This window comes from Tamandua tetradactyla, chromosome 16, assembly GCF_023851605.1.
Source record: "Tamandua tetradactyla isolate mTamTet1 chromosome 16, mTamTet1.pri, whole genome shotgun sequence".
Classification (NCBI taxonomy): domain Eukaryota; kingdom Metazoa; phylum Chordata; class Mammalia; order Pilosa; family Myrmecophagidae; genus Tamandua; species Tamandua tetradactyla.
Genome location: NC_135342.1, coordinates 22,172,858 through 22,317,036, shown reverse-complemented (window position 1 = coordinate 22,317,036; position 144,179 = coordinate 22,172,858). Strand labels below are relative to the sequence as shown.

Below are 144,179 nucleotides of genomic sequence, written 5' to 3'. Positions count from 1 at the left end.
TGTCTCAAGTCTGGAATTGATTAAGGGGCCGTGATTCTGTGTTTTTGAAATTCAGGTTAGACCTCTGTTCACTTGACCTAGAACTCTTTTGTTTATACAGCTCAAACAAGAATTTAGTAGACCGCCCTTCTATTGTATTTCTAGGTACCCCATGATTTACTAGCCAAGGCCATAAATCTCTGCAAGTCAGATTATTCTGACTCCTGCTTTGAGCTTACTATCTATTATAATAGCCATGTCTACCCTGTCTTTGGTGATTAAGTGCTGTCACCTGGCTTCTGCCAACTCGGGATCATCCCCATTGTGTTTAAGGATTCCAGCTCTGTGACAGCAGTTCCCACAGCCATATCTGACCTACAGAGAAGTGCAGCTACAGAGCTTTCAGGGATGATGGCGCTAGTCTCCCAAACTTATTTCTCACTGTTCTGGTAAAAGGTGCATCTTCCAGACATTCCTGGGGTACAGGAGCAGGCTTTCCATGACAAATCCACTCTAACAATCCAATCTCTCTAAGCCTCTGGATCCCCTCATCTACATTATACCAGGGCAGTTCTGGCATTTCAACCTCAAGTAATATCCGCCACCTTTTTTTTTATTTTTTATTTTTATTTTTTTACATGGGCAGCACCGGGAATAGAACCCGGGTCCTCTGACATGGCAGACAAGCATTCTTGCCTGCTGAGCCACCGTGGCCTGCCCATGTCCACCACCTTTTAATCCATGTTTCAACCAACCACCCAAACAAGCTGTTAACACCTTTTCTAACTGCTCGAGCTATAACATTGACTGCAGAATCTCTGCTTAGTGGGCCCATATCAATAAATTCAGCCTGATCCAGCCTTATATTCCTCCCACCATTATCCCACACCCTTAAAATCCATGTCCACACATATTCCCCTAATTTCTGTTTATATAAATTGGAAAACTCACACAGTTCTTTTGGAGTATAACGTACCTCCTCATGTGTGATACTTTGTACCTCACCTTTAGGGGTTTGTTGGGACTTTAGTCTAGTTATAGGTCTGGAAGAAATGAGGGTTGGTGGGGGTGGGTCATGAAAAGAATTAGAAATATCTTCCAAGCCATTTGCTTCAGGGCATTTATTTGCAGTTTCATCTGGTGAAACAGGATGAATCACTCTAGGGCTAATCCCTCCAGGTGGAGTTTGGGTGACCAACTCCTCAAGGCAGGCTGGAAGTGGGGCGGCTATGTCCTCAGGGCAGACTATTACAGGGTTATCTAGAGAAGACTCAGCATGACCCAGGGTTTCAACCTCGCCCCCAACATCATTATCAAGCCATATGTCCCCATCCCATTTTTCAGGGTCCCACTAACAGCAGACACCATGCAAGATTGAAATTTCAGTTTACGTTGTAAAGTTGCTACTCTAACAATAAGATTCTGAGTCTGATTTTCAGAGATCTCAATTTTACGTTTATAGCAAATGCAATTTTCCTTCAGGACACTCATAGAAACTTCTACATCTGTTAGATAGTGGTTAAACTTCTTGTTTGAAGCCTCAAGCCCATCCTTTTCACTCATTAATGTAGACAGTGTATCTAACAACAACCAGCCAACATCTCTATACCCCCTATTTCCACAAAACTCCATAAAAGTGTCAAAAACATTATCCCCCAGAGTCTGGCTTCATACAAGTGAAGCATTAGGAGAATCGAATGGTGATATTTTGACTATCTCTTTTGCCAACTCACTCCATGGATTGGCAGTGTCATTCTGATTATGGGAATCAGAGTCCTTAGCGCCTTTGAGTCCATTCAGAGTAAAAACCATTCATAAAAACTCATTTTTAAGATTCTGTTTCTTAAGAACCACTCCTGGTATCAAGTTGTATTAGTTAGGGTTCTCTAGAGAAACAGAATCAACAGGAAATATTCGTAAATAAAAAATTTATAAAAGCATTTCATTTATCCATGGGAACATAGAGTCCAAAATCCATAGGGCAGGCTGTGAAGCTGATGATTCTGATGGAGCGTCTGGATGAACTCCATAGGAGAGGCCGAGGCAGGAGGAGAGCCTGTCTCTTCTGAATCCTCCTTAAAAGGCTTCCAGTGATTAGATTAAGCATCACTCATTAAAGAAAACACTCCCCTTGACTGATTACAAATGGAGTCAGCTGTGGATGCAGCTGATGTGATTATGATTTAATTCTATGAAATGTCCTCATCGCAACAGACAGGCCAGCACTTGCCCAATCAAACAAACAGGTGCCACCACTTGGCCAAGCTGACACATGAACCTGACCATGACACCCACACAACACCACTTCTCCAGTAAGCATGTCCCCTTCCATTCTCCGAAGCTGGGGGTCCTAGCTGCACAGACTCAGGGTGGAGAGACTGACACATAGCCCAGACTCCCACCCTCCAGGTTAAGATAGCCTTGTCTGTCCAGGAGCTTGGCAGGAGCCAACTCAGCCTGTCCTGAGCCCACCTTGAGGGAGAAGCCAGGACTCCAGCAATGCATAGAGTGGGCGTTGGGAGCATCAGCCAGGGGCCCAAGCATGAGGGGTGAGACACGGCAGGAAGGGATGGGCTGCTGTATTACAGGCTTGGAGACTGGCACTGAGGGACAAAGTTGGTCACTCCTAAAGAGAAGTATTGAAAGCAAACTCAGGGGGGTGACCTATGGCCTGTCACAGACAAGAACCTTCCAGGCTCAGGCCCTGGCATCTGCTCACTTAGGACCGGCGTGTCGCCTGATGTCTGCTCTCTCCCCCTTGCCAGGCCCCCTGCATGATTGCAGGACTGCCGTTTCCATCTATATAGTGAGTGTGGGCAATGGACGTTTTGGGCGCAAGGTCCCCAGAACACCTAGGGTTCCCCCCTGCCCCTCCCCCCCCCCATATACCTGGCTGTGCTTAGAGATTCAGGAAATAGCAGGCAAGGGTGCAGCAGTGGGTGGGGAACAGAGCGGGGAGGGGCCTGAGAGCAGAAACCTCTCTGAGCAGCCCCAGCTCAGGACCAGAGCCAGGGACGAGCAGGATCTAGTTCTGAGAAGGTTACAAGGTGGTCAGAGGACTCTTCTTTCCTTTTGCAGAAACTTCTAAACCATGACACAAATATTTACTATCAGATCAACCCCAAAGCAGAAGTGGCTCAGTAGTTTTCTCCGGAAATTGCTCCTTAGCGGCTGAGAGGAGCGGCCATCTGAGACCACAGACCCTGCAAAGAATCAGCCTTAAGGCCCAAGGAGCCACTGGGAGCTTGGGTGAAGAAGTCAAATTCCTTCTGGATTTCTGGAGACCCAGACAGGAGGCTCTGAGCACAGGTTGGGTCAGGAGAATAAATTCCAATCCTACCATTCTCTGAGAGTGGGAACAAGGGCCTTCTAGGAAAGTGAAGGGGCCTGTGACCCGCTCTGGATTACCTGGAAAGGATCTGAATAAAGAGAACCCTTCCCTTATCTCGTTAATTTCTACTCATAGGAATAAAAGTAATTCACCTGAACCTTTGGCTCAATTTTTTTCTGGGTCACACTGTGAAATATTACCTCTAATTTGCTCTACCCCATCCCTACTTCCTAACAGAGAGAAGTTGGGGGGCACAAAATGGTGGGACCATGTTAACAGGTTCCCAGAGACTGGTCTACCGGGGGAAAGCACAGCTGCCCTGGGGATCAGGGTATACTGGACAGCTCCCTGCACTTGCCCCTCTTAGCACCCAGCTTGGGGTCTCAGGAACAAGGAAAATGGGGCTATCTTATGTCCACACAAAGATGGGCATTGAAGGAGCAGCTACGGGCATTGGATGCATTGGGGGTGGGCGGTGCTGCCCTTTCTCAGCCCATCTCCTGAACCCTCCAGCATTCTTCTGTCCAGACCCTGGTGGCCCATTTGACACGCTGACCTTCACAAACAAACTTGCTTGTCCCCTAGTCCAGGATCCAAGTTGTCCAAAGGCCAGCCCTCAAAACATTTTCATCCTTAGGTGGATGGGGGAAATCAAAGAGGAGCTATCAGAGTAACCAACGTGAGGAGGGACCCAGAATTCAGGATCCAAACCCGGTCCTTCCATGCACACCTGTGAACTCCAGCCCTGTATTGCCAGTAACTTCCGGAAGGTGGATTTCACTGAGATAAACCTCCTTTCAGCACATTAATGTCCACCTCCGAGGCTCCAGGGTTCTTTCTACCCGGAACTCACCATGGCTCCAAATGGTCATAGGATAAAGCATCCCCTCCTATGGTGGTTTGAAAATGCTGTGTACCCCAGAGAGGGCCCTTTGACCCATTCCTGAGGGTGCAGACCTATTGTAGGTGGGACCTTAGGTTATTTCAATTGAGATGTGGCCCGCCCCATTCAAGGTGAGCCTTAATCCCCTTACTGGAGCCCTTGTCGAGGGGATAAACGACAGAAACAGCCCAGAGAGCTCAAAGCAGCCCAAGAGAAGCCGAGAGACAAGGACACACCCACAGTAGCGAAGAGAGGAAGCTGCAGGAGTTAAAGTTAGCCACGACCTAGAAATGCTGTGGCGGCTTCTAGAAGGAGGAAGTGCTGTGGTTGCAGCCCTAGATTAAGACTGCTTGCTTTGATAGCTTGAGAGGAAGAGAATGTCCCAGAACATAGCTGAGTGTTTTTCTACCTATTTCAAAGTAGCAAACAAACTGTGCCACCAGGAAGCCTGCTTTCTACATTGTATACTTGTTCCTGGTCACATATCTATAGCCCTATATAACCTGTTTCTATCTGACTTGCCTGTTGACGGATGTCTACAAGACCCCTGATTCCTGTCTTTCTTTTCATTTCATTTCCTGGTACTTTGAGCTTTGTTGCAATAAACAACTGCAACAGAAAGCCACTAAAAGCAATGCAACCTGGGAGGGAAGAATCAGCAGACGCTAGCCACGTGCCTTCCCCTGTAACAGAGGTATCCCAGATGCCGGCAACCTGTCTTCATCGAAGGTACATCTTGTTGATGCCTTAATTTGGACATTTCCATGGCCTTAGGATTGTAAATTTGTAAACTAATAAATTCCCAGTGTAAAAGCCAACCCATTTCTGGTATATTGCATTCTAGAAGTTTTAGCAAGTACCTCCTGACCTGACAGGTAAGCCCTCCTCTTACCCTTTCATCTCCAGCCCCATCCATAAGCCAAAGCCGCATGTCTCAGTCTCTCCCTAAGGGCCCTGAGAGAGGCCATGCTCTGATGTGGGGTCCACTCTGATCACATGTCCACATTTGCACAGACAAGCCTGCTCATTCCTAGAGCGCACAGCTTCCAGATCGTGAGGCTGTTCCACCTTTGCCAAGGGTGGCCTGTCATGAGATGAGCTGCAATAAAAGGCAGTGGCAAAGATTCACACGGTCTGGCTCTGAGTCCTCGTGTGACAGGTACACATAGTTGGATTGGACAAGGAGATGCATCTTGTATAACTTTCCTGTTGCTGCCGTAACAAATTACCAGAAATTTAGTGGAATGAAGCAGGGCTGTGTTCTTTCTGGACACTGGAGGAGAATCCGTTTCCTTGCATTTTCCAGTGTCTCTAGCATTCCTTGACTCTTGGCTCTGTTTATGTTCAGGCAGCAGTAGAGCATCTTCAAAGTTCTCTCTGTCATCTGCATCTGTTGTCACGTCCCCTTTTCTGAGTCTCCCTCTTTCCCTTGTGGTTACATTGGGCCCACGATCAGGATAATCTCCTTATCTTAAATCCAACCAATTAGCAACCTTAATTCCATTTGCAACCTTAATTCTCCTTTGCCAAGTAAGGAAACATATTCACAGGTCTGAGTATGAGGATGTGGACATCTCAGGGACCATTACATTATCTGTGTCAGCGCTTGAGGCTATTCTCATCATCTTCCTTCACTCCACACTCCCCGTGGGCCACCTGGGTGTGCAGCCATGTCCTCAGCAGCCTCGATGCTCCTGAGCAACCGAGATGGTGGCCAGGCCACACCTCCTTCTGCCCTCTTCCCCTCTTCCTTGTTCCACACAGTTGTTAAAAATAACAGGAAAGGGCGGGCCACGGTGGCTCAGCAGGCGGAGTTCTCACCTGCCATGCTGGAGACCCAGGTTCAATTCCTGGTGCCTGACCATGCCAAAAAAAAAAAAAAAACCAAACAAAAATAACAAGAAAATGTGAAAGTTTAGAAACCCTTCACAATGCATGGTGGAGCTACCATGGACAGTGTCAGCAAGCTCCCTCCCAAGTGCTGCAGCAGGGAGGACACAGATGAGAAGGGCTGCCAGGGCAGTCATCCGTTTCTATCCTCCACAAGAAGACTGCAGCGAGCGAGCATGTCATTGCAGGGACAGCCTGGATCTGCCCTGACGTGTGAAAGCTGAGGCCCCTGCACTCTCCAGACATGCGGGATATTGGTGCACACTTTGCAACACCCTGCACAGCGATTGCAGCTCCCAGAGTGTTGCGTTGGGAGGCTGAGAGCCTGTTCCAGCCTCATGGTGAGTCTTCCCGCCCTTAAGACTCAGGCCACTGGCTCTGCCTATGATGCAAAAGGAACCTCTCACCATTAGCTTCTGAACCCTGCAGTCCACACCATCCCATCATCACCCAGCTTGGGATACCCTGAGCCCAGAATCCTGTTCCCTGAGCTCCAGGGGGAGATTACACTTCAGGTTACATCAAAAGTGAAGCTTTTCTTGTTACGGGTAATTTTCGAAAATTCGTTTAAACTTAAAATCATATGGATATGTTTCTGTTTCATTGCATCAGGGAAATGACCTAGTGGTACTGTCATGCTCTCTACCACTACTCACAGAAAACAATCTAATACGCACCCCATGGGTCTATTACAAAGAAGAAGAAAAGCAAATCGTATCACAGACCAAAAGGAACCAATGGTCATAGAAGCACAGATGCGCCTGTATCTTGGGAGAGGAAAAATCAGTACTGGCTTAAAATGTCAGATAGCAATGAAGCTGTGAAAACATTTCAGGGTCCCGAAAAGAGAGGACTCCAAAGGGGATTCCACCAGAGAAGGGCCACAATTTTTTTTTAAGTTGATAAAAAGGTATATTTTATTAGCGAAATAGATCATAAACTCAGTTAACATTAGCATTGCCTGGGCACACAGTTAAAAGAAATATTGCCCAGGCACCCAAGAGTTAACAAACTTCAGCAAAAGTGAAAAAGTAACTTCATTACTTCAAAGAATTATATAGCAAACGCATTTTACCTTGAGTGTTTTTATCAGTGTCTTCAAAGGGAGAATGGAACTGGCAAATTTCAGACAGTAGGAGTTGACTGTCACAATTTTAACACCAAAAATTAATAATTACAGTCTATAAAAATGTTTTTAAGACTAAACGGAGTGAATAATATTCAAAGAAAGAGAGGAGAATATCAAGACAAAGCTGAACCAATTTAAAACTAATTATGAAAAACCTAGAAAACTGAAAAAAAATGAAAAGTCAAAATGAAACAGAAAAAGAAAAAAAACAAATAAAACAAAACAAAAAGAAAGAAAAAATAAAATAAACAAAAAAAAAAAATCAAAAATAAAAAAAATGAAACAGAAGGACTAAGTCCAAACAATGTAACAACAATCAGAGTAAATATACATGAACTTAACTCTAAATTAGTTTTTAAAAATCACCTATGACTTTTTTTCTAAACGTTTCTTCATTTTTAATAGAGTGGCATCATACTCCATTGTATAGATATAATGCAATCTGCGTAGTATTAAAATGATGAAAATTTAGGTTGTTTCTTATATTTTTCTATCAAAATATTGCTGCAGTGAATACCCATGATTAGGTATCATTTTTTGTCACTGTCAGTGTGAAAAATTCCTCAAAGGGGAGTTTGGGAGGCAGAGGCGTTATGTATCTTTAATTGTAACAGACATTGACAGGTCGCATTCCACAGGGTTTGTACGAATCTCTGCGGCCCCCAGAACGGGGGCAGGGGGGAGGGGGAGGGTTCTCACCACCGCAGGTGCAGCCGCACTCTGTGTTCTAAATCATGGGGATTTTAGCTCATTTCAAACCACCACATTGCGTGATATGTTCACTAACCGAGATGACATCGATGCCCATTTCTCCCACTTGTGCAAGGCTGAGTTTTCTTTGTATGTCTAAGGGCCATTTTTTTGGTTCTGTTTTGTTTTTTTTGCAGTGAGCAGATGCCCATTTTTCTACTAGATTGGTGGTCTTATTAATTTTATATGCTCTTTAGATATGAGCAGGTTAGCTCTTATTTATGGTAATTTCAGGCATTTTGATATTGCTTGCTTTACTTATATAGGCATTGTTACATGGAGGTTTAAAAAATATCCAAATATCACTTTTTCCTTCTTTGGCTACAATTAGAAAACACTTCATTTTGAGGCTTTTTAGTGGTTTCAATTTTACCTTTAACTTTTTATTCATTTACAACATATCTGGGTGTATGCTGTTTTATTCAGGATGGTAACTAGTTACTCATGGATCACTCTTATTGTCTATAATAATTTTTTTTTAACTAGTGTTTCAGTACTTGTTCTAGTTTGCTAGCTGCCAGAATGCAATATACCAGAAATGGAATGGTTTTTAAAAAGGGGAATTTAATGAGTTGCTAGTTTACAGTTCTAAGGCCGAGAAACTGTCCCAGTTAAAACAAGTCTATAGAAATGTCCAATCAAAGGCATCCAGGGAAAGATACCTTGGTTCAAGAAGGCCGATGAAGTTCAGGGTTTCTCTCTCAAGTGGAAGGGCACATGGCGAACACAGTCAGGGCTTCTCTCTCATCTGGAACGGCACGTGGTGAACACGGCATCATCTGCTAGCTTCTCCTCCTGGCTTCCTGTTTCATGAAGGTCCCCCGGAGGCATTTTCCTTCTTCATCTCCAAAGGTCGCTGGCTGGTGAACTCTGCTTCTCGTGGTTATGTCATTCTCCAAAATGTTTCCTCTTTTATAGGACTCCAGAAACTTCTCAAGACCCACCCAAATGGGTGAAGACATGTCGTCACTTAATCCAGTTTAACAACAACTCTTGACTAAATCACATCTCCAGGGAGATGATCTAATTACAGTTTCGAACATACAGTACTAAATAGGGATTAGAAGAAATGGCTACCTTTACAAAATGGGATTAGGATTAAAACATGGCTTTTCTAGGGTACATACATCCTTTCAAACCAGCACAGTACTCCAGCAAACACATAAACCCTCTATAAGAATAAAGATGATTTGAACCACACAATCAATAGGCTTGAATAAACAGACAATAATAGAATACTGCAGCCAAAATACTGCATATTAGATACTATCTTTAAACACGTGGAACATTTAAGAAATGGACTGTTATTCCTTAGTAAACAAATCACAGTGAAACCATTTCATCCAATCACTTACTTTGTAGATAGTGCAATCAAGTTAGTAATCAATAAACAGTAAATGAAAAAGCAGATAATTGACGATTTAAAATGTAGAGGCCAAACAAAGCCAATCTTAAAGAACACCTAGGGCAATATATAAAATTCCACAAGGGTTCCAGGCACTACAGTAACTTTCAAGAAACCTACAACCTCCAGATGGGTCCCTGGTCCAGATAAGTCCTGAAACTTAGCCCAGCCTCTCCAGAACGTCATATAGTTCCATCTCCTTACCCCATATTAGTGACAGACCCCCAGTATCAAAAATTTAGAATTGCCATAGCCCAAACACTGCTAAAGATCAAAGGTGATGGTGGAGTTATACATAGAAGATAGGACTTAACAAATGAATATGAATGCTGAATCATTAAACTGATATATCTTTTAGTCTACAGTATTTTAGAGTAACTAGAAGTAAAAACCTAAAATTGTGAAATTGTAACTCATGTCAAAGTCTGAAATATGTTCTACAACTAATTGTGGTGCTGTGCTTTGAAATGTATAGCTTTTTTGTATATGTGTTATTTTTCACACAAAAAAAGCATACAACGTAGGAAGAACTTAACAATAAATATTCTCTAAACCATTTAATACATGCAAAATTATTCTTTAGAAAAATATAGAGAGGCCAAACAAGACATCATACTGAAAAAAAATTTTAAAACCAGTATATAATTTAAAATAAATGCACTTATACCAAAAGCTGGGGCATGCAGCCAAAGTAATATTTCCTGGGAATTCATAGCTCTAAACGTTTATACCAGAAAAGATTGATTAAAATGAACTGATTATGCAACTTAAGAAGTTAGAGAAAAAAAAACAGAAAAAATTAAAAGGAGTAGAAGACATGAGATAATAATCTCAAAAGGAAGAAACTAATAAACTAGTGGATCTATTCACTATCGAGCAGATCCACAAAGCCTGGGTTCTGATCTGGGGGCTCTTTGAAATACCCCGACATCCCGTCTCCAACAATGGAAAGCTCAGTCTAGCAGGTTCCACAGCAGCCCCACCAGGCCCCCTGCACAGATCCTGATAGCAGATCCTTTAGGGCCACAGGCTCTCAGCCATTTCCCCAGCGTCCACGCAGGGACAGAGGTGTCAGGGCTCTGAGTGTCCAGTCCGTGTCTCCCACGGTTAACTGAACCAACTCTGCTCTCCTCCCCAAACGGCTCGGGCTCTGGGGTTGGTTCTTGTCACCAATCCGTAGCACCACAATCCTCCAGTGTGAGGTTCCCCTATGGAGTCCTCGATGTCTGCCCCAGGAGCTTCACAGCCTGGGTAAATCAAGAGCATTTGAGGCTGGGGTTTGTGGCAGTAAAGCACCCTCCGGCACTGGTCTAGAGAGATGGAAGGCTCAATATGAGTTCAAATAGGAGCACGAGTGCCTCCCAGTGGCTTTTTCATGCTCGAAGAAGGGGCGGGAGAGTTGAGAGATTAGATCTGACCCTGGACGAAGTGCAGGTGTAGGTGGATTGGAACAGAGAAATGCAAGAGGAGAGGGAGGCGGGAAGAGTGGCCAGGGAGATGGGAAAGAGTAGGCATGAGAAGGAGTGTTCCAGGCGGAAACCAGAGAAGCATCTTTCTCCGTCTACTCACAATCACACTTTGGACTGGTAATTCTTGGATATGGGGGGACCTCCGGATGATTGACACTGACCCTGGCCTCTACCAGATGCCAACAGCACTCCTCTGCCCCTCCCAATTGTGACAACCAAATCCAGGTATTGCCACTGATCCTTTACATCTAGGCATGTGATTGGGAGGAAAAAAAGCTTCAATATCTATTAAAGTGACTTAACAATTTGCTTTAACTTTAGAAGGCATATATAGAGGTGATTAATTTATGGCGACCTATGGCTAACTAGAGGAAGTGTTTTCTCAGTGTCACCCACTGCATTATATTGCAAAGCAGAACATGAGAAATTCTGAAGATGTTAGGAAAAATAATACATGATAAGAAAATCATACCTTAAAAGGTATCTTATTCATTTACAACATATCTGGGTGTATGTTGTTTTATTCAGAATGGTAACTAGTTACTCATGGATCACTCTTTTTATTAATCAAAAAAAAGAAAAGAAATTAACACAACATTTAGAAATCATTCCATTCTACAAATGCACTCAGTAATTCTTAGTATCATCACATAGATGTATGATCATCATTTCTTAGTACATTTGCATCGATTTAGGAAAAGAACTAGCAAAACAGCAGAAAAAGATATAGAATGTTAATATAGAGAAGAGAATTAAAATAATAATACTAATAATATATATATATATATAAAGGAAAAAGAAAAAAACAAAAACAAAAGATACAAACACACGAACAAACAAACAAAAAACCATATTTCAGGTGCAGCTTCATTCAGTGTTCCAACCTAGTTACATTACACTTAGGTATTATTGTGCTGTCCATTTTTGAGTTTTTGTATCTAGTCCTGTTGCACAGTCTGTATCCCTTCAGCTCCAATTACCCATTATCTTACCCTGTTTCTAACTCCTGCTGGTCTCTGTTACCAATGATATAGTCCAAGCTGATTCTCGAATGTCGGTTCACATCAGTGGGACCATACAGTATTTGTCCTTTAGTTTTTGGCTAGACTCACTCAGCATAATGTTCTCTAGGTCCATCTATGTTATTACATGCTTCATAAGTTTAGTCTGTCTTAAAGCTGCATAATATTCCATCGTAGGTATACGCCACAGTTTGTTTAGCCACTCGTCTGTTGATGGGCATTTTGACTATTTCCATCTCTTTGAAGTTGTAGATAATGCTGCTATAAACACTGGTGTGCAACTGTCCGTCTGTGTCTTTGCCTTTAAGTCCTTTGAGTAGATACCTAGCAGTGGTATTGCTGGGTCGTAATCCATTCTGCCATTCTATGTCTTTCGATTGGGAAATTCAGTCCATTAACTTTTAGTGTTATTACTGTTTGGATAATATTTTCCTCTACCATTTTGGCTTTTGTATTATATATATCATATCTGATTTTCCTTCTTTCTACACTTTACTCCATACCTCTCTCTTCTGTCTTTTCGTATCTGACTCTAGTGCTCCCTTTAGTATTTCTTGCAGAGCTGGTCTCTTGCTCACAAATTCTCTCAGTGACTTTTTGTCTATAAATGTTTTAATTTCTCCTTCATTTTTGAAGGACAATTTTGCTGGATATAGGAGTCTTGGTTGGCAGTTTTTCTCTTTTAGTGATTTAAATATATCATCCCACTGTCTTCTAGCTTCCATGGTTTCTGCTGAGAAATCTACACATAGTCTTATTGGGTTTCCCTTGTATGTGACAGATTGTTTTTCTCTTGCTGCTTTCAAGATCCTCTCTTTCTCTTTGACCTCTGACATTCTAACTAGTAAATGTCTTGGAGAACGCCTATTTGGGTCTATTCTCTTTGGGGTGCGCTGCACTTCTTGGATCTGTATATTTAGGTCTTTCATAAGAGTTGGGAAATTTTCAGTGATAATTTCTTCCATTAGTTTTTCTCCTCCTTTTCCCTTCTCTTCTCCTTCTGGGACACCCACAACACGTATATTTGTGCGCTTCATATTGTCATTCAGTTCCCTGATTCCCTGCTCAAGTTTTTCCATTCTTTTCCCTATAGTTTCTGTTTCTTTTTGGAATTCAGTTGTTCCATCCTCCAGTTCACTAATTGTAGCTTCTGTCTCTTTAGATCTACCATTGTAGGTATCCATTGTTTTTTCCATTTTTTCTTCTTTGTCCTTCACTCCCACAAGTTCTGTGATTTGTTTTTTCAGATTTTCTATTTCTTCTTTTTGTTCAGCCCATATCTTCTTCATGTCCTCCCTCAATTTATTGATTTGGTTTTTGAAGAGTTTTTCCATTTCTGTTCGTATATTCAGCATTAGTTGTCTCAGCTCCTGTATCTCATTTGAACTATTGGTTTGTTCCTTTGATTGGGCCATATCTTCAATTTTCCGAGCGTCATCCATTATTTTCTGCTGGTGTCTGGGCATTTGATCAGATCTCCCTGGGTGTGGGACCCAGCTGGTTGAAAGGTTTTTCTGTGGAATCTCTGGGCTCTGTTTTTCTTTTCCTGCCCAGTAGGTGGCGCTCGTGGCGGTCGTTTGTCTGCGGGGCAGTCGGCCCGGGAAACCGCGCGTGGAGGCGGGGGTCGCTGGCCGTGGCTTGGGGGAGTGCCGGTCCAAATTGCCCAGCTGGCCCGAAACGCCAAGCGTGACGGGAGGGCCCCGCTATCCAATGTTCCCAGTCAGACCGGGGAGCCACGTGCGTGGAGGGGACCCCAGACGCCAGCCACCCCAGCCGGGAAAACGTGCACCCCTCGGGTATCTCACAGCAGTGGATTCTCCCTACCCGTTCAGCCGTTCCAGAATGGGGTACGCTGTCTTTTTTGGTCTCTATCGTGACTCCGGGAGCTGTTTCGTATTGTTTCTGTTTCTTTAGTTGTTTTTCTGGAGGAGGATCTAAGACCCGCGCGTCTTACTAAGCCGCCATCTTCTCCGGAAGTCCTCTCATGGATCACTCTTAATGTCTATAATATATTTTTTTTAACTAGTGTTTCAGTACTTGTTCTAGTTTGCTAGCTGTCAGAATGCAATATACCAGAAATGGAATGGCTTTTAAAAAGGGGAATTTAATGAGTTGCTAGTTTACAGTTCTAAGGCCGAGAATCTGTCCCAGTTAAAACAAGTCTATAGAAATGTCCAATCAAAGGCATCCAGGGAAAGATACCTTGGTTCAAGAAAGCCGATGAAGTTCAGGGTTTCTCTCTCAAGTGAGAAGGCACATGGCGAACACAGTCAGGGCTTCTCTCTCAGCTGGAAGGGCACATGGCGAACACGGCATCATCTGCTAGCTTCTCCTTCTGGCTTCCTGTTTCATGAAGCTCCCCGGGAGGCATTTTCCTCCCACAGGAGAAGCACCTTAGCTTTGAATGAAAAGTCATTTCTATCATCAGGAAGAAATGTCTTTTTAAGAAGAAATCTATAGCACAGTGTTCCTTGGGTTCATCTTTAGCTAAAGATCTACCCTAAAAAATGGAATTCATCAGTGACAGGACTGGTGGGGTCAAATTCCCAGCACAGTGGCTGACAGCAGCCCTCATCCCCCAAAACTTGACCCCTGTCTGAAGGGCAGAAGCCCTGGATGCTTCCTCAGTACATTAAGCAGGCTGGATGTCCTTTTCAGCGCCCTCCCCATTCACCGTCCTTCACTCTGGCAGACTCTCATGCCCACTCACGGTTTGACAGATATTACTGGTGTCTACTGCGGCCTTAGACCCACCTCAACCTGGGACACGCCCCACAGGTTCCACAAGGACTTCATTTCAAGGGCCAATTTCTCTAAACTGTTTTTTTTTTCCCATCACCCTGAACATACCTCCACATTTGCACATATGATCAGTTACTTAGCAGCCTTTTCGACAGTTGTGTGGTTTTAAAAATGCTTTTGGAGTCAGGTGCATTTCAACTATTGGCAGAAAATGTGATTCTATTCTGTATACAGGGATTACCAGTAGACACGGAAAAAGAGAAACTGCATTAGTGTTCAGAGAGAAGACCACCAGTATATGAATGTGTGACAGTTTAATACCATAATAAATTCCAAATAAAATTAAAATTGGCTGGGCTCAAATATAAACCATGGATGGTGTTCACCATCTCCTGCAGAGCTAAATTGAAAAGGTGGCATTTACAACAATTCTAGAAGAAAACATGGACCACATTACTGATAAAGCTAATTCATTTGTTTTTTTGCCTTAGAAGAACATTCAAGTATATTATGTTCATTGTTACAGTGAAAACAAAATACTATCAATAGTGTATAAAATCAATAGCCCCAGTAGAAATTATTCTTTCTTCCTTTAATTTCAAGTACCAATGTAGAGTCAGCTCCTAGGCCCCTCTCCCCAGAGCCAAATTCATGTACCTAGCAGTGGAAGAACTGAAGTTTGAGATTCTCTATCTTCAAGGTGTGTGTGTGCGTGAGAGACGGGGGGGATAGGTGCACTTCACATCCGGCAGTGCCCCCACACCGCAGGAACTTCTGGGGGCTGATATCCTACCTGAGGGCACCGACCCCAACCCTACTCTTGCCAGGCAGCTAGTTCCCTGGTCATGCCAGAGCCCTGTGGCCATTTCATGCCCAGGGGCTTCCATTCCTGCAGCAGAGACAAGCCCAGGTTCTGACTGGAGTCAGTAAATCCAAAGTGTGCCCGGGGGGTGCTGCAGTGGGACGGGGACACCAAGTGAGCCTGCCATTCCCAGTTACCGGGATTCCAACGTGTGACTCAATACAAGAAGAACAGAAGATTCAGGAGGGGCTGTGGAAGCAGGAGAGTGGGAAGTGGTGTTCTCATCACTCCAAACAATATCATTTGCTCAGTAGCGAGCTCCACTGAGGAAGAGCAGTGTGGAGGGAAAGGCAAGTGTGGAGAATAGTATGGAGGGAAAGGCAAGGAGTCTGGGATCCGGACACACCTGTCATCTAGTACAGGGTTAGATGGCCGGTGGGGTCAGTGACATTGTGGGGGAGAACCCTGCATCAGCAAGGTGTGGCACCTCAGCTTTGAGTCAACAGAGGTGCCTGGAAGACCCTGACCCTTAGGGGACAAGCAGGCCAGCAGGTGGCTGTCCTCCTGGGTGACCAGGCTGCACCAGGGGCGGCTGCGGTGGGCTGGAGGAAGCCCGAGGTCCAGGGAGTCCACAAAATCTACCACACAGCTATGGCAATCAAGAGAGTGTGGTACTGACATAGACATAGACAACTCGATGGGATATAATTGAGAGTCCAGAAATAAATCTTCACATTTACAGTCAACGGATCCTCAACAAAGGTGCCAAGACAATTCAGAGGGAAAAGAATACTCTCTTAAACAAATGTTTCTGGGATAACTTTTATATGGATATCCACATATAAAAGAAGGAATCTGGACTCCTATCTCACACCATATTCAAAAATCAACTCAAAATGGACCAAAGAGCTACAACTATAAAACTCTTAGAAGGAAGCATAGGTGCAAATCTTCATGACCTTGGATTAGGCAATGGATTCTTATATATCGCACCAAAAAAGCAAGCAACAAAAGGAAAAAAAAAAGTGTATATCATCAAGATTAAAAATGTTTGTGCTTCAAAGGACACCAACAAGAGAGTGAAAAGTCAACCCACTGAAAGGGATAAAGTTTTTCATGTCATATATCTGATTATGAACTTGTATCTGATATATATAAAGAACTAAACTCAATCATAAAAAATAAATAACCCAGTTAAAAATAGGCAAATCCTCTCTACGTGGGAAATGACTCCTAGGGGCATAAACCTTTCAGGCAATGTGGGATAGAAATCCTAGAATGAGCTGGGACCCAGCGTCAAGGGATTGAGAAAACCTCCTTGACCAAAAGGGGGAAGAGAGAAATGAGACAAAAGAAAGTGTCAGTGGCTGAGAGATTTCAAACAGAGTCCAGCACTTTATATAGATATAGAAACACGTTATATAGATATAACCTTTTTAGTTAAGGTATATTGGAGAGGCTGGAGGGAAGTGCCTGGAAATGTAGAGCTGTGTTCCAGTAGCCATGTTTCTTAAAGATGATTGTATAATGATATAGCTTTTACAATGTGACTGTGTGATTGTGAAAACCTTGTGTCTGATGCTCCTTTTATCTAAGGTATGGACAGATAAGAAAAACACATGGATTAAAAATGAATAAATAATAGGGGGAGCAAATGTTAAAATAAATTTAGTAGATTGAAATGTTAGTGATCAACGAAAGGGAGCGATAAGGGGTATAGCAAAAAATTGGGGAAACAAAGGCTAAAATATATAGGGAGATGGAAATACTAGCAATTAGTGAGAGGGAGGGATAAGAGGTATGGTATTTATGAGTTTTTTTCTTTTTTCTTGTTATTTTTCTGAATTGATGCAAATGTTCTAAGAAATGACCATGGTGATGAATATACAACTATTTGATGATACTGTGAGTTGTTGATTATATACCAAGAATGGAAACATCATATGGCAAGAATGTTCGTATTAGTATGTTGTTAGTTCAAAATTTTTTTTTAAAAAAAAAGGTGTATTGGGAGAGGATGGAAGGAAGTGCCTGAAAACGTAGAGCTGTGTTCCAGCTGTGCATGGTGTGAACAGATGAATAAAACATGTGGATTAAAAATGAATAGGGGTAATATTTTGTTGGTAACAGAGACCATCAGGAGATAGAAATAGGGTAAGATATTGGGTAATTGGAGCTGAAGGGATACAGACTGTGCAACAGGACTGAATACAAAAACTCAGAAATGGACAGCACAATACTACCTAACTGTAATGTAATTATGTTAAAACACTGAATGAAGCTGCATGTGAGAATGATAGAGGGATGAGGGCTGGGGACATAAATAAAATCAGAAAGAAAGATAGATGTTAAAGATCGAGATGGTATAATCTAGGAATGCCTAGAGTGTATAATAATAGTGAAATGTACAATGTACAAATTTTAAAAATGTTTTGGCATGAGGAACAACAAAGAAATGTCATTACTGCAGGGTGCTGAAAATAGATGATAATTAATACTTTAAAATGTCACCTTATGTGTGAGACTAAAGCAAAAAATGTTTATTTGTTACAAAATTTAGATTTTGACTAGAGCATTTCCTAATATATAACTCATGTAGATAGTTTGATTGAATGTCATAAGTACTTGGAATCTCAGGTAGCACATGAGATTTTGTTGGTTTGTCCAGAGTGATGCCCCGATGAATCCCAGAATGATTTGATCAGTGACTAGAAAAGTATTTGCAAGCCCCCTTCGGGGAATGGTGAGAGTGGGGAGAAATTCAACTTCCCCAAGTCGAATTCTTGATATTCTCACAAGCAGTGTGGACAACCAAAGCTATAGGCTGAGCCCTCAGTCTTGGGGTGTGTTCACATGAAACTTAACCCCACAAAGGATAGGTCAAGTCTACTTAAAATTTAGGCCTAAGAGTCACCCCCAAGAGAGCCTCTTTTGTTGCTCAGATGTGGCCTCTCTCTCCAGCCAACACAACAAGCAATCTCACCACCCTCCCCCTCTCTGCATGGGACATGACTCCCAGGGATGTGGACCTTCCTGGCAACGTGGGACAGAGATCCTGGAATGAGCTGAGACTCAGCATCAAAGGACTGAGAAAAACCCTAGAATGAGCTGAGAATTAACATCAAAGGATTAAGAGAACCTTCTCGACCAAAAGGGGGAAGAGCAAAATGAGACAAAGTGTCAATGGCTGAGAGATTCCAAACAGAGTTGAGAGGTTATCCTGGAGGTTATTCTTAGGCATTAAGTAGATATCACCTTATTGTTCAAGATGTAGTGGGGAGGCTGGAGGGAACTGCCTGAAAATGTAGTGCTGTGTTCCAGTAGCCATGTTTCTTGATGATGATTGAACAATGATATAGCTTTCACAGTGAGACTCTGTGAATGTGAAAACCTTATGTCTGATGCTCCTTTTAGCTACTATATCAACAGAAGAGTAGAACATATGGAATAAAAATAAATAATAAGAGGAACAAATGTTAAAATAAATTCAGTTTGAAATAGTGGTAAATGAAAGTGAGGGGTAAGGGGTATGGTACGTATAGTTTTTTTTTCTCTATGATCATTTTATTTCTTTTTCTGTTGTCTTTTATTTCTTTTTCTAAATCAATGCAAAGGTACTAAGAAATGATGAATATGCAACTATGTGATGATATTAAGAATTACTGATTGTATATGTAGAATGGAATGATATCTAAATGTTTTGTTTGTTAATTTTTTTAATTAATAAAAAAAGTTAAAAAAAACAAACAAACTCAGAAATGGACAGCACAATACTACCTAACTGTAATACAATTATGTTAAAACACTGAATGAAGCTGAATGTGAGAATGATAGAGGGAGGAGGGCTGGGGTCATAAATGAAATCAGAAAGAAAGATAGATGTTAAAGACCGAGATGGCATAATCTAGGAATGCCTAGAGTGTATAATAAGTGACTAAATGTACAAATTTAAAAAATGTCTTTGCATAAGGAAGAACAAAGGAATGTCATTATTGCAGGGTGCTGAAAATAGATGGTAATTAATATATTAAAATGTCACCTTAAAGCAAAAAATGTTTATTTGGGCCCCTTCTCCGCCGGCGCTCCCGCCGCCATCTAGCCCTCCTCTTCCCCCTTCTCCGCCGGCGCTCCCACCGCCATCTAGCCCTCCTCTTCCTCTTTCTCTGCCGGCGGCGCTCCTACCGCCATCTTGCCCTTCTCTTTCCCCTTCTGCTCCGGCGGCGCTCCATCCGCCATCTTATCCTTCCCTTTCTCCTCCTACTCCAGCGGCTCTCCAACCACCACCGTACCCTCTTCCGCCTTCACCGGTTCCTCCACCACCGTCCTCGACAGCCTTGCCATCCTCACCTTGCCTCCTCCAGAACAGCTACTAGGGGGGGAGAAATGATACAGAATAGCTCCTGGAGCCACGACAGAGATAAAAAAGACAGCGTACCCCATCCTGGAACGGCTGACTGGCTGGGAGAACCCGCTCCGGTGAAATCGCCGAGGGGTGCGAGCTTCCCCGGGCGGGGCGGTAAGTGGCCGGAGTCCCTCCCCTCTTCCTTCCCGGGCCAGCTGGCAGAATTGGGCAGGTGGTCCCCTCAAGCCGCGGCGGCTGGCGCCCCCACCACGCGCGGTTCCCCCGGACAAACTGAGAGAATTGGATCGGAAATCCCCAGGCCGCAGAGAACGGTGACCGGGGGGGTCCCTTCCAAACACGTGACTCCCCGGTCCGGCTGGGAACGGTGCACTCTCCCGGGCCGCGGCGGGTGGCGCCCTCCCGCCATGCTTGGCGCCCCAGGCTGACTAGGAAATTCGGATGGGCACTCTCCCGGGCTGCGGCGGCCAGCGACCCTCCCCGCGTTCAGACCCCGGGCCGGCTGGCACTCTTCTAAGCCGCTTTGGCTGGTGAACCTCCCCCACAGCGAGAGTTTTCCAAAGTTAAAGGACCCACAGCACCTTTTGCTGGTGGGACCCGCAGACAAATGTGTGCCACGAGCACCACCTACTGGGCAGGATAAGAAAAACAGAACCCAGAGATTTCACAGAAAAATCTTTCAACCTGTTGGGTCCAACACCTAGGAAAATCTGACTAAATGCCCAGACGCCAGCAGAAGATAACAGATCACGCTCAGAAAATTGAAAATACGGCCCAGTCAAAGGAACAAACCAATAGTTCAAATGAGATACAGGAGCTGAGACAACTAATGCTGAATATACAAACAGAAATGGAAAACCTCTTCAAAAATGAAATCGATAAATTGAGGGAGGACATGAAGAAGACATGGGCTAAACAAAAAGAAGAAATAGAAAAACTGAAAAAACAAATCACAGAACTTATGGAAGTGAAGGATAAAGTAGAAAAGATGGAAAAAACAATGGATACCTACAATGATAGATTTAAAGAGACAGAAGATAGAATTAGTGATTTGGAGGATGGAACATCTGAATTCCAAAAAGAAACAGAAACTATCGGGAAAAGAATGGAAAAATTCGAACAGGGTATCAGGGAACTCAAGGACAATATGAACCACACAAATATACGTGTTGTGGGTGTCCCGGAAGGAGAAGAGAAGGGAAAAGGAGGAGAAAAACTAATGGAAGAAATTATCACTGAAAATTTCCCAACTCTTATGAAAGACCTAAAATTACAGATCCAAGAAGTGCAGTGCACCCCAAAGAGATTAGACCCAAATAGGCGTTCTCCAAGACACTTACTAGTTAGAATGTCAGAGGTCAAAGAGAAAGAGAGGATCTTGAAAGCAGCAAGAGAAAAACAATCCATCACATACAAGGGAAACCCAATAAGACTATGTGTAGATTTCTCAGCAGAAACCATGGAAGCTAGAAGACAGTGGGATGATATATTTAAATTACTAAAAGAGAAAAACTGCCAACCAAGACTCCTATATCCAGCAAAACTGTCCTTCAAAAATGAGGGAGAAATTAAAACATTCTCAGACAAAAAGTCACTGAGAGAATTTGTGACCAAGAGACCAGCTCTGCAAGAAATACTAAAGGGAGCACTAGAGTCAGATAGGAAAAGACAGAAGAGAGAGGTATGGAGAAGAGTGTAGAAAGAAGGAAAGTCAGATATGATATATATAATACAAAAGGCAAAATGGTAGAGGAAAATATTATCCAAACAGTAATAACACTAAATGTTAATGGACTGAATTCCCCAATCAAAAGACATAGACTGGCAGAATGGATTAAAACACAGGATCCTTCTATATGCTGTCTACAGGAAAAACATCTTAGACCCAAAGATAAACATAGGTTGAAAGTGAAAGGTTGGGAAAAGATATTTCATGCAAATAACATCCAGAAAAGAGCAGAAGTGGCTATATTAATATCCAACAAATTAGACTTCAAATGTAAAACAGTTAAAAGAGACAAAGAAGGATACTATCTACTAATAAAAGGAACAATTAAACAAGAGGACATAACAATCATAAATATTTACGCACTGAACCAGAATGCCCCAAAATACGTGAGGAATACACTGCAAACACTGAAAAGGGAAATAGACTCATATACCATAATAGTTGGAGACTTCAATTCACCACTCTCATCAATGGACAGAACATATAGACAGAGGATCAATAAAGAAATAGAGAATCTGAATATTACTATAAATGAGCTAGACTTAACAGACATTTATAGGACATTACATCCCACAACAGCAGGATACACCTTCTTCTCAAGTGCTCATGGATCATTCTCAAAGATAGACCATATGCTGGGTCACAAAGCAAGTCTTAACAAATTTAAAAAGATTGAAATCATACACAACACTTTCTCGGATCATAAAGGAATGAAGTTAGAAATCAATAATAGGCGGAGTGCCAGAAAATTCACAAATACGTGGAGGCTCAACAACACACTCTTAAACAACGAGTGGGTCAAGGAAGAAATTGCAAGAGAAATTAGTAAATATCTCGAGGTGAATGAAAACGAAAACACAACATATCAAAACCTATGGGATGCAGCAAAGGCAGTGCTAAGAGGGAAATTTATTGCCCTAAATGCTTATATCAGAAAAGAAGAAAAGGTAAAAATTCAGGAATTAGCTGTCCACTTGGAAGAACTGGAGAAAGAACAGCAAACTAACCCCAAAGCAAGCAAAAGGAAAGGAATAACAAAGATTAGAGCAGAAATAAATGAAATTGAAAACATGAAAACAATAGAGAAAATCAATAAGACCAGAAGTTGGTTCTATGAGAAAATCAATAAGATTGATGGGCCCTTAGCAAGATTGACAAAAAGAAGAAGAGAGAGGATGCAAATAAATAAGATCAGAAATGGAAGAGGAGACATAACCACTGACCTCACAGAAATAAAGGAGGTAATAACAGGATACTATGAACAACTTTACGCTAATAAATACAACAATTTAGATGAAATGGACGGGTTCCTGGAAAGGCATGAACAACCAACTTTGACTCAAGAAGAAATAGATGACCTCAACAAGCCAATCACAAGTAAAGAAATTGAATCAGTCATTCAAAAGCTTCCGAAAAAGAAAACTCCAGGACCAGATGGCTTCACATGTGAATTCTACCAAACATTCCAGAAAGAATTAGTACCAACTCTTCTCAAACTCTTCAAAAAACTCGAAGCGGAGGGAAAGCTACCTAATTCATTCTACGAAGCCAACATCACCCTCATACCAAAACCAGGCAAAGATATTACAAAAAAAGAAAACTACAGACCAATCTCTCTAATGAATATAGATGCAAAAATCCTCAACAAAATTCTAGCAAATCGTCATCCTCAATGGGGAAAAATTGAAAACTTTCCCCCTAAGATCAGGAACAAGACAAGGATGTCCACTATCACCACTATTATTCAACATTGTGTTGGAGGTTCTAGCCAGAGCAATTAGACAAGAAAAAGAAATACAAGGCATCAAAATTGGAATGGAAGAAGTAAAACTATCACTGTCTGCAGATGATATGATACTATATGTCGAAAACCCGGAAAAATCCACAACAAAACTACTAGAGCTAATAAATGAGTACAGCAAAGTAGCAGGTTACAAGATCAACATTCAAAAAACTGTAGCATTTCTATACACTAGTAATGAACAAGCTGAGGGGGAAATCAAGAAACGAATTCCATTTACAATTGCAACAAAAAGAATAAAATACCTAGGAATAAATTTAACTAAAGAGTCAAAAAACCTATATAAAGAAAACTACAAAAAACTGTTAAAGAAATCACAGAAGACCTAAATAGATGGAAGGGCATACCGTGTTCATGGATTGGAAGACTAAATATAGTTAAGATGTCAATCCTACCTAAATTGATTTACAGATTCAATGCAATACCAATCAAAATCCCAACAACTTATTTTTCAGAAATAGAAAAACCAATAAGCAAATTTATCTGGAAGGGCAGGGTGCCCCGAATTGCTAAAAACATCTTGAGGAAAAAAACAAAGCTGGAATTCTCGTGCTGCCTGACTTTAAGGCATATTATGAAGCCACAGTGGTCAAAACAGCATGGTATTGGCATAAAGATAGATATATCGACCAATGGAATCGAATAGAGTGCTCAGATATAGACCCTCTCATCTATGGACATTTGATCTTTGATAAGGCAGTCAAGCCAATTCACCTGGAACAGAACAGTCTCTTCAATAAATGATGCCTAGAGAACTGGATATCCATATGCAAAAGAATGAAAGAGGACCCGTATCTCACACCCTATACAAAAGTTAACTCAAAATGGATCAAAGATCTAAACATTAGGTCTAAGACCACAAAACAGTTAGAGGAAAATGTAGGGAGATATCTTATGAAACTTACAATTGGAGGCAGTTTTATGGACCTTAAACCTAAAGCAAGAGCACTGAAGAAGGAAACAAATAAATGGGAGCTCCTCAAAATTAAACACTTTTGTGCATCAAAGAACTTCATCAAGAAAGTAGAAAGACAGCCTACACAATGGGAGACAATATTTGGAAATGACATATCAGATAAAGGTCTAGTATCCAGAATTTATAAAGAGATTGTTCAACTCAACAACAAAAAGACAGCCAACCCAATTACAAAATGGGAAAAAGACTTGAACAGACACCTCTCAGAAGAGGAAATACAAATGGCCAAAAGGCACATGAAGAGATGCTCAATGTCCCTGGCCATTAGAGAAATGCAAATCAAAACCACAATGAGATATCATCTCACACCCACCAGAATGGCCATTATCAACAAAACAGAAAATGACAAGTGCTGGAGAGGATGCGGAGAAAGAGGCACACTTATCCACTGTTGGTGGGAATGTCAAATGGTGCAACCACTGTGGAAGGCAGTTTGGCGGTTCCTCAAAAAGCTGAATATAGAATTGCCATACGACCCAGCAATACCATTGCTAGGTATCTACTCAAAGGACTTAAGGGCAAAGACACAAACGGACATTTGCACACCAATGTTTATAGCAGTGTTATTTACAATTGCAAAGAGATGGAAACAGCCAAAATGTCCATCAACAGGAGAGTGGCTAAACAAACTGTGGTATATACATACGATGGAATATTATGCAGCTTTAAGACAGGATAAACTTATGAAGCATGTAATAACATGGATGGACCTAGAGAACATTATGCTGAGTGAGTCTAGCCAAAAACTAAAGGACAAATACTGTATGGTCCCACTGATGTGAACCGACATTCGAGAATAAACTTGGAATATGTCATTGGTAACAGAGTCCAGCAGGAGTTAGAAACAGGGTAAGATAAAGGGTAATTGGAGCTGAAGGGATACAGACTGTGCAACAGGACTAGATACAAAAACTCAAAAATGGACAGCACAATAATACCTAATTGTAAAGTAATCATGTTAAAACACTGAATGAAGCTGCATCTGAGCTATAGGTTTTTTTTTTTTTACTATTATTATTACTTTTATTTTTTTCTCTATATTAACATTCTATATCTTTTTCTGTTGCGTTGCTAGTTCTTCTAAACCGATGCAAATGTACTAAGAAACAATGATCATGCATCTATGTGATGATGTTAAGAATTACTGATTGCATATGTAGAATGGTATGATTTCTAAATGTTGGGTTAATTTCTTTTTTTCCATTAATTAATTAAAAAATGTTTATTTGGTACAAAATTTATATTTTGACTAGTGCATTTCCTAATACAACTTATGTAGATAGTTTGATTGAATGTCATAAGTACTTGGAATCTCAGGTAGGAGATGAGATTTTGCTGGTTTGTCCAGAGTGATGCCCCGATGAATCCCAGAGTGATTCGATCAGTGAGTGGAAAAGTATTTGCAAAGCCCCCTTCAGGGAATGGTGAGATGGGGGAGAAATTCAACTTCCCCAAGTCGAATTCTTGATATTCTCACAAGCAGTGTAGACAACCAAAGCTATAGGCTGAGCCCTCAGTCTTGGGGTTTGTTCACATGAAACTTAACCCCACAAAGGATAGGTCAAGTCTACTTAAAATTTAGGCTTAAGAGTCACCCCCAAGAGAGCCTCTTTTGTTGCTCAGATGTGGCCTCTCTCTCCAGCCAACACAACAAGCAATCTCACCATCCTCCCCCTGTCTATGTGGGACATGACTCCCAGGGGTGTGGACCTTCCTGGCAGTGTGGGACAGAGATCCTGGAATGAGCTGAGACTTAGCATCAAGGGATTGAGAAAACCTTCTCGACCAAAAGGGGGAAGAATGAAATGAGACAAAGTGTCAATGGCTGAGAGATTCCAAACAGAGTGGAGAGGTTATCCTGGAGGTTATTCTTACGCATTGAGTAGATATCACCTCGTTATTCAAGATGTAATGGAGAGGCTGGAGGGAACTGCCTGAAAATGTGCAGCTGTGTTCCAGTAGCCATGTTTCTTGAGGATGACTGAATAATGATATAGCTTTCACAATGTGACTGTGTGATTTTGAAAACCTGTGTCTGATGCTCCTTTTATCTACCATGTCAACAAACAAGTAGAACATATGGAATAAAAATAAATAATAGGGGAACAAATGCTAAAATAAATTTAATTTGAAATGCTAGTGATCAATGAAAGTGAGGGGTAAGGGGTATGTTAGCTCTCTCTTTTTTCTTTTCTATTTTCGTTTTATTTCTTTTTCTATAGTCTTTTTATTTCTTTTTCTGAATTGATGCAAATGTTCTAAGAAATGATGATACGCAACTAAGTGATGATATTGTGAATTACTGATTATATATATTAATGTTTTATTTGGTTTGTTAAATTTTTTTAATTAATAAATTAAAAAAAATGAATAGGGGGAACAAATATTAAAATAGATTTGTTAGATTGAAATGCTAGTGATCAATGAAAGGGAGTGGTAAGGGGTTGTTCTAGTTTGCTAGCTGCCGGAATGCAACACAGCAGAGTTGGATTGGCTCTCAATAAAAGGGGATTTATTTAGTTAACATATAGTTCTTCAGAGGAAAGGTAGCTAACTTTCAACTGAGTTTCTTTCTTATGTGGGAAGGCACAGGGCGATCTCTGCTGGCCTTCTCTCCGGGCCTCTGGGTTCCAACAACTTTCCCCCGGGGTGATTCCTTTCTGTAATTCCAAAGGCCTGGGCTGAGCTGTGAGTGCTGAGATGAGGTATGCTGAGCTGCTTGGGCTCTGCTACGTTGAGCTCTCTCATGTAAGCACCAGCCAATTAAATCAAACATCATTCATTGCAGCAGGCACGCCTCCTAGCTGACTGCAGATGTAATCCGCAACAGATGAGGTTCACATGCCATTGGCTCATGTCCACAGCAATACAACTAGGCACCTTCACCTGGCCAAGTTGACACCTGAATCCTACCCAGGGGTATAGGAAAAAATAGGGGAAACAAAAGCTAAAATATATTGGGTAGATGGAATATATTTCATATATTAGCTGTCAATGTGAAGGAGGGATAAGAGGTATAGTATGTATGAGTTTTTTTCTTTTTATTTCTTTTTCTGAATTAATGCAAATATTCTCAGAAATGATCACAGTGATGATATCGTGAGTTTTTGATTATATACCAAGAATGGAATGATCATATGGTAAGAATGTTCGTGTTTGTATGTTGTTATGTTTAAAAAAAAAAGGGCAAATGACCTGAAATGACAGTTCCCAAATGACTCCAAATTGCTCATAGCAACATTATCCATAAAATCCCAAAGTGGAAACAACCAAATGTTCATCAATTGATGAATGGATCAATACTGTTATCCATACATTGCAGTATTATTTGGCAAGAAAAAGAAATGAAGCACAGATAGAGGCCACAGCATGGATGAACCTTGAAAAATTAAGCTATGTGAAAGAAAAGGTCACAAAGTGAAAGACGCAAGCCACATATTGTATGATTCCATTTATATTAAACACCCAGACTTGAGGACTGGCGGGCTGGAATCATTTGGGATCGCGGATCAGGAAATGACATAAGCCACCATGTGGCCTGGGCTTGCTCACAGCAGGTGCCAGGGTCCCAAGGGCAAGTGTTCCCCAGAAACAAGGGGGAAGTGCATAGCCCAGGGCAGCCACACCCACACGTGAGGGAGTACTGGGATTTGAACGATCTGGGCGCTCAGGACCAAGAAACAACCGGGAGTCTGCACCCTCCCCCAAACACCTGACTCTGCTTTTCAGGAAAAACTGGCTCTTAGAGGAAAGGGGGTGGCCAGCAGGAGGGGGAGGGACCTGCAATCAGGGACCTGCCTGACCACAGCCAGGCCCCAGCCAAGAGCAGCCCCAAGGAGGGGAGAGGGGCTTCAGGGCCTGAGAGAAGATAGAACACATTCTGAGACGGAGACACAGGGACTCTGAGTCCTTTCCTTTTTGTTACTAAAATCACCGACACCAGGCATAGTATATCTTGGAGATACACATCTTGGAGACCTACCCAAGGTGAAGATGCTTTCCGGTTCCCCTCACTCCATTCGTCCCAGGATGGCACCTTAGGACCCAGGGCCAGAGGCGAGTCTCAGACCTGGAAAAGGAGCAAGTGGAACCATAGACATTCCATGTGGAGGCCAAAGGAGACCCTGTGAGCTCAAGGAGGACAGTCCCTGCTGGAGACCTGGGGAGCAGAGAGACAACTCACAGCCAGGTGGGTGAGAACTCAGTTCTGACTGCACCCCTGTTCTGGGTAGGCATTTTAGGAATGTGACCCTCAGCTGATTCCTCAAATAGATCTGAATAAAGTAGACCCCCTCCTCCAAATTCCCTTCTCTGGTTACTCAAGGAGACCTTTTTCTCCCAGAGGGTCTCTTGAGACCCTTGTCCCAGAAGAAAGTATTATGCTCAGCACATCTCAAGCCCTTCACTCTCCACCCTGGGGGACAGGGGAGTGGAAGGCGATTCAAGCCCAGCTCTGGTCAAGAGGGAAAAACTGTAATAGCAAAAAAAAAAAAGAAAGAAAGAAAACGGTTGAAGGGCAGGCCATGGTGGCTCAGTGGCAGAGTTCTCACCTGCCATGCTGGAGACCTGAGTTCAGTTTCCGGTGCCTGCACATGCGAAAAAAAAAAAGAAAAACTGTAATAGTGAAGAGGCCTGGGCCAGCATGGGGGGTGCTCAGATGCCCCCAGAGCACGAGGGACACTAGGGACCTAGGAGGGTGCCCATAGCCTGCCCTTGGGTTCCTCCTACAAGTAGCCAATGGACAGAGAAGGAATCTCTGCACTGTGATCACCAGCCTGGAGCGGGTGTGATGCTGGGGAACCCAGAGCACACAAATGCATCACCCCAGGGCTGCTCGGCCTGCACCTCCACCCTGTCCTTCAGTGTCTCCAGCTCCCATGACCTCTGCACTCTGAGACTGAAGAATGAGGGGAGGCCAGCCAGAGGTTCAGCCACGTGGAGAGATGCACAAAATGAAAACAGGGAAGGAAGAGAGTCAGATGATATTGACCCCCCAGGAGTAGGAAGAAGGAGCAAAGGGGGTGTCTGAGGACCAACTAGGGGGCTGGAGAGACATCACCAGAGAATGCCCTGGAAAGCAACCTGGGCATGACCCCAAAAGAAAGAAGAGCCATCAGCCAAAACACAGCCACCCTGACCAGAGAGGCCTCATGACCACCACAAACAGATTTCACAGGACCTTCTGGGCAGAGACACCCAAGAATTTAGTGAGACAAAACTAACCAGGAAACTGCAGACACATGAGAACAAATGCAACTGCTGAGCGGCCAGCAGTGAGCCGAGGGGCACAGCCCAGAGCCCGTGTTGAGTCCTTCCTGAGGGAAAGAGTCTGACCATCTCGGTGAGGGCCCCAAGGTCTTTCCACTGCAAAGGGATCGGGATTCTCCTACCCTTGGACAAACGGACATGCATGAGGAAACCACCACATCCCTCACAAGTGCAGCTGGGTCCTGGCCTTGGAGCCATAAAAGGAATGAAGGATTGATGCAAGCTAGCTCGTGGCTGAGCCTCAGAAACATTACGCTGAGTGAAAGAAGCCAGGCACGAAAGGCCTCATGTTGTTTTATTTTATATGAAGCGTCCAGAATATGCAAGACCAAAGGGACAGAAAGCAGATAAGTGTTTGCCAGAAGGTGGACGAGGGGGTTGATGGGAAGTGAGTACTTAAATGGGTACAGGGTGCTTTTCTACAGCGATGAAAAAATTCAGAAACTAGAGAGGTGGTGGTTTCACGGCATCAGGAACACACTGAAAGCCAAGTCTCTGCATTTAGAATGGTTAAGTGGATGTTATGTGAATTCCATCTCAAGACAAATACTAGAATGAGATCCCCCGAGGACAGAGCATGCAGAACCCCCAAGGAGGAGGTGAGGGGCTGGGGAGGCCTCAGCCTCAGTACCACCTCCAGGATACTCACCTTCCTGTGCGTATTGTTCAGTCTGGTGGCGGGGGCTAGGACAGGGGCTGAGGACACTCTGTGTGAGGACACAGGACCTGCCAAAGGTCACACACCAAATTCTAACCAGTCTGAGCTTTCCAATAAGGACTTTACTAGGCTCCGGGAAAACTCAAGGAAACCAGCTACAGGGAGACACTTAGAGCAGGAGGAGTGATGGACGAGGGGGAGCTGGGTCCCTGCAGTTCACAGGTGCCTCCCCCGACTCCAGGAGCAGGACTCCCCGGTGAACCGGGCTCCCCTGAAAGGCAACTCCCTTCGGTGGCCGCCATCCTGGCGACAAATCAAGGAGAAGGGGGTGCAAGACGGGAAACCAAGAAATGGGGGAGAGGAATTCAGCCTGGCTTGTGATGCCAACTCAACAATCAAAGGACACTGATACGGACAGAGAGTGCCAACCACAGCCCTGATCCGCTGGGGACTGAGCACCTGAGAGCTCAGCCATGGCACAGGGCGTGGATGAGCCCCGGGAACTGGTGACCAGAAGGGAAAGGAGCTCCCGCCTTACCTGGAGCAGGGACATGGAGAGGTGTGAGGTGCTGTCTGGACCCCTGTTCTGGCCCCAGGCCCTGGGATGGGAGTGAATTGGCTTTTCCCTTGCCCTGCTCCCCTGACACAGACTGGCCCCTCCTGACCTGCCTGGTTACCCTGCTCCTCCCTCTTCTACTCACAGACCCACCCGGCCCAGCGCTGGGGCCAGACCTCACAGTCGCCCAAGGAGGAACACAGTATAAAGGACTAGGGATGAAACGCAGTGACCTAAGTTCCTAGAAATCTGAGTAGGGGTCATCTCATTCGGAGGTGAGAGCCCTCGAAGCATCAGAGACTGGCTCTCTCAGACGACGGGGCTCACATCGTATATGGCTCCTGACCTGCGTTTGAGGATCGGCGTTGAGTAAAAACCCACGGGAGCGCACAGCAGGTGACTTTGTCCCCTGTGTCCATGGGAGGCGGGGGGCGGCCGAGCTCCCTGCAGCCCGGAGCCTCCCGGGAGGAGACCACCCTCCCTTGGTGTCGTCCACAGCCCTATAGGGCCCGACCCTCCCCAGGTCACCCCAGCCCACAGCCGTCCTTGCTCCGCAGGCTGCACCCACACCGGACCCCGTGGGCTCCTCCCCAGCCAGGCTTCTGTTCCCTCTGTGGTTCCCCCTGCTGCCTCCTGCCCTCCTCCCCACTTCCCTGACAACCGCCACTCATGCTGCGGCCTCAGCTAAAACGTCCCTCTGCCAGGGTGGCTCTATTTATGCTCCAGGTACCTAGGTACTTTCCCTTGAGTGAGAAACGGGAACTGATTCGTTCCCTGAAAATTGACACACATACCTCGCCCCCCCCAATAACCTTAACCTGTGGTCACTTCCCATCTCCCAGGAGGAACGGGGTCGGCACGCGTGACCTTCCTCTTCTCACAAAGAAGCCTGACCTGAGATGAAACTAGACCCCAGACCCAAGGCAGTCACTACAGAAGGACAGAGTCCACCACGATCCCAGAGCGACTCAGGGTGTGCCAGCCCAGACTAGGGGACCCTGTTCTGTAGGTACTGGGTGTCCCCTGAGACCATCTCTCCAGCCTCTGGAGTCCTGGGGAGGCAGGAACTTCACGTGCAGGCTGGGTACAGGGTCGCACAGATTTGCGGCTGTGCCCATCGCATGGGGGCTGAGGGACCCCACGGCGCCTCCCCTCCCCTTGCAGAAAGGGGAACCCCGGGCATCTCCTGAGTCCCTGGCCCTGACGGGGTACTAGAGTAGACAACAGAGGGGGATACAGATGACTCTGATGCAACGCTCCAGTGCTGTGATGGAGGGAAACCAGCCTCCAGGCCAATGGCTGCCCACAGACCTCCAGAGACGCCCCATGGGGCCCTTCTTTAAGCCTCCCGGACCAGCTCCATCCGAGGCAGCGCCTTCCCCGGGGCCGGTGGTCCTCCCGATGCTGGACCAAGGACCTCTGATGACATATGACCTCTCCCAGGCTCATCATGCACTTGGATGGAGTCGGGGCCGCTGGGCACCCACACTGAGCATGACCCTGGGCTGACCCTGCAGCCTGGAGGTTGGAGCCCATCAATGTTCGGGGGTCGGGAGGGGGTCACACCATTTGGGGCCTGTTCAGCATCCCTGGGGCCATGCAGGATGTCACTGCAGGTCTCCTTATGACCTCCTGGGGGCGCCAACAACACGCAGACAATATAAGGGATGATTCCTCTGAGGCATGAACGTGGCTTTGGGTGAGGAGGTGAGATGGAGCCTGGTGTCCTCCCTGTGCACCCACAGATGCTCTGGGAGGCTCCTAGGAGCCTGCTCTGTCCTGCCTGCTCCTGCCTGGGGCCGCTGAGAGCCCTGGGTGCCAGGGCCCAGGGCAGCCCCCTCCCTGCTGGGCCTCATCCATGGGGAAAAGCAGCCGGAGAGTCGCTGGGCAAAGGATAGAGAGGACAGGGACAGGCTCCGAGCCACGGCTGAGCCAATAAGGCACAGAGTGGGGAAGCACCGTCACCTTCCCTGAGGACATGGAGCCCGCAGCCCCCTGGCCTCTCCCCACTGCTGTCCCCTCCTCCAGGACAAGCAGAAACCTCCCCTAAGGTCCCCAGGACCTGCAAGTCCCACGGAGACACCCAGTTCCTAGCAGAGGCCAGGCTGTGACCCAGAGATGGAAGGGGGAACCCTCTGACCCTCATCCCTCAATCTACCCTTCTCCAACCTTCCCAGCTCATTTGAAGACACTGAAAGATTCCAGGTGCCAGCTGGGTTTCTGTGTCATGCAGGGAAATAATCCCCTAGGGCTCACAGAGTCAAGTCCACAAAGAGCAGAGGGTCAGAGGACGTGTGGGCGGGGGTGCTTGGACCTGGGTCCACAGGCCAGTTTGACCTCCTCCCTGTTGGAGCCTGTTAGATGCAGACGCTCAGGTGAGCCCCACACCTGGGGGCAGGATATGCATTTTGGGAGGATCTTCAGATCATCAGATGCACACAGGTGGGTGAGGAGCCCCCAGACCACTGTTCCTCAGCCTGTCTTGGCCCCCACGGTCCCTGTACAGCTGCTGAAGCTGCATTTCTGAGGTATCCCCTGGGCATTTTGCTCCTTGTGATAAATCCCACAGGAGAATGTAATGCGCAGCGGGGTGGGGACCCCGTGAGGACAGTTCCTGATAGAGCCCCGGGCTCCTGACGGGGGAAGGAGGGGCCTGCGCGGTGTGGGGGGGGGGCTGACTGGGCGCCCCGAGGTGGGCGGGAGAGGCGCAGGGTCCCGAGGGCCAGCGGGGGTGTGGGGGGGTGCGCGTCTGAGGGGAGAATCCTGGCTGAAGGCGGTAGAGTCTCTGGTAGTTCCTGGGGAAGGGAAAAGTGCGCAGAAATTGGAAAGAAGGGAAGACATGGAGGCAGGGCTGGAAGCGGAGGGGAGGGACGGTTGTCAGAGCAGAGACCTCGCCCCGGCCCACGTGACCGCGCAAAGCCATCCCGCCCCGGGGCGGAGGGCGGGGGTAGAAGGGGGACAGCTGGGGCCAGAGGAGGAAGGGCCCGGAGCCCGCAGGGCAGGAGCAGCCACGTCCGTGAATGTGTCTGGAGCTGGACGTCTTCTTCGCAGAGGGAGACAGAGTAGGGAGTAGAGCCCCATGGAGCCCCCCTCAGGCCTGCCCCGCAGAGGACACGCACCCTGGCCCAGGCTCCTGCTCACAGGTGAGAGGAGGCGCACTTTCCTGGCTGGGGGCGGTGGGGAGGGGGACAGGAGCACAGAAACTGGCTGGGTCTCCTGGGAGGACTAAGTCTGAGCAGGGGACTCTCAGCAACAGCAAAATTTCATGCATGCAATTGATAAGAAAACATCAATTGCTGTACTTTTTTCCAAATTAGTCATCACTGAGCCATACATTTTGAAGACTAATAGCAATAATAATGAATTGTGTCAGAGTGACACTCCAGAAGAAAATAACATTGTCCTTATTCAGGAATTAGGAAGTTATATCTATTGCCAAGTAAACACTGGGACGTGGAGGGCCCCGGGAACTTGGATTACCTCGTTCACTCACATTACAGTGTGTTTTAGGCTTTGGGGAGACAACAAGGGACATAACAACCCCCTGCCTTCATGGAGCTCACACTCTACCAGGGATGAAGAAAGACAAGCAATTTTATGGACAATGAGATGTCCGTTGGTGATGGCACCATGGAGGAGACTGGGCAGGGACGGGTCAGAGGAGGGAAGACAGAGGGTTGGAGGGGAGGTGGCCGAGAAAGTCCCTCCCAGGACAACCATGGGTTGTGACCAGGTGTTTGAGGGATGAAGAGACCTGCTCAGTCTCCAGGGACCATCTCTCCATCCCAGGACAGGTCCAGGGATTGACTGATTTTCTCTCTTCTCCCCCAAGTCTCACTTTTGATCGTCTGGAGCCAACCCCTCACAGCAGAACTCACTATTGAATCGGTGCCGGTCAGTGCTGCTGAAGGCGACGACGTGGTTCTGCTTGTCCACAATCAGTCAGAGAATCTTCAAGGCTATAGCTGGTTCAAAGGGGAAAATGTGGGCAACAACAATCAAATTGTAGCATATGTGATAGACAGTCAAGAAACAACCTTAGGGCCTGCCTATAGTGGTCGAGAGACAGTATACCCCAATGGATCCCTGCTGCTCCGAAATGTTGTCCAACAGAACTCAGGAGTCTACACCTTACAAGCCATAAAGAAAAATCTTAATTTTGACCTAGCCCATGGGCAGTTACGAGTGTACGGTAAGTGACGCTTTTGTGACCTCTCTGGGTGTAGTGAGGTGGTGTTAATTCTAATTTTTCAGACACAGGTGCTTTGCTGGGGCCACACCCACTCTGAATTCCATTCCCTGCTTTGGGATTTGAGTATTCAGTGCAAGATACACACACGAGAGATAAACTTCGTGTGATAAGAATTCCCTCCCTGAATCCAGACTCTGCAAACCTCGGCAGCGAGAAAAGGGTGCACCTGCTGGGAAGTCATTCAGCAGAGGGAGCTTGGTCTCAGCCACTTTCCATGAACCTGGACTTGAGAGACCCTGCAGAACTAGTAGCGCCCCAGCCTGAGGGGTTGCTGGAATCTCCACAGAGGAGCTCAGCCTTGGGAAATCCCCTGTGCAGGACTCCTGATTCCAGCTGACCCTGGGGAACCTGTGGCCAGGTTAGAATTTGGCCTATGGGCAGGGCTGACTGGGATCAATGATTTCCCAGCTGCCCCGGTCCCATGGCCACCTGGAGCTGGACACCAGGTGACATCAGGGTCCCTGCAGAGCTGAGTCCTTCTCACATGCAGTGGAAAGAGCACAGATGGGTAGTGTCCCCAGGCTGTTAGTGGGCTGCCCTGAGGAATTTAGGAGAGGCCAAGGAAGGTCCGTGTCCACAAGGGGAAGAACAGAGGAGAGAAGATGCTCCTGGCAACCAATTATCCAGAAGGGATCAGGCCAGAGAGCCCATTGTGGAGGCAAATTATAACAGTTACCATTTATTTGGGCAGCTCCTCCAAACCAAGCCGAGTCCAGGATGACCTGGGGTGCTCGGCCAGGTAGGGCGTTCAGGGTGGTGCTGGTCAAGTTTCTGGGGCCGCATGGGGTTCTTGGTCCTTGGGGTCTTTGAACTCACTTGCAACCCATGCTGATCATTGCCATGGCCGATTATGGCTCTCATGGTTCCTTGCCTGTCCTCATCTTCCTCCCTCTTAATTTCAGCTGGGCCTGCCCCTGCTCTGCACAGCTGCCTCCTCCAGTTATGCCTTCCCAGGTTCCCCTGTTGATGGCTGACCATCCCATTCTCTTCCCACTACCACCTGTGGCCAGGCCCACCATCCCTGGGGACCTTATCATGAGCCATTTGGCTCACGTCACCAGGAGAAGGAGCACCTACCATGTCCCCGTCCAGGGCCCTTTCTCTTGTGATGCCAGCAAGAGGAACAGGCTGTGTGACATGGACAGGTGACTCATCTATCTGCTTTCTACATTGATTCACCAGAGTCTCAGAGGGAGAGGGACGAGGACTGCCATTCCCAAAGCAGAGGCCCACCTGATCCATTTTCCTTGTGACTCACGTCCCTGACCCGGAGTGAGACTCACAGCCCTCCGTGGTGGTCCTGAGACCCTTCCCCAGTGAGGAACAGGGAGGACCAGGCATGATCTGATGTCTCCCTGCCCATTTCACACAGAACACCACTGTCATGAGGTAGGTCCTCTCAGAGGGGAGAAGCCTGAGCCACTGGCGTCTCAGGCAGATGCGGCTCAGATTGGACCAATTCATGTCATTCCTGAGGTCAGGAGAAGTAAAAGGAAGCATTCCTTAAGCCTCTGCAGGTCTTCTCCCCATTTCCTGACTCTCCATAGGAATTGGGACATGCACATGTTTGCTGAATTACTAACATGCCACATATCGTTCCAATTCATTTGGCATCTTTCTTCCTTTTATATAACAGAGATGCTCATAATTGCCCTCTGATTAATTCTGTCTCTCCCCAGGGGTCACTGCTCAATAGACTTTAACATCTTTCCTTTGGTCATAATAGGATCCTTGCTCGATGCAGAGCTTGGCCTAAGATCTCATAGTGGTCTCTAGAGAAATATTCCTTCCAGCAGTTGGCCGTAGATCTTTGGGGCATATCATATATGGAATAATAATAATACCACTCTTCAAGGGAGTCTGGGATATGGGCAGTTTGGGACCTCTCATTGTCTAAAATGTGTTACAAATTTGGGGAGAAATTTAATTTTCCCCAAATTTATAACGCAGATCTGAGCAACACAAATGGTCTTTGAGAGCCAGATCTCAGTAAGTTTATGCCCCACTCACTTTCCACCAGTCACTCCTTCTGCCTCCGAAAACATCCACATGATTTCAGGAAAGATAAACATGGTTCTGACTGGACTTCAACAGGGGGAGAGGGACTTTAAAGGCCAGGGCTGAGGATAGGAATCTGCTGTCAAAGCCAGCCAGTTCCTGCCTGTTCCTCTTGCTCTTTTCTGGATCGTTCTTTGGACTCTGCTCTGCCCTATGTGGGATCACAGCCTCTTGTCAGTCACCAGTGAACAACTCGGAAGAACTGCCCCCTTGCTGTTCCTCAGCTTGACCCTTGAACTGCACACTGAGCTTGATCCGGGTTTCCTGTGGGTTATTTCTGCTCCCAGCACCCAGTTTCCCACCCAGGCTGCCCAGTGTGCTTGAGCTTTAAGACAATGAGAGATCCCAAACTTCCAGCCACCCTTGAAGAGTGAGGCTTCCCAAACACCCACCAGGCAGGGCAGGTAGGTTGTAGCAGGGAGGGACCTCAGCAGGTACATGTTCAGGGAAGGAGGCAGATGTGGGTCAGATGGTCACTGCAGAGCCCAGGAGAGGTGCCTGGCAGCCCTGACTCTCACCCTGTATCTTTCCTGACCAAACACTGCTCCTTAATGAGCACTGGCAGAGTCTGTGCACTCTCCTGGACATAAAGCAGGTGGGCCTTACATTTTCTGAGCACCCAAGTTGTCAAGCATTTGTCTAGTCATACAGAGACCTGCCTGATCTTTTAGAAACTCAGTGCTGGCTGAGAGAACAGAGATGCCAACGCTGATTGAATGATGCCTTTGGAAGGATCCCGTGTACCAAAGGGTCCTAACCTTCTCTCTGTTGTCTGCACAGGGAAGTTACCCAAACCCTTCATCTCGAGCAACAACTCTGACCCCGTGGAGGACCAGGACTCTGTAGCATTGACATGTGAACCTGAGACTCAGAACACGTTCTACTGGTGGTTGATAAACAATCAGAGCCTCCCAGTCAGTGCCAGGCTGGAGCTGTCCCTGGACAACAGGACCCTCATGATACACAATGTCACCAGAAATGACCTGGGACCTTATGAGTGTGGGACTCAGAACCCTGTGAGTGCCCATCGTAGTGACCCACTCACCCTGAATGTTTTCTGTGAGTAACTTCTGTTCCTACGTGGCACAGACTGCTGCCCACGTCCCTGCTGCCATTGCACAGACCCTCACCTCAACCCCTGGACACCCAGGCTGCCATGACTCCTTCCCAGGCACATCTGGACAGGCCCAGCCTTGCAGTCAAGATGGGGGGGGAAGGGTCTGCTCTTGTCTTGAGACCCTTGGGGTCAACAGCCTATGGTGGGAGGACCAGGTCAACGCTATTGAGTCAGACTTAGTGAGCACAGGCGGGCTTATGACGTGTGGACTTTGTAAAAATTAGGGTGGTATGGGACATAGGTCAGAGGGATGCTGAGGCCCTCACACCAGCCAAGAGTTTCCCCGACATCTGATGACTCACAATGTGGATTTATTCTCTTTGCTGCAGATGGCCCGGACACCCCTACTATTGTCCCCCCTCACTCCCATTACCGTCCAGGAGCAAACCTCAACCTCTCCTGCCTCACGGCCTCTCACCCACCTGCTCAGTATTCTTGGTCTGTCATCGGGAGGCCCCAGCAGTCCACACCAGAGCTCTTGATCTACAATGTGTCTGTGAATGACAGTGGACCCTACACCTGCCTTGTCTATAACAATTTCACTCACCTCAATAGGACCGTGGTCAAGATTATCACAGTCTCTGGTAAGTGGCCCCCTGGACCAGCAGCACTGAGCTCTGGGAAGAGTCTGTCTGTTTCTCCAGAAGGATCCTGAAGAAGTTCTTTCCCAGTCTGGGTCCAACAGAGGAAATTCCAAATTTCCCCTGCCCTGGCTTCTTTCGTTTCTTAGGGCAGATCTTGTTTCCATCTGAAATGTGGGAAGGGGGTTCTCTCAACCCAGAGACCCCTATGCTGTAACAGGGTCTTCCCAGCAGAGAAGGAATAAGCATCCGCAAGGTCAGGTTGCTTCCTTCTGTCACTAACATGTCCCCTTCTGACAGCTCTTGGCCACAGGAGCATGCAAGGTTTTGAAAACAAGCTCATGTGCTTGTTCCCCAAGTGAGGGGATGAACGAGCTTGCTGAGTTGATCAGCAGGACACGGCTGTGCCTCGCTGCTCTGCCCCCAGTTCCCCGGTGCCCTGACCCTGACATCATCTGTAGTCACACCAGGAGGCTAGAGAAGGACACAGGTGGCTTTGTCTTGGAGTCTGCTAACTCGTGCCAACAGTCGCTGCCCGAGCCTCCTTCAGATCGGGCTTCGGGGAAATGGGAAGGAGTGAGCTCTGGGGAAGACTCGTGTGAATCCTGCGGTGGCTCTGAAGTCACAGCTGTGTAATGCTGCGGACACTCTCCACACGTGGTCTACAAAAGGAGAACACGGAGCGTGATACACTGGGCATGTAGGTGGATGCACTCAAGACAGCCCTCATGGAAGGAAGGGCAAGTGCCCAAATGATACAGTTTATAGAGTAGCCTTTCGTTGACCTAGAAACCCCTTCTCTCTAGAGGTTTCCCTCACCGTGATATCCAATCCACAGCCAAAAATGTCCTCTTCAGATCGAGAAACCCATAGGTGGAGCCTCTGCAGGCCCTAAGGTAGTGAGCTGGGTCTTCCTCATTCCCTAATGAATTATGTCGGAAGAGGAAGCACCCTCCCTGTGTGTGTAAAGCTCCCCTGGCTCCAGAGATGGGCAGAGCTGGCAAGATGCCTTCCCCAACATGCACAGAACACAGGTGACAGCAGGGCCCTGCTCCTTATAAGTCCCAGAAGACCCTGGGAAAGGACCACGCAAACATCTTTGGGAGGGAAATTCCACCTAACAATGAGGTTGGTGGCCCGGTGGCTGAAAAGAGGTACAGGTGGTACAGGTGCTGATCCTCTAGCGATGTCTATGAACGTCTGGGGGGCTGCATCTCTTTGCTAGTGTTGGGAGGGGCAGCCCTCACCTCCAGAGATCACCTGGACCGAGACACAAGGCAGTCCGCAGGGTCCGAGCTGTCCATTGTTCTCCTTACAGAGCTCACTGCGGACCTGGAAGCCAGATGAGGCCTCTGAACAGGACAAAGGCCCCAGGCCCATTCCCTCCCAGCTAGTCCTGTCTTCTCTTTTTCACAGAGACTGTGACAAAGCCCACCATCCAAGCCAGCAATACCACAGTCACAGAACATAAGGACTCCGTGGTGCTGACCTGCCTGACAAACTATTCTGGAGTGTCCACACGGTGGCTCTTCAATGGACAGAGCATGCAGCTCACGGAGAGGATGGAGCTGTCCCTGGAAAACAGCACCCTCAGAATAGACCCTGTCAAGAAAGAGGATGACGGGAATTATCAGTGTGAGATCTCCAACGGGTTTGACTCCTCTGCAAGTGACTCCCTCAGGCTGACTGTGCACGGTGAGTGACCCTCACTCCCTCCTACGTCTTCTCTTGGTGGAATCTCTACCAAAGGTGTGCAAAATGGATAAAAGTAACAGATGGCTGAATTTCAGTAAAGAAAGGCAAAGTAGTTAAGCACTGAGGCTCTGAATCACGTATACTTATTTCATATCTTAGGTCTGGCAATTACTGTGTGACCGTGCAAGGATTCTTAATTTCCCTGAATCACAGATTCCTCAACTGAAAAACGCAATAAGAGTACCTGTTAATGGGATTACTACAAAGTTTTAGCATAAGAATCAATTAAACCTTTAGCAGAGTGCCACACATCAAAATCCTCATTTTAATGCCACGCGGTGCGGTTACGGGTCTTTTCTTCTTCTCAGTTTCTACATCCTCTTTTGCAATATTGCCCAGGGGGCGTCATGACTGCAGGTTGGGAGAGTGCTGCTAGCATCTGGGAGGTAGAGGCCCGGACGGTGCTGAACATCCCACATGACACAAGACGGGTCCAGTGTCATTGGAAGGAGATGGGGAAACCTGCTGGAAGCCCAGTTTCAGCTCCTCCGGGAGCAGCTCCGGTCCCTGATGTTTCCCATCTGCCCCGACCACCCTCCCTCCCCAGTCCCCTCCTCTTGCCTTGCTCAGTTCCACTCCATCTGAACATGCCCTTGCACAAAGGGAATTCCAGTCTCTCAACTCTCTTGGCCCCTTTTTGTCCTTTTAGCAGGAAGGAGCCACTAGGGGGCAGTCGTGCTCCTATTTGAGTGTAAGTGACCCTCAATCATCTGAGACAAATGCAAGAGGCTCCTTTTACTGCCACAATGCCTGGCTCTCCAATACTCTTTGGATTTGCCCAGACAGACAGCAGGGGCCCAGGGGAGTGCTTGCATTGGAGGATTGAGGTGGTGTGGGCTGGGGAGGGAGTGTGGGCTGGACACTCGGCTCGGGACCTGCCAGGGAGATGAGAGTGGTTGGTATTGAATGCTTTTCCCAGGACCTTAGTACTGTGTAGCTTGTATGCCTCCATCAATCTCAGTCGAGTCTGCAATTCCAAAGGGGATAAAGATATTCTGGTGATGCCTTGTATTTTGGCCTTAGTGTTTGTAAAGACAGCTGTTACATTCAATTTTATTTTGGGTTTCTGTGAGACAAGAGAATCCCAGAGTTCTTTACCAGAAGGTGAACAGCTTAAGGCATGGCCCAAGAGTTGGTAAAAATGTGCAAGAGAGGCCAACTGTTGGCCGGTTCACCCAGTGCAAACTTGGTTGCTTGAAGTGTGGCCAGTCGCGCTGAGCCTTGGATCCCGTTCTCTACCAGGGCACCCTGGCTGAGGGGCGGAAAGCAGAAACTTTCCACTGGACTCCATCACTAGCGATGGTGGTGATGCTCCTTGCACAATGTGTAAACTCCAGGGCTGTTCACTCAGTTGATCCCAAAGGCCTCCCCAGGTGGCCAAGTGGTCTGTGAGAGGAGAATCCTTTTACAGCACCATGGCATGTGGCAAAGGGCTGAGGGCAGGGGAGACACCCCCTTCTGTAACTGGATAAGTGCCCATGTTTGACTCCATCCTGTATTTAGGATGCCTCAGCAGCCATGCCAAGCTTGTGGGGTGCTGCTTTCATGTCCCGAGGCCTAATGAGCAGTTGGGTATAGAGATAATGGACTCAGGGTCTCTGAGAGCCTCCATTTGCAGGAGAAGCCCATGCGTGGCAGCAATTACTGCCCTAAGATTGTATAGAGCTGGCCAAGGAGGGCAGTTTCATGCATCAGAAGCCTGTGGGTGATTTATAGCCACCATGATTGGCTCAGAGATTCCACAAGACATGGGAGAAGGATGCTAAAATGAACGAATCTCTGAGTGCACCAATGGGATTGCCTGTTATATTGCAATTTGGACAGCTGAAGAGTCTTTTGTCAGAGTGGACCCCATTCGAGTTGGGACTATTGCATATAACAGCATCAGTGAGATTAGGTAAAATTTGTAAATGAGGAACATGTTATTTCCAGAACCCAAAAAGTACTAAAAGCTGTTGTGGCTGCTGGGAGGCTCACTCACTGTTCACGGGCACTGTCAGGGATGGAACGACCCTCGGTTCTTTAAATAATTGAATTTAGGCAAGGTGGCCGTGGCTTGCATTATGTGTGGTCCACAGCCCATCGCTTCTTTGAAGTTCTTTGTGTTCGTGTGTCCCTAAGGAGTGGGTCAAATGGATCTCCTCAGAGGAGGGCGTTATCGATACGTCTTACCTCTGTTCTGGGATGTGCTGGTTTGAAAGTATTATGTACCCCAGAAAAGCCATGTTTTAATCGTGATCCAATCTTGTGGGAGCAGAGCCATTTCTTTAAATCCTGATTCAATACTGTAGGTTGGAAACTTTAAATTATCTCCTTGGAGATGTGGCACATCCAACTGTGGGGTGACCTTTTGATTAGATGGAGATGTGACTCCAGCCATTCCAGGTGGGTCTTGATTAGTTTACTGGAATCCTTTAAAAGAGGAAACATTTTGGAGAGAGATAGAAAAGGATAGAAACGACAGAGCTGACAGAAACTTCAGAGCAGAGCTGACAGGCAGAGAATACAGGCATGGATGTTTGGAGATGCCTGGAGCCCAGCAGACATTGCCATGAGAAACTGAACGAGCCAGAACCCAGAGAGAGTCAAGGGAAGCCAAGAAATGAAAACCAGCCTCAGAGAAGCAAAGTGAGGAACCCCCATAGGAACAGAGGCTGAAAGCTTGGAGCCCAGGAGACAGGGGCCAGCCAGTGCCAGCCACGTGACTTCCCACCCATCAGCCTTTCTTGAATTAAGGTATCTTTTCCTGGATACCTTACTTTGGATAATTTTATAGACTTAGAAATGTAAAGTTGTAACTTATTAAATTCCCCTTTTTAAAAGCCATTCCCATTCTGGTACATCGCATTCTGGCAGCTTGCAAACTAACACACTGGAGAAAAGTGGATGCAGGTGAGGTCTTGCCTGTAAAGACGGCAGGGGCGTGTGATGGCAAAGCTGCTGGGCTGCCCCAGGGGTGACCCAGTAAAGGTGTATTGTGTGTCCTTTCAGAGGTGAAGGCAAAACTGTGGCTGAGAGGCTGTTGAAATGGAACATCATGGCCCACGTTATTTACTTTTTAAATTTATTTTATTTATTAAACATACCAACATACAAACACAAACATTCTTACCATATGATCATTCCATTCTAAATATATAATCAGTCACTCACAGTATCATCACATAGTTGCATATTCATCATCATGATCATTTCTTAGAACATTTGCATCTATTCAGAAAAAGAAATAAAAAGAAAACAAAAAAAATTCATACATATCATACCCCTTACCCCTCCCTTTCATTAATCACTAGCATTTCAATCTACTAAATTTATTTATTTTAGCATTTTTCCCCTTATTATTTATTTATGTTTAATCTATATGTTTTACTTGTCTGTTGATAAAGTAGATAAAAGGAGCATCAGACATGAGGTTTTCACAATCACACAGTCACATTGTGAAAGCTATATCATTATACAATCATCTTCAAGAAACATGGCTACTGGAACACAGCTCTACATTTTCAGGCAGTTCCCTCCAGCCACTTCGATACACCACAAACTAAAAAGGTGATGTCTTTCTTTCCGATTTCATTTGTGCCCCCAGCCCTCCTCGCTCTATCATTCTCACATTCAGCTTCTTTCAGTGTTTTAACATAATTGTATTACAGTTAGGTAGTATTGTGCTGTCCATTTCTGAATTTTTACAATCAGTTCTGTTGCACAATTTCTATCCCTTCAGCTCCAATTACCCAATACCTACCTATTTCTAGCTCCTTATAGTCTCAAAATTACCAACTGAAGTTTTTCAAGATCATTCACTAATATCAGTTCACATCAGTAAGACCATACAGTATGTGTCCTTTTGTTTCTGGCTAATCTCACTCAGCACTCAGCATAATGTCCTTTAGGTCCATCCATGTTGTTACATACTTCATAACTTTATTCTGTCTTACAGCTGCTTAATATTCCATCATATGTATATACCACAGCTTGTCTGTTGATGGACATTTAGGCTATTTCCATCTCTTGTTGACCAACCTTATAACAACAAAACGTCCACCACTTGCTAATGGGAGGGATTCAGCAATTTGAATAATATTGGGAATTGGGTAAGGGGCTTTAATGGTGGGACCACAACATCAAGGTTGAGACAATCCATTGTGAGGTGCCTTCATTTTTCCTAGGGTGAAGAACAGGTCAAGTTGAATTGCTAAAAGGAGAGGGAGTGGGACAATCAACCCTTTACTAATTAGATTGCATACACTGTCTTAATGCATTTTTTTAATTAAAAAAATTTTTTATAGTGTTTTAATTTGTTTGTTTGCTTCCTACTCTGATATCCAAATTCTTTTCTTTCTGTCATTCTCTCTCTCACTCTTGTTCTTGTTCTTTATTATACCGTATGTATTTCAAGGGGAAGAAAGTGATTATACATTTATTCCTCCAGAGAGCCCCAAATTTGTATTATCAAGGAATAATCAAGAAACATCAAGGTCAAAGAAGTAATGGACCATGGAATAGGTTCCCCACCCCAACCCCGGAACGTTTAGGTAAAATATATAGTTGATTCCCGGAGTCGAGCCCAGCCCGAATTTTAACTCTCAGGTGAAGGAGCACAATCAATCTAAATTTGAAAAAGGAAAGGGAAGAGACAAAGGACAAGCTTTTGGTGGGAATTCACTTATTAGTTTTCCTTTTGATAATCTCTAAGGGCTACACTCATCTACAGTTTAATGTGTGGCCTTGATCATTTATTTCAGTGCCCTCCACGAAACAGAAATCAGCAAGATACATGAATCCAGGCATTCTGTAGACCAAATGGAACCCAACGACCGGCTTTGCGTTTTCTCTCTTTAGCCTTTCCTCTAACTTCATTAGGTGAGTTCTGGGTCATTTGACCCAGCTTTGCCTTGCAGAACACAATCCCGCAGCTGCTCCAACGACAGGGCCTTTTCCACTTGGTCTCTCGCTTCTCTGACCGAGTTTTCATTTCTCCCACAAAGCCCAAGTCTCTCTTGCCCCCATTCTCTCTGTGGGCTGCCAGTGTACACGGATTCAAATCTAAATTGTGGTGTAAACAATGAAATCTCAAACCGCAGCCATCCCTTATAACCATTTTAAGTTCTTTTCACCCTGAACATTGCAAAACCAGTGCATGGTTTTTCAGTACAGGCTATGAGTACACATTGGCCCAGGAAGTCCACAAGTTAATGGGGTTGCCGACTCTTCTTTCCGTTACATGAATTTTATAGATAAGTGAATATATAACTGTCTAAACTGCTCCCCAGACATTGTTCTCTATCACAAGCCTAGAAAGCTGGAAAAACTTAAGCTTCATTTTAAAAAAACCACTCATTCCCCATTGGGAAGATTAACCAGGGACCAGTGTTGAAACTGAGAAGTTAGGATTTAAGGGATGGTTATAATTATTGAATCATTATACAGATATTCCTTTTTACTTTCTGGTACATTGGAGTAGGCAGAGGGAAATTCCTGAAATCCCTGCACTGTAATCCAGCTCCCTTGATCTCTGATATTGATTGTACAGCCTTTATCTTTGTGTCTTTGTGATTATAAAAACCTTGTGACTGACCTTCACGTGTAGCCATGTTATCTGGTTTTTCAACTTTGGAGTCTTCTGATCACTAAAGACAGCCCCTGATGCTTACTAATGAAGTGCCTTGGGTCGGTCCAGAACTAACCCACCCCAATTCCAAAGTTTTTTTTTTAATTTAATTTTTAATTAATTTTTAAATTAATAAAAAATTATAAGAAAGAAACACAACATTCTTAACATATGATCATTCTGTTCTACATATATAATCAGTAACACAATACCATCACATAGTTGCGTATTCATCATCATGATCATTTCTTAGAACATTTGCATCAATTCAGAAAAAGAAAAAAAAAAGACAACAGAAAAAGAAATAAAATGAAAACAGAAAAAAAAATGATACATACCATACCCCTTACCCCTCCCTTTCATTGATCACTAGCATTTCAAACTAAATTTATTTTAACATTTGTTCTCCCTATTATTTATTTTTATTCCATATGTTCTACTCGTCTGTTGACATGGTAGATAAAAGGAGCATCAGACACAAGGTTTTCACAATCACACAGTCACATTGTGAAAGCTATATCATTATACAATCATCATCAAGAAACACGGCTACTGGAACACAGCTCCCCATTTTCAGGCACTTCCCTCCAACCTCTCAAATATACCTTAACTGAAAATGTGATATCTACTTAATGCGTAAGAATAACCTCCAGGATAACCTCTCGGCTCTTTTTGGAATCTCTTAGCCATTGGCATATTATTTTGTCTCATTTCACTCTTCCCCCTTTTGGTGGAGAAGGTTTTCTCAATCCCTTGATGCTGAGTCTCAGCTCATTCTAGGATTTCTGTCCCACATTGCCAGGAAGGTCCACACCCCTGGGAGTCACGTCCCACGTAGACGGGGGGAGGGTGGTGAGTTTGCTTGTTGTGTTGGCTGGAGAGAGAGGCCACATCTGAGCAACAAAAGAGGCTCTCTTGGGGGTGACTCTTAGGCCTAATTTTAAGTAGGCTTGACCTATCCTTTGTGGGGTTAAGTTTCATATGAACAAACCCCAAGACTGGGGTCTCAGCCTATACCAAAGTTATCTTGATAACTGAGACTGGATCTAACCAAATTGGCCTGCCTGGCATGTGCAGTAGCTTAGACTTTAACCTGTAAGTGACCTATACCTCATTATAATCCTAAAAATCATACCCATCATCATATTAAGGCACCATTTTCTTACACACTTCCTGTGACTAGCAGGTAACCAGTCTGCGCATGCGCAGTAATTGGATCACCTCTAATGAGGTCACCTGGAGCCACTGGGCTCATTATCCTAAAACCTGCCCGTCTTTTGATACTATAACACTATCAGAATTCCTGCAGTTTGGGGAGACAGATTTTTGGGCCGACAGGCCATCTGCTCTCCTGCTTTGTGCCTGGTGATAAACTCTTCCTTTGAAACCGTGGTGTCTCAGGAATTGGTCATTGAGCACATCGGGCACAGAACTCACCTCCTTTGTCCAGGATGAAGACACCAGAATTTAAAAAAAAAATTTTTTTAAACATAACAACATACAAACATGAACATTCTTACTATATGATCATTCCATTCTTGGTATGTAATCAATAACTCACAATATCATCACATAGTTGTATATTCATCACCATGATAATTTCTTAGAACATTTACACCAATTCAGAAAAAGAAATAAAAAGAAAAAAGAAAAAATCTCATACATACCATACTCCTTACCCCTCCCTCTCATTGACTGCTAGTATTTCCATCTACCCAATATATTTTAGTCTTTGTTTCCCCTATTTTTTTCTATACCCCTTACCACTCCCTTTCAATGATCACTAGCATTTTAATCTACCAAATTTACTTTAACATTTGTTCCCCCTATTATTTATGTATTTATTTTTAAATTTATTTTATTGATTAAACCTACCAACATATAAACACAAACATTCTTACCATATGATCATTCCATTTTACATATATAATCAGTAATTCACAATATCATCACAGTTATATATTCATCATCGTGATCATTTCTTAGAATATTTGCATCAATTCAGAAAAAGAAATAAAAAGAAAACAGAAAAAAATTCATACATACCATATCCCTTGCCCTTCCCTTTCATTGATCACTAGCATTTCAATCTACTAAATTTATTTTAACATTTGTTTCCCTATTATTTATTTATTTAATTTATATTTATTAATTTTTTAATTTTTAAAATCTGTAACAAGCAAAAGCAAACATTCTTAACATATGATCATTCCGTTCTACCTATATAATCAATAATTCACAATATCATCACATAGTTGTATATTCATCATCATGATCATTTCTTAAAACATTTGCATCAATTTAGAAAAAGAAAACAGGAAAGAATTCATACATACCATACTCCTCCTTTTCATTGATCACTAGCATTTCAATCTACTAATTTTATTGTAACATTTGTTCCCCCTATTATTTATTTTTAATCCATATGTTTTACTCATCTGTCTGTACTGTAGATAAAAGGAACATCAGAAACAAGGTTTTCACAATCACACAGTCACATTGCTAAAGCTATATCATTATATAATCATCTTCAAGAAACATGGAACTCTACAGTTTCAGGCACTTCCCTCAAGCCTCTCCAATATACCTTAACTAAAAACGGGATATTTATATAATGCGTAAGAATAACCTCCAGGATAACCTCTCAACTCTGTTTGGAATCTCTCAGCCATCGACACTTTATTTTGTCTCATTTCTCTCTTTCCCCTTTTGATCGAGAAGGCTTTCTCAATCCCTTGATGCTGAGTCTCAGCTCATTCTAGGGGTTTTCTCAAACCCTTGATGCTGAGTCTCAGCTCATCATAGGATTTCTGTCCCACGTTGCAAGGAAGGTCCACAACCCTGGGAGTCATGTCCCACGTAGAGGGGGGGGGGGGCAGTGAGTTTGCTTGTTGTGTTGGCTGAGAGAGGCCACATCTGAGCAACAGAAGAGGTTCTCTGGGGGTGATTCTTAGGCCTAATTTTAATTAGACTTAGCCTATCTTTTGAGGGGATAAGTTTCATATGAACCAACCCTAAGATTGAGGGCTTGGCCTATTACTTTGGTTGTCCCCACTGCTTGTGAGAATATCGGGAATTCTCCACATGGGGAAGTTGAATTTTCCCCCTTTCTCGCCATTCCTCCAAGGGGACTTTGCAAATACTTTTTTATTCACTGTTCAAATCACACTGGGATTTATCGGGGCATCACTATGAACAAACCTACAAAATCTCAAGCTCTATTCAAGGTTCCATGTACTTATGGACACCAGGATTTTATGTAATCATTTTGCTTTGAAGGAAAAAAAAAAACCCTAATTGTCTTACATTTACTACGTTGTACTACATTTTTGCACTGCCTTTTCATATTGCATTTAACTAGGAAATGAAATCTTAAAGGAAGCATTTGCTCGATGACTCGGGGGGATGCTGGATAGTGACTTATGCATTTTAGGACGGCAGCCTGCAAGCCTGCTTTGCCTGGGTTTCTCTTGTCAGTGTTCTTTAAGACACTCAAGGGCCCCATTTGTAGCTCCGGTCAGTGCCTAGACTTCTGCAGCACGCACTGTGCATACAGAGTCTACTTCCTACCGTTTTTTTTTTAGTGCAATTTTATTGAGATTTATTCACACACCATATAATCCATCCAGAGTATACAGTCAGTGTTACCCAGTGTCAGCACATAGTTGTACAATCACCACCATAATGCACTTTAGAACATTTTCATTACTCAAAAAAATAAGATAAAATAAAAATATAAAAGAAAACCCTAAATATCCCATACGCTTTATACCTCCTATTGTTGACCCCTAGTATTAGGATGATATTAAGATATTACCTTTAATTATAGTCCATAGTTTGCAATAGGTACATTTTCTCCCATATATCACTCAACTATTAACTCCTCGCAATAGTGTTGTACATTTGCTCTAGTTCATGAAAGAACTTTTTAAATATTTGTACTGTTAACCACGGTCTTCATCCACCATGAGATTCACCGTGTTATACATTCCCATTGTTTCCACCTCTAGCTTTCCTTCAGGTGCCATCCCTGACTCTAAACTACTCCTTTCAGCCACGTTCACTCAGAATTCAGCACTGCTAATTATACTTACAGTAATGTGCTACCATCACCTCTATCCATGTCAAACGTTTAAGTACAACATCGTTAGACTTTCTGCACATATTAAGCAACCGCTCCCCGTTCTCTAGCTTCATTCTATCCACTCCTAACCTTTATTCTAGATTTTATATCTATGAGTTTATATAATTAGTTCATATTAGTGAGACCATACAACATCTGTCCCTTTGTTTCTAACTCATTTCACTCTCAACATAACGTCCTCAAGGTTCATTCACGTTGTTGCATGCTTCAGGACTTCATTCCTTCTTACTGCTGAATAATATTCCGTCACATATAAATACCACGTTGTGTTTATCCATTCATCATTGATGGGCACTTGGGTTGCTTCCATCTTTTAGCAATTGTGAATAGTGCTGCCACGAAGATCAGTTTGGAAGTGTCTGTTCATGTCCCTGCTCTCAGATCTTCTGAGCAGTTCCTGAATAGCAGGCTTGGCAGGTCGTAAGGCAACTCTATACTTAGCTTTCTGAGGAAACGCTAAACCATCTGCCACAGCGGTTGTACCATTTTACATTCCCAGCAGTGAATAAGTGTTCCTATTTCTCCATGTCCTCTTCAACACTTGCGGTTTCCTGTTTGTTTAAAAGTGGCCATTCTAGTAGGTGTGAAATGATATCTCATTGTGGTTTTGACTTGCATTTCCCTAATAGCTAGTGAGAACAAGCATCTTTTCATGTGCTTTTTAGTCTCTTGTATCTCCTCTTCAGAAAAATATCTATTCACGTCTTTTGTCCATTTTAAAATTGGGTTGTTTGTATTTTTATTATTGAATTGTAAATTCTTTTTATTTACTTATTTATTTATTTATTTTTTAAATACCAAAAAACACCAAAGAAACGCAAACATTCTAACTTTTGATCATTCCATTCTACATATATAGTCAGTAATTCACAATATCATCACATAGTTGCATATTCATCATCAAAATTGTAGGTTCTTTATTTATTCTGGATATCAAACTCTCATTAAATAAGAGTTTCCAAATATTTTCTCCCAATGAGTCAAGCTGTCTTTTCACCCTTTTTTGACAAAGTCCTTTGAAGCATAGAAGTATTCAATTTTGAGGCGGTCCCATTGATCTACTTTTTCTTTCATTGCATGTGCATTGGGGTGATCCAAGAAACTACTGCTTATCACTAGATCTTGAAGATGTTTCCCTTTATTTTCTCCTAGGAGTTTTATGGTACTGGCTCTTATATTTAAGTCTTTGATCGATTTTGAATTAATTTTTGTGTAGAGTGTGAGATAGGGATCCACTTTCATTCTTTTGCTTATGGATATTCAGTTCTCCTAACACCATTTATTGAAGACACTATTCTGTCCCAGTTGAGTGGATTTGGGAGCCTTGTCAAAAATCAATTGACCATAGATCTGAGGGTCTATTTCTATGCTCTCAATTCAATATGACTGATCACTATTTCTATCTTTATGCCAGTACCATACTGTTCTGACCACTGTGGCTTTATAATATTCTTTAAAGTCAGGAAAAGTGAATCCTCCCACTTCACTCTTCTTTTTCAAGATGTTTTTGGCTGTTCGAGGTCCCTTACCCTTACAAATAAACTTGATAAACTAGCTTTTCCATTTCTGCAAAGTAGGCTGTTGGAATTTTGATTGATATTGTCTTGAATCTGTAGATCAATTTGGGTAGAATTAACATCTTAATGACCTTTATTCTTCCAATCCATAAACATGGGATTCTTTCCATTTATTTAGGCCTTCTTTGATTTATTTTATCAATGTTTGTAGTTTTCTATGTACAGGTCCTGTACATGCCTGGTTAAGTTTATTCCTAGATATTTAATTCTTTTAGTTGCTATTGTAAATGGAATGTTTTTCTCCATTACCAATTTGGATAGCTCATTACTCATGTATTTCTATAACACAGTGGTTTTTGGATGTTGATCTTGTATCCTGCCACTTTGCTGAACTTGTTTATTAGCAAAGTAGCCTTGTTATTTTGGGGAGATTTTCTAAATATAGGATCATGTCATCTGCAAATATTGAAAGTGTTACTTCTTCCTTTCTGATGTGGATGTCTTTTATTTCTTTCTCTTGCTCTAGTTAGAACTTCTAGCACCAGGTTGAATAACAGTGGAAACTGTGGGCACCCTTATCTTGTTCCCAATCTAAGAGGGAAATCTTTTCATCTTGCACCACTGAGTATGATGTTAGCTTTGGGTTTTTCATATATGCCCTCTATCATATTGAAGAAGTTTCTTTCAATTCCTGCCTTTCAAAGTGTTATTATCAAGAAAAGATGTTTGATTTTGTCAAGTGCCTTTTCTGCATAACTCAAGATGATCATGCAGATTTTCCCTTTCATTTTGTTGATGTGGTGTATTACATTAATTTATTTTCTCATGTTAAACCACCCTTGCATACCCGGAATAAAACCCACCAGGTCATGGTGTGTCTGATTCTTTTAATGTGCTTTTGGATGATTCAATCTGCAAGAATTTTGCTGAGGATTTTTGCATCTATATTCATTAGAGAGATTGGTTTGTAGTCTTCTCTTCTTGTAGTATCTATAACAGGCGTTCATATGAGGGTGATGCTGGCTTCATAGAATGAGGCTTCAACAAATGAGTTGGCAACATAAAATGATGTTGGCTGCACAAAAGAGGTAGGGTTCCATCTTCTTCAATTTTTTGGAAGAGTTTGATCAGGAATGGCGTTAATTCTTGTAATGCTTGGTAAAATTTACCTGTAAAGTCATCTTGTCCAGGGCTTTTCTTTGTTGGAAGATTTGTGATAACTGATTCAATCCTTTAACTTGTGATTGCTTTGTTTTATCTCTTCTCAAGTCAGTGTAAGTTGTTCATATGTTTCTAGGAAAATGTCCATTTCATCTAAGTTGTCTAGTTTGTTGGCATACAGTTGTTCACAGTATTCCCTTATGATCTTTTTTTATTTCTTCAGGATCAGTGGTAATGACCACCTTCTCATTTCTGATTTTATATGCATCTTCTCTCTCTTTTTTTTTATTTATTAAAAAAAATTAACTAACACAAAATTTAGAAATCATTTAATTCTACATATGCAATCAGTGATTCTTAATATCATCACATAGATGTATGATCCTCATTTCTTAGTACATTTTCATCGATTTAGAAAAAGAAATAGCAAGACAACAGAAAAAGAAATAAAATGATAATATAGAGAAAAAATAAAAATACAAAAAATATATAAAAAACAAACAAACAAACAAACAAAAAACTATAGCTCAGATGCAGCTTCATTCAGTGTTTTAACATAATTACATTACAATTAGGTAGCATTGTGCTGTCCATTTTTGAGTTTTTGCATTCAGTCCTGTTGCACATCCCTTCAGCTCCAATTACCCATTATCTTACCCTATTTCTAACTCCTGATGGTCTCTGTTACCAATGACATATTCCAAGTTTATTCTCTAATGTCGGTTCACATCAGTGAGACCATACAGTATTTGTCCTTTAGTTTTTGGCTAGTCTCACTCAGCATAATGTTCTCTAGGTCCATCCATGTTATTACATGCTTCATAAGTTTATCCTGTCTTAAAGCTGCATAATATTCCATCGTATGTATATACCACAGTTTGTTTAGCCACTCGTCTGTTGATGGACATTTTGGCTGTTTCCATCTCTTTGCAATTGTAATTAATGCTGCTATAAACATTGGTGTGCAAATGTCCGTTTGTGTTTTTGCCCTTAAGTCCTTTGAGTAGACACCTAGCAATGGTATTGCTGGGTCATATGGCAATTCTATATTCAGCTTTTTGAGGAACCGCCAAACTGCCTTCCACAGTGGTTGCACCATTTGACATTCCCACCAACAGTGGATAAGTGTGCCTCTTTCTCCACATCCTCTCCACCACTTGTCATTTTTTGTTTTGTTGATAATGGCCATTCTGGTGGGTGTGAGATGATATCTCATTGTGGTTTTGATTTGCATTTCTCTTATGGCCAGGGACATTGAGCATCTCTTCATGTGTCTTTTGGCCATTTGTATTTCCTCTTCTGAGAGGTGTCTGTTCAAGTCTTTTTCCCATTTTGTAATTGGGTTGGCTGTCTTTTTGTTGAGTTGAACAATCTCTTTATAAATTCTGGATACTAGACCTTTATCTGATATGTTGTTTCCAAATATTGTCTCCCATTGTGTAGGCTGTCTTTCTACTTTCTTGATGAAGTTCTTTTTTTTTTTTACTCTTTTTTTAAATTTTTATTTATTTTTTTTATTAATTAAAAAAAGAATTAACAAAACAATTAGAAATCATTCCAATCTACATGTATAATCAGTAATTCTTAATAACATCACATAGTTGCATATTCATCATTTCTTAGTACATTTGCATCGATTTAGAAAAAGAAATAAAAAGACAACAGAATAAGAATTAAAACAATAATAGAAAGAAAAAAAAACAAAAACAAAAAACCTATACCTCACATGCAGCTTCATTCAGTGTTTTAACATAATTGCATTACAATTGGGTAGTATTGTGCTGTCCATTTCTGAGTTTTTATATCCAGTCCCGTTGTACAGTCTGTATCCCTTCATCTCCAATTATCCCTTCTCTCTCTTTTTTTTTTTAATTAACGGAAAAAAAGAAATTAACCCAACATTTAGAGATCATACCATTCTACACATGCAATCATTAATTCTTAACATCATCACATAGATGCATGATCATCATTTCTTAGTACATTTGCATTGGTTTAGAAGAACTAGCAACATAACCGAAAAAGATATAGAATGTTAATATAGAGAAAAAAATAAAAGTAATAATAGTAAAATCAAAACAAAACAAAACAAAACAAAACAAAAACCTATAGCTCAGATGCAGCTTCATTCAGTGTTTTAACATGATTACTTTACAATTAGGTATTATTGTGCTGTCCATTTTTGAGTTTTTGTATCTAGTCCTGTTGCACAGTCTGTATCCCTTCAGCTTCAATTACCCATTGTCTTACCCTGTTTCTAACTCCTGCTGAACTCTGTTACCAATGACATATTTCAAGTTTATTCTCGAATGTCCGTTCACATCAGTGGGACCATACAGTATTTGTCCTTTAGTTTTTGGCTGGATTCACTCAGCATAATATTCTCTAGGTCCATCCATGTTATTACATGGTTCATAAGTTTATCTTGTCTTAAAGCTGCATAATATTCCATCGTATGTATATACCACAGTTTGTTTAGCCACTCTTCTGTTGATGGAGATTTTGGCTGTTTCCATCTCTTTGCAATTGTAAATAATGCTGCTATAAACATTGGTGTGCAAATGTCCGTTTGTGTCTTTGCCCTTAAGTCCTTTGAGTAGATACCTAGCAATGGTATTGCTGGGTCGTATGGCAATTCTATATTCAGCTTTTTGAGGAACCGCCAAACTGCCTTCCACAGTGGTTGCACCCTTTGACATTCCCACCAACAGTGGATAAGTGTGCCTCTTTCTCCGCATCCTCTCCAGCACTTGTCATTTTCTGTTTTGTTGATAATGGCCATTCTGGTGGGTGTGAGATGATATCTCATTGTGGTTTTGATTTGCATTTCTCTAATGGCCAGGGACATTGAGCATCTCTTCATGTGTCTTTTGGCCATTTGTATTTCCTCTTCTGAGAGGTGTCTGTTCAAGTCTTTTTCCCATTTTGTAATTGGGTTGGCTGTCTTTTTGTTGTTGAGTTGAACAATCTCTTTATAAATTCTGGATACTAGACCTTTATCTGATATGTCATTCCAAATATTGTCTCCCATTGTGTAGGCTGTCTTTCTACTTTCTTGATGAAGTTCTTTGATGCACAAAAGTGTTTAATTTTGAGGAGCTCCCATTTATTTGTTTCCTTCTTCAGTGCTCTTGCTTTAGGTGTAAGGTCCATAAACCCGCCTCCAATTGTAAGTTTCATAAGATATCTCCCTACATTTTCCTCTAACTGTTTTATGGTCTTAGACCTAATGTTTAGATCTTTGATCCATTTTGAGTTAACTTTTGTATAGGGTGTGAGATATGGGTCCTCTTTCATTCTTTTGCATATGGATATCCAGTTCTCTAGGCACCATTTATTGAAGAGACTGTTCTGTCCCAGGTGAGTTGGCTTGACTGCCTTATCAAAGATCAAATGTCCATAGATGAGAGGGTCTATATCTGAGCACTCTATTCAATTCCATTGGTCAATATATCTATCTTTATGCCAGTACCATGCTGTTTTGACCACTGTGGCTTCATAATATGCCTTAAAGTCCGGCAGCGTGAGACCCCCAGCTTCGTTTTTTTTTCCTCAAGATACTTTTAGCAATTCGGGGCACCCTGCCCTTCCAGATAAATTTGCTTATTGGTTTTTCTATTTCTGAAAAATAAGTTGTTGGGATTTTGATTGGTATTGCATTGAATCTGTAGATCAATTTAGGTAGGATTGACATCTTAACTATATTTAGTCTTCCAATCCATGAACACGGTATGCCCTTCCATCTATTTAGGTCTCCTGTGATTTCTTTTAACAGTTTTTTGTAGTTTTCTTTGTATAGGTTTTTTGTCTCTTTAGTTAAATTTATTCCTAAGTACTTTATTCTTTTAGTTGCAGTTGTAAATGGAACTCGTTTCTTGATTTCCCCCTCAGCTTGCTCATTGCTAGTGTATAGAAACACTACAGATTTTTGAATGTTGATCTTGTAACCTGCTACTTTGCTGTACTCATTTATTAGCTCTAGTAGTTTTGTTGGGGATTTTTCCGGGTTTTTGACGTATAGTATCATATCGTCTGCAAACAGTGACAGTTTTACTTCTTCCTTTCCAATTTTGATGCCTTGTATTTCTTTTTCTTGTCTAATTGCTCTGGCTAGAACCTCCAACACGATGTTGAATAATAGTGGTGATAATGGACATCCTTGTCTTGTTCCTGATCTTAGGGGGAAAGTTTTCAATTTTTCTCCACTGAGGATGATATTAGCTGTGGGTTTTTCATATATTTCTTCTATCATTTTAAGGAAGTTCCCTTGTATTCCTATCCTTTGAAGTGTTTTCAACAGGAAAGGATGTTGAATCTTGTCAAATGCCTTCTCTGCATCAATTGAGATGATCATGTGATTTTTCTGCTTTGATTCGTTGATATGGTGTATTACATTAATTGATTTTCTTATGTTGAACCATCCTTGCATACCTGGGATGAATCCTACTTGGTCATGATGCATAATTCTTTTAATGTGTTGCTGGATTCGATTTGCTAGAATTTTGTTGAGGATTTTTGCATCTATATTCATTAGAGAGATTGGTCTGTAGTTTTCTTTTTTTATAATATCTTTGCCTGGTTTTGGTATGAGGGTGATGTTGGCTCCATACAATGAATTAGGTAGCTTTCCCTCCACTTCGATTTTTTTGAAGAGTTTGAGCAGAGTTGGTACTAATTCTTTCTGGAATGTTTGGTAGAATTCACATGTGAAGCCATCTGGTCCCGGACTGTTCTTTTTGGGAAGCTTTTGAATGACTGATTCAATTTCTTTACTTGTGATTGGTTTGTTGAGGTCATCTATTTCTTCTTGAGTCAAAGTTGGTTGTTCATGCCTTTCTAAGAACTTGTCCATTTCATCTACATTGTTGTATTTATTAGCATAAAGTTGTTCATAGTATCCTGTTATTACCTCCTTTATTTCTGTGAGGTCAGTGGTTATGTCTCCTCTTCCATTTCTGATCTTATTTATTTGCATCCTCTCTCTTCTTCTTTTTGTCAGTCTTGCTAAGGGCCCATCAATCTTGTTGATTTTCTCATAGAACCAGCTTCTGGTCTTATTGATTTTCTCTATTGTTTTCATGTTCTCAATTTCATTAATTTCTGCTCTAATCTTTGTTATTTCTTTCCTTTTGCTTGCTTTGGGGTTAGTTTGCTGTTCTTTCTCCAGTTCTTCCAAGTGGACAGTAAATTCCTGAATTTTTGCCCTTTCTTCTTTTCTGATACAGGCATTTAGGGCAATAAATTTCCTTCTTAGCACTGCCTTTGCTGCGTCCCATAGGTTTTGATATGTTGTGTTTTCATTTTCATTCGCCTCGAGATATTTACTAATTTCTCTTGTAATTTCTTCCTTGACCCACTCGTTGTTTAAGAGTGTGTTGTTGAGCCGCCACGTATTTGTGAATATTCTGGCACTCTGCCTATTATTGATTTCCAACTTCATTCCTTTATGATCCGAGAAAGTGTTGTGTATGATTTCAATCTTTTTAAATTTGTTGAGACTTGCTTTGTGACCCAGCATATGGTCTATCTTTGAGAATGATCCATGAGCACTTGAGAAAAAGGTGTATCCTGCTGTTGTGGGGTGTAATGTCCTATAAATGTCTGTTAAGTCTAGCTCATTTATTGTAATATTCAAATTCTCTGTTTCTTTATTGATCCTCTGTCTAGATGTTCTGTCCACTGATGAGAGTGGGGAATTGAAGTCTCCAGCTATTATGGTAGATGTGTCTATTTCTCTTTTCAGTAATTGCAGTGTATTCCTCACGTATTTTGGGGCATTCTGGTTCGGTGCGTAAATATTTATGATTGTTATGTCTTCTTGTTTAATTGTTCCTTTTATTAGTAGATAGTATCCTTCTTTGTATCTTTTAACTGTTTTACATTTGAAGTCTAATTTGTTGGATATTAGTATAGCTACTCCTGCTCTTTTCTGGTTGTTATTTGCATGATATCTTTTCCCAACTGTGCTGGTTTGAAAGGAAGTATGCCCCCTAAGAAAAGCCATGTTTTAATATAAATCCCATTTCTTAAATGCAGAATAATCCCTATTCAATACTGTATATTTGAAACTGTAATGAGATCATCTCCCTGGTTGATGTGATTTAGTTAAGAATGGTTGTTAAACTGGATTAGGGGATGACATGTCTCCACCCATTTGAGTGGGTTTTAATTAGTTTCTGAAGTCCTATAAAAGAGGAAACATTTTGGAGAATGATAGATTCAGAGAAATTCAGAGAGAGTAGAGAATGCTGCAGCACCACGAAGCAGAGAGTCCACCAGCCAGCAACCTTTGGAGATGAAGAAGGAAAACGCCCCTGGGGAGCTTCATGAAACCAGAAGCCAGGAGAGAAAGCTAGCAGATGACGCCATATTCACCATGTGCCTTTCCAGCCAAGAGAGAAGCCCTGACTGTGTTCACCGTGTGCCGTCTCACTTGAAAGAGAAACCCTGAACTTCATCGGCCTTCTTGAACCAAGGTATCTTTTCCCTGGATGCCTTTGATTGGACATTTCTATAGACTTGTTTTAATTAGGACATTTTCTTGGCCTTAGAACTGTAAACTTGCAACTCATTAAATTCTCCCTTTTAAAAGCCATTCCATTTCTGGTATATTGCTTTCCAGCAGCTAGCAAACTAGAACACCAACATTTCACTTTCAACCTATGTTTATCTTTGGGTCTAAGATGTGTTTCCTGTAGACAGCATATAGAAGGATCCTGTTTTTTAATCCATTCTGCCAGTCTATGTCTTTTGATTGGGGAATTCAGTCCATTAACATTTAGTGTTATTACTGTTTGGGTAATACTTTCCTCTACCATTTTGCCTTTTGTATTATATATATCATATCTGATTTTCCTTCTTTCTACACTCTTCTCCATGTCTCTCTCTTCTGTCTTTTCATATCTAACTTTAGTGCTCCCTTTAGTATTTCTTGCAGAGCTGGTCTCTTGGTCACAAATTCTCTCAATGACTTTTTGTCTGAAAATGTTTTAATTTCTCCCTCATTTTTGAAGGACAATTTTGCTGGATATAGAAGTCTTAGTTGGCAGTTTTTCTCTTTTAGTAATTTAAATATATCATCCCACTGTTTTCTTGCTTCCATGGTTTCTGCTGAGAAATCTACACATAGTCTTATTGAGTTTCCCTTGTATGTGATGGATTGTTTTTCTCTTGCTGCTTTCAAGATCCTCTCTTTCTCTTTGACCTCTGACATTCTAACTAGTAAGTGTCTTGGAGAACGCCTATTTGGATCTATTCTCTTTGGGGTGTGCTGCACTTCTTGGATCTGTAATTTTAGGTCTTTCATAAGAGTTGGGAAATTTTCAGTGATAATTTCTTCCATTAGTTTTTCTCCTCCTTTTCCCTTCTCTTCTCCTTCTGGGACACCCACAACACGTATATTTGTGCGCTTCATATTATCATTCAATTCCCTGAGCCCCTGCTCAAATTTTTCCATTCTTTTCCCTATAGTTTCTGTTTCTTTTTGGATTTCAGATGTTCCATCCTCTAGTTCACTATTTCTAGCCTCTGTCTCTTGAAATCTACCATTGTAGGCTTCCATTGTTTTTTTCATCTCTTCTACTGTATCTTTCATTCCCATAAGTTCTGTGATTTATTTTTTCAGACTTTCCATTTCTTCTTTTTGTTGATCCCATGCCTTCTTCATGTCCTCCCTCAATTTATTGATTTGGTTTTTGAAGAGGTTTTCCATTTCTGTTCGTATATTCAGAATTAGTTGTCTCAGCTCCTGTATCTCATTTGAGCTATTGGTTTGTTCCCTTGACTGGGCCATATGTTCAATTTTCCTGGTGTGATTTGTTATTTTTTGCTGGCGTCTGGGCATTTAATCAGATTTCCCTGAGTGTGGGACCCAGCAGGTTGAAAGACTTTCCTGTGAAGTCTCTGGGCTCTGTTTTTCTTATCCTTCCCAGTATGTGGTGTTTGTCTGTCTGCGGGTCCCACCAGCAAAAGATGTTGTGGCTCCTTTAACTTTGGAAGACTCTCGCTGCTGGGTGTGTGGTGGAGACAGAGGAAAGGTTGTAGGTTGGTTTTAATGACTTCAAATTGTGAAGTCCTGGGATCTGAATTCCTTGAGAGAGGGATTCCACCTGAGTTGCATTTCACCCCTCCCGCGGGGAAGGTTCAGGTGGTAGAGAGCCCTGAAAGCAGCCTGTTTCTGCGTTCAGGGCAGTCACAACCTGTGTAATCCCAGCACTGAGCCCAGAGGCAACCAAGCCTCCACAGAAACAGCTGCAGAAGGCTCTGTTTCGCCCCCTTTCCTCTTTTTCAGTTAGCCCAATAGGCGACTTCCGCCTTGATCAGTTTTGCCTGAGCTGAGGGCCTATTTTTAGTAGTCAGAAGTTGTTCATTAATGCCACTATTGGTGTTAGGTTGGACTCAGTCTCTACTACTGTTGGAGACTCTTTCCTTTCCCTCCGGGAAGTCGCCTGTGGGGGAGGGGCGCCGGCCGCTGCGGCTTGGGGAACTGCCGATCCGAGGCTCCCAGCTGGCCCGGGAAGGAGGGAGGGAGGGGGGCCGGCCACCAGCCGCCGCAGCCTGGGGAAGCACGCACCGCTCGGGGACCTCACCGCAGTGGAGTCTCGTAGCCGGTCCAGCCGGTCCAGACTGGGGTACACTGTGTGTTTGGTCTCTGTCATGGCTCCAGGAGCTGTTCTGTACTGTTTCTAGTTATTTAGTAGTTTTTCTGGAGGAGGAACTAAGACGCGCACACTTTACTAAGTCGCCATCTTCTCCGGAAGTCCTCTTCTCTCTTTTTTTAATCTTTGGTGATCTAACTGAGGGCTTGTTAAATTTTATTATCTTCTCAAAGAACCAACTTTTCTTTTTATTGACTCTCTCTATTTTTTGTTGTTATTGTTATTGCTCTACATTCCATTTATTTCTGCTCTAATCTCTGTTATTTCTTTCCGTTTGCTTGCTTTGGGAATAGTTTGCTGTTCATTCTCTAGTTTCTCCAGTTGTTCACTTAGATATTTGATTTTAGCTTTTTCTTTCTTTTTCTTGGCATGGGCAGGCTCCGGGTATCAAACGTAGGTCTCTGGCATGGCAGGCAAAAACTCTGCCACTGAGCCACCGTTGCATTGTCCTCTTCCTTTTTCATGTATGTGTCTGGGGCTATAAATTTCCCTCTCATCACTGCCTTCACTGCATCCCATACATTCTGATATATTGTGTTCTTATATTCATTTGTCTCGAGATATTCACTGATTTCTCTTGCAATTTCTCCTTTGACCCACTAATTGTTTAAGAACATGTTGTTTAACCTCCATACATTTGTAAAAATTCTGGTTCTCTGGTTATTATTTCCAACTTCCATCCATTATGATCAGAGAAAGTGCCTTGTATAAGTTCAATCTTTAAAAAATTAAGATCTGTTTTGTGCCCCAGCAGGTGGCCATTCATGCCAGTAAAGCTGTTTGCATGGACTTTTTTTCCCCATCAGTGTGCTAGTTTGAAGCTGCTATGTACCCCAGAAAAGGCCATGTTCTTTTAATCCGTTCCTGTGGATGCAGACCTGTTTGGGATGAAACCTTTGGGTTAGATTATTTCAATTGAGATGTGACCCACTTGATTCAAGGTGGGTCTTAATCTTTTTACTGGAGTCCTTTATGAGAGGATAAAAGACAGAAGTAACTTAGAGAGAGAGAAAAAAAGACCCAGAGAAGCTAGAAGCTGAAAGCAATGCAACCCAGGAGCAAAGGACCAGCAGATGCCAGCCATGTACCATCCCATGTGACAGAAATGTCCCGTATGCCGGCAGCCTGTCTTCACAGTTCAGGTATCATCCTGTTAATGCCTTAATTGGGGCATTTTCATGGCCTAAGAGCTGTAAATTGTAAGTTAGTAAGTCCCCACCATAAAAGCCAATCCATTTCTGGTATATTGCATTTCTGCAGCTTTAGCAAACCAAAACACCATCCTTTTATTTTCAATGGTCCTAAAGTGAGTCTCTCATAAACAGCACATAGTTGGATCATATATATATGATGAGATATCATCAACTGGAAACACATCAAATCTCTCCAGAATAGGACACAAATCCCTAGGCAACATTCATCCCTAAACTTGCTATCCTACAACTCAAATAATACAACATGAACAAAACAGCATTACATTCCTGATTTCTGTAACTGATCATGTGGTCGAAGTTCATATTTATCACTACCTTCTTCCACTACCCATTCCATGTTCCCTTTACCCTCAGCAAGCACTTCAGCTGGCCGTGGTTCTCTGCCTGGTGGGGTGACCCAAACCTTCATTCCTGAAGTTTCAGAGCCATTGGTAGTCCTGCCTGGATTGGGTTGTTGCAGTTTTCCATTGATTTTAATCACAGGGCATGGTAGTACTAAAAGATGCCCAAGGGGATCTCCTATATTCCAGGAAATCTCTTCTTTACCTCCATTATGTAGTTGCAGTCCTATTTTCACCTGATAGTCAGGGTCAATTATCCCAGACAATAATGTAATCCCCTTCTTGGTTTGTTAATCCAGAGGCATGAGTAGTCCAAAGTGACCAGGTGGCAGTCTTAGATTCCAGTTCAATGGAATCATTGTTGTTTCTCCTGGTGGAAACATTTCCCCTTTTGGAACTAAAACCTGTAGACCAGCAGAGCTCAAGGTTGCAGGGTCAGGAAGCAAAAATTTTCCTAGTGGATCACTAGGGGTAATAGTGAGTGGTACCACTCCTGTTTCCACCCCTTGGTTCCTGGACCCATGGATCCTGGCTATGGGAGAAACAGCACCATACAGCAGATGCTGATTCAGAGCATATACAACTTCCTGGAGAACATTACCCCAGCCCCTCAAGGTATTGCCACCTAGTTGGTACCGTAATTGAGTTTTCAAAAGGCCATTCCACTGTTCTATCAATCCAGCTGCTTCTGGATGATGGGGAACATGGTAAGACCAGAGAATTCCATGAGCATGTGCCCATTCCCACACTTCATTTGCTGTGAAGTGTGTTCCTTGATCCGAAACAATGCTGTGTGGAATACCATGACAATGGATAAGGCATTCTGTAAGCCCACAGATGGTACTTTTGGCAGAAGCATTGCGTGCAGGGAAAACAAACCCATATCCAGAGTATGTGTCTATTCCAGTTAGAACAAATCACTGCTCCTTCCATGAAGGGAATGGTCCAATGTAATCAACCTGCCACCATGTAGCTGGCTGGTCACCTCGGGGAATGGTGCCTTATTGGGGCTGAGTGTGGGTCTTTGATGCTGGCAGATTGGGCACTCAGCAGTGGCTGTAGCCAGGTTGCTGAGCCCATGCATAACCTCCATCCCTACCACCATGACCACTTTGTTCATGAGCCCATTGGGCAATGACAGGAGTTGCTAGAAAAAGAGGCTGACTGGTGTCCACAGAATGGGTCATCTTATCTACTTGATTATTAAAACCTTCCTCTGCTGAAGCCACCCTCTGGTGCACATTCACATGGGACACAAATATCTTCATGTTTTTAGTCCACTCAGAAATGTCTATCCACATCCCTCTTCCCCAGACCTCTTTGTCACCAATTTTCCAATTATGGTCTTTCCGAGTCCCTGGCTATCCAGCCAAACCATTAGCAACAGCCCATGAGTCAGTATTCAAACACACCTCTGGCCAGTTCTCCTTCCAAGCAAAGTGACAACCAGGTGCACTGTTCAAAGTTCTGCCCACTGGGAGGATTTCCCCTCACCACTGTCCTTCAAGGACACCCCAGAAAGGGGTTGTAATGCTGCAGCTGTCCACTTTCGGGTGGTACCTGTCGTGTCTTACTGAACCATCTGTAAACCAGGCCCGAGTTTTCTCTTCCTTGTTCCTCTTGGAACTTCCCCAGATGCCATAGCTCTGGTCTGGGAAAGAGAAGGTAATGTGGCAGGAGTGGAGACCAGCACATTTGAGCCACTTCCTCAGGTAACTTACTTGTGCCTTCAGGACCTGCTCTGACCCATCTCATATATACCATTTTTATTTTATGATAGAGTGCTGCTGTGCACGCCCAACTTTATGGCTTGGTGGGTCAGACAACACCCAGTTCATGATAGGCAACTCAGGTCTCATGGTAACTTGGTGGCCCATGGTTAAGCATTCAGTCTCTACTAAGGCCCAGTAGGAGGCCAAAAGCTGTTTCTCAAAAGGAGAGTAGTTATCTGCAGCAGATGGTAAGGCTTTACTCCAAAATCCTAAGGGTCTGCGTTGTGATTCTCCTATAGGGGCCTGCCAAAGGCGCCAAACAGTATCTCTATTTGCCACTGACATTTCCAGCACCATTGGATCTGCTGGATCATACGGCCCAAGTGGCAGAGCAGCTTGTACAGCAGCCTGGGCCTGTGGCAGAGCCTTGTCTTGTTCAGGTCCCCACTCAAAATTAGCAGCTTTTCTGGTCACTTGATAAATGGGCCAGAGTAGCACACCCAAATGAGGAATACGTTATCGCCAAAATCCAAAAAGACCAACTAGGCTTCTTTTTTGGTCGTAGGAGGGGCCAGATGCAGCAACTTATCCTTCACCTTAGAAGGAATAACTCGACATGCCCCACAACACTGAATACCTAGAAATTTCACTGAGGTGGAAGGCCCCTGCATTTTTGTTGGATTTATCTCCCATGCTCTGACACAAAAATGCATTACCAGTAAGTCTAGAGTAGTTGCTACTTCTTGCTCACTAGGTCCAATCAACATGATATCATCAATATAATGGACCAGTGTGATGGCTTGCAGGTGGGAGAAATGATCAAGGTCCCTGCGGACAAGAGTATGACATAGGGCTGGAGAGTTGATTACCCCTGAGGCAGAATAATGAAAATATATCGCTGAACTTGCCAGTTGAAAGCAAACTGTTTCTGGTGGTCCTTACTAATAGCTATTGAGAAAAAAGCATTTCCCGGATCAATAGCTGCATATCAGATACCAGGGGATGTATTGATTTGCTCAAGCAATGATACCACATCTGGAAACAGCAGCTGTGATTGAAGTTACCACCTGGTTGAGCTTACGGTAATCTGCTTCATCTTCCAAGACCCATTTGTTTTCCGCACAGGCCAAATAGGAGAGTTGAACAGGGATGTGGTGGGAATCACCACTCCTGCATCCTTCAAGTCCTTAAGAGTGGCAATGATCTCTGCAATCCCTCCAGGAATCCGGTATTGCTTCTGATTTACTATTTTGTTCAGTAGGGGCAGTTCTAGTGGCTTCCACTTGGCCTTTCCCACCATAACAGCCCTCACTGCATGAGTTAGAGAGCCAATGTGGGGATTCTGCCAGTTGCTCAGTATGTCTATTCCAATTACACGTTCTGGAACTGGGGAAATGTCTACAGAATGGGTCCGGGGGCCCATTGGACCCACTGTGAGATGGACCTGAGCTAAAAGTCCATCAGTCACTTGGCTTCCATAAGCTCCCTCTCTGACTGGTGGACCAGAGTGACGTTTTGGGTCCCCTGGAATTAATGTCACTTCTGAACCAGTGTCTAATAATCCCTGAAATATCTGATCATTTCCTTTTCCCCAGTGCACAGTTACCCTCGTAAAAGGCCGTCGGTCTCCTTGGGGAAGGCTTGGAGGAAGGTTAACAGTATAAATTTGTGGCAGTGTAACAGGGTTCTCCCCCAAAGGGACCTGGCCTCCCCTTCATTCAAGGGGCTCTGGGTCTGTAAACTGTCTCAAGTCTGGAATTGATTAAGGGGCTGTGATTCTGTGTTTTTGAGATTCAGGTTAGACCTCTGTTCACTTGACCTAGAACTCTTTTGTTTATGCAGCTCAAACAAGAATTTAGTAGACTGCCCTTCTATTGTATTTCTAGGTACCCCATGATTTACTAGCCAAGGCCACAAATCTCTGCAAGTCAGATTATTCTGACTCCTGCTTTGAGCTTACTGTCTATTATAATAGCCATGTCTACCCTGTCTTTGGTGATTAAGTGCTGCCACCTGGCTTCTGCCAACTCGGGATCATCCCCATTGTGTTTAAGGATTCCAGCTCTGTGACAGCAGTTCCCACAGTCATATCTGACCTACAGAGAAGTGCAGCTACAGAGCTTTCAGGGATGATGGCGCTAGTCTCCCAAATTTATTTCTCACTGTTCTGGTCAAAGGTGCATCTTCCAGACATTCCTGGGGTACAGGATCAGGCTTTGCATGATAAATCCACTCTAACATCCCAATCTCTCTAAGCCTCTGGATCCCCTCATCTACATTATACCAGGGCAGTTCTGGCATTTCAACCTCAAGTAATATCCGCCACCTTTTTTTTTATTTTTTATTTTTATTTTTTTACATGGGCAGGCACCGGGAATAGAACCCGGGTCCTCTGGCATGGCAGGCGAGCATTCTTGCCTGCTGAGCCACCGTGGCCTGCCCCTGTCCAGCACCTTTTTTTTTTTTTTTAATTTTTTAGTTCTTTTATTAATTAATGGAAAAAAGAAATTAACGCAACATTTAGAAATCATACCATTCTACTGTCCACCACCTTTTAATCCATGTTTCAACCAACCACCCAAACGAGCTGTTAACACCTTTTCTAACCGCTCGAGCTATAACATTGAATGCAGAATCTCTGCTTAGTGGGCCCATATCAATAAATTCAGCCTGATCCAGCCTTATATTCCTCCCACCATTATCCCACACCCTTAAAATCCATTGCCACACATATTCCCCTGATTTCTGTCTATATAAATTGGAAAACTCACACAGTTCTTTTGGAGTATAACGTACCTCCTCATGTGTGATACTTTGTACCTCACCTTTAGGGGTCTGTTGGGACTTTAGTCTAGTGATAGGTCTGGATGAAATGAGGGTTGGTGGAGGTGGGTCATGAAAAGAATTAGAAATATCTTCCAAGCCATTTGCTTCAGGGCATTTATTTGCAGTTTCATCTGGTGAAACAGGATGAATCACTCTAGGGCTAATCCCTTCAGGTGGAGTTTGGGTGACCAACTCCTCAAGGCAGGCTGGAAGTGGGGCGGCTATGTCCTCAGGGCAGACTATTACAGGGTTATCTAGAGAAGACTCAGCATGACCCAGGGTTTCAACCTCACCCCCAACATCATTATCAAGCCATATGTCGCCATCCCATTTTTCAGGGTCCCACTAACGGCAGACACCATGCAAGATTGAAATTTCAGTTTACGTTGTAAAGTTGCTACTCTAACAATAAGATTCTGAGTCTGATTTTCAGAGATCTCAATTCTACGTTTATAGCAAATGCAATTTTCCTTCAGGACACTCACAGAAACTTCTACATCTGTTAGATAGTGGTTAAACTTCTTGTTTGAAGCCTCAAGCCCATCCTTTTCACTCATTAATGTATACAGTGTATCTAACAACAACCAGCCAACATCTCTATAACTCCTATTTCCACAAAACTCCATAAAAGCGTCAAAAACATTATCCCCCAGAGTCTGGCTTCATACAAGTGAAGCATTAGGAGAATCGAATGGTGATATTTTGACTATCTCTTTTGCCAACTCACTCCATGGATTGGCAGTGTCATTCTGATTATGGGAATCAGAGTCCTTAGTGCCTTTGAGTCCAGTCAGAGTAGAAAACCATTCATAAAAACTCATTTTTTAGATTCTGTTTCTTAAGAACCACTCCTGGTACCAAGTTGTATTCGTTAGGGTTCTCTAGAGAAACAGAATCAACAGGAAATATTCGTAAATAAAAAATTTATAAAAGCATTTCATTTAACCATGGGAACATAGAGTCCAAAATCCATAGGGCAGGCTGTGAAGCTGATGATTCTGATGGAGCGTCTGGATGAACTCCATAGGAGAGGCCGAGGCAGGAGGAGAGCCTGTCTCTTCTGAATCCTCCTTAAAAGGCTTCCAGTGATTAGATTAAGCATCACTCATTAAAGAAAACACTCCCCTTGACTGATTACAAATGGAGTCAGCTGTGGATGCAGCTGATGTGATTATGATTTAATTCTATGAAATGTCCTCATCGCAACAGACAGGCCAGCCCTTGCCCAATCAAACAAACAGGTGCCACCACTTGACCAAGCTGACACATGAACGTGACCATGACACCCACACAACACCACTTCTCCAGTAAGCATGTCCCCTTCCATTCCCCTAAGCTGGGGGTCCTAGCTGCACAGACTCAGGGTGGAGAGACTGACACATAGCCCAGACTCCCACCCTCCAGGTAAAGATAGCCTTGTCTGTCCAGGAGCTTGGCAGGAGCCAACTCAGCCTGTCCTGAGCCCACCTTGAGGGAGAAGCCAGGAGTCCAGCAATGCATAGAGTGGGCGTTGGGAGCATCAGCCAGGGGCCCAAGCATGAGGGGTGAGACACGGCAGGAAGGGATAGGCTGCTGTATTACAGGCTTGGAGACTGCCACTGAGGGACAAAGTTGGTCACTCCTAAAGAGAAGTATTGAAAGCAAACTCAGGGGGGTGACCTATGGCCTGTCACAGACAAGAACCTTCCAGGCTCAGGCCCTGGCATCTGCTCACTTAGGACCAGCGTGTCGCCTGATGTCTGCTCTCTCCCCCTTGCCAGGCCCCCTGCATGATTGCAGGACTGCCGTTTCCATCTATATAGTGAGTGTGGGCAATGGACGTTTTGGGCCCAAGGTCCCCAGAACACCTAGGGTTCCCCCCTGCCCCTCCCCCCCACATATACCTGGCTGTGCTTAGAGATTCAGGAAATAGCAGGCAAGGGTGCAGCAGTGGGTGGGGAACAGAGGGGGGAGGGGCCTGAGAGCAGAAACCTCTCTGAGCAGCCCCAGCTCAGGACCAGAGCCGGGGACGAGCAGGATCTAGTTCTGAGAAGGTTACAAGGTGGTCAGAGGACTCTTCTTTCCTTTTGCAGAAACTTCTAAACCATGACACAAATATTTACTATCAGATCAACCCCAAAGCAGAAGTGGCTCAGTAGTTTTCTCCGGAAATTGCTCCTTAGCGGCTGAGAGGAACGGCCATCTGAGACCACAGACCCTGCAAAGAATCAGCCTTAAGGCCCAAGGAGCCACTGGGAGCTTGGGTGAAGAAGTCAAATTCCTTCTGGATTTCTGGAGACCCAGACAGGATGCTCTGAGCACAGGTTGGGTCAGGAGAATAAATTCCAATCCTACCACTCTCTGAGAGTGGGAACAGGGGCCTTCTAGGAAAGTGAAGGGGCCTGTGACCTGCTTTGGATTACCTGGAAAGGATCGGAATAAAGAGAACCCTTCCCTCATTTCGTTAATTTCTACTCATAGGAATAAAAGTAATTCACCTGAACCTTTGGCTCAATTTTTTTCTGGGTCACACTGTGAAATATTACCTCTAATTTGCTCCACCCCATCCCTACTTCCTAACAGAGAGAAGTTGGGGGGCACAAAATGGTGGGACCATGTTAACAGGTTCCCAGAGACTGGTCTACCGGGGGAAAGCACAGCTGCCCTGGGGATCAGGGTATACTGGACAGCTCCCTGCACTTGCCCCTCTTAGCACCCAGCTTGGGGTCTCAGGAACAAGGAAAATGGGGCTATCTTATGTCCACACAAAGATGGGCATTGAAGGAGCAGCTACGGGCATTGGATGCCTTGGGGGTGGGGGGTGCTGCCCTTTCTCAGCCCATCTCCTGAACCCTCCAGCATTCTTCTGTCCAGACCTTGGTGGCCCATTTGACACGCTGACCTTCACAAACAAACTTGCTTGTCCCCTAGTCCAGGATCCAAGTTGTCCAAAGGCCAGCCCTCAAAACATTTTTATCCTTAGGTGGATGGGGGAAATCAAAGAGGAGCTATCAGAGTAACCAACGTGAGGAAGGACCCAGAATTCAAGATCCAAACCCGGTCCTTCCATGCACACCTGTGAACTCCAGCCCTGTATTGCCAGTAACTTCTGGAAGGTGGATTTCACTGAGATAAACCTCCTTTCAGCACATTAATGTCCACCTCCGAGGCTCCAGGGTTCTTTCTACCCGGAACTCACCATGGCTCCAAATGGTCATAGGATAAAGCATTCCCTCCTATGGTGGTCTGAAAATGCTGGGTACCCCAGAGAGGGCCCTTTGACCCATTCCTGAGGGTGCAGACCTATTGTAGGTGGGACCTTAGGTTGTTTCAATTGAGATGTGGCCCGCCCCATTCAAGGTGAGCCTTAATCCCCTTACTGGAGCCCTTGTCGAGGGGATAAACGACAGAAACAGCCCAGAGAGCTCAAAGCAGCCCAAGAGAAGCCGAGAGACAAGGACACACCCACAGAAGCGAAGAGAGGAAGCTGCAGGAGTTAAAGTTAGCCACGACCTAGAAATGCTGTGGCGGCTTCTAGAAGGAGGAAGTGCCGTGGTTGCAGCCCTAGATTAGGACTGCTTGCTTTGTTAGCTTGAGAGGAAGAGAATGTCCCAGAACATAGCTGAGTGTTTTTCTACCTATTTCAAAGTAGCAAACAAACTGTGCCACCAGGAAGCCTGCTTTCTACATTGTATACTTGTTCCTGGTCACATATCTATAGCCCTATATAACCTGTTGCTATCTGACTTGCCTGTTGACGGATGTCTACAAGACCCCTGATTCCTGTCTTTCTTTTCATTTCATTTCTTGGTACTTTGAGCTTTGTTGCAATAAACAACTGCAACAGAAAGCCACTAAAAGCAATGCAACCTGGGAGGGAAGAATCAGCAGACGCTAGCCACGTGCCTTCCCCTGTAACAGAGGTATCCCAGATGCCGGCAACCTGTCTTCATCGAAGGTACATCTTGTTGATGCCTTAATTTGGACATTTCCATGGCCTTAGGATTGTAAATTTGTAAACTAATAAATTCCCAGTGTAAAAGCTAACCCATTTCTGGTATATTGCATTCTAGAAGTTTTAGCAAATACCTCCTGACCTGACAGGTAAGCTCTCCTCTTACCCTTTCATCTCCAGCCCCATCAGTAAGCCAAACCCGCATGTCTCAGTCTCTCCCTAAGGGCCCTGAGAGAGGCCATGCTCTGATGTGGGGTCCACTCTGATCACATGTCCACATTTGCACAGACAAGCCTGCTCATTCCTAGAGCGCACAGCTTCCAGATCGTGAGGCTGTTCCACCTTTGCCAAGGGTGGTCTGTCATGAGATGAGCTGCAATAAAAGGCAGTGGCAAAGATTCACACGGTCTGGCTCTGAGTCCTCGTGTGACAGGTACACATAGTTGGATTGGACAAGGAGATGCATCTTGTATAACTTTCCTGTTGCTGCTGTAACAAATTACCAGAAATTTAGTGGAATGAAGCAGGGCTGTGTTCTTTCTGGACACTGGAGGAGAATCTGTTTCCTTGCATTTTCCAGTGTCTCAAGCATTCCTTGACTCTTGGCTCTGTTTATGTTCAGGCAGCAGTGGAGCATCTTCAAAGTTCTCTCTGTCATCTGCATCTGTTGTCACGTCCCCTTTTCTGAGTCTCCCTCTTTCCCTTGTGGTTACATTGGGCCCACGATCAGGATAATCTCCTTATCTTAAATCCAACCGATTAGCAACCTTAATTCCATTTGCAACCTTAATTCTCCTTTGCCAAGTAAGGAAACATATTCACAGGTCTGAGTATGAGGATGTGGACATCTCAGGGACCATTACATTATCTGTGTCAGCGCTTGAGGCTGTTCTCATCATCTTCCTTCACTCCACACTCCCCGTGGGCCACCTGGGTGTGCAGCCATGTCCTCAGCAGCCTTGATGCTCCTGAGCAACCGAGATGGTGGCCAGGCCACACCTCCTTCTGCCCTCTTCCCCTCTTCCTTGTTCCACGCAGTTGTTAAAAATAACAGGAGGGCGGGCCGCGGTGGCTCAGCGGGCAAAGTGCTTGCCTGCTATGCCGGAGGACCTCGGTTCGATTCCCGGCCCCAGCCCATGTAACAAAAAACGGAAAAACAAAATACAATAAAACAAGAAAATGTTTAAAAGATGTTTCCCTTTCTTCCTTCCTTCCTTCCTTCTATCCTTCCTTCCTTCTCTCTGTCTTTCCTTTAAAAAAAAAAAAATAAATAAAAAAAAAAAAAAAAAAAAAAAAATAACAGGAAAGGGCGGGCCACGGTGGCTCAGCAGGCAGAGTTCTCACCTGCCATGCCGGAGACCCAGGTTCAATTCCTGGTGCCTGACCATGCCAAAAAAAAAAAAATAAAAAATAACAAGAAAATGTGAAAGTTTAGAAACCCTTCACAATGCATGGTGGAGCTACCATGGACAGTGTCAGCAAGCTCCCTCCCAAGTGCTGCAGCAGGGAGGACGCAGATGAGAAGGGCTGCCAGGGCAGTCATCCGTTTCTATCCTCCACGAGAAGACTGCAGCGAGTGAGCATGTCATTGCAGGGACAGCCTGGATCTGCCCTGACGTGTGAAAGCTGAGGCCCCTGCACTCTCCAGACGTGCGGGATATTGGTGCACGCTTTGCAACACCCTGCACAGCGATTGCAGCTCCCAGAGTGTTGCGTTGGGAGGCTGAGAGCCTGTTCCAGCCTCATGGTGAGTCTTCCCGCCCTTAAGACTCAGGCCACTGGCTCTGCCTATGACGCAGAAGAAACCTCTCACCATTAGCCTCTGAACCCTGCAGTCCACACCATCCCATCATCACCCAGCTTGGGACACCCTGAGCCCAGAATCCTGTTCCCTGAGCTCCAGGGGGAGATTACACTTCAGGTTACATCAAAAGTGAAGGTTTTCTTGTTACGGGTAATTTTCAAAAATTCATTTAAACTTAAAATCATATGGATATGTTTCTGTTTCATTGCATCAGGGAAATGACCTAGTGGTACTGTCATGCTCTCTACCACTACTCACAGAAAACAATCTAATACGCACCCCATGGGTCTATTACAAAGAAGAAGAAAAGCAAATCGTATCACAGACCAAAAGGAACCAATGGTCATAGAAGCACAGATGAGCCTGTATCTTGGGAGAGGAAAAATCAGTACTGGCTTAAAATGTCAGATAGCAATGAAGCTGTGAAAACATTTCAGGGTCCCGAAAAGAGAGGACTCCAAAGGGGATTCCACCAGAGAAAGGCCACAATTTTTTTTTAAGTTGATAAAAAGGTATATTTTATTAGCGAAATAGATCATAAACTCAGTTAACATTAACATTGCCTGGGCACACAGTTAAAAGAAATATTGCCCAGGCACCCAAGAGTTAACAAACTTCAGCAAAAGTGAAAAAGTAACTTCATTACTTCAAAGAATTATATAGCAAACGCATTTTACCTTGAGTGCTTTTATCAGTGTCCTCAAAGGGAGAATGGAACTGGCAAATTTCAGACAGTAGGAGTTGACTGTCACAATTTTAACACCAAAAATTAATAATTACAGTCTATAAAAATGTTTTTAAGACTAAATGGAGTGAATAATATTCAAAGAAAGAGAGGAGAATAGCAAGACAAAGCTGAACCAATTTAAAACTAATTATGAAAAACCTAGAAAACTGAAAAAAATTGAAAAGTCAAAATGAAACAGAAAAAGAAAAAAAACAAATAAAACAAAACAAAAAGAAAGAAAAATAAAATAAACAAAAAAGAAAAAAAATAAAAAATAAAAAAAATGAAACAGAAGGACTAAGTCCAAACAATGTAACAACAATCAGAGTAAATATACATGAACTTAACTCTAAATTAGTTTTTAAAAATCACCTATGACTTTTTTTCTAAATGTTTCTTCATTTTTAATAGAGTGGCATCATACTCCATTGTATAGATATAATGCAATCTGCGTAGTATTAAAATGATGAAAATTTAGGTTGTTTCTTATATTTTTCTATCAAAATATTGCTGCAGTGAATACCCATGATTAGGTATCATTTTTTGTCACTGTCAGTGTGAAAAATTCCTCAAAGGGGAGTTTGGGAGGCAGAGGCGTTATATATCTTTAATTGTAACAGACATTGACAGGTCGCATTCCACAGGGTTTGTACGAATCTCTGCGGCCCCCAGAACGGGGGCAGGGGGGAGGGGGAGGGTTCTCACCACGGCAGGTGCAGCCGCACTCTGTGTTCTAAATCATGGGGATTTTAGCTCATTTCAAACCACCACATTGCGTGATATGTTCACTATCCGGGATGACATTGATGCCCATTTCTCCCACTTGTGCAAGGCTGAGTTTTCTTTGTATGTCTAAGGGCCATTTTTTTGGTTCTGTTTTGTTTTTTTTGCAGTGAGCAGATGCCCATTTTTCTACTAGATTGGTGGTCTTATTAATTTTATATGCTCTTTAGATATGAGCAGGTTAGCTCTTATTTATGGTAATTCCAGGCATTTTGATATTGCTTGCTTTACTTATATAGACATTGTTACGTGGAGGTTTAAAAAATATCCAAATATCACTTTTTCCTTCTTTGGCTACAATTAGAAAACACTTCATTTTGAGGCTTTTTAGTGGTTTCAATTTTACCTTTAACTTTTTATTCATTTACAACATATCTGGTGTATGCTGTTTTTTTTTTTGTTTTTTTTTTTTTTTTTTTTTTAAGGAAAGACAGAGAGAAGGAAGGAAGGATAGAAGGAAGGAAGGAAGGAAGAAAGGGAAACATTTTTAAACATTTTCTTGTTTTATTGTATTCTGTTTCTCCATTTTTGTTACATGGGCTGGGGCCGGGAATCGAACCGAGGTCCTCCGGCATAGCAGGCAAGCACTTTGCCCGCTGAGCCACCGCGGCCCCGCCAGTATGCTGTTTTATTCAGGATGGTAACTAGTTACTCATGGATCACTCTTATTGTCTATAATAATTTTTTTTAACTAGTGTTTCAGTACTTGTTCTAGTTTGCTAGCTGCCAGAATGCAATATACCAGAAATGGAATGGTTTTTAAAAAGGGGAATTTAATGAGTTGCTAGTTTACAGTTCTAAGGCCGAGAAACTGTCCCAGTTAAAACAAGTCTATAGAAATGTCCAATCAAAGGCATCCAGGGAAAGATACCTTGGTTCAAGAAGGCCTATGAAGTTCAGGCTTTCTCTCTCAAGTGGAAGGGCACATGGTGAACACAGGGCTTCTCTCTCATCTGGAAGGGCACATGGTGAACACGGCATCATCTGCTAGCTTCTCCTCCTGGCTTCCTGTTTCATGAGGCTCCCTGGGAGGCATTTTCCTTCTTCATCTCCAAAGGTTGCTGGCTGGTGAACTCTGCTTCTCGTGGTTATGTCATTCTCCAAAATGTTTCCTCTTTTATAGGACTCCAGAAACTTCTCAAGACCCACCCAAATGGGTGAAGACATGTTATCACTTAATCCAGTTTAACAACAACTCTTGACTAAATCACATCTCCAGGGAGATGATCTAATTACAGTTTCGAACATACAGTACTAAATAGGGATTAGAAGAAATGGCTGCCTTTACAAAATGGGATTAGGATTAAAACATGGCTTTTCTAGGGTACATACATCCTTTCAAACCAGCACAGTACTCCAGCAAACACATAAACCCTCTATAAGAATAAAGATGATTTGAACCACACAATCAATAGGCTTGAATAAACAGACAATAATAGAATACTGCAGCCAAAATACTGCATATTAGATACTATCTTTAAACACGTGGAACATTTAAGAAATGGACTGTTATTCCTTAGTAAACAAATCACAGTGAAACCATTTCATCCAATCACTTACTTTGTAGACAGTGGAATCAAGTTAGTAATCAATAAACAGTAAATGAAAAAGCAGATAATTGACGATTTAAAATGTAGAGGCCAAACAAAGCCAATCTTAAAGAACACCTAGGGCAATATATAAAATTCCACAAGGGTTCCAGGCACTACAGTAACTTTCAAGAAACCTACAACCTCCAGATGGGTCCCTGGTCCAGATAAGTCCTGAAACTTAGCCCAGCCTCTCCAGAACGTCATATAGTTCCATCTCCTTACCCCATATTAGTGACAGACCCCCAATATCAAAAATTTAGAATTGCCATAGCCCAAACACTGCTAAAGATCAAAGGTGATGGTGGAGTTATACATAGAAGATAGGACTTAACAAATGAATATGAATGCTGAATCATTAAACTGATATATCTTTTAGTCTACAGTATTTTAGAGTAACTAGAAGTAAAAACCTAAAATTGTGAAATTGTAACTCATGTCAAAGTCTGAAATATGTTCTACAACTAATTGTGGTGCTGTGCTTTGAAATGTATAGCTTTTTTGTATATGTGTTATTTTTCACACAAAAAAAGCATACAACGTAGGAAGAACTTAACAATAAATATTCTCTAAACCATTTAATACATGCAAAATTATTCTTTAGAAAAATATAGAGAGGCCAAACAAGACATCATACTGAAAAAAAATTTTAAAACCAGTATATAATTTAAAATAAATGCACTTATACCAAAAGCTGGGGCATGCAGCCAAAGTAATATTTCCTGGGAATTCATAGCTCTAAACGTTTATACCAGAAAAGATTGATTAAAATGAACTGATTATGCAACTTAAGAAGTTAGAGAAAAAAAACCAGAAAAAATTAAAAGGAGTAGAAGACATGAGATAATAATCTCAAAAGGAAGAAACTAATAAACTAGTGGATCTATTCACTATCGAGCAGATCCACAAAGCCTGGGTTCTGATCTGGGGGCTCTTTGAAATACCCCGACATCCCGTCTCCAACAATGGAAAGCTCAGTCTAGCAGGTTCCACAGCAGCCCCACCAGGCCCCCTGCACAGATCCTGATAGCAGATCTTTTAGGGCCACAGGCTCTCAGCCATTTCCCCAGCGTCCACGCGGGGACAGAGGTGTCAGGGTTCTGAGTGTCCAGTCCGTGTCTCCCACGGTTGACTGAACCAACTCTGCTCTCCTCCCCAAACGGCTCGGGCTCTGGGGTTGGTTCTGGTCACCAATCCATAGCACCACAATCCTCCAGTGTGAGGTTCCCCTATGGAGTCCTCGATGTCTGCCCCAGGAGCTTCACAGCCTGGGTAAATCAAGAGCATTTGAGGCTGGGGTTTGTGGCAGTAAAGCACCCTCTGGCACTGGTCTAGAGAGATGGAAGGCTCAACATGAGTTCAAATAGGAGCACGAGTGCCTCCCAGTGGCTTTTTCATGCTAGAAGAAGGGGCGGGAGAGTTGAGAGATTAGAGCTGACCCTGGACGAAGTGCAGGTTTAGGTGGATTGGAACAGAGAAATGCAAGAGGAGAGGGACAGGAGGCGGGAAGAGTGGCCAGGGAGATGGGAAAGAGTAGGCACAAGAAGGAGTGTTCCAGGCGGAAACTAGAGAAGCGTCTTTCTCCGTCTACTCACAATCACACTTTGGACTGTTAATTCTTGGATATGGGGGGGCCTCCGGATGATTGACACTGACCCTGGCCTCTACCAGATGCCAACAGCACTGCTCTGCCCCTCCCAATTGTGACAATCAAATCCAGGTATTGTCACTGATCCTTTACATCTAGGCATGTGATTGGGAGAAAAAAAAGCTTCAATATCTATTAAAGTGACTTAACAATTTGCTTTAAGTTTAGAAGGCATATCTAGAGGTGATTAACTTATGGCGACCTATGGCTAACTAGAGGAAGTGTTTTCTCAGTGTCACCCACTGCATTATATTGCAAAGCAGAACATGAGAAATTCTGAAGATGTTAGGAAAAATAATACATGATAAGAAAATCATACCTTAAAAGGTATCTTAAGGTATCTTACAAGCATCTTAGCTTTGAATGAAAAGTCATTTCTATCATCAGGAAGAAATGTCTTTTTAAGAAGAAATCTATAGCACAGGGTTCCTTGGGTTCATTCTTTAACTAAAGATCTACCCTAAAAAATGGAATTCATCAGTGACAGGACTGGTGGGGTCAAATACCCAGCACAGTGGCTGACAGCAGCCCTTGTCCCCCAAAACTTGACCCTTGTCTGAAGGGCAGAAGCCCTGGATGCTTCCTCAGTACATTAAGCAGGCTGGGCATCCTTTTCAGCGCCCTCCCCATTCACCGTCCTTCACTCTGGCAGACTCTCATGCCCACTCACGGTATGACAGATATTACTGGTGTCTACTGCGGCCTTAGACCCACCTCAACCTGGGACACGCCCCACAGGTTCCACAAGGAGTTCATTTCAAGGGCCAAGTTCTCTAAACTGTTTTTTTTCTTTTTCCCATCACCTTGAACATACCTCCACATTTGCACATATGATCAGTTACTTAGCAGCCTTTTCAAGACAGTTGTGTGGTTTTAAAAATTTTTTTGGAGTCAGATGCATTTCAACTATTGGCAGAAAATATGATTCTATTCTGTATACAGGGATTACCAGTAGACACGGAAAAAGAGAAACTGCATTAGTGTTCAGAGAGAAGACCACCAGTATATGAATGTGTGACAGTTTAATACCATAATAAATTCCAAATAAAATTAAAATTGGCTGGGCTCAAATATAAACCATGGATGGTGTTCACCATCTCCTGCAGAGCTAAATTGAAAAGGTGGCATTTACAACAATTCTAGAAGAAAACATGGACCACATTACTGATAAAGCTAATTCATTTATTTTTTTGCCTTAGAAGAACATTCAAGTATATTATGTTCGTTGTTACAGTGAAAACAAAATACTATCAATAGTATATAAAATCAATAGCCCCAGTAGAAATTATTCTTTCTTCCTTTAATTTCAAGTACAAATGTAGAGTCAGCTCCTAGGCCCCTCTCCCCAGAGCCAAATTCATGTACCTAGCAGTGGAAGAACTGAAGTTTGAGATTCTCTATCTTCAAGGTGTGTGTGTGCGTGAGAGACGGGGGGGATAGGTGCACTTCACATCCGGCAGTGCCCCCACACCGCAGGAACTTCTGGGGGCTGATATCCTACCTGAGGGCACCGACCCCAACCCTACTCTTGCCGGGCAGCTAGTTCCCTGGTCATGCCAGAGCCCTGTGGCCATTTCATGCCCAGGGGCTTCCATTCCTGCAGCAGAGACAAGCCCAGGGTCTGACTGGAGTCAGTAAATCCAAAGTGTGCCCGGGGGGTGCTGCAGTGGGACGGGGACACCAAGTGAGCCTGCCATTCCCAGTCACCGGGATTCCAACGTGTGACTCAATACAAGAAGAACAGAAGATTCAGGAGGGGCTGTGGAAGCAGGAGAGTGGGAAGTGGTGTTCTCATCACTCCAAACAATATCATTTGCTCGGTAGCGAGCTCCACTGAGGAAGAGCAGTGTGGAGGGAAAGGCAAGTGTGGAGAATAGTATGGAGGGAAAGGCAAGGAGTCTGGGATCCGGACACACCTGTCATCTAGTACATCGAGGGTTAGATGGCCGGTGGGGTCAGTGACATTGTGGGGGAGAACCCTGCATCAGCAGGATGTGGCACCTCGGCTTTGAGTCAACAGAGGTGCCTGGAAGACCCTGACTCTTAGGGGACAAGCAGGCCAGCAGGTGGCTGTCCTCCTGGGTAACCAGGCTGCACCAGGGCGGCTGCGGTGGGCTGGAGGAAGCCCGAGGTCCGGGGAGTCCACAAAATCTACCACACAGCTACGGCAATCAAGAGAGTGTGGTACTGACATAGACATAGACAACTCGATGGGATATAATTGAGAGTCCAGAAATAAATCTTCACATTTACAGTCAACGGATCCTCAACAAAGGTGCCAAGACAATTCAGAGGGATAAGAATACTCTCTTAAACAAATGTTTCTGGGATAACTTTTATATGGATATCCACATATAAAAGAAGGAATCTGGACACACCATATTCAAAAATCAACTCAAAAATGCAAATCAAAACCACAATGAGATATCATCTCACACCCACCAGAATGGCCATTATCAACAAAACAGAAAATGACAAGTGCTGGAGAGAATGCGGAGAAAGAGGCACACTTATTCACTGTTGGTGGGAATGTCAAATGGTGCAACCACTGTGGAAGGCAGTTTGGTGGTTCCTCAAAAAGCTGAATATAGAATTGCCATACGACCCAGCAATACCATTGCTAGGTATCTACTCAAAGGACTTAAGGGCAAAGACACAAACGGACATTTGCACACCAATGTTTATAGCAGCGTTATTTACAATTGCAAAGAGATGGAAACAGCCAAAATGTCCATCAACAGAAGAATGGCTAAACAAACTGTGGTATATATATACGATGGAATATTATGCAGCTTTAAGACAAGATAAACTTATGAAGCATGTAATAACATGGATGGACCTAGAGAATATTATGCTGAGTGAGTCCAGCCAAAAACTAAAGGACAAATACTGTATGGTCCCACTGATGTGAACGGACATTCGAGAATAAACTTGAAATATGTCATTGGTAACAGAGTCCAGCAGGAGTTAGAAACAGGGTAAGATAATGTGTAATTGGAGCTGAAGGGATACACACTGTGCAACAGGACTAGATACAAAAACTCAAAAATGGACAGCACAATATTACCTAATTGAAATGTAATTATGTTAAAACACTGAGTGAAGCTGCATCTGAGCTATAGCTTTTGTTTGTTTGTTTGTTTGTGTTTTTTGTTTTTTCTTTTTTATATTTTTTTTCTATTTTTTATTTTTATTATTATTTTTATTTTTTCTCTATATTATCATTCTATATCTTTTTCTGTTGTTTTGCTAGTTCTTTTCCTAAATCAATGCAAATGTACTAAGAAATGATGATCATACATCTATGTGATGATATTAAGAATTACTGATTGCATATGTAGAATGGAATGATTTCTAAACGTTGTGTTAGTTAATTTTTTTTTAATTAATAATAATAAAAAAATCAACTCAAAATGGACCAAAGAGCTACAACTATAAAACTCTTAGAAGGAAGCATAGGTGCAAATCTTCACGACCTTGGATTAGGCAATGGATTCTTATATATTGCACCAAAAAAGCAAGCAACAAAAGGAAAAAACAAAGTGTATATCATCAAGATTAAAAATGTTTGTGCTTCAAAGGACACCAACAAGAGAGTGAAAAGTCAACCCACTGAAAGGGATAAAGCTTTTCATGTCATATATCTGATTATGAACTTGTATCTGATATATATAAAGAAATAAAACAACTCAATCATAAAAAATAAATAACCCAGTTAAAAATGGGCAAACCCTCTCTATGTGGGAAATGACTCCTAGGGGCAAACACCTTTCGGGCAATGTGGGATAGAAATCCTAGAATGAGCTGGGACCCAGCGTCAAGGGATTGAGAAAATCTCCTTGACCAAAAGGGGGAAGAGAGAAATGAGACAAAATAAAGTGTCAGTGGCTGAGAGATTTCAGAGTCCAGCACGTGATATAGCTATAGAAATACGTTATATAGATATAACCTTTTTAGTTAAGGTATATTGGAGAGGCTAGAGGGAAGTGCCTGAAAATGTAGAGCTGTGTTCCAGTAGCCATGTTTCTTGAAGATGATTGTATAATGATATAGCTTTTACAATGTGACTGTGTGATTGTGAAAACCTTGTGTCTGATGCTCCTTTTATCTATGGTATGGACAGATGAGAAAAACACATGGATTAAAAATGAATAAATAATAGGGGGAACAAATGTTAAAATAAATTTAGTAGATTGAAATATTAGTAATCAATGAAAGGGAGTGATAAGGGGTATAGCAAAAAATTGGGGAAACAAAGGCTTAAATATATAGGGAGATGGAGATACTAGCAATTAGTGAGAGGGAGGGATAAGAGGTATGGTATGTATGAGTTTTTTTCTTTTTTCTTGTTATTTTTCTGAATTGATGCAAATGTTCTAAGAAATGACCATGGTGATGAATATACAGCTATTTGATGATACTGCGAGTTGTTGATTATATACCAAGAATGGAACGATCATATGGCAAGAATGTTCGTATTAGTATGTTGTTAGTTCAAAAATTTTTTTTAAAAAAAGGTATATTGGGAGAGGATGGAAGGAAGTGCCTGAAAATGTAGAGCTGTGTTCCAGCTGTGTATGGTGTGAACAGATGAATAAAACATGTGGATTAAAAATGAATAGGGGTAATATTTTGTTGGTAACAGAGACCATCAGGAGATAGAAATAGGGTAAGATATTGGGTAATTGGAGCTGAAGGGATACAGACTGTGCAACAGGACTGAATACAAAAACTCAGAAATGGACAGCACAATACTACCTAATTGTAATGTAATTATGTTAAAACACTGAACGAAGTTGCATGTGAGAATGATACAGGGAGGAGGGCTGGGGACACAAATGAAATCAGAAAGAAAGATAGATGTTAAAGATCGAGATGGTATAATCTAGGAATGCCTAGAGTGTATAATAATAGTGAAATGAACAAGGTACAAATTTTAAAAATGTTTTGGCATGAGGAAGAATAAAGGAATGCCATTACTGCAGGGTGCTGAAAATAGATGATAATTAATACTTTAAAATGTCACCTTATGTGTGAGACTAAAGCAAAAAATGTTTGTTACAAAATTTATATTTTGACTAGAGCATTTTCTAATATAACTCATGTAGATAATTTGATTGAATGTCATAAGTACTTGGAATCTCAGGTAGGACATGAGATTTTGTTGGTTTGTCCAGAGTGATGCCCCGACGAATCCCAGAGTGATTTGATCAGTGAGTGGAAAAGTATTTGCAAAGTCCCCTTCGGGGAATGGTGAGAACGGGGAGAAATTCAACTTCCCCAAGTTGAATTTGTGATATTCTCACAAGCAGTGTGGACAACCAAAGCTATAGGCTGAGCCCCCAGTCTTGGGGTTTGTTCACATGAAACTTAACCCCACAAAGGATAGGTCAAGTCTACTTAAAATTTAGGCCTAAGAGTCACCCCCAAGAGAGCCTCTTTTGTTGCTCAGATGTGGCCTCTCTCTCCAGACAATATAAAGAGCAGTTTCACCACCCTCCCCCTCTCTGCGTGGGACATGACTCCCAGGGGTGTGGACCTTCCTGGCAACGTGGGACAAAGATCCTGGAATGAGCTGAGACTCAGCATCAAGGGACTGAGAAAAACCCTAGAATGAGCTGAGAATTAACATCAAGGAATTAAGAGAACCTTCTCGACCAAAAGGGGAAAGAGTAAAATGAGACAAAGTGTCAATGGCTGAGAGATTCCAAACAGAATCGAGAGGTTATCCTGAAGGTTATTCTTACGCATTAAATAGATATCACCTTGTTGTTCAAGATGTAGTGGAGAGGCTGGAGGGAACTGCCTGAAAATGTAGAGCTGTGTTCCAGTAGCCATGTTTCTCGAAGATGATTGAACAATGATATAGCTTTCACAATGAGACTCTGTGAATGTGAAAACCTTATGTCTGATGCTCCTTTTAGCTACTATATCAACAGAAGAGTAGAACATATGGAATAAAAATAAATAATAGGGGGAACAAATGTTAAAATAAATTCAGTTTGAAATGCTAGTGGTAAATGAAAGCGAGGGGTAAGGGGTATGGTATGTATAGTTTTTTTCTCTATTATCATTTTATTTCTTTTTCTGTTGTCTTTTTATTTCTTTTTCTAAATCAATGCAAATATACTAAGAAATGATGAATATGCAACTATGTGATGATATTAAGAATTACTGATTGTATATGTAGAATGGAATGATATCTAAATGTTTTGCTTGTTAATTTTTTTTAATTAATAAAAAAAAAAGTTTAAAAAAAACCCTCAGAAATGGACAGCACAATACTACATAACTGTAATATAATTATGTTAAAACACTGAATAAAGCTGAATGTGAGAATGATAGAAGGAGGAGGGCTGGGAGCATAAATGAAATCAGAAAGAAAGATAGATGTTAAAGATTGAGATGCTATAATCTAGAAATGCCTAGAGTGTATAAGAAGTGACTAAATGTACAAATTTTAAAAATGTCTTTGCATGAGGAAGAACAAAGGAAAGTCATTATTGCAGGGTGCTGAAAATAGATGGTAATTAATATTTTAAAATGTCACCTTAAAGCAAAAAATGTTTATTTGGTACAAAATTTACATTTTGACTAGTGCATTTCCTAATACAACTTATGTAGATAATTTGATTGAACATCTTAAGTACTTGGAATCTCAGGTAGGACATGAGATTTTGCTGGTTTGTCCAGAGTGATGCCCTGATGAATCCCAGAGTGATTCGATCAGTGAGTGGAAAAGTATTTGCAAAGCCCCCTTCGGGGAATGGTGAGAACGGAGAGAAATTCAACTTCCCGTTGAATTTCTTGATATTCTCACAAGCAGTGTGGACAACCAAAGCTATAGGCTGAGCCCCCAGTCTTGGGGTTTGTTCATATGAAACTTAACCCCACAAAGGATAGGTCAAGTCTACTTAAAATTTAGGCCTAAGAGTCACCCCCAAGAGAACCTCTTTTGTTGCTCAGATGTGGCCTTTCTCTCCAGCCAACACAACAAGCAATCTCACCATCCTCCCCCTGTCTATGTGGGACATGACTCCCAGGGGTGTGGACCTTCCTGGGGCGTGGGACAGAGATCCTGGAATGAGCTGGGACTCAGAATCAAGGGATTGAGAAAAACCCTGGAATGAGCTGAGACTTAGCATCAAGGGATTGAGAAAACCTTCTTGACCAAAAGGGGGAAGAATGAAATGAGACAAAGTGTCAATGGCTGAGAGATTCCAAACAGAGTCAAGAGGTTATCCTGGAGGTTATTCTTACGCGTTGAGTAGATATCACCTCATTATTCAAGATGTAATGGAGAGGCTGGAGGGAACTGCCTGAAAATGTGCAGCTGTGTTCCAGTAGCCATGTTTCTTGAGGATGACTGAATAATGATATAGCTTTCACAATGTAACTGTGTGATTTTGAAAACCTGTGTCTGATGCTCCTTTTATCTACCTTGTCAACAAACTAGTAGAACATATGGAATAAAAATAAATAATAGGGGGAACAAATGCTAAAATAAATTTAATTTGAAATGCTAGTGATCAATGAAAGCGAGGGGTAAGGGGTATGTTAGGTATCTCTTTTTTCTTTTCTGTTTTCATTTTATTTCTTTTTCTATTGTCTTTTTATTTCTTTTTCTGAATTGATGCAAATGTTCTAAGAAATGATGAATATGCAACTAAGTGATGATATTGTGAATTACTGATTATATATATTAATGTTTTATTTGGTTTGTTAAATTTTTTTAATTAATAGATTTTAAAAAATGAATGGGGGAACAAATATTAAAATAGATTTGTTAGATTGAAATGCTAGTGATGAATGAAAGGGAGTGATAAGGGGTTGTTCTAGTTTGCTAGCTACCGGAATGCAACACAGCAGAGTTGGATTGGCTTTCAATAAAAGGGGATTTATTTTGTTAACATATAGTTCTTCAGAGGAAAGGTAGCTAACTTTCAACTGAGTTTCTTTCTTATGTGGGAAGGCACAGGGCGATCTCTGCTGGCCTTCTCTCCGGGTCTCTGGGTTCCAACAACTTTCCCCCGGGGTGATTCCCTTCTGTAGTTCCAAAGGCCTGGGCTGAGCTGTGAGTGCTGAGATGAGGTATGCTGAGCTGCTTGGGCTGTGCTACGTTGAGCTCTCTCATGTAAGCACCAGCCAATTAAATCAAACATCATTCATTGCAGCAGGCACGCCTCCTAGCTGACTGCAGATGTAATCCGCAACAGATGAGGTTCACATGCCATTGGCTCATGTCCACAGCAATACAACTAGGCACCTTCACCTGGCCAAGTTGACACCTGAATCCTACCCAGGGGTATAGGAAAAAATAGGGGAAACAAAAGCTAAAATATATTGGGTAGATGGAATATATTTCATATATTAGCTGTCAATGTGAAGGAGGGATAAGAGGTATAGTATGTATGAGTTTTTTTCTTTTTATTTCTTTTTCTGAATTAATGCAAATATTCTCAGAAATGATCACAGTAATGATATCGTGAGTTTTTGATTATATACCAAGAATGGAATGATCATATGGTAAGAATGTTCGCGTTTGTATGTTGTTATGTTTAAAAAAAAAAGGGCAAATGACCTGAAATGACAGTTCCCAAATGACTCCAAATTGCTAATAGCAACATTATTCATAAAATCCCAAAGTGGAAACAACCAAATGTTCATCAATTGATGAATGGATCAATACTGTTATCCATACATTGCAGTATTATTTGGCAAGAAAAAGAAATGAAGCACAGATAGAGGCCACAGCATGGATGAACCTTGAAAAATTAAGCTATGTGAAAGAAAAGGTCACAAAGTGAAAGACGCAAGCCACATATTGTATGATTCCATTTATATTAAACACCCAGACTTGAGGACTGGCGGGCTGGAATCATTTGGGATCGCGGATCAGGAAATGACATAAGCCACCACGTGGCCTGGGCTTGCTCACAGCAGGTGTCAGGGTCCCAAGGGCAAGTGTTCCCCAGAAACAAGGGGGAAGTGCATAGCCCAGGGCAGCCACACCCACACGTGAGGGAGTACTGGGATTTGAACAATCTGGGCACTCAGGACCAAGAAACAACCGGGAGTCTGCACCTTCCCCAAACACCTGACTCTGCTTTTCAGGAAAAACTGGCTCTTAGAGGAAAGAGGGTGGCCAGCAGGAGGGGGAGGGGCCTGCAATCAGGGACCTGCCTGACCACAGCCAGGCCCCAGCCAAGAGCAGCCCCAAGGAGGGGAGAGGGGCTTCAGGGCCTGAGAGAAGATAGAACACATTCTGAGACGGAGACACAGGGACTCTGAGTCCTTTCCTTTTTGTTACTAAAATCACCGACACCAGGCATAGTATATCTTGGAGATACACATCTTGGAGACCTACCCAAGGTGAAGATGCTTTCCGGTTCCCCTCACTCCATTCGTCCCAGGATGGCACCTTAGGACCCAGGGCCAGAGGCGAGTCTCAGACCTGGAAAAGGAGCAAGTGGAACCATAGACATTCCATGTGGAGGCCAAAGGAGACCCTGTGAGCTCAAGGAGGACAGTCCCTGCTGGAGACCTGGGGAGCAGAGAGACAACTCACAGCCAGGTGGGTGAGAACTCAGTTCTGACTGCACCCCTGTTCTGGGTAGGCATTTTAGGAATGTGACCCTCAGCTGATTCCTCAAATAGATCTGAATAAAGTAGACCCCCTCCCCCAAATTCCCTTCTCTGGTTACTCAAGGAGACCTTTTTCTCCCAGAGGGTCTCTTGAGACCCTTGTCCCAGAAGAAAGATATTATGCTCAGCACATCTCAAGCCCTTCACTCTCCACCCTGGGGGACAGGGGAGTGGAAGGCGATTCAAGCCCAGCTCTGGTCAAGAGGGAAAAACTGTAATAGCAAAAAAAAAAAAAAAGAAAGAAAACGGTTGAAGGGCAGGCCATGGTGGCTCAGTGGCAGAGTTCTCACCTGCCATGCTGGAGACCTGAGTTCAATTTCCGGTGCCTGCACATGCGAAAAAAAAAAGAAAAACTGTAATAGTGAAGAGGCCTGGGCCAGCATGGGGGGTGCTCAGATGCCCCCAGAGCACGAGGGACACTAGGGACCTAGGAGGGTGCCCATAGCCTGCCCTTGGGTTCCTCCTACAAGTAGCCAATGGACAGAGAAGGAATCTCTGCACTGTGATCACCAGCCTGGAGCGGGTGTGATGCTGGGGAACCCAGAGCACACAAATGCATCACCCCAGGGCTGCTCGGCCTGCACCTCCACCCTGTCCTTCAGTGTTTCCAGCTCCCATGACCTCTGCACTCTGAGACTGAAGAATGAGGGGAGGCCAGCCAGAGGTTCAGCCACGTGGAGAGATGCACAAAATGAAAACAGGGAAGGAAGAGAGTCAGATGACATTGACCCCCCAGGAGTAGGAAGAAGGAGCAAAGGGGGTGTCTGAGGACCAACTAGGGGGCTGGAGAGACATCACCAGAGAATGCCCTGGAAAGCAACCTGGGCATGACCCCAAAAGAAAGAAGAGCCATCAGCCAAAACACAGCCACCCTGGCCAGAGAGGCCTCATGACCACCACAAACAGATTTCACAGGACCTTCTGGGCAGAGACACCCAAGAATTTAGTGAGACAAAACTAACCAGGAAACTGCAGACACATGAGAACAAATGCAACTGCTGAGCGGCCAGCAGTGAGCCTAGGGGCACAGCCCAGAGCCCGTGTTGAGTCCTTCCTGAGGGAAAGAGTCTGACCATCTCGGTGAGGGCCCCAAGGTCTTTCCACTGCAAAGGGATCAGGATTCTCCTACCCTTGGACAAACGGACATGCATGAGGAAACCACCACATCCCTCACAAGTGCAGCTGGGTCCTGGCCTTGGAGCCATAAAAGGAATGAAGGATTGATGCAAGCTAGCTCGTGGCTGAGCCTCAGAAACATTACGCTGAGTGAAAGAAGCCAGGCACGAAAGGCCTCATGTTGTTTTATTTTATATGAAGCGTCCAGAATATGCAAGACCAAAGGGACAGAAAGCAGATAAGTGTTTGCCAGAAGGTGGACGAGGGGGTTGATGGGAAGTGAGTACTTAAATGGGTACAGGGTGCTTTTCTACAGCGATGAAAAAATTCAGAAACTAGAGAGGTGGTGGTTTCACGGCATCAGGAACACACTGAAAGCCAAGTCTCTGCATTTAGAATGGTTAAGTGGATGTTATGTGAATTCCATCTCAAGACAAATACTAGAATGAGATCCCCCGAGGACAGAGCATGCAGAACCCCCAAGGAGGAGGTGAGGGGCTGGGGAGGCCTCAGCCTCAGTACCACCTCCAGGATACTCACCTTCCTGTGCGTATTGTTCAGTCTGGTGGCAGGGGCTAGGACAGGGGCTGAGGACACTCTGTGTGAGGACACAGGACCTGCCAAAGGTCACACACCACATTCTAACCAGTCTGAGCTTTCCAATAAGGACTTTACTAGGCTCCGGGAAAACTCAAGGAAACCAGCTACAGGGAGACACTTAGAGCAGGAGGAGTGATGGACGAGGGGGAGCTGGGTCCCTGTAGTTCACAGGTGCCTCTCCCGACTCCAGGAGCAGGACTCCCCGGTGAACCGGGCTCCCCTGAAAGGCAACTCCCTTCGGTGGCCACCATCCTGGCGACAAATCAAGGAGAAGGGGGTGCAAGACGGGAAACCAAGAAATGGGGGAGAGGAATTCAGCCTGGCTTGTGATGCCAACTCAACAATCAAAGGACACTGATACGGACAGAGAGTGCCAACCACAGCCCTGATCCGCTGGGGACTGAGCACCTGAGAGCTCAGCCATGGCACAGGGCGTGGATGAGCCCCGGAAACTGGTGACCAGAAGGGAAAGGAGCTCCCGCCTTACCTGGAGCAGGGACATGGAGAGGTGTGAGGTGCTGTCTGGACCCCTGTTCTGGCCCCAGGCCCTATTATGGGAGTGAATTGGCTTTTCCCTTGCCCTGCTCCCCTGACACAGACTGGCCCCTCCTGACCTGCCTGGTTCCCCTGCTCCTCCCTCTTCTACTCACAGACCCACCCGGCCCAGCGCTGGGGCCAGACCTCACAGTCGCCCAAGGAGGATCACAGTATAAAGGACTAGGGATGAAACGCAGTGACCTAAGTTCCTAGAAATCTGAGTAGGGGTCATCTCATTCGGAGGTGAGAGCCCTCGAAGCATCAGAGACTGGCTCTCTCAGACGACAGGGCTCACATTGTATATGGCTCCTGACCTGCGTCTGAGCATCGGCGTTGAGTAAAAACCCATGGGAGCGCACAGCAGGTGACTTTGTCCCCTTTGTCCATCGGGGGGGGGGGGGGACGGCAGAGCTCCCTGCAGCCCGGAGCCTCCCGGGAGGAGACCACCCTCCCTTGGTGTCGTCCACAGCCCTATAGGGCCCGACCCTCCCCAGCTCACCCCAGCCCACAGCCGTCCTTGCTCCGCAGGCTGCACCCACACCGGACCCCATGGGCTCCTCCCCAGCCAGGCTTCTGTTCCCTCTGTGGTTTCCCCTGCTGCCTCCTGCCCTCCTCCCCACTTCCCTGACAACCGCCACTCATGCTGCGGCCTCAGCTAAAACGTCCCTCTGCCAGGGTGGCTCTATTTATGCTCCAGGCACCTAGGTACTTTCCCTTGAGTGAGAAACGGGAACTGATTCGTTCCCTGAAAATTGACACACATACCTCGCCCCCCCAATAACCTTAACCTGTGGTCACTTCCCATCTCCCAGGAGGAACGGGGTCGGCACGCGTGACCTTCCTCTTCTCACAAAGAAGCCTGACCTGAGATGAAACTAGACCCCAGACCCAAGGCAGTCACTACAGAAGGACAGAGTCCACCACGATCCCAGAGCGACTCAGGGTGTGCCAGCCCAGACTAGGGGACCCTGTTCTGTAGGTACTGGGTGTCCCCTGAGACCATCTCTCCAGCCTCTGGAGTCCTGGGGAGGCAGGAACTTCACGTGCAGGCCGGGTACAGGGTCGCACAGATTTGCGGCTGTGCCCATCGCATGGGGGCTGAGGGACCCCACGGCGCCTCCCCTCCCCTTGCAGAAAGGGGAACCCCGGGCATCTCCTGAGTCCCTGGCCCTGACGGGGTACTAGAGTAGACAACAGAGGGGGATACAGATGACTCTGATGCAACGCTCCAGTGCTGTGATGGAGGGAAACCAGCCTCCAGGCCAATGGCTGCCCACAGACCTCCAGAGACGCCCCATGGGGCCCTTCTTTAAGCCTCCCGGACCAGCTCCATCCGAGGCAGCGCCTTCCCCGGGGCCAGTGGTCCTCCCGATGCTGGACCAAGGACCTCTGACAACATATGACCTCTCCCAGGCTCATCATGCACTTGGATGGAGTCGGGGCCGCTGGGCACCCACACTGAGCATGACCCTGGGCTGACCCTGCAGCCTGGAGGTTGGAGCCCATCAATGTTCGGGGGTCGGGAGGGGGTCACACCATTTGGGGCCTGTTCAGCATCCCTGGGGCCATGCAGGATGTCACTGCAGGTCTCCTTATGACCTCCTGGGGCCGCCAACAACACGCAGACAATATAAGGGATGATTCCTCTGAGGCATGAACGTGGCTTTGGGTGAGGAGGTGAGATGGAGCCTGGTGTCCTCCCTGTGCACCCACAGATGCTCTGGGAGGCTCCTAGGAGCCTGCTCTGTCCTGCCTGCTCCTGCCTGGGGCCGCTGAGAGCCCTGGGTGCCAGGGCCCAGGGCAGCCCCCTCCCAGCTGGGCCTCATCCATGGGGAAAAGCAGCCGGAGAGTCGCTGGGCAAAGGATAGAGAGGACAGGGACAGGCTCCGAGCCACGGCTGAGCCAATAAGGCACAGAGTGGGGAAGCACCGTCACCTTCCCTGAGGACATGGAGCCCGCAGCCCCCTGGCCTCTCCCCACTGCTGTCCCCTCCTCCAGGACAAGCAGAAACCTCCCCTAAGGTCCCCAGGACCTGCAAGTCCCACGGAGACACCCAGTTCCTAGCAGAGGCCAGGCTGTGACCCAGAGATGGAAGGGGGGAACCCTCTGACCCTCATCCCTCAATCTACCCTTCTCCAACCTTCCCAGCTCATTTGAAGACACTGAAAGATTCCAGGTGCCAGCTGGGTTTCGGTGTCATGCAGGGAAATAATCCCCTAGGGCTCACAGAGCCAAGTCCACAAAGAGCAGAGGGTCAGAGGACGTGTGGGCGGGGGTGCTTGGACCTGGGTCCACAGGCCAGTTTGACCTCCTCCCTGTTGGAGCCTGTTAGATGCAGACGCTCAGGTGAGCCCCACACCTGGGGGCAGGATATGCATTTTGGGAGGATCTTCAGATCATCAGATGCACACAGGTGGGTGAGGAGCCCCCAGACCACTGGTCCTCAGCCTGTCTTGGCCCCCACGGTCCCTGTACAGCTGCTGAAGCTGCATTTCTGAGGTATCCCCTGGGCATTTTGCTCCTTGTGATAAATCCCACAGGAGAATGTAATGCGCAGCGGGGTGGGGACCCCGTGAGGACAGTTCCTGATAGAGCCCCGGGCTCCTGACGGGGGAGGGAGGGGCCTGCGCGGTGTGTGGGGGGCTGGCTGGGCGCCCCGAGGTGGGCGGGAGAGGCGCAGGGTCCCGAGGGCCAGCGGGGGTGTGGGGGGGTGCGCGTCTGAGGGGAGAATCCTGGCTGACGGCGGTAGAGTCTCTGGTAGTTCCTGGGGAAGGGAAAAGTGCGCAGAAATTGGAAAGAAGGGAAGACATGGAGGCAGGGCTGGAAGCGGAGGGGAGGGACGGTTGTCAGAGCAGAGACCTCGCCCCGGCCCACGTGACCGCGCAAAGCCATCCCGCCCCGGGGCGGAGGGCGGGGGTAGAAGGGGGACAGCTAGGGCCAGAGGAGGAAGGGCCCGGAGCCCGCAGGGCAGGAGCAGCCACGTCCGTGAATGTGTCTGGAGCTGGACGTCTTCTTCGCAGAGGGAGACAGAGTAGGGAGTAGAGCCCCATGGAGCCCCCCTCAGGCCTGCCCGGCAGAGGACACGCACCCTGGCCCAGGCTCCTGCTCACAGGTGAGAGGAGGGGCACTTTCCTGGCTGGGGGCGGTGGGGAGGGGGACAGGAGCACAGAAACTGGCTGGGTCTCCTGGGAGGACTAAGTCTGAGCAGGGGACTCTCAGCAACAGCAAAATTTCATGCATGCAATTGATAAGAAAACATCAATTGCTGTACTTTTTTCCAAATTAGTCATCACTGAGCCATACATTTTGAAGACTAATAGCAATAATAATGAATTGTGTCAGAGTGACACTCCAGAAGAAAATAACATTGTCCTTATTCAGGAATTAGGAAGTTATATCTATTGCCAAGTAAACACTGGGACGTGGAGGGCCCCGGGAACTTGGATTACCTCGTTCACTCACATTACAGAGTGTTTTAGGCTTTGGGGAGACAACAAGGGACATAACAACCCCCTGCCTTCATGGAGCTCACACTCTACCAGGGATGAAGAAAGACAAGCAATTTTATGGACAATGAGATGTCCGTTGGTGATGGCACCATGGAGGAGACTGGGCAGGGACGGGTCAGAGGAGGGAAGACAGAGGGTTGGAGGGGAGGTGGCCGAGAAAGTCCCTCCCAGGACAACCATGGGTTGTGACCAGGTGTTTGAGGGATGAAGAGACCTGCTCAGTCTCCAGGGACCATCTCTCCATCCCAGGACAGGTCCAGGGATTGACTGATTTTCTCTCTTCTCCCCCAAGTCTCACTTTTGATCGTCTGGAGCCAACCCCTCACAGCAGAACTCACTATTGAATCGGTGCCGGTCAGTGCTGCTGAAGGCGACGACGTGGTTCTGCTTGTCCACAATCAGTCAGAGAATCTTCAAGGCTATAGCTGGTTCAAAGGGGAAAATGTGGGCAACAACAATCAAATTTTAGCATATGTGATAGACAGTCAAGAAACAACCTTAGGGCCTGCCTATAGTGATCGAGAGACAGTATACCCCAATGGATCCCTGCTGCTCCGGAATGTTGGCCAACAGGACTCAGGAGTCTACACCTTACAAGCCATAAAGAAAAATCTTAATTTTGACCTAGCCCATGGGCAGTTACGAGTGTACGGTGAGTGACGCTTTTGTGACCTCTCTGGGTGTAGTGAGGTGGTGTTAATTCTAATTTTTCAGACACAGGTGCTTTGCTGGGGCCACACCCACTCTGAATTCCATTCCCTGCTTTGGGATTTGAGTATTCAGTGCAAGATACACACACGAGAGATAAACTTTGTGTGATAAGAATTCCCTCCCTGAATCCAGACTCTGCAAACCTCGGCAGCGAGAAAAGGGTGCACCTGCTGGGAAGTCATTCAGCAGAGGGAGCTTGGTCTCAGCCACTTTCCATGAACCTGGACTTGAGAGACCCTGCAGAACTAGTAGCGCCCCAGCCTGAGGGGTTGCTGGAATCTCCACAGAGGAGCTCAGCCTTGGGAAATCCCCTGTGCAGGACTCCTGATTCCAGCTGACCCTGGGGAACCTGTGGCCAGGTTAGAATTTGGCCTATGGGCAGGGCTGACTGGGATCAATGATTTCCCAGCTGCCCCGGTCCCATGGCCACCTGGAGCTGGACACCAGGTGACATCAGGGTCCCTGCAGAGCTGAGTCCTTCTCACATGCAGTGGAAAGAGCACAGATGGGTAGTGTCCCCAGGCTGTTAGTGGGCTGCCCTGAGGAATTTAGGAGAGGCCAAGGAAGGTCCGTGTCCACAAGGGGAAGAACAGAGGAGAGAAGATGCTCCTGGCAACCAATTATCCAGAAGGGATCAGGCCAGAGAGCCCATTGTGGAGGCAAATTATAACAGTTACCATTTATTTGGGCAGCTCCTCCAAACCAAGCCGAGTCCAGGATGACCTGGGGTGCTCGGCCAGGTAGGGCGTTCAGGGTGGTGCTGGTCAAGTTTCTGGGGCTGCATGGGGTTCTTGGTCCTTGGGGTCTTTGAACTCACTTGCAACCCATGCTGATCATTGCCATGGCCGATTATGGCTCTCATGGTTCCTTGCCTGTCCCTCATCTTCCTCCCTCTTAATTTCAGCTGGGCCTGCCCCTGCTCTGCACAGCTGCCTCCTCCAGTTATGCCTTCCCAGGTTCCCCTGTTGATGGCTGACCATCCCATTCTCTTCCCACTACCACCTGTGGCCAGGCCCACCATCCCTGGGGACCTTATCATGAGCCATTTGGCTCACGTCACCAGGAGAAGGAGCACCTACCATGTCCCCGTCCAGGGCCCTTTCTCTTGTGATGCCAGCAAGAGGAACAGGCTGTGTGACATGGACAGGTGACTCATCTATCTGCTTTCTACATTGATTCACCAGAGTCTCAGAGGGAGAGGGACGAGGACTGCCATTCCCAAAGCAGAGGCCCACCTGATCCATTTTCCTTGTGACTCACGTCCCTGACCCGGAGTGAGACTCACAGCCCTCCGTGGTGGTCCTGAGACCCTTCCCCAGTGAGGAACAGGGAAGACCAGGCATGATCTGATGTCTCCCTGCCCATTTCACACAGAACACCACTGTCATGAGGTAGGTCCTCTCAGAGGGGAGAAGCCTGAGCCACTGGCGTCTCAGGCAGATGCGGCTCAGATTGGACCAATTCATGTCATTCCTGAGGTCAGGAGAAGTAAAAGGAAGCATTCCTCAAGCCTCTGCGGGTCTTCTCCCCATTTCCTGACTCTCCATAGGAATTGGGACATGCACATGTTTGCTGAATTACTAACATGCCACATATCGTTGCAATTCATTTGGCATCTTTCTTCCTTTTATATAACAGAGATGCTCATAATTGCCCTCTGATTAATTCTGTCTCTCCCCAGGGGTCACTGCTCAATAGACTTTAACATCTTTCCTTTGGTCATAATAGGATCCTTGCTCGATGCAGAGCTTGGCCTAAGATCTCATATTGGTCTCTAGAGAAATATTCCTTCCAGCAGTTGGCCGTAGATCTTTGGGGCATATCATATATGGAATAATAATAATACCACTCTTCAAGGGAGTCTGGGATATGGGCAGTTTGGGACCTCTCATTGTCTAAAATGTGTTACAAATTTGGGGAGAAATTTAATTTTCCCCAAATTTATAACGCAGATCTGAGCAACACAAATGGTCTTTGAGAGCCAGATCTCAGTAAGTTTATGCCCCACTCACTTTCCACCAGTCACTCCTTCTGCCTCCGAAAACATCCACATGATTTCAGGAAAGATAAACATGGTTCTGACTGGACTTCAACAGGGGGAGAGGGACTTTAAAGGCCAGGGCTGAGGATAGGAATCTGCTGTCAAAGCCAGCCAGTTCCTGCCTGTTCCTCTTGCTCTTTTCTGGATCGTTCTTTGGACTCTGCTCTGCCCTATGTGGGATCACAGCCTCTTGTCAGTCACCAGTGAACAACTCGGAAGAACTGCCCCCTTGCTGTTCCTCAGCTTGACCCTTGAACTGCACACTGAGCTTGATCCGGGTTTCCTGTGGGTTATTTCTGCTCCCAACACCCAGTTTCCCACCCAGGCTGCCCAGTGTGCTTGAGCTTTAAGACAATGAGAGATCCCAAACTTCCAGCCACCCTTGAAGAGTGAGGCTTCCCAAACACCCACCAGGCAGGGCAGGTAGGTTGTAGCAGGGAGGGACCTCAGCAGGTACATGTTCAGGGAAGGAGGCAGATGTGGGTCAGATGGTCACTGCAGAGCCCAGGAGAGGTGCCTGGCAGCCCTGACTCTCACCCTGTATCTTTCCTGACCAAACACTGCTCCTTAATGAGCACTGGCAGAGTCTGTGCACTCTCCTGGACATAAAGCAGGTGGGCCTTACATTTTCTGAGCACCCAAGTTGTCAAGCATTTGTCTAGTCATACAGAGACCTGCCTGATCTTTTAGAAACTCAGTGCTGGCTGAGAGAACAGAGATGCCAACGCTGATTGAATGATGCCTTTGGAAGGATCCCGTGTACCAAAGGGTCCTAACCTTCTCTCTGTTGTCTGCACAGGGAAGTTACCCAAACCCTTCATCTCGAGCAACAACTCTGACCCCGTGGAGGACCGGGACTCTGTAGCATTGACATGTGAACCTGAGACTCAGAACACATTCTACTGGTGGTTGATAAACAATCAGAGCCTCCCAGTCAGTGCCAGGCTGGAGCTGTCCCCGGACAACAGGACCCTCATGATACACAATGTCACCAGAAATGACCTGGGACCTTATGAGTGTGGGACTCAGAACCCTGTGAGTGCCCATCGTAGTGACCCACTCACCCTGAATGTTTTCTGTGAGTAACTTCTGTTCCTACGTGGCACAGACTGCTGCCCACGTCCCTGCTGCCATTGCACAGACCCTCACCTCAACCCCTGGACACCCAGGCTGCCATGACTCCTTCCCAGGCACATCTGGACAGGCCCAGCCTTGCAGTCCAGATGGGGGGGGAAGGGTCTGCTCTTGTCTTGAGACCCTTGGGGTCAACAGCCTATGGTGGGAGGACCAGGTCAACGCTATTGAGTCAGACTTAGTGAGCACAGGCGGGCTTATGACGTGTGGACTTTGTAAAAATTAGGGTGGTATGGGACATAGGTCAGAGGGATGCTGAGGCCCTCACACCAGCCAAGAGTTTCCCCGACACCTGATGACTCACAATGTGGATTTATTCTCTTTGCTGCAGATGGCCCGGACACCCCTACTATTGTCCCCCCTCACTCCCATTACCGTCCAGGAGCCAACCTCAACCTCTCCTGCCTCACGGCCTCTCACCCACCTGCTCAGTATTCTTGGTCTGTCATCGGGAGGCCCCAGCAGTCCACACCAGAGCTCTTGATCTACAATGTGTCTGTGAATGACAGTGGACCCTACACCTGCCTTGTCTATAACAATTTCACTCACCTCAATAGGACCGTGGTCAAGATTATCACAGTCTCTGGTAAGTGGCCCCCTGGACCAGCAGCACTGAGCTCTGGGAAGAGTCTGTCTGTTTCTCCAGAAGGATCCTGAAGAAGTTCTTTCCCAGTCTGGGTCCAACAGAGGAAATTCCAAATTTCCCCTGCCCTGGCTTCTTTCGTTTCTTAGGGCAGATCTTGTTTCCATCTGAAATGTGGGAAGGGGTTTCTCTCAACCCAGAGACCCCTATGCTGTAACAGGGTCTTCCCAGCAGAGAAGGAATAAGCATCCGCAAGGTCAGGTTGCTTCCTTCTGTCACTAACATGTCCCTTTCTGACAGCTCTTGGCCACAGGAGCATGCAAGGTTTTGAAAACAAGCTCATGTGCTTGTTCCCCAAGTGAGGGGATGAACGAGCTTGCTGAATTGATCAGCAGGACACGGCTGTGCCTCGCTGCTCTGCCCCCAGTTCCCCGGTGCCCTGACCCTGACATCATCTGTAGTCACACCAGGAGGCTAGAGAAGGACACAGGTGGCTTTGTCTTGGAGTCTGCTAACTCGTGCCAACAGTCGCTGCCCGAGCCTCCTTCAGATCGGGCTTCGGGGAAATGGGAAGGAGTGAGGTCTGGGGAAGACCCGTGTGAATCCTGCGGTGGCTCTGAAGTCACAGCTGTGTAATGCTGCGGACACTCTCCACACGTGGTCTACAAAAGGAGAACACGGAGCGTGATACACTGGGCATGTAGGTGGATGCACTCAAGACAGCCCTCATGGAAGGAAGGGCAAGTGCCCAAATGATACACTTTATAGAGTAGCCTTTCGTTGACATAGAAACCCCTTCTCTCTAGAGGTTTCCCTCACCGTGATATCCAATCCACAGCCAAAAATGTCCTCTTCAGATCGAGAAACCCATAGGTGGAGCCTCTGCAGGCCCTAAGGTAGTGAGCTGGGTCTTCCTCATTCCCTAATGAATTATGTCGGAAGAGGAAGCACCCTCCCTGTGTGTGTAAAGCTCCCCTGGCTCCAGAGATGGGCAGGGCTGGCAAGATGCCTTCCCCAACATGCACAGAACACAGATGACAGCAGGGCCCTGCTCCTTATAAGTCCCGGAAGACCCTGGGAAAGGACCACACAAACATCTTTGGGAGGGAAATTCCACCTAACAATGAGGTTGGTGGCCCGGTGGCTGAAAAGAGGTGCAGGTGGTACAGGTGCTGATCCCCTAGCGATGTCTATGAACGTCTGGGGGGCTGCATCTCTTTGCTAGTGTTGGGAGGGGCAGCCCTCACCTCCAGAGATCACCTGGACCGAGACACAAGGCAGTCCGCAGGGTCCGAGCTGTCCATTGTTCTCCTTACAGAGCTCACTGTGGACCTGGAAGCCAGATGAGGCCTCTGAACAGGACAAAGGCCCCAGGCCCATTCCCTCCCAGCTAGTCCTGTCTTCTCTTTTTCACAGAGACTGTGACAAAGCCCACCATCCAAGCCAGCAATACCACAGTCACAGAACATAAGGACTCCGTGGTGCTGACCTGCCTGACAAACTATTCTGGAGTGTCCACACAGTGGCTCTTCAATGGACAGAGCATGCAGCTCACGGAGAGGATGGAGCTGTCCCTGGAAAACAGCACCCTCAGAATAGACCCTGTCAAGAAAGAGGATGACGGGAATTATCAGTGTGAGATCTCCAACGGGTTTGACTCCTCTGCAAGTGACTCCCTCAGGCTGACTGTGCACGGTGAGTGACCCTCACTCCCTCCTACGTCTTCTCTTGGTGGAATCTCTACCAAAGGTGTGCAAAATGGATAAAAGTAACAGATGGCCGAATTTCAGTAAAGAAAGGCAAAGTAGTTAAGCACTGAGGCTCTGAATCACGTATACTTATTTCATATCTTAGGTCTGGCAATTACTGTGTGACCGTGCAAGGATTCTTAATTTCCCTGAATCACAGATTCCTCAACTGAAAAACGCAATAAGAGTACCTGTTAATGGGATTACTACAAAGTTCTAGCATAAGAATCAATTAAACCTTTAGCAGAGTGCCACACACACAGAAAATGTTGCGTAAATATTAGCTGCTATTATTTCTATTAGTATCATTAGCCTCGAAGTCAGGTGGACCTGGAGTCAAATTCAAGATCTGCCTCTTATAGCTATTTGATTGGGTAAGCGTTTCACCATTCTAATCCTCATTTTTCATCTATAAAATGGAAATAGTATATACCTGACAAGGTTACTGTAAGAACCAGATGAGATATATGTAAAGTTTTTGGCACAGGGTCTGTGCATAGTTGCATAGTAAGTACCCAATATACAGAACTTAGCATTTGCATTAATAATCAGTCTTTAGTTGACTAGTGAGGGCTGTGCCTTGACTGGTTGCAGCAGAAGTAGAAAAGAAGAAACAAATTCAAAATATATTATAATAGGAAAAAAAAGAGAGGACTTACACAAGAAACCCGCTGGGATGTAGTTACTGACTAAATATAGGCGAGGAATAAAGGGACTTAAGTACAAAATTTTAAGCCTGGTATATTCGTTTTCATACCTTGAGAAGCAGCCAAGATGGAATAAGACATAGAATATAAGGGTATACAGGTGGTTCAAGGGTAGAATGCTTGCTTGCCTGCCACATGGGAGATCGGGTCTTATTCCCGACCCATGCACCACTGCCACCACTACCACCCCCGCCAAAAAAAAAAAGACATGGAAGATCTATTTAAGAAAACATCAGGGAGGGAAAATGAGGCCAGAGCTGGAGGTGCCTAGGAACATTGTCAGACTACGATGCAGATCTGAGCCCCATGAAAGAGAAAGGAAAGGAAGTTTTAGATTGCAGTACAGTTCTAAAAAAGTTTCCACAAGGTCAATGGGGAGTCCTCAAGCCAAAGTTGCCCCTTAGAAGAACCCCATGTCTCGCAGAAATGGGCCTGCCTTAGCACCCCTGCTGGAAGCCCATGGGAAGTGTGGCCTCTGTGCAGAAGAGGTGGTGAATTCAGAAGGTTCTAGCATGGGCCTTCAGCTAATTCAGTGCCTGCTATAAATCTGAGAGGTACACACATTTATGGCTGCCATATCTGGGCAACAGAAAAAGGTACAACCAGAAGGTGGGAGTTTCTGATAACAGATAAAAATAGCAATCAGCCTTGCTCGTATTTCTAAACCATGAAAAATATCTGAGCACAGAAAGGTCAGAAAAGAATTGAGGCAAGACTGGTCATCAGCCTTGGCACACAATGAAAAAAAAACCATTGTAAGGATATAGTACACTGATCACATCAGAGTAGCCTTCCTATAGAAAACGTTGTGCTTGATGGGACGAGTAGAGACTACTTCATGTCAAGGGTTGTTTCCCAGGGCACCCTTACTGGAAAGTAATTTCACCTTTGTTATCTTCTGTTTTCTTTCCCTGATAGCTGATGCAGTACAAGGAAGTTCTCCGAGCCTCTCAGCTGGGGCCATTGCTGGCATCGTGATCGGAGTCCTGGCCGGGGTGGTTCTGATAGCAGCCCTTGGCTATTTTCTGTATAGCAGAAAGACTGGAGGGTATGATGGTCTTTCCTGTTGTTTGCCTTTCTCCAAGTCCAAAAGCCTTGCCTAGGAGAGGGAAAGGTGTCTTCTCCATCTCTGCCTCTGGGACTGGATCTCCTTCCTAAACTCCCGCTTCTCAGTGCTAATACCTGCAGGTCTCTTCTTCCTTGGTCTTGATGCTTCCTGTAACCCACTGAGTCTCGGATTTGGTTATTCCCATCCCCATCTGGGTTTAGAGGGAGCAAACCCAGTTATGTTCCTCTGTGCTCCAGTCAGAAAGCCCAGGTTTAAGAGGGAAAACATGAGGAAATGAAAGGAGCATAAGGAGAGAGCGAGTCACATGCTCTGTTTAGACCACCATGGCTGGATGAGGGAGAAAGCAGAAATAACCAAAAGGCCTCTTAGGCAACAAATAGAGAAAAGCAGCAGTGCCTACCCCTGGAAACAAAAGGGGAAAAGTCTTAGGGTAGAAATTGGCTCAGAAACAATTGCTAAGGGAGTGAACACTAGCAGGGATAGTGCTTAGATTGAAGAAACAAAGTCCCAAGGAGCACTGAGCAGCCCCAAGGAATTATCTGCTGAGTGTCCTTCTTAATTCAGGGAGCAAAGAGCCTGTGTTTGGGAATAGCAGTCACAGTGTCTGATATTTATTTAGGGCAAACGACCAGCGCTGGCATACAGAGCACAAACCCTCAGCAGCCAACCACAGTAAGTAAAGCCAGTCACCCAGTGAGACCTGGGGTGTTCTACCATATGCCCCGCCCTGCCACTAGTGCCTTTCTGAATTTTTAAAGAGAGGATCTCCATTTCCCATTCTTCAGTTGGCACAGGTTCTCACACTCTAGCTACCAAAGATCCCCAAGACAGCCTAGGCCTAAGAGGCCTGAGTAAGATGGATGTGTTCCCAGGAGCCATTTCTTAATCCTCTCCCCTCCCCCTGCTGCTCTGTCAGGGATGTGGGCGCTTTCCTTGGTGAGACTTTCCCTGTTTTGTGGGTGCTGTGGTTGCTGTGGGTCTCAATACCCTTCCTTGCCACTGGATTCTGTTCTGGATAAATGCATTTGGGCAAAAAACAAGGCCTTGTGATGGGTAGAAGTCTTCAGAAATGGATGGAGGCCTCCTGCTTCTCCTCTGATACCAGTGCTTGTAGAGCTGGACCACAGAGTTGGAGGGAAGTGGAATTCCTTAACCGGTCTCAGGCCACCTCACTCCCAACCCCTCCTGCTACCTCCTTCAACTAGGAATCAAACAGCCTAGCAGCACTACAGTTCTAAGGCTGTAAGTCAGCTTTGTGTTTCATGGATCTGAAACTCTTTTTTTTTTGCTTCCCCAGATCAGGGCCGCTCGGACAACTCGCTTGACATGGTAAGCACTGTCAGTTTCACTGGCTCATTATTCATGGAAATATTTCTGTATAAAATGGGTTATTCTTGAAGACACAAATGTAAGATCAAGTTTGGGCTGGAGTTCCTCAATGCAGCAACAAAGAAGTATTGGTTAATTGCTCATTATAGCAAGAATGTGGATTTTTGGAATTATCCCCATCCGTGTTTGAATTCTGGCTATGACTCTTAACAATAACTCTGTGACCTTGGGCAAAAACATAACCTCTTTGATCATCAGCTTTGTCATCTGTGCAATGGGCATTCTGCCTACCTCAAAGAGAAGTTGAAGGGATTAAATGAGATGACATATGTAAAGCATCCAGTACATGGAAGCTACTAAATAATTCTCTCTACCTTCAGTCTGACCCTGCTCTTACTTGGATAATTCACGTTCTAATGGGTCTGAGGTCCCAGTTCCTTTACTTTATAGTAATTTTACAGAATTCTTCTCCACTTCACCTTTTAATATGCACATACATACTGAACAGTGCTTACAGCCCAAGAATACTCTCACAATGTATGAACTTTCACAAATTGAACACACCTGTATAAACAGCACCCAAATCAGGAAATATATGATCACCTTCCATCCCCCCGCAAAAAAACCCCTGCCTATCACTCCCTCCAGAGAGAAACCACTATCTGCCTTCCAATGCTCTAGATTAGTTTTGCTAGTTTTTGCTCTAATGTAAATGAAAAACACAGTATATCCTTACATGTGTATCTGGCTTCTTTCGTCCGACATCATGTTTTGTGATTCATCCATATTGTTATATATGCTCATCGTTTGCCTGTTCTCCCTGCTGTATTACATTCCTTTGTATGAATACCACAATTTATCTCTTCTAAATGACCATTCAATAGGATTTTGTCAAGCAGAGACAGTGGATAACAAAAGCTCTTCTCCAAAGCTACAAGTTTCAAATTGGTTATAGCACCTGCTGGCAAGGTGAGCATACAACCTGTGACACTGATTTAACTGACTTTTCTCCATGGCTTTTCAGATGGATGAAATTACATATTCTTCCATGAACTTCAATGGCCAGCAACCGAAGAAATCAATTTCAGCCCCCCCATCCCCAAAAGACCCAGAAACAGTATATTCAGAAGTTAAAAAGAAGTGATGCAACCTGATCTACTTGCTGCACTGCTGATGTATTTATTCCAGGCCTCTCATCCCGATCACTAATGAGGATCCCTTTATTCTCAGGGGAAGGAGGAAGAGGTCCCCACTTCACTCCCTAACGCAGTACCTCCAGGCCACCTGATCACAGGCCTTCCCTTCAGTGTCAATATGTGAAAAGTTACATCCGGGAATCTGTAGGAACTCCAGCTTTCCTTGTCATTGAAATTTGGCAAAGCAGACTTTGGGAGAGAGTTGCCAGAACCTCCCCGCCCCTCCCCACTGCCTGTCCAAGCCTTTTTTTTTCCAAGCTTACTCATTCCTTTCCACCCCAGTCCTGTCCTATCAGTGTCTAACTTCAGTTTGCTCTAACCTCAAAAGAACACTGACAAATACATGTCAGAAAAGAAGAGAAAGAAAAAGTAAAGGCTGTAATAGCTTTTCCTATCTCTCCAAAGTCTGGTGTGAACCCAGCATACAGGAAAATGAAATATATAACCAACACTGAACTGGGAAATTCTAGACCATTGCCCACTTTTCTGCTCAGTTTAAATGCCACCTAAGCCCTTTGGCCAGCCTGGGTCTAGAGAACCCATTAGAAGCAGCTAGGAAACAAACTGCCAAGGCGCATGGGTGATTCTTAATGGAAAATGCAAACGTGCATGTACATTTTAATATCTTTATAGGCTTTATTCAAAGCCACACCCACAGAAGGTGGGGTTACAGCTTTAGGGGGAAGTCAGCTTTTAACAGACAAATTGCTGGGGGCTAAGGGAAAAGAATCAGAGAACTACTGATTACTTCAGAGAATAATTGAAATTATTGTTAAAGAATATGAAGTTTGGGGGATTGGGCTTTCCTCCTTATTCTCTGAGACATTCTGCCACTTTCATTTTTAATGATTTTTAATTTTTCTTTATTTTTTACATGGGCAGGCACCGGGAATCGAACCCGGGTCCTCTGGCGTGGCAGGCGAGCATTCTTGCCTGCTGAGCCACCGTGGCCCGCCCTGCCACTTTCATTTTTGTAGCTGCTTCTTATTTATGTGAAAGGAATTAGTTTTACTTAGCTGTATAATTCGATCTCACTGCCTTAGGTGACAGAAGCCACCAAAACCCTGAGGTCCCCCCTTGGCCAGGAGCTCCTCAAGGCTTTTCTGTCAGGGGCTCCAAACAGACAATAGGAAGAAGAGACTTTCCTCATTCATGGCTAGAAATGGATCTAACTCAGTTTCTCGACACCTCAGACCAGTCTTCCACTGTCCTTCTATTCCATGTTCCTGCCTGTTTACCCCACCTTCCACTGTCGACCTGCCTGCCCCGCTCACTGTCTCAGAAAACCTTGGCCTCTGCCAAGGTATGTTTAGTCCAGGAATCCATAATCACGCGGACGGCCTTGTTGACAGCCAAGAAAGCCGCACTGGTGCTGACGCCGCTTGGGAAATGAGTGTTGCGAGAAGGCATGAGAGCTTGAGGGGCAGGTTACGGCTGGACCTCAGGATTCCTGCGCGGCCTCTGAAATGTGTATTTTCTCTCATGGGGTCTATGAGTCCCAATGTGCTTAGAATAAAAAGGAAGGAAGGGAGGAGAGGCAAATGCGTTTCTCATCCAATCTTCTACACAAACCTTTCTTTGGGGAAAGGTTTTATTTGATATTGACGACTTGATCTCATGCTGTGCCTAAGAGGCTTCCCCAGAGAGGGTTAGTTGGGAGTTCTCTGTACTCAGGTATCTCTTTCAGGGTTTTGTAACCCTGACACAGACTATGTACTACTCTTCATCCATATTATGCTGTGTTATTTAATTTTACCTGGCTCAGGCCACTTCTGAATTATTTGTAAAATTGATTTGCCCTATATTTATAATAAAAAATTATATATTGGACATGAATATGCTGTCACACAGTTGATACTACTTCAGGCAATGTCTTTTTTACAGGCAGAAGAGGGAGGGTAGAAATTGCTCAATGGGGGATCAGAGTAAGCCTATTTTCAAGTCTGCAGAATTTGATCTAGAGATCACAGAATTGGCTCAATTCATTTGCATACCTGCTAATAAAACGAATAGATCTGAAAGCAATGGTCACAGCCCCAACCTGCCTGAAAGGACTGCCAATCTTTCTCTGTGAGAAATGATTCCATGGGTAAAAGATCTCTGGGGCCTCTTTATTAGGGGCAAACAACACTTCCTAGACTGGAGGCTTCAGAAAATCAGACGCAGCAATAGAGTTTTGGCCCTCAAGGTCTCCAAAGTTCTGTTGTATGAAAATCTTTCTAGCAATCAATCTCTTTGTTCCCAGCTCCTTTATTCTGCCTTCTCGGAGTCAGAGCTCTTCTAACCTGATAACCATTTATTAATTACTAAATATTGATCTATTATCTCATTCCCTTCAATTCCAAGCTATTTGGATATGTGTGCTACATCCGCCGCCCTTCCACTTCCTCATCCCCTAACTCCTCCTGGCCTTCTGCAGGAGAACCTCAAACCCCGAGACCACTAGAAGCAGCATAAAACCAGGATTCATCTCTTGGCCTAATTCAAAGGTCCTCACATTTTCACTTTTGCAATAGCTGAAGCCACAGGCTTCCAAAAAACTTCCCTTTTGGAAGTTCTCCTGCCATCCCCCACCTATGCATTGTACCTCCCATACCAGATTTAGCACTCATATCTTTGTCTCCCTCCACCCCACCTTCTTTCCTTGATTTCAGTGGCCCCTCTGCAAACAGCTCCTAAACCTACAGTAGCGCTCTTAGCCCCTACCACTTCTCAGAACTCATGACACCCACATCCAAATACTTTCTGAAATGATTCCTCATGCAAGTTGGCGCTCCCAGACAGCTTGCTCATTTCTCTTGGTGATACAACCATTCCCCACTCTCTTTTGTTTCCCACATTTAATACTTCATCAAAGCCTGTGGATTCTTTAGCAGCTCTCAGTTCTGTCACTCTTTCCATTCCCAGAAAGTTTACTTATCCAGACCTTCAACAACTCTTATTCAAGACACTGCTTGACTTCTTGTTTCCAGTCTCTTTACTGAAATCTCCCTTGCATGCCCTGCCTCAATACCCTTCCTAAAAACTAGTTCATTCTCCAATCAAGAATCTACAGTGCATTACCCTGACCTACTGGGTAAATTCAAATTTCCTCCTCTTTTTTTTTTTGTCCCCACTGCTTGTGAGAATATCAAGAATTCTCCACTTGAAGAGGTTGAATTTTCCCCCTTTCTCACCATTCCCCCTAGGGGACTTTGCAAATACTTTTTTATTCACTGTTCAAATCATGGTGGGATTTATTGGGGCATCTCTATTAATCTATTAATCTTACCTTTCTGCTATTCCCCAGTATAATTCTAATTAGATCTGTCTCCTTTCACATCCCTGCTCCTTCACCCCATATACACATATAATTCTTTTTTTTCATAATTGAGATTTTTATTGGTGGTTCTGAAAATCAGCACACAGACATTATGAACAATTTGTACACAATTCTTAATCTATGTACTGAAAATCTAAAAAGCCATGTAGTTGTACTTCTTTTTTTAAAGTTATTCCAGTGACTTTCCAGCTTAAAATTTGGAGGCAAGTTTCCCCTACAAGGATATCAAGTACCACTACCTTCAAATGTTGATAAACTGTTGCACCTTCAGTCTCACTAATTCACAATTTAATATCATACCCCTCACACACTCACATTTCCAATCTTTCACAGCATATAATAAAGTAATTAGGAAAACTGAGCACCACGACCAAGGACGTTACAGAGAGCCAAGATTAGGGAGCAGTTTTAAGAAACAATTCTAAAAACATGGGAACAGAAGCATTTAAAATGTTCAACATGTAGTAAAATGCATGACTGTGACTCCAAATCATCATTTAGTATGTGTTGTATTATAGGGTATAAAAATTGCCACCTGAGCAGTGCAATGGTGGCTCAGTGGCAGAATTCTTGCCTGCCATGCCGGAGACCCAGGTTCGATTCCGAGTCTGCCCATGCAAACAAAACAAAACAAAACTTGTCACCCCCCTACCCTACCCCATGGAATGTTACATTGACATCGAAGACAGTCAAAACCTCCATAAGTCAATATCCCACTATTTTCTGGTTCTATCAAAAATAAACAACCAGCAAATGATTCCCCTCATAAAAAAAAGCATTTACATTTTAAAAATGGGATGAGGTGGGATTTCATCTCCTTCTTAAAAACATTTCTTCTAGAGCTGCTAAAACACTTGCATTTCCAAAACAGTTAATAAAAATATTCCTCTGGATTGTACAAGAAGGGAGAAATAGGGATCACTGGTAAGACACGGTATATGATAATAATCAGACTTGACTTCTTTCTCTCCTACTCCATCAGAGACTGGACCTTTCTCATTTTCACTTTCTCTATTTTCTGCAGATAAATCTTTAGTTTCTTGGTTAGCCACTTCAGCTTGTTTTCCCTTTGCTCCCCTTTTCCCTTTAGGTTGCACTTTTTTGTCTGAAAACTTAACCTTCCCCGCGGCCTTTGGGCTTTGTTGCCACTTTGGCAGGAGATTTTGCTGACAGTCTCGCTGACCTCCACTTGGGTTTCTCCTTCCCCGGCCTTCCCCTTGGGCGTCTGGGCAGCCGAGCAGGTGTGTGCCGGGTGCTGCAGGCCACGGGGTGCCGAGAGCCTTCGCGAAGCTGGGCTGCTGGCCTCTGCCGCTCCTCCCGCCGCCACGGCCGGGCCTTTGGGAGAACCCCATATACACATATAATACTTTGTCCCAATTCCATGCCTAAAAACAACTATCAAACGGCGTAGCCCTATGTCTGTTATCTGCACAGCAGTGTTACCCTCTCCCCACCAGCATCAACTCCAACGCCATGGAGAGCAAAGGCTCTGTAGAATTAACGTGAACCTGAGACACAACCTACTTGTGGTTGAAAACCTTTTCCTGATGACCTACTTGTGTCCATGAGCAACTTCTATCCAATGTCTCAATGTTACATTCATCAAAGATACAGGAAATGAGCAAGGCAGGGCCCCTACCCCAAGGGGACATATGGCCTAAGACAGGAGATACGCCATGAAACAAATTATAATACAAAAACATAAGGAGATAAATGCCACAAGAGAAGTGAGGAGACATATCAATCCAGTGGTTTTGATGGATTATGGCTATGCCTTAGAATCACTAAAATTCATACTCTGGCTTCACCCACAGATTCTAATTTAATTACTCTGGGTGGTGCCAAAGCATTGGTAGTTAAAAAAAAAAAAACTTTCCAGACGTTTTTATTTTATTTTATTTTATTTTATTTATTTATTTATTTATTACATGGGCAGGCACCAGGAATCCAGATGTTTTTAATATGTAGCCTGGTTGGAAAAATCTCTGCTTTATATATAGGTAGGTAGGACTTGGGCCTAAAAACAGTGGTTTTTAGCTGGAGGTAGATACCTGCATTACTTAGGGAACTTTTTCAACAAACATAAATCTATACACCAACCCTGGAGAAGTTGACACAGTATGTCTGGAGTGAGACTTAGGCTTGTATAGTTTGAAATAACTCCCAGGTGATTCTCACCTATAGTCTATGTTAGGAAGCACTGACCTAAAGTATAGAAAGGATTGAAAAGACAGACGAAAAGGAGTTGAAAGAAATGTCTATGTGATTGGGCATGTGATGAATAATCTATTCTGCAAGGCATGTAGAAGTACTCCAAAGAAATCTTTGGCAAGTGGCTAAGATTTAAGAGACTGAAAGTACCAAGTGTCATGAGGATGGAGAACAACTGGCACTCATTTATTTATTTATTTATTTATTTATTTATTCTTTTTATGTTATACAATCCCATTTATGTGAAACATCCAGAATAGGCATATCCACAGAGACAGAGAGTAGATTAGTGGTTGCCAGGGTCTGGGGGAAGTGACAGCTTAATGGGTATGCGTCTCTTTCAGGGCTGATGAAAATGTCTTAGAATTAGATAGAAGTGATGGTTGCACAACACTGCACACGTAATAAATACCACTGAATTGTACACTTTAAAATAGTCAGTAATTTACATTACTGAATTTTACCTCGGTTAAAAAAAGAAAGAAAAAACCCACAGTGCTTTGAAAAATAAAATCTAAAATGACAATTCAGAAGACAAGATTGAAACAAAAGAATGTGTGGAATCCACGAAGCTCTCATTTATTGCTGGTGGAAATATAAAATGGCATAACCACTCCGGAAAACAGTTTGGCAGTTCCTTATAAAGTGAAATACACACTTATACAATCCAGCAATTCCACTCTTAGGTATTTACCCAAGAGAAATGAAAATACATGCGCTTACAAAGCACTGAGCATGGCTGTTCATAGCAGCATTATTCATAACAGCCAAAAATGGAAATAAACCAAATGTCCATCAAAGGTGACTGAATAAATAGATTGTAACATCCCATACAATGAAATACTAATGAGCAATAAAGGGACACCAATTCCTGATACCACAAAATGGATGAATCTCAAAAGCATTGTTATAAAAATGAAGTCAGACACAAAAGAATATGTACATATATGATACCATTTAAATGAGGCTCAAAAAGAGGCAAAACTAATTACCGCTGTTAAAAATCACCAAAAAAAGGGCAGGCCACAGTGGCTCAGCAGGCAAGAACGCTTGCCTGGAATGCCAGAGGACCCAGGTTTGCTTCCCGGTGCCTGCCCATGTATTAAAGGAAAAAAAAAAAATCACCAAAAAGAGTGGGATTGATTGCAAAGGGACACAAGGGAACTTTTTGGACTGTCCTGTATCTCAGTTCAGGTGGTAGTCACATGGGTGCACACATTCACCAAAAGCCAAATTGTACACTTAAGATCTGCATGCATTTCAACATATTTTAATTTTATCTCACTTTTTAAAAATAAGCAAAGGAGCATCCTACTCAATCAGGTACACAGCACCTGTGTTAGTTTTCTGTTGCTGCATTACAAATGAATGCAGCTACAGCAACTTAAAATCACCCATTATTATTAGCTCAGAAAATTCTATTATTTGTGGTTGTAGGACTGAGGTTCCTGTTGCCCTGCTGGCTGTCAGCCGGGGACTGCTCTCAGGTCCTAGAGACTGTTCTTCAGTCTTAGCCATATCATGCTCTCCATCTCCACAACGGAGAGCCTCCCTTGGATCAAATACTCTTCACACTTCTAATCTCTCTGATGTTTCCTTCTTTCCATCCTTACAGAAAATGCTCTGCTTTTAAAGGGATAGTGGGATAAATCAAGCTCACTCACATAATTTCTCTTTTTATTAATTCAAAGTCAACTGATTAGAAACGTTAATTACATCTCCAAAATCCCTTTCACCACACGGTGACAGGGGTGACATTGCATCCTATTCACAGCTCCAGGGATTAGGGTGGGAGATTTTGAAGGTGTGGGAGCATCTTAGAATTCTGCCTGCCACAGCCCTATATGAAGCTGTTCATACCTTCAAAGAGATCCTTCAGTGTTTCTGTTCTGAAGAGATGACAAGGCATGCGTGGTCAGCCCAAACTCAAAGTGAGATAACAAAAGACTAAGGACAAAAAATAGAAAAAATAAAGTAAGTGTCCATTTTCTTCCAGCCTGAGGATGTCTGAACCACTGATACACCAATAGCCCTTAAATCTTGGGTGATATTCACCGACCATGATAGTAACTAGTACCTAAATTAACTCCTGGAAAACTAAAGTAATCTAAGACCAAAAGATAACCCCCCCAAACACACACACACACACACACACACACACACACACAATAAGTCTAGGTGAATTCAACTGATATCTTATATAGACTTCTGATATTTATTCATTAAAGAAATATTTATTGAATTGTGTCAAGGGTTAAGGAGAACATGAAGATTAAAAACAAAAGTCCTGGGTGGGCTATGGTGGCTCAGCAGGCAAGCATTCTTGCCTGCCATGCCAGAGGACCCGGGTTCGATTCCTGGTGCCTGCCCATGTTAAAAAAAAAAGAAAAGGTCCTTCTTATTTGGTTGCAAATCCTTATTGGGATCCTACTACAAAAAAATGAAAGGAAGGAAGGGAGGGAAGAAAGAAGGGAAAAAAAGAAGGAAAAATAAAAGAAATCCAATTATGAGACAATTGCAATAATTTGACCATTGACTGCTATTTTAATGATATTAAGAACGTACTAAATTTTGGTGTGATAATGGTATTATGGTTATGATTTTTTATGAACCCTTATGTTTTAGATAAGCCCTTATGTTTTATAAATAAAAAAATATTTACAAATGAAAGTTTGTAACATCTTGGATTTACTACAAAATAATCCAGGTTTCAAGAAGGATTTTGTAGAAGAAAGTGGGAGTACAGATGACTCTAGGTGATGAGTACATGTGGATTCATTTTATTATTGGCTCTACTTCTGTATCTATTTGAAATTTTCCAGGAAAAAGTAAGTCCTTCCTTCCCTGAAGCTCATAGTCTAATAAGGAGACAGACATTCCAACAAATAGAACACTGTGTGGCTAAAAGAAACATATGCAAAGCACTAGGCAAGCTCCAAGGACAGTGGCTACACATGGATAGTCAGAAGGAGTCAAAGAAGATGTCAAAAAAAGAGCTCCCCCTTGTGCAGAGTCTTTAAGGAAGAGTATCTAGGTCAACGTGCAGAAGCGTGGGTACAAAAGCCTGAAGATATGAAGTGGCAAAGCTTCCACACACTCGGAGCCACTTACGAGGGGCCACAGAATGTTCATTAAAAGCACAGGCCCTAGAGTCAGATCGCCTGTGCTTGGGTCCTTACTGTGAGATATCAGGCAAGCTATTTTTTTATGCCTCTTTGCCTCAGTTTCTTTACCTATACAATGGGAATTTTAGCAACATATACTTCATAGGTCTGTTGTCAAGAGTCAATGAGTTAATCCATGTGTAAACTGGTTAGAACACAGTGTATGAACAGCAAATGTTAGCTGTTGGTAATGGTAGCAAAATCCTGGCCCATTATACCTCTCATTCTCTATATATCATCTAATTTCTGTTACTTCTCTTCTTTTTGTTAGATTGGAAGCTTGTGAAGAAGAGAGTATGTCTTATTTATATCTGTATCCCAGAGTTTAGCCTAAGGCCATGCTCAGAATAGGCATTGATCAGGCAGGTCTTCCTACAGCAGCAAAGGGACCATCAATAGCCTCTATTAAGACGCTCTTTATTCCTGCCCATTCATCCCCCCAAAAATAAGTCAATAAAATTTCATAAAAAGACTCTTTATTTCCTTATGGATTATCCCCTCAATTCTTACAATTCCCTGGCTTCCTTTAACTTCCTTCTTTGTTTCCACACCCTTCTCTACTCTGCTCCAGAGATGTCCATTCACTTATCACACCCTCAAGTTCCTACCCTACCAGGTATTTTCAATGCTTCCTTTCTCTCTCCCCAAAGGTATGATATTCCCCCAATAGCCCCTGTATCACTTATTCTGCAATTAACAATGGGTGAAAGGAGGGTGTCCTGCAGGGGTTCTGCTTAGAGGATCCAGAATTTCCAGACCTATTGACTTTATAGCTATTTGGGAGGAGTAGAATCTCCTGCAAAAGAGAAAAGGAGGTAAGATGGCAGCCAGGAACAAAACCTTCAAATGGGATCCTAATTTTGAGGAAATCCTGCGGACATATTTGCACAATCAGTTAACATCTCACTGGAGTTTTTTGGGGAATTCAGAAACTGCTGCAGAGGAAATTCAACTTTCTATTAATTTTTTTTTCTATGCTGTATGGTGGGGTCACATTTCATTCTTTTTCCATAAGAGTATCCTGTTATTGCAGTACCATTTGCTGGAATTTTGTTTGTTTTTTCTTTCTTCGTTTGCTTATTTATTTATTTTTGGAAAGTGCATGGGCCGGGAATCAAACCGGGTCTCCCACATGGCAGGCAAGAATTTGTACCACTGAACTACCTTTGCACCTGTGGTAGTTAGATTCAGTCGTCCACTTGGCCAGGTAAGCGTACCTAGTTTTGTTGCTGTGGACATAAGCCAATGGTACGTGAACCTCACCTGTTGCTGATTTACATCTTCAGTCAGCTAGGAGGCGGGCCTGTTGCAATGAAGGACGTTTGACTTAATTGGCTGGTGCTTAAATGAGAGAGCTCAACGTAGCACAGCCTAAGCAGCTCGGCATTCCTCATCTCGGCACTCACAGCTCAGCCCAGGCCTTTGGAGATGCAGAAAGAAGTCACCCCAGGGAAAGTTGTTGGAACCCAGGGGCCTGGAGAGAAGGCCAGCAGAGAACATCCTGTGCCTTCCCACGTAAGAAAGAACCTCAGTGGAAAGTTAGCTGCCTTTCCTCTGAAGAGCTAACAAAATAAATCCCTTTTTATTAAAAGCCAATCCGTCTCTTGTGTGTTGCATTCCAGCAGCTAGCAAACTAGAACAGCACCCCACTCTATTAACTTTTGTTTTGCAAACTTCAGGGCTTCTCCCCCCCCCCCCCCCCCCCCCCCCCCCGTTGCCCCAACTAATGGAGATACATCCTCATTCTCCTTCAGAGAACACACCCAAAGAGGGAGAGAATATGAGTATTCAGAGCCGGAGGACTGAAAAGATGCAAGAACACCAACTGGTACTAACTCTAAAGATGAACTGGGAAGGTCAAATACTGCAAATACTGGTTTATAGACACAACTCTCTGTACAAAGCGCCCCCTGACTAGAACATGATTCTGGTCAACCCAAGACTAATAGTTGCTGGTAAATCATTAACCATGCAAGAGCAGAAGGACATGAGGCTCTCTGAAATACCTCTCTGTATTCATTCTTCCCAAGTTTCCTCTGAGAAGACAATTCAAGCTTATGTCCTTGGACCCAGATTTTGAGGGTACTCTACTGTTAAAAAAAAAAAAAAAAGAGGAAAGGGAATCACAAAGCAGAACTGGGACATTGGAGAGGACACAGTAAAAAGAGCAGCTTAAACATGTTTTGTTTAAAGGTCAAACTTTGGTGAAACGTGTCAATCACCTTTCACTGCCGAGACTCTATCCAACTATGAGCCTTGCTTCACACTTGGAGTTCCACCAGAACCCAGAGCTTTCCTTCCTTGGGGGCTATAGCAGGAAAGGAAAAGAGGAACTGGAAACCAGAAGGCCAATAAATATAAGTAAGCTCCCTGAAATAGTAAATGTGACTATAAGGAAGTGAAACCAGCCTTCTTATAAAACTTAAACTAATTCTAGGAGCAACTCTACATGAGAAGTGACCAAAATATCTTGAGTAACAATAGAACTTTTGAAATGAATGTATAGATACCCAGGGTAATTATTTTGAGAGGCTCATATTTATCTGAATATGGCAGGATAGTAAAAGGAATCCTATCATTCATCTGAGTGTCAGAATTTTATTGTTTTAACTTACACAGGACTAAGAGATATCTTTGTATAGGAATTGTTATAGGAGAGAGGGAAGAATAAGAAAAAAAATACATAAAAGTGTATGGTAGTGGAGATGTGTGGAAAAGATAAAAGAAGCGCCAAAGATAAGAGTAGTAAAAAGAACAGCAAATTCCTGTCATAAATAGAGAGATGAAAGCAATGAGTTAATTATGACTAAAAATCAGCTACTAAGCCAATACCCCCAAATGAAGTTTTCCTAAATAACTCCACCAGCCAGCCCTGTTGGCCCACAGGTGGGCTGAAGTAGGCTTGGGAATGGGCAGAAACAGACACTAAATTCTCCCATTTCCATTTAAACCCAAGAAGGTCATTATTACTCTATACAGGAGAATGAAGCTTTATACATTCCTTGGTGTATTAGTCAGGGTTTTCCAGGGAAACAGAACTGACTATATATTTATTATAGGAATTGGCTCATGCAACTGTGGGGGTTGACAAGTCAAATTCCATAGGGAAGGCCACAAGTTAGGAACTGCAATGAAGGTGTCAATGAATTCCCCAGGAGAAGCTGGCTGGTTGAGGTAGAGATCGAAATTCTTTCTGACTGCAGAAATTATCAGTTCACCCTTTAAGTCTTTCAACTGATTGAATGAGACTTCTCTCATTGCTGAAAGCAATTTCCTTTGTTGACTGTAGATATAACCAGGCATGGATGCAATCAACTGACTAATGATTTAAATCAGTTAACAATCAGGCTTGGGCTTTCATAACCAAACAACTGGACACCATAACCTAGCCCAGTTGACACATGCACTTAATCATCACACTTGGCTACTAAACATTAGACAGAGAAACTTGATTAATGTCAATTTTTCCAAGAACCAGCTATTAAATTTGCTTATCATGTAATTAGCAAATTAAAGAGCAAGAGTTATTAGTGCTTCCTGTATTTGGCAGGTATTCTCTAAAGTTGAGCAATACAACCTCAGTCCTTTTTAGGACCTACATATGACCTAATAATTGCATTCCTGGATATATACAGCATCTCCACCAAAAAACCATTGAACAGACAAGAACTGTCTCAATCAACTTCGACTCTGGAGTGTAGTGGAACACTTGCAGCATTGAGGGAAGAATTAGACAGAGGCTAGTAAAATGCTATAAATATCAGTGAATTTTTCACCCTCCATGTAGTCATAAAATCCCCATCCCCCAACTGCATGGCAGGCAGCAATAGGGACTGCACTCCTGTTCTGAATATAGCCAAGGTGTGCTATAAGGACTGGTTCTCCAAAAACTGAGGAGGTCGTCTGATTGCTGATCACTGTTTTTGATTAGCTACCTCAGATCACTAGCGAGATGGACTGGAGGGTAACCATTGCTCCAACCTGCCTTACTAAACAGTGCAGAGGAGTCTTAAACAGACAGTACATCTTTTGTATTTCCTTTTTTCTCTTTCAATTTCTCATTTAGGAGCAAAAATAGTTTGGAAAAGTCACTAATTGGTGGTTTCAGTCTTCAACAACAACAAAAAACATCTAGTAATCCCAGAGTAGTTAGAGTGTACAGATTCCAACAAAGAAATTGCAAAAATGTGCACACACAGAAAGAGGAAAATATGGCTCATAACACAGGAAAAAAAGAATTTACCCGAAACCATCTCTGATAAAGCTAATATATTAGAACTATTAGTTGAAGACTTTAAATCAACTATCTTAAAATTTTTCAATGAGCTAAAGGGATCTATACATGAAGAACTAACAAAAATTAGGAAAGTATCTGGGATACAAAAAGAGGTAGAACCAAACAAATTTCAGAGCCATAAAGGTCAGTAACTGAAATGAAAAAATTCACTACAGAACCCTCCACTATAGATAGAACAACCACACAGAGTATCAACAAGGAAATAGAGAACCCAAACAATGGGATGAATGAATTAGACCTAATAGACATATGTAGATCATTACACCCCAAAACACCAGGATATGCATTCTTCTCTAGCACACATGGAACATTCTCCAGGATAGAGCATATGCTGGGACACAAACTGAGTTCTTACCAATTTAATAAAAGATTGAAATTATCCAAAGCACTTTCTCTTATTTTAACAGAATAAAGTTGGAAATTAATAATCACTGAAAATCAGAGCTTTCACAAGTATATGGAGATTAAATAACAAGTATATGGAGATTAAAGAACACACTCTTTTGAAGAAATTGCTAGAGAAATAATCAAATATCTGGAGACAAATGGCAATGAAAATACAACATATCAGAATTTATGGGATGTGGCAAAGGTAGTACTGAGAGGGAAATTTATTGCAATAAATGCCTATATTTAAAAATAAGATTGAGCAAACCTTGAAGATTTAACTGCTCACCTGGAGAATTTAGAGAAAGAACAGCAAACTAACCCCAAACCAAATAAAAGAAGAGAAATAATAAAGACCAAAGCAGAAATAAACAAACTGGAGAACAATAAAACAATAGAAAAAAATCACAAAACCAAAAGTTGGATCTTTGAGAAAATGAATAAAATTGATGGACCCCTAGTTAGACTAACAAAGAAAAAATGAGAGCGGACACAAATAATTAAAATCAGAAATGAGATGGAAGTCATTACCACAGATCATGAAGAAAGTAAAAAATCATAAAAGAATATTATGAACAACTATATGCCAACAAACTAGAAAACTTAGATAAAATGGACAAATTCCTAGTAACACATGAGTTACCTATACTGACTTGAGAAGAAATAGAAGAACTCAACAAACAATTACAAGTAAAAAGATTCAATCATCATCAAAAATATTCCCACAAAGAAAAGCCCAGAACCAGATGGCTTCACAGGTGAATTTTATCAAACATTCCAAAAGAACTTGCACCAATCCTGCTCAAACTATTCCAAAAAATTAAGGAAAAGGAATGCAACCTAACTCATTGTATAAAGATAACATCACTCTAATACCAAAATTGAATAAAGATGCTACAAGAAAAGAAAACTACAGATCAATCTCCCTATTGAACATAGATGCAAAAATTCTTAACAAAGTACTAGCAAATCAAATCCAAAAACATATTAAAGAAATTATACATCATGACCAAGTGGGATTTATACCAGGAATGCAAGGATGGTTCAACATAAGAAAATCAATCAACATAATACAGCACATTAAAAAATCGAGAGAGAAAAATCACATGATATCGATTGATGTTGAAAAAGCATTCGACAACATCCAGCATCCTTTCCTGATAAAAACACTTCAAAAGTTAGAAATTAGGGTGGGCTACATTGGCTCAGCAGGCAGAATTCTCACCTGTCATGCCAGAGATCCGGGTTCGCTTCCTGGTGCCTGCCCATGCAAAAAAAAGTTAGGAATTAAAAGAAACTTTCTCAATATCATAAAGGGCATATATGGATAACACTTAGCCAGCATCATACTTAACAATGAGAGACTGAAAGCAGTCCCTCTAAGATTGGAAATGAGAAAAGGATGCCCACTGTCACCACTATTATTCAACATTGTATTAGAAGTCCTAGCTGGAGTGATTGGACACGAGAAAGAAATAAGGAAAAACCCTATATTTGGAAAACCTTGAGAAATCTGTGGCAAAGCTACATGAGCTAACAAACAAATTCAGCAAAGTGGTAGGCTACAAGATTAATGTATAAAAATCAGTAATGTTTCTATACCCAAGCAATGATCTATCCGAGGAGACAATTAAGGGAAAAATTCCATTCAAAATAATGACCAAAAGAATCAGGTCCCTAGGAATAAGCCTAACCAGGGATGTCAAGGACTTGTACACAGAAAATTATGAGAAATTGCTAAAAGAAATAAAAAATAACCTAAATAGATGGAAAGACATTCGATGCTTATGGATAGGAAGGTTGAATGTTGTTAAGATGTCATTTCTACCCATACTGAGCCACAGATTCAATGCAATACCAGTCAAAATCCCAACCTACTTTGAAGACTTGGAAAAGCTAGTTGTCAAAATTATATGGAAGGGAAAGAGACCCTGAATAGCTAAAGGTATCCTAAAAAAAGAAAAGAAAAGTGAAAGGACTATCAATCACTTCCTGACTTTAAAGCTTACTATAAAGCCACAGTGGTCAAAACAGCATGGTGCTGGCACAAACATAGAAGTATCCACCAATGAAACAGAATCATAACTGCAGAGACAGACCACCAAATTTATGGATATTTGATCTCTGATAAGGTCCCCAAATCCACTGAACTAGGACAGAACAGTCTTTTCAATAAATGGGCATGGTAGAATTAGATATCAATAGCCACAAGAATGAAAGAAGACACCCCTACACTACCCTCTATATAAAAATTAATTTAAAATGGATTAAAGACCTAAATGTAAACATCAGTACTATAAAACTTCTAGAAAAAAATGTGGGAAAATATCTTCAAGACCTAGTAATAGGAGGTAGCTTAGACTTTACACCTAAAGCACAAACAGCAAAAGAAAAAATAGATGGAAACTTCTTAAAAGCAAGAGCTTCTATGCTTCAAAGGACTTTGTGAAAAAGGTGAATAGGCAGCCAGCTCAATGGGAAAAAAATATTTGGAAACCAAAAATATTTGGAAGCCAGTTCTTTGTCATTATGGACCTATGAAAATGGCCTAAAACTGAGAATACTGCTAATTGTAAAACCAAGTGACAATATTGTAAGACATGGTTTTTTTATTTTGGACATTATCCATAATGCCCTATAGATGGAGGGAGTCGAAAGATACAATGACTGAGAAGTACAATGGCGAACAGAGATACATTTATATGACGGAATACGGTGCAGCTCAAAAAAAGGAGGGATTTTATCTACCGTATCGACAGACAGGTAAAATATATGGATTAAAATAAATAAATAAATGTGGGAACAAATGTTAAAATAAATTTAGTAGATTGAAATGCTAGTGATCAATGAAAGGGAGGGGTAAGGGATGGTATGTATGAATTTTTTTCTGTTTTCTTTTTATTTCTTTTCTGAATTGAAGTCTAAGAAGTGATCATGGTGATGAATATACAACTATGTGATGATATTGTGAGTTATTGATTATATATCAAGAATGGAACGATCATATGGTAAAAATGTTTGTGTTTGTATGTTGTTATGTTTGATTAAAAACAACAACAACACAAAAAAGGAGGGATGTTGAGGGGCACACAATGAACTGAATAAACTTTGGGGACAATGTGCTGTGTCAAATAAGTTAGAAACCGAAGAACAAATATGCTAAGGTCTCTCTCAGAAAATACTTGTAAAAAAATGGGAGCCTAGATTGTGGGCCCTTATAGCAGCCATATTTGGTCTAAAGTGGTGGATGTATTTCTGAGTTCTGAGACACTGAGCTGTGTGTGTATCAGCTGGTATTTCCCTGGAACTTTGAGTAGCTCTGTGACACCTAGGTCCCAGAAATGGAGTGCTACAGACCTGAAAGTTAGCATAGCTATATATAATAACAGTTAAAGTAATGAAAAAAGAGATCAAGCCTCATTAGAGTTTAAAACAAAGTCAATCTGGCTGGGTCTAAGGTAAATTAGAATTCAGGGTAAAAGATGATAATGTATATACTTTAGACCTTCAGCTACTGTAAGAGATCAAAGGCAGAGAGGTATATTATGTCAAGAACCCAAATTTTTTATAATACATAATTTAAAACAACCTCTCTGGATGGCTCATTTAAACAATCCAAACTCCTAGAGTCCAGAACAGGAACAAGGCCTTGTAATTCTCTATAGCTGAATATAATACCAGGATACATCTCAGACTATGGTGGGCTGATAATTTAAAAATATTGGTAGAGGGCAGTGCAATGGTGGTTCTGTGGCAGAATTCTCACCTACCATGCCAGAGACCAGGGTTCGATTCCCAGAGCCTGCCCATGCCAAAAAAAAAAAAAAGTATTGGTAGAAGTCCCTTGTCACCCACCCACCCTGTCCTTCAGAAGCCCCTGAACCTCATGGGTAGACCCTTTGGCCTTCTCAAGGATCCTCAAGGAACTCCTGGGCTGCTTGTGCCTTCCTGTCCATGCCTGAGCCTCATTATCAAGCTTAGCTGTTCCAGTTGTGGGCTGCCCGGGAAAGCAGGGCCTTGGGTTTCAGGGGAAAGACAAGTCAATGCAGCCCCGATGACGTGCAGAGGCAGAGCGTGAAATGCTTGGCCTGTCCAAGGAGGTGGAGGTGAAAGGGAACCAAGGGAGAATGGGACTGGAGTGGACCACCTGTGTTTTAGGAAGGTCTGGAGGTGAGAGGAGAGATCAGGGCTGAAACCATTACTCAGGTGCTGAGGTTCCAAGCCCAAGTAAGCAGTGGCCTTGGGAGATGGGGAGCGGGAGGGGACAGAGGGACAGGTGTGAGACATTTTTCAGTGGAACACACAGGACTCAATGGCTTAGGTATTGGCTCTGAAAGAGAGAGGAGTCCAAGAGACTGATGTAGAACTTTCTAATGACTCAGTTCCTTATATGCTACCTAAATTCATTCAATAAACATGTGTTGAGTGCTTACTTTGTGGCAGATACTGCAAGGTCTTGCCTGAAGTATGTTTTCATTTTGCTTGGGGGTGGGAGGAAGGGGCAGGCAGGGCAGAGGACAATAAACTAATAAAACAAATGTAAAAGATTATTTCCATGGCGATATGTGTTATGGAAAGATAAATCAGGCCAGGGGATTGTATGATGAGGGAGGACATTTCCAAGGAGGTGACCGGAATGAAAGAAGGGGCCACCCAGGAGAAGAGCCAGACCAAGTATATTCTAGGTAAGCAAAAGAGCCTCTGCAAGAAGCCCGAAGGTAGGAATGACATTGGCATATTTGAGAAGTGAAAGAAGGCAACTGAAGTGTGACAAAAGTAGTTTTGCTGGAGCCATACCTCTTTAGAGTTTCATCTTTGGTTTCTAGGCATCACAGGCTCTTCCTGCTCCTTTTTTCTCTTTCTCTTCAGATCAGTGAACCTCAGACAGCAAGAAGTGAGACCTATAGCCATGAGACCCCCGTGCTCAGGCCCATCTGGGGATTGGAGAGAGAGACTAGAACCAGTTCAGTTCTTCTGGAAACCAAGCAAGGAGGGACTTGAGCTTTTTTCCAGAGCTGTGTTTCTTAACCACTTTAAGCCATGAACCCCTTTAGAGTCAAATATGATTTGATTCGATTTGATCATGGCTTAAAATTTTTCCCACTACGCAGTGGGAAAAATACATATACCTAAATTGACACACAATTTCAGGAGGTTTGATGACCCTTATGAAAACACAGTATAGATCTCCTCCTAGGGGCTCTACTTAGGCAATCTTTTTTTTTTTTTTTTAACATGGGCAGGCACTGGGAATCGAACCCGGGTCCTCTGGCATGGCAGGCAAGCATTCTTGCCTGCTGAGCCACCGTGGCCCACCCTTAAGCAATCTTTTTCAAATTAGTCCATTTGCTCCAAGGCTGTAACCTTTCCACAAAAGAGAGAACCTATGGAAAAGCCACCTTATAAACAGCAAAGCAGCCTATAAATACAAGTTCTTATGACTACTCTATCTTCAAAGGAGATACAGCCCATATATGATAAAATGTAATTACACTATGGTGAAAACACATTTTCACAGTGTCTTTTACTTTGCAGCACATATTTCCACTTACACTATCTTATCCCACTAATATTTATGGCACAGGGGCAGGGAAGTCTTGCAACTGTTCTGTTTTACAGATGAGGAGACTGAAGAAGGGAAAGCTAAGCAGCATACTGGCAGTAACAGGACCGCTTGGCTGCAGCACGGGGACAGAAACCTGGCCTGGACATGCTCAGGTCCAGGCTTCCCGAGAAGCACAAGCTAAGACAGTGGCCATCTTGATTTTTCTTTCTTTTCCCTATCTGTTGCCTTTCCCCAGTGCCTGGAAAGACTGAATTTCTTTTTATAAGAGCTTTTGAAAGTTTAATATTTAAATTTCTTTTACACTTGATCTTGTGAATTTTGAGTAAAAATTTAAAAGTTTTTATTATTTCAGTCCCTCTGACTGAAGATGACAAATGTTGAAGAAAATGTCTCCTGTTTTCTTTTATCTGAACTCAAGGCCACAAGAGCACTAAGAAGAAAATTTGCTTCCCTGTATAAGGAGACTCCCTGCAGAAAACTGCATGAGTGTAGTAACATATATAAAACATAAAATTACCCATTTTAGCCATTTTTAAATGTACAATACAGTGATATTACTTTTACCAAAAAAAAAAAAAAAAGTACTAGTTAGAATCCTTTGAGGATCTGGAGGGGAAAATATATATATATGGAACTATTAAATTCTCCCATCTGGGAATCCCAGGTACCCTCCCAACCATTGGAGACTCCCAAGAAAATAAGTCCTGCCCTGAATTTTGAGGCTTAGTCTTATGAGACTTATTTCTGTAAGGAAGACGCTAAGACTACCCATAGTGAGGCCTAAGAGTTGCTTCCAGGAAGCCTCTGTGGCTCAGATGTGGCCTCTCTCTCTCTCTAAGCCCAACTCTGGCAAGGAAAATCATTGCCCTCCCCGCTACATGGTACATATCATTCAAGGGTAAAAATCTCTCTGACAACGTGAGGCATGACTCCCAGGGATGAGCCTGGCCCTGGCACCGTGGGATCCACAATGCTTTCCTGACCAAAAGTTGGAAAAGAAGTGCAATAAAATAAGGCATTCCGTGGCCAAGAGAGAGCAAATGGAGTCAAGAGGCTGTTCTGGAGGCTGCTCTTATGCAAACTTCAGTTAGATCGTGCTAATTGCCATGGTTTGCTCAACCCCAATCAACATCCATCCTGTTGACTCTTAAGAACACTTAGGGCTCAAACTAAGACTCCATAAAGGTTTCATGCACTAAGGCTGCCTTCTTAGAACATATAATTCCCAGAGGGTTCCTAAGTCAGATAAATCCTGAAACCCAGAGGGACCAGTGTCTCTTGGATTATCAATTAATTACATCCCCCTATCGTTTAGTGTGGACATGAAAAAATCTCAACATGAGAAGAGCAGAACAGGCATTCCCCAATGAAAATGGGATTTAACAAATGAGTATGCCTGCTGAATCACTATACTGATATTTCCTCTAGCCTCCAGTGTTTTAGAGCAGCTAGAAGGAAAAATTCTGAGATGATGGAATGGTAGCCCACGACAAACTCTGGGATCTGTTCTGTAACTGCTTGTTGAAGTGTGTTTTGAAAATTATTGCTTTTTTCACTTCTTTGTTTTGTATATATGTTATATTATACCCTTAAAAAGTTTTTTAAAAACTCACTACAAAGATTCAACAGCAGATTTGAATAAGCAAACGAAAGGATGAGCAAACTTGAAGATAAGGCAATTTAAATAATCCAGTTTGAGGAGCACAAGGAAAAAATAAATGAAGGAAAATGAACAAAGCCTGAGGGACCTGTGGGACACTATCAAATAAACCAACATACTTGTCATTGGAGTACCAGAAGACAAGTGAGAGAAAAAGGGGCAGAAAAATATTTGAAGAAATAATGACCAAAAACTTCCCAAATCTGATGAAAGACATGAATATACACATCCAGGAAGCTCAATGAACTCCAAGTAGGGCCAACTCTATGAAATCTACATTAATAAACATTATAATGAAGTTTTCAAAATCCAATGACAGAGAGAATTTTGAAAGATGCAAAAGAGAAGTGACTTCTCACATGCAAATACCCTCAATAAGACTGACAAAAGATTTCTCATCAAAAACCATGGAGGCCAGAACACAGTACATGACATATTTAAAATCCTTAGAGAAAAAACTGACAATAAAGAATTCTATAGCCAGCAAAATTATCATTCAAAACTGAAGGAGAAATTAAGATACTTTCCAATAAACAAAAGCTGAAAGAGTTCATTACCAGAAGACCTACCCTATAAGAAATCTGAAAGAGAGTCCTTTGGGCTGAAATAAAAGGACACTAGACAGTAACTTAAGACCCTAAGAAGAAGTAAAGAACACTGGTAAAGGTAAATACATAGGCTTAATGGTATTGAGAAATTATATTTGTGCCCTGTCAGCCTTCCTGGCCTAGATATACATTTCCCTTCTAGGTGACCACCTCCATTAGCCCTGGGCACAATCACAATTATGGCCTGCACCCCTTTAAGGTTTGAGCTTATAAAGACCCCTGCTGCTGCTTCTCCTGAAGGTCCCCTGCTGCTTCCACTCTTTTGTGTTGCATAATTGACTAGCAGGGCAGGTACTCCCGTATGGTTTGGATAAGAAGCTGCCCTCACCTTCTCCAAGTTGTGCTTTTCACACCACATAGTTTGAAACCTCCAATCCTAGCGTCCATGGGAAAACCCTACCCTTCACCTCAGGGTCACAATAAAGACAAGAGCCTGGGACCCATCTGTGCTTTTCCCTCCGCTCCTCCACAGGTCCTAGCAGGAGCCTCGTTTAAGTAAAGCAGGGCCCCTCTACTGCCTTCATTGTCTTCTATTTTCCTCAAGGCTCTTGGATTTAATAAAGCTGTTCTTTCATGTTGTTTTGGTTTGATAAAGCTGCCGGAATGCAACATACCAGAAATGGGTTGGCTTTTACCATGGGATTAACATACAAGTTTATAATTCTAAGGCTGTGAAAATGTCCAAATTAAGGCCTCAGCTGGGCAATACCTTCTCCCTGAAGACTGGCTACAGGTGATCTTGGGCCCCTCTGTCAGAGAGCTAGGTATATGATGACCTCTGCTGGCTCTTCTCTCCTAGATTTTATTGCTTTCAGCTTCTGGCTTAAGTGGCTTTCTCTTTCAGTTTCTCCAGGGACTTTTTCTCTAAACTTCTCTGGGGCTTTTTTCTGTCTCTATCCTCTTATAAAGGACTCCAGTAAGAAGATTAAGGCCCACCTTGAAAGAGGTAGGCCTCCTCTCAATTGAAATAACCTAAACAAAAGGTCCCATCCACAGTAGGTCCAATCCCACAGGAGTGGATTAAAAGAATACAATCTTTTCTGGGGTACATAACAGCGTCAAACCATCAAACATGTATTCTCAACTGGTTGGCTATATGTGATTTCATCTCATCACTCAAAGAAACTTCACGACATCCAAAACCATAGGTAAATACAAAACCCTGTATTATACTTTTTGTACAATCCTGTATTGTACTTTTGAATTGTAACTGCTTCCCCCCCCATGACTTAGCCAAATTTGTAATATAATACTAAAATCTGTGTCAATGGGCATACAATGTAGAAAGAAGTAATCTGAGTCAACAATAAAATAAAGGGGGAGGGATGGAAATATATAGCAATAAAGAGTTTGTATACTACTGAAACTACATTAGTAGTAGTCAAACTAGGTGGCTATTACTTTATGATGTTCATTGTAATTACAAAGGTCACCACTAAGACAATAGCTAAAAGGTGTAGAGAAAATGAAAGAAGAAGGGACTTAGATGATAAGCTACAATAAATAAATAAATAAATAAGTAAATACCAAAAAAGGAAGTAATTGAAGAATAAAGAAGATACAATACATACAGATTCCCAGACCATGCACCCCCCAAAAAAAGAATAAAAACAAAAACAGAACAATACGTACAGAAAACAAATAGCTAAATGTCATAAATAAATCCTTCCTTCTCAGTTATTACTTTAAAGGTCAGTGGATTAAACTTCCATATTCAAAAGCAGAGATTGGTGGGAGACCCAGGTTTGATTCCTGGCCTAAGAACTTCCCCAAAACAAGCAAATAAGCAAACAAAAAAAGAAAAAACAAACAAAAATTCAACAAATGGTGCTGCAACAATGGGATACTCACATGGAAAAAGAATGAAATGTGACCCCGGGCATATAGCAGACAAAAAAAAGGGGGAAAAAGCAGAGATTGGCAGATTAGATGAACAAACATGATCCATCTCTATGCTGTCTAAAAGAGACCCATCTTAAAAACAGACACAAGGTCTAGTATCCAGAATTTATAAAGAGATTGTTCAACTCAACAACAAAAAGACAGCCAACCCAATTACAAAATGGGAAAAAGACTTGAACAGACACCTCTCAGAAGAGGAAATACAAATGGCCAAAAGGCACATGAAGAGATGCTCAATGTCCCTGGCCATTAGAGAAATGCAAATCAAAACCACAATGAGATATCATCTCACACCCACCAGAATGGCCATTATCAACAAAACAAAAAATGACAAGTGCTGGAGAGGATGCGGAGAAAGAGGCACACTTATCCACTGTTGGTGGGAATGTCAAATGGTGCAACCACTGTGGAAGGCAGTTTGGCGGTTCCTCAAAAAACTGAATATAGAATTGCCATACGACCCAGCAATACCATTGCTAGGTGTCTACTCAAAGGACTTAAGGGCAAAGACACAAACGGACATTTGCACACCAATGTTTATAGCAGCGTTATTTACAATTGCAAAGAGATGGAAACAGCCAAAATGTCCATCAACAGACGAGTGGCTAAACAAACTGTGGTATATACATACGATGGAATATTATGCAGCTTTAAGACAGGATAAACTTATGAAGCATGTAATAACATGGATGGACCTAGAGTACATTATGCTGAGTGATAGCCAAAAACTAAAGGACAAATACTGTATGGTCCCACTGATGTGAACCGACATTAGAGAATAAACTTGGAATATGTCATTGGTAACAGAGACCATCAGGAGTTAGAAATAGGGTAAGATAATGGGTAATTGGAGCTGAAGGGATACAGACTGTGCAACAGGACTAGATACAAAAACTCAAAAATGGACAGCACAATACTACCTAATTGTAATGTAATTATGTTAAAACACTGAATGAAGCTGCATCTGAGCTATAGTTTTGTTGTTTGTTTGTTTGTTTGTTCTGTTTCTTTATATATATATATTTTATTTTTTATTTTTATTTTTTTCTCTATATTATCATTTTATTTCTTTTTCTGTTGTCTTGCTATTTCTTTTTCTAAATCGATGCAAATGTACTAAGAAATGATGATCATACACCTATGTGATGATATTAAGAATTACTGATTGCATATGTAGAATGGAATGATTTCTAAATGTTGTGTTAGTTAATTTTTTTTAATTAATAAAAAAAAGTTTCAGAAAAAAACAGACACAAAGAATTTGAAAGTGAAAACAAGGAAAAAGATATTCCATGCAAGCAATAATTCAGTGAGAGACAGAGTGGTTATATTATCATCAGACAAAATAGACTTTATGTCAAATAAGTCTAAGAGACAAAAGAAGAATATTATATATTGAAAAAGGCTTAATCCAGAAAGAGGATATAATGATTATAAACATATAAGCACCTAACAACAGAGGCCAGAAAGTATATGAAGCAAAAATTGACAGAATTGAAGGGAGAAGTAGAAATTTCTAGTTGGAGGCTTCAATATACCACTTTCAGTAATTGATAGACCATCTAAACAGAAGATTAATAAGGAAATAGAGACCAGAACAACACTTTGAACCAATTAGACCTAGTGGAGATATAGGAAACGCTCCACCCAACAATAGCTGAATACACATTCTTCTCAAGAGCACATGGATCATTTTCCAGAAAGACCTTATGTTTAGCCACAAATCAAATCTTAAAAAAGTAAAAAATATTGAAATCTCACAAAGTATCTTCCTGGACCACAATGAAATTAAGCCAGAAAACAATAAGAAGGAAAATTGGACAATTTACAAATATGTGAAAATTAAATAACACGCTATTGAACAAAGGGGCCAAATAATTACTCATGAGGGAAATTAGGAAGTACTTAGTGATGAATGAAAATAGAAACAAACATACTAAAATTTATGGAACTGAAGGCAGTGTTCAGAGGGTAAAAGCACATCCCCAAATTGTTTGGAATTGCAAGGGGCCTGAATAGCCAAAGCAATCTTGAAAAAGAAGAAAAAAGTTGTAACTGAGAAATCAAGATTTAAGGGATGATTTTGATTATTGAGTCATTATACAGCTATTCCTTTTTGCTTTTTGGTATACTGGAGTACACAGAGAGAAGACCTGAAATCTCTAAATTTTAATCCAGCTTCATTTATCTCTGGTAATGACTGCTTAGACTTTATCTTCTGCCCTGCTGATTGTAAAAACCTTGTGACTAATTTCCTATTTTTTTTATTATTGTCTTTTTTTGTTGTTGTATGCCATATGGTGGGGGTCACACTTCATTCTTTTTCCATGTGACTATCCCATTATTACAGAACCATTTGTTGAAATTTTTTTTTGAAGGGGGTGAAGTGCATAGTCCAGGAAACTAACCCAAGTCTCCCGCATAGCAGGCAAAAATTCTACCACTGAACTACTTTGGGACCCCCACTAATCTTCATTTGTACCCAGTTATCCAGTTTTTCAACTTTAGACTTTGTAGTCACTAATGATAGCCCCTGATCTTTATTAATGAAGGGTCTTGGGTCAGCCCAGAACTAACCCAACCCAAGCTCAAAGTTATCTTGATAACCGAGACTGGATCTCACCAAACCCATTTTTAAAATGCAATGGACATTTCTCCAAAGAAGATACACAAATAGCCAATTAGCACACAAGGAGATGTTCAACATCATTAACCATCAAAGAAATGCAAATTATATCTATAATGAGATGCCACTTTACACCCATTAGATTGGCCATTATTAGAAGGAAATAAAACAGAAAATAAGAAGTGTTGGTGACTAAGTGGAGAAATAGGAACCTTAGTACATCCTTAGTGGGAATATAAAATGATGCAATTGCTGTGGAAAACAGTTTGGTGGTTCCTCAGACAGTTAAACATAGAATTACTATATGATTCAGTATGGTAAATTGAATTATGTACCCGTCATGGTCAGGTTCATGTGTCAAATTGGTCAAGTGGTGGTATCTATTTGTCTGGTTTGGCAAGTGCTGGCCTGTCTGTTCTGATGAGGACATTTCATAGAATTAAATCATGATCACGTCAGCTCCATCTGCAGTTGATTCCATTTGTAATCAGCCACGGGGAGTGTCTTCTGCAATGAGTGATGCTTAATCTAATCACTGGAAGCCTTTTAAGGAGGATTCAGAAGAAACAGGCTCTCTTCTTGCTTGCTCACAGTTTGTCCAGACCCTCCACTGAAATCGTTGGCTTCACAGCCTGCTCTGCGGATTTTGGACTCTACGTTCCCGCAGTCATGTGAGACACTTTTATAAATTTTATATTTGTGAGTGTTCCCTGTTGATGGTGTTTCTATAGAGAACCCTAAGTAATACAGTACCCAAGAAAAATATGCTCTTAATCTTAATCCATTCTTATGACTGTGAGCCCACTGTAAATGGGACCTTCTGAAGATGTCATTTTTACTTAAGGTGTGGCCAACTGAACCAGGATAGGTCTTAATCCTTTTACTACAAGTTTTACTGAGAAGGCCACGGGGAGAAAACCACAAGAGGAGTAGAATCTAGAAGACAACGGAACCTGGAAGAGAAAGAAGACACTACCACTCGCATTTCCATGAGACAAAAAGGCCAAACACCCAAGAATTTCTGGCAGCCAGCCCAAAAGAATGCCAGTTTTCAGGAAGAAAGCATTGTCTTGCTTGATTTGGGACTTCTCTTAGCCTCAAAACTGTGAACCTTGAAGACATCATGTTGAGTCAAAAAAGTCAGACACAAAAGGACAAATATTGTATGATCTCACTGATATGAAATAATGAGAATAAGCAAACTCAGAGTCAGAATCTGGAGTATAGGTTATTAGAGGCTGGGATGAAGGTAGGGAATAGGGATTCAAGGCTTAAAATGTAGATTTCTATTTGGAATGACGGAAAAGTTTTGGTAATGAATGGTAATGGTGATGGTAGCATTGAATTATATATTTGAATATAGTTAAAAGGAGAAATTTTTAAATCCGTGGAACTGCACAGCAGACCCTAAGTTAAACCATGATATTAACCAAATTAATAGTACAATTATGAAAATGTGCTTTCATCAATTTTGACAAATATATCAGAGGAATGCAAGGTGTTAACTATAGGGTGGCTTATGGGAATTCTGTATTTTATGCATGAATGTTCTGTAAACCCACAGCTTCTCTAATAAAAAAAAAATGGAGGAAAAAAAAGAAATGGCAGAAATTTTAAATGCATATTGCTAAATGAAAGAAGCCAATCTGAAAAAGTTATATACTGACATAACTCAAAGATGTGGTGAGTTCAGTTTCAGACCACAACCATAAAGAGAACATAAAGAGAATAGCTCTATAAACGAGTCACAGGTTTTTTGGTTTACCAGTACATACAAAGGTTATGTTTATACTATATTGTAGTCTATTAAATGTGCAAATAGCATTATGTTTTAAAATGTACATTCTTTAATTTAAAATACTTTATTGCTAAAAAATGTTGACCATCATCTGTGCCTTCAGTGAGTCACAATCTTTTTATTGGAGAGTCTTGCCCTTGATTTTGATGGCTGATGACTGATCAGGGTGGTAGCTGCTGAAGTTGAGGTAGCTGTGACAATTGCTTAAAATCAGGCAACAGTTTAGGTTGCATCATCAACTGGCTCTTCCTTTCATGAAAGATTTCTCTCTGGCATGCACTGCAGTTTGACAGCATTTTACCCACAGTAGAACTTCTTTCAAAATAGGAGTAAATCCTCTCAAATTCTGTTGCTGCCTTATCAACTAAGTGTATGTAATATTATAAATCCTTTGTTCTCATTTCAATAATTTTCACAGCATCTTTACAAGGATTAGTGTCCATCTTAAGAAATCACTTTCTTTGCTCATCCATAGAAGCATCTCTTCTTCCATTAAAGCTGTATCATTAGACGGCACAATTCAGTCACATATTCAGGTTCCACATTTAATTCTAGTTCTCTTGCTATTTCTACTATATCTTCAGTTATTTCTTCCACTGAAATCTGAACCCCTTAAAGTCATCCAGGAGGGTTGAAATCAACTTCTTCCAAACTCATGTGAATGTTGATATTTTGACCTCTTCCCATGAATCACAAATATTCTTAATGGGATCTAGAATGATGACTCCTTTCCAGAAGGTTTTCAATTTACTTTGCCCAGATCCATCAACTATCTATGGCATCTATAGCTTTATAAAATTTATTTCTTAAATAACAAGAGTTGAGAGTCGAACTGACTCCTTGATCCATGAGCTGTAGAATGGATGTTGTTTTTAGTAGGCAGGAAAACAACATAAATCTCATTGTACATTTCCAGCAGAGCTCTTGGTTAACCAGGTGCATTATCAAAGAACAGTAGTATTTTGAAAGTAATCTCTTTTTTTTAGCAATAGCTCTGAAAAGTGGTCTTAAACTATTCAGTAAATCATGTTGTAAACAGATGTGCTGTCATCAGGCTTTGTTTTTCCATTTTATAGAGCACAGGCAAAGTGGTTGTAGCATGATTCTTTTAAGGACCCTAGGATTTTCAAAATGGCAAATGAGCATTGGCTTCAATTTAGCCACCAGTTGCATTAACCCCTAACAATAAAGTCAGCCTGTCCTTTGAAGGTTTGAAGCCAGGCACTGACTTTTCCTTTCTACTATGAAAGTTCTAGACGGCATTTTCTAGATAAGGCTGTTTTGTCTACATTGAAAATCTGTTGTTTAGTGTAGCCACCTTCATCAATTATCTCAGCTAGATCTTCTGGATAATTTGTAGCAGCTTCTACACCAGCACTTGCTACTTCACCTTGCATTTCTATGATATGGAGAAAGGTTCTTTCCTTAAACCTCAAGAACGAAACCTCTGCTAGCTTCAACCTTTTCTTCTGCAGCTTCCTCACCTCTGTCAGCCTTCACAGAATTGAAGAATAGTTAGGATCTTGCATGGATTAGGCTTTGGTTTAAGGGCATGTTATGGCTGCTTTGATCTTCTATCCAGAATAAAACTCTCAATATATCAGCTTTCTTATCATTCCAGTTTTCTTATCATTCATGTGTTCACTGGAATAGCACTTTTAATTTCCTTTAAGAATTTTTCCTTTGCATTCATAACTTCGCTAACTGCTGTGAGGGGATTAATGTCCGGCCTATCTTGGCTTTCAAGATGCCTTCCTCACTGTTTTATCATTTCTAGCTTTTGATTTAAAATGAAAGACATGTGACTCATCCTTTCACAAGAACGCTTGAAGGGTCATTAACAGGCCTAATTTCAATATTGTTGAAATCTCAGGGATTAGGAAGGCCGAAGGAGAGAGAGAGAGAGACAAGGGAATGGAGCAGTCAGAACACACTCAACATTTACCAATTAACTTCACCACAGACACAGTTTGTGGCCTCCCAAAACAATTACAACAGCACCATCAAAGATTGCTGATCACAGACTAAAGCACAAATGTTTATTTGGTACAAAATTTATATTTTGACTAGTACATTTCCTAATATAACTTATGTAATAGCTTGATGGAACACCATAAGTACTTGGAACCTTGGGTAGGACATGAGATTTTGTTGGTTTGTCCACAGTGATGCCCCAATGAATCCCAGAGTGATTTGATCAGTGAGTGGAAAAGTATTTGCAAAGTCCCCTTTGGGGAATGGTGAGAATGGGGAAAAATTCAACTTTCCCAAGTTGAATTCTTGATATTCTCACAAGCAGTGTGGACAACCAAAGCTATAGGCTGAGTCCCCAATCTTGGGGTTTGTTCACAAGAAAATTACCCCCACAAAGGATAGGTCAAGCCTACTTGAAATTAGGCCTATGAGTCACCCCCAAGAGAGCCTCTTTTGTTGCTCAGATGTGGCCTCTCTCTCCAGCCAACACAACAAGCAAACTCACCACCCTCCCCCTGTCTACGTGGGACATGAATCCCAGGGGTGTGGACCTTCCTGGCAACATGGGACAGATATCCTAGAATGAGGTGAGACTCAGCATCAAGGTATTGAGAAAAACCCTAGAATGAGCTGAGACTCAGCATCAAGGGACTGAGAAAACCTTCTCCACCAAAAGGGGGAAGAGTGAAATGAGACAAAGTGTCAATGGCTGAGAGATTCCAAACAGAGTCGAGAGGTTATCCTAGAGGTTATTCTTACGCATTAAGTAGATATCACCTTGTTATCCAAGAGGAAATGGAGAGGCTGGAGGGAACTGCCTGGAAATGTAGAGCTGTGTTCCAGTAGCCATGTTTCTTGAAGATGATTGAATAATGATAAAGCTTTCAAAATGTGACTGTGTGATTGTGAAAACTTTGTGTCTGATGCTCCTTTTATCTACCTTGTCAACAGAGTAGAACATATGGAATAAAAATAAATAATAGGGGGAACAAATGTTAAAATAAATTTAGTTTGAAATGCTAGTGATCAATGAAAGAGAGGGGTTAGGGGTATGGTATGTATAAATTTTTTTTTCTGTTTTTGTTTTATTTCTTTTTCTGAATAGACGCAAATGTTCCAAGAAATGATTATGATGATGAATATGCAACTATGTGATGATATTTTGAATTATCGATTATATATGTAGAACGGAATGATCAAAATAGGAATGTTTGCATTTTCCTTGTGTTTTTTGGTATTTAAAAAAATAAAATTAAAAGATAAAAAAAGATTGCTGGTCACAGATTACCATAACACATATAATAATAATGAAAAAGTTGGAAATGTTGCAAGAATTACCAAAATATGACACAGAGATGTGAAGTGAACACACGCTGTTGTAGAAACTGCCCAAATAGACTTGCTCGAGGCAGGGTTGCCACAAACCTCCAATATCTCTGAAGCACAATAAAACGAAGCACCATAAAATGAGGTAAGCCTATACTGTATGATTCCAACTGTATGCCTCTAAGGCAAAATTATAGAAACAATAAAAAGATAAGTGGTTGCCAAAAGGGTTGAACAGAAAAAGCACAGGGAATATTCAGAGCAGTGAAACTATTACATATGACACTATAATTATGGATGCGTGATGTTAAGCATTTGTCAAAACTCATAAAACTGTACAACGCAAAGAATGAACTCTAAGGTAACCATGGACTTCAGTTAATTATAATGTATCGATACTGATTCATCAGTTTGTACTATGCTAAAGTAAGATGTTAATAGCAGGATAAACTATGCGAGTAGAGAGGGGGAGGTGCATGCGGGAATTTCCTGTACTTCCTGCACAAATTTTCTGTAAACCTTAAAATGGGTTTTAAGAGAATATTATGCTGAGTGAATCCAGCCAAAAACTAAAGGACAAATACTGTATGGTCCCACTGATGTGAACGGACATTCGAGAATAAACTTGAAATATGTCATTGGTAACAGAGTTCAGCAGGAGTTAGAAACAGGGTAAGACAATGGGTAATTGAAGCTGAAGGGATACAGACTGTGCAACAGGACTAGATACAAAAACTCAAAAATAGACAGCACAATAATACCTAATTGTAAAGTAATCATGTTAAAACACTGAATGAAGCTGCATCTGAGCTATAGGGTTTTTTTTGTTTTTGTTTGCTTGTTTGTTTGTTGTTGTTGTTGTTTACTATTATTACTACTTTTATTTCTTTTCTTTATATTAACATTTTATATCTTTTTCTGTTGTGTTGCTAGTTCCTCTAAACTGATGCAAATGTACTAAGAAACAATGATCATGCATCTATGTGATGATGTTAAGAATTACTGAGTGCATATGTAGAACGGTATGATTTCTAAATGTTGTGTTAATTTCTTTTTTTTTTCTTTCCGTTAATAAAAAAATAAAAAATAAAAAAAAATTTTAAAAATGGGTTTTAAAAAATGTCAATACTGCAGGGTGTTGAAAACAGATGGTAACTCATATTTTAAAACTTTAACTTATGTGTGAGACTAAAGCAAAAAATGTTTATTTGGTACGAAATTTGTATTTTGACTAGCGCATTTCCTAATATAACTTATGCGGACAGCTTCATTGAACACCACAGTACGTGGAAACTTGAGTAGGGCATGAGATTTTGTAGGTTTGTCCAGAGGGATGCCCCGATAAATCCCAGAGCGATTTGAAAAAAATAAATACATAAAATAATAATAATAAAGTCTATTAAAAACTTTTTTTTTAATAGAGGGGAAAAAAACAAAAGCAAAGTGGGCAAAAGTTATGAACAGATGGTTCATGGAAGAAATTTAAATGGCTCTTAAATATTCAAAAAAAAAAATCTGAGCCTGTAGCTCGATGTCTCCGACGAGGAGAGGAGCGGAGAAGCCGCCGAAGTAGCGACGGCACGAATCCCACGCAGGGCTGCTCAGCGCCCGCACGCCGCCCGCAGCGTCCACCGGACCCGCGGGAGGGTTGTGCGCGGCGGGCTCGGTTCCCTTTTCTCGCTGAGCGGCGCCCTGTCGCTCCTCTCCACCCGCTGCCGCGAGCGCCTCCGCCCCAGGAAAAGGGGAATGAATGGTAACCGAGAAGACAACCGCCTGCCCTGCCCCCCAGACCCAAGGAGTAGAAGCCCGGTCTTTAGGAGTCCTGGGACACGGGCTTCCAGCCGTGATGGTGCCGGTAGCAGCCGCAGCAGCAGCAACACCCCAGACGAGGCAAGTGGGCCAGAAAGCAGCTCGAATCAGACCATCGCTGGGCCCAGCCCAACACTCCCCAGCCCGGCCCCAGCCCTCTGCACCTTGCCGAGGTCTTTCCTTGAGAAACAGTCAGATCCTGAAGGAGACCCACATTCTTGGCCAACAGCAGGGAGGCCGGCCTCCAACAGGATGCGCCCGTAGTTTCTTGACTTCCGTGAAGGGACAGCGCCGTGCAGATTTGATAGAACTTATGGTTTATTTTTTTGAATTGCACAAAAATCGCCTGTTGGGTTTTTGATCTATATTTGAAATAACAGGTTAAGGCAGTTGTTTACTTGTGGTTTTGCTGCTCTATTGCAATTTCAAAGGGGAAGCAATTTTTTATAGGATTCTTTTGAGGGTGGGTATCAGACCCATGTCAAGGTAATGGTATTGAGGGAATTTCATCCGCATGTTGAATCCCTAGTATGTCCAATTCAGATTGATTTCCAAATCTGTACATTAGAAATTCTTCTTTATGTAAAAAGGCCTTTAAAAACACGGAATCTTCAACTTTTTAACTCAATAAATTAGTAAAGAGTATTTAGTTTCCATGAAAAAAATAGTTTTTTTCCAAAACACAGAAAGCTTGATTCAGTCTTGCACTGATATTAACTGCCATACTACCTCTCAGTATATAAATGTCCTATTCAGAGTACTGATTCCTTTTTAACAGGAGAATAATGGGATCCAATTAAGACTGTATAAGTGAAATGCCCTTTCTAATTACTGTCTCCTGTCTGTTATATATTTGTATTTCCATGGAGAATGTCTTTCAGACTCTTGTATACCCAGATAAGTTCTGTACCGTTATTCCTCCAGGGTCTGCACTTCCGACTTTGTAGAAAACATTGCACAATTCTGAAGAAAAAGAAATTTGTAGTAACTCTGCTGACAAACTTATGTTAGCGGCTTACATGATCTCACTGGTGATTCCATCCTGTCGTCTTGAGAATGAAGGCACTGATGAATGCTGACAAAGCATAAGCTACCTGAACCGGTATCTAAAGTAACAAGTACTGTGAAGTACTTATAGTACTGGATAAAGTCGACTTTATGATGAAATAACCCCTAACAGTAACTAGGGGTTAGTAAAAATAACATTCCGTCACTGAAACTGGAAGGATTGATGTGGCTTAAAAACAAATGAGCAGAGGCACCTTTAAGAGAAATAATGCAGTAGTATTTATTTAGAAATGGATAGGTTCCCGTGTTACTTAGTCATATTAGAGAGTCAACCAAGTTTGAATAATGAGCGCAGAGACATGTCTTCTTTCTCACTGATAAGCTGTCTGAACAGGGAACCAGGAGGTACTGGGTCACCATTTGCCTGGGAGACAGCCAGGGTACAACCTGCCAGTGGATGTATGAGAAAGTGCTTTGGAGTCTACCTGAATCCTCCTGCCTGCTCACACCCTCTTTATTCAGAAGTCTCCATAGCACACAGAAGCAGAGCTGAGAAACATGGATAGTTTACTGAGTGGATGGTTTGTGCAAGCACAAGTTTTTTGTTTTCTGTTTTTTGTTTTTTTGCATGGGCTGGCACCAGGAATCTTCTCCCAAGTTTTAAAACCAGATGTTTGATGAGGATTTGGGATCTTAATGGGTTTAAAAGCACGGAATATAGAAAGGATTCATTGCTAATATTTTGTCTATCAGTAAACAAACAATAACTAAATGCTATAAGAAGACAAGCTGTTTGTGCTCTCAAACACTCGTGTCCACAGCACAATTCAGAAATACCCAGGAGGACTCCTACAGGCTTAACAGATGGCATTCTACTGAAACAAAATGTGTATTAACAAGAAAATGTCGACTTGAAAAAGCAAACTTCCTTTTTTTTTTTATTACTTCCCATCCAACCAAAAGATAAGGAAGATAAAATATCATCATCAGAACAAAAGAAACTTTTTTTTTCAAATAATTATGGTCTTAGTGCTTGGTTGGTAGTTAACAGTTTTACCCTGCTAAACACAAGAAATAATCCCCATTCTGTCTTGCAGATTTTCTACAGCCTTGGCAGCCTAAAATATATTTCTTTGTGATGCTACTTGAGAGTATAAATGGGCACCTTTTACAGCTTTTAGCTCAAGTTAGTAAAACCTTCTACTTCTCTATTGCGCCATCATTAAAAGCTGCATTAATGGGGATAAAAAAATCAAAGGGCCCACAAGGATTCCATCTTGCCATAGAAAGACCCCTCCCTTTCCCCACTGCTAACATCCTGACCATATGTCATCTGTGGATTTTGTAAAGCTCAAACAGTAAATAGTTCCCAAATAGATAAAGGTGTGTGACTCCGTGGTCAGAAGACCAGGAGGTCACTGTGTGGGCCAAAGATTCAGAAAGGAAGTGAAAGATTCTTTAATAACTTCTGAAGAAACAAGCCGAGTTTTGCAGCACTGTGAAATCTTTTGCATGGGCAGGCATTGGGAATCGAACCCAGATCTCCAGCATGGCGGGTGAGAGCTCTGCCTGCTGAGCCACTGTAGCCCGCCCCCCTCCTGGCTTTTGCTCAGACTAGTCTGATGTCCACAATTGAGCAGTTCCTAAGTTCCCCAGTTTCATTCCTTGCCCTTACGTGCGTGGGGTGAGAACTGGCCTGTGGGTGCAGCAGATCAGGCTAAACAAGCGAGTCTCTAAAATGATGCCTCAACAGCAACAGAGGAAATAAGGAAACTTGGGGAGAGAAGGAGAAAAAAAATGTACACAAAAACTACTAAGTTCCTTTCCTTTCCTTAAACCATTATTTTGTCAAATTGTACTTGAAAATCCCCATTTGCAAAAGTTAGGCTCTCTAAAATTTTTATTTCAAAATCTGGATCTCTTTTATTTAATTTTACTATAATTTTTTTCCATAAAAGTTAATATAAACACATTAAAGAAAATTTTTTTTATACATGGGCAAAAGAAAAATTTTTTAAAGTCATACCAGTCTATAATCTAGGAATGCCTAGAGTGTATAATGATAGTGACTAAATGTACAGATTTAAAAATGTTTTGCATGAGGAAGAACAAAGTAATGTCGATAATGCAGGGTGTTGAAAATAGATGGCAAAAAACTTCAACTTATGTGTGAGACTAAAGCAAAAAATGTTTATTGGGTAGCAAAATTTATATTTTGACTAGTGCATTTCCTATTATAACTTATGTGGACAGCTTAATTGAACACCATAATTACATGGAACCTTGAGTAGGGCATGAGATTTTGTAGGTTTGTCCAGAGCGATGCCCCGATGAATCCCAGAATGATTTGATCAGTGACTGGAAAAGTATTTGCAAAGTCCCCTTGGGGGAATGGTGAGAGTGGGGAGAAATTCAACTTCCCCAAGTGGAGAATTCTTGATATTCTCACGAGCAGTGGGGACAACCAAAGCAACAGGTTGAGCCCCCAGTCTTGAGGTTTGTTCATAGGAAACTTAACCCCGCAAAGGATAGGCTAAGTTTAATTAAAATTAGGCCTAAGCGTCACCCCAGGAGAACCTCTTTTGCTGCTCAGATGTGACCTCTCTTTCTCAGTCAACACGATAAGCAAACTCAGTGTCCTTCCCCTCTCTACATGGGACATGACTCCCAGGGGTGTGGACCTTCCTGGCAACATGGGACAGAGATCCTGGAATGAGCTGAGACTCAGCATCAAGGGACTGAGAAAAACCCTAGAATGAGCTGAGAATTAACATCAAGGGATTGAGAGAAACTTCTCAACCAAAAGGGGGAAGAGTAAAATGAGACAAAGTGTCAATGGCTGAGAGATTCCAAACAGAGTCAAGAGGTTATCCTGGAGGTTATTCTTACACATTAAGTAGATATCACCTTGTTGTTCAAGATGTAGTGGAGAGGCTGGAGGGAATTGCCTGAAAATGTAGTGCTGTGTTCCAGTAGCCATGTTTCTTGATGATGATTGAACAATGATATAGCTTTCACAGTGAGACTCTGTGAATGTGAAAACCGTGTGTCTGATGCTCCTTTTAGCTATTATATCAACAGAAGAGTAGAACATATGGAATAAAAATAAATAATAGGGGGAACAAATGTTAAAATAAATTCAGTTTGAAATGCTAGTGGTAAATGAAAGCAAGGGGTAAGGGGTATGGTATGTATAGTCTTTTTTTTCTCTATTATCATTTTATTTCTTTTTCTGTTGTCTTTTTATTTCTTTTTCTAAATCAATGCAAATGTACTAAGAAATGATGAATATGCAATTATGTGATGATATTAAGAATTACTGATTGTATATGTAGAATGGAATGATATCTTAATGTTTTGTTTATTTTTTTAATTAATAAAAAAGTTTAAAATATATATATAATATATATAATGGAATATTATTCAGCCATAAAAAGAAATGAAGTGCTAGTACATGCTACAACATAGATGATATCATGTTGAGTGAAATAAGCCCAGACACAAAACAACAAATATTGTATAATTTCTCTTATATACTTGGAATAAGCAAATTCATAGAGACAGAGATCTGAATAGTGACTACTGGAGTGGGAGGAGAGGGGAAACAGGAAAGTTATAGCTTAATGGTTATGAGTTTGGGTTTGGGATGACAAAAAATTCTGGAAACAGATCATAGTGAAAGCTACACAATATGGTCAATGTATTTAATGTCACAGAATAGTCCACTTAAAAATTGTTAAAATGATTTCTTTATTATGTATATTTACCACAATTTAATATAAGTTTAAATAGTAATAAAAATAGAGCACTGTAATGTTACAAATGTGTAAACACTGGATATGGCAAAAGTGTAGTTTGGTTAGGGGTTAGAAGAAGTGATGTGTAAACTATTAGGAAATTAAAATTAAAAAGGCATGACAGGAGTGTCTTAGGTAGACAGGTTAAATACAAGGACCCAAATGCAATAGAGAGGGTGAGCCATGGTGGCTCAAAGGCAGAGTTCTCTCCTGACATACTGGAGACCCAGGTTTGATTCCCGGTTCCTGCCCATGCAAAAAACAAAACAAAAACAAATGCAATAGAGAACAGGTGACTTTAAAGAAATAAAGTAGTTTGATGTGACTGGAGTGCAATATGCTAGAATGGGCATGGGTGTGAAGGCAGAACTGGCATAGATGGGACTGGAGAAAAGACTAAGGCATTTGTAAAAAAAAGATTTTATTGACAAATTTTTACACACACATACAGTCCATCCATGTATACAATCAATGGCTCACGATACCATCACATAGTTGTGTATTTATTCCCCTTTTTAAAGCATTTGCATTGCTCCCTCCAAAAAAAGAGAAAAACGCATACATCCCATATCCCTTGCCCCTCCCTCTCATTGACCACTAGTATTTCAATCTACCCAATTTTTTGCCCTTTATCCCCTCCTCTTATTTACTTATTATCCTTATTTTTTTGCTCACCTGTCCATGCCCTGGATAAAAGGAGCATCAGATACAAGATTTTCACAATCACACAGTCACATTGTAAAAGCTATATTGTTATATAATCATTATCAAGAATCAAGGCTAATGGAACACAGCTCAACAGTTCAAGGCACTTCCCTCCAGCCACTCCAATACACCATAAACTAAAAAGGAATATCTATATAATGCATAAGAATAGCCTCCAGGATAACCTCTCAATTCTGACACTCTCAACCACTGAAACTTTATTTTGTCTCATTTCTCTCTTAGCCCTTTTGGTCAAGAAGGCTTTCTCAATTCCATGATGCTGGGTTCTGGCTCATCCTCGGAATTCTGTCTCACATTGCCAGGGAGATTTACACCCCTGGGAGTCATGTCCCAGGTTCATCTGCCAAATTGGCCTAGAGAGAGAAGCCACATCTGAGCAACAAGAGAGGTTCTCTGGGGATGAGTCTGAGCCATAATTATAAGTAGGCTTAGCTTCTCCTTTGCAGGAATAAGTTTCATTGGGTCTAACCCCAAGATCAGGAGCTCAGCCTATTGCTTTGGTTGTCCCCACTGCTTGTGAGAATATCAGAAATTCCTTAGATGGAGAAGTTGAATATTTCCTCCTTTCTCCCCAGCCCCCCAAGGGGACTTTGAAAATACTTTTTTATTCTCTGCCCAAATTACTCTGGGATATATGGCGGCATCACACTAACCTGTGCAAACCAACAGGATCTCACACCCTGTCAAGATTCCATGCAATTATGGTGTTCAAATAAACGGATCATAAAAGTTAAATTAGGTAATGCACTACCCAAAATACAAAATTTTCACCAAATAAACATCTCTCCCTTTGATCTCACACAGAACTTGAAGTTTTAAAATATGGACCGTTATCATCCTTTACCCAGTATTCTGATTTACCTTAGTTCTGTCCAAATCAGCTTCATTCATGTCTCTAGTTGAAGTCTGGTCATTTTTTCAACTTTTTAAACAGTTTCTGTATGGGGTAATGCTGACTTTTCTCGGCTTCATGCTCTAACAGAGTCTCAGGTGTCACACACATACCTGTAGTTTCAGGGAACAACCAGGTCATACTCAAATAGCTCAATATCTCAGAATTTAGAAATAACAGTTACAACAGACCGAGGCATTATAAACTTGTAACATGAAAAAAACTTTGGGAGCCATGCTGAAGAAATCATAGTGCATCCTGAGGGCAATGGACAACCATTGAAAGGCTTTAATAATGGAAAAATATGTGATCAGAATTTTATTATGTATCTCTTGTCATGCAAGAGATCCAGGTTCGATTCCCGGTCCATGCACTTCCCCCACCCCCACCCCACACGCCCCCACTCCCCAAAAATAAAACAAACAAAAATTCAACAAATGGTGCTGCAAAACAGGATACTCACATAGAAGAATAACGAAATGTGGCCCCACCATACAGCATACAAAAACAGAACAAAACAAAACAAGCAGAACTCAAGCTGCACTGTGGCAGTGATTTAGAGGGAGCATGGAATTAGACTGGAGCAAGGAAGAGGGTCAGAGAGACCACCAAGCAGTAATCTATAGAAGGAAATCATGCTGGCCTGAATGAATGGTTCAAGTGGAGTTGGAAAATGAAGTGGAAAAAAAAAAGAGTAGTGGACAGGTTGCAGAGGTAGTATTATGAAGATTGAGTAATTAAGTGGATGAGGAAGTGGTGATGGAAGGATTCAAAGGTGGTGGCCATCTACAGTGGGCAACTACAGGGTACCAGCCACTGAAATAAAATATATTGAAAAAGAATCAAATTTGGGGTAAGTTCCATGTTGGACATGTTGCATATTCCAAAGCAGATGTCCAAGACAGTTGAGATATACAATTCAAGAGAGAGGGGCCATCCATCACATATTATTTACAACTGAAGTCACAGAGGAGCTAGTGAGCATAAAGAGAAGAGGGCACAG

At 43.0% G+C, this 144,179-nt stretch overlaps 2 protein-coding genes and 1 long non-coding RNA gene across 7 annotated transcripts; 2 read left to right on the top strand and 1 right to left on the bottom strand.

Annotated features, from left to right (window-relative positions):
* The first annotated feature begins 33,681 nt into the window (after positions 1–33,681).
* Positions 33,682–69,810, top strand: LOC143659107 (cell adhesion molecule CEACAM1-like). Of its 2 annotated transcripts, none has more exons than XM_077131738.1 (6): positions 33,682–33,893; positions 34,583–34,942; positions 37,841–38,119; positions 38,507–38,761; positions 40,175–40,453; positions 69,766–69,810. In XM_077131738.1, exons 1-6 carry the CDS (start codon positions 33,830–33,832, stop codon positions 69,780–69,782), a joined length of 1,254 nt encoding a protein of 417 aa, XP_076987853.1. In that variant the 5' UTR covers positions 33,682–33,829; the 3' UTR covers positions 69,783–69,810. The 2 variants fall into 2 exon arrangements, with proteins under 2 accessions (XP_076987853.1, XP_076987852.1); XM_077131737.1 differs by lacking the exon at positions 69,766–69,810 and adding an exon at positions 45,256–45,318.
* Positions 69,811–92,981: 23,171 nt separating this feature from the next.
* On the top strand, positions 92,982–105,939 carry CEACAM1 (CEA cell adhesion molecule 1). Of its 4 annotated transcripts, XM_077131733.1 has the most exons (9): positions 92,982–93,188; positions 93,878–94,237; positions 97,137–97,415; positions 97,803–98,057; positions 99,471–99,749; positions 101,428–101,557; positions 102,198–102,250; positions 102,876–102,907; positions 103,932–105,939. In XM_077131733.1, the coding sequence occupies exons 1-9, from the start codon at positions 93,125–93,127 to the stop codon at positions 104,049–104,051; spliced, it is 1,572 nt and encodes a 523-aa protein (XP_076987848.1). In that variant the 5' UTR covers positions 92,982–93,124; the 3' UTR covers positions 104,052–105,939. The 4 variants fall into 4 exon arrangements, with proteins under 4 accessions (XP_076987848.1, XP_076987851.1, XP_076987849.1 ...); XM_077131736.1 differs by lacking the exon at positions 101,428–101,557 and having other exon boundaries at positions 103,932–104,061; XM_077131734.1 differs by lacking the exon at positions 102,198–102,250 and having other exon boundaries at positions 103,932–104,061.
* Positions 105,940–108,686: 2,747 nt separating this feature from the next.
* On the bottom strand, positions 108,687–137,689 carry LOC143659111 (uncharacterized). Its single transcript, XR_013163429.1, has 3 exons — positions 136,918–137,689; positions 111,497–111,583; positions 108,687–108,760 (listed from the first exon to the last, which is right to left on the bottom strand). It is a non-coding gene; the product is annotated as an uncharacterized LOC143659111 (long non-coding RNA).
* Between the last annotated feature and the right edge of the window lie 6,490 nt (positions 137,690–144,179).

Bases quoted from the DNA above. Each gene is read 5' to 3' on its own strand.
- LOC143659107 (XM_077131737.1), top strand. From the start codon at position 33,830: ATGGAGCCCCCCTCAGGCCTGCCCCGCAGAGGACACGCACCCTGGCCC. The intron at 38,120-38,506 runs GTGAGTAACTTC...TCTTTGCTGCAG, and splicing joins ACTCACCCTGAATGTTTTCT to ATGGCCCGGACACCCCTACT. The intron at 40,454-45,255 runs GTGAGTGACCCT...CATTTATTTCAG, and splicing joins CCTCAGGCTGACTGTGCACG to TGCCCTCCACGAAACAGAAA.
- CEACAM1 (XM_077131733.1), top strand. From the start codon at position 93,125: ATGGAGCCCCCCTCAGGCCTGCCCGGCAGAGGACACGCACCCTGGCCC. The intron at 93,189-93,877 runs GTGAGAGGAGGG...TTCTCCCCCAAG, and splicing joins GCCCAGGCTCCTGCTCACAG to TCTCACTTTTGATCGTCTGG. The intron at 98,058-99,470 runs GTAAGTGGCCCC...TCTTTTTCACAG, and splicing joins CAAGATTATCACAGTCTCTG to AGACTGTGACAAAGCCCACC.